This window comes from Hypanus sabinus, chromosome 17 (genome assembly GCF_030144855.1).
Source record: "Hypanus sabinus isolate sHypSab1 chromosome 17, sHypSab1.hap1, whole genome shotgun sequence".
Lineage (NCBI taxonomy): Eukaryota > Metazoa > Chordata > Chondrichthyes > Myliobatiformes > Dasyatidae > Hypanus > Hypanus sabinus.
Window position 1 is genome coordinate 42,421,497 of NC_082722.1, and position 144,179 is coordinate 42,565,675.

The 144,179-nt window shown below is 41.3% G+C and overlaps 2 protein-coding genes across 7 annotated transcripts; one reads left to right on the forward strand and one right to left on the reverse strand.

Moving 5' to 3' along the window:
* Positions 1-6,825: 6,825 nt before the first annotated feature.
* gpt2 (glutamic pyruvate transaminase (alanine aminotransferase) 2) lies at positions 6,826-92,684 on the reverse strand. 5 transcript variants are annotated; one of them, XM_059992932.1, is made up of 13 exons: positions 92,548-92,683; positions 83,697-83,831; positions 83,474-83,596; positions 34,545-34,634; positions 26,410-26,518; positions 25,427-25,560; positions 25,030-25,273; positions 20,883-20,962; positions 20,638-20,774; positions 15,430-15,604; positions 12,626-12,781; positions 9,009-9,121; positions 6,826-7,885 (listed from the first exon to the last, which is right to left on the reverse strand). In XM_059992932.1, the coding sequence occupies exons 2-13, from the start codon at positions 83,697-83,699 to the stop codon at positions 7,795-7,797; spliced, it is 1,455 nt and encodes a 484-aa protein (XP_059848915.1). In that variant the 5' UTR covers positions 83,700-83,831; positions 92,548-92,683; the 3' UTR covers positions 6,826-7,794. The 5 variants fall into 5 exon arrangements, with proteins under 5 accessions (XP_059848915.1, XP_059848916.1, XP_059848917.1 ...); XM_059992933.1 differs by lacking the exon at positions 92,548-92,683 and adding an exon at positions 84,521-85,054; XM_059992934.1 differs by lacking the exons at positions 83,474-83,596; positions 83,697-83,831; positions 92,548-92,683 and adding an exon at positions 73,279-73,427.
* Positions 92,685-92,718: 34 nt separating this feature from the next.
* On the forward strand, positions 92,719-103,890 carry c17h16orf87 (chromosome 17 C16orf87 homolog). Of its 2 annotated transcripts, none has more exons than XM_059992937.1 (4): positions 92,719-92,857; positions 94,675-94,774; positions 101,609-101,791; positions 102,968-103,890. In XM_059992937.1, exons 1-4 carry the CDS (start codon positions 92,831-92,833, stop codon positions 103,084-103,086), a joined length of 429 nt encoding a protein of 142 aa, XP_059848920.1. In that variant the 5' UTR covers positions 92,719-92,830; the 3' UTR covers positions 103,087-103,890. The 2 variants fall into 2 exon arrangements, with proteins under 2 accessions (XP_059848920.1, XP_059848919.1); XM_059992936.1 differs by lacking the exon at positions 92,719-92,857 and adding an exon at positions 93,345-93,477.
* Positions 103,891-144,179: the final 40,289 nt, after the last annotated feature.

The following is a 144,179-nucleotide window of genomic DNA, read 5'->3' on the forward strand; positions in this document are numbered from 1 at the left end:
CACAGTAGAATAGTGCACCACCACTCCAGAGTCTGCCAAATCTTCCTGAAGGTCTTTTGCAATCAAATGGGGGTTTTGATTTGCCTTTCTAGCAATCCTATGAGCAGTTCTCTCAGAAAGTTCTCTTGGTCTTCCAGACTTGACCTCCACCGTTCCTGTTAACTGCCATTTCTTAATTGCATTACAAACTGAGGAAATGGCTATCTGAAAATGCTTTGCTATCTTCTTATAGCCTTCTCCTGCTTTGTGGGCATCATTTATTTTAATTTTCAGAGTGCTCGGCAGCTGCTTAGAGTAGCCCATGGCTGCTGATTGTTGGGACAAGGTATGAGGAGTCTGGGTATTTATAAAACTTTGAAATTTGCATCACCTGGCCTTTCCTAACAATGACTGTGAACAAGCCATAGCCCTAACAAGCTAATTAGGGTCTGTGACCTGGGTAAAAGTTATCTGAGACCTCAAATCTCATGGGGTGCCCAAACTTTTGCATGCCACTGTATAAAGATGTTGCCTGGATAAGAGAGCATGTCTTATGAGAATAGGTTAATTGAACTTGGTCTTTTCTCCTTGGAGAGATTATGGGTGAAAGGTGGCCTGGTAGAGGTGTATGATGAGAAGCATTGATCATGTGTGCTAATTCTGGTCTCTATCATTTAGATTTTACTTTAACCACTACCAGTAACCCTTGGTTCCTACTGACAACTTACTAAAATATTGCTGGTCTTTGTAAATAACTTTTCTCTTCCAACATTTTTGAGAAACTATGCCCTACTGAACATTTATGTTAAGTATTTTACAATAAGGGCTAGGAATGTTGCATGTTAATGTTGTTTTATAAGTACAAATAGTTGCTTAAATAGTTGTGCCATAGGCTGGCCATCCCTGCATATATTGTATTAGTCATTCTCATCTGTCAATGTGTAATGATTATATAAGTAACTGGAGCCCTGAAAATTCCCCATTGATAGGAGGGAGGCTGGATCTGGCTCCTAATCATCTGACAAAAAATCAGAAACTCCAGGAAAATATCTGTATGCTCAATACATTTATACAGTAGTCAAACTTCATGTTTCTTCAATGAAAAGTTAGTCCAGTTACCAGCATGCAAATGCAAGTCTGAAGAATAAGCAATGTTCCCTCAAGTCTTCAGTAGATAAGAGCACTTGGGAGAGGTCAGTGTCAAATGATCATTGCTGAGTTAGTTGATTGTACTATGGAGAATGCAACAGCTACTTTGATTAAAAACATAAACATTCATTAACAAACCCAAGGCAAGAAATTAAGATCATACGACATAGGAGCAGAATTAGGCCATTCAGCCCATCGAATCCACTCTGCCATTTCATGGCTGATCCCAGATCCCATTCAACTCCATACACATGCCCTCTCACCATATCCCTTGATGCCCTGACCAATCAGGAATCCATCAACTTCCACTTTAAATATACCGATGGACTTGGCTTCCACTGCAGTCTGTGGCAGAGCATTCCACAGATTTGTGACTCTCTGGCTAAAAAATTTCTCCTTCTCTCTGTTCTAAAAGATCACTCCTCAATTTTGAGGCTGTGCCCTTCAGTTCTGGATATCCCCTTCAGAGGAATCATCCTCTCCATATCCAAGTCATCTAATCCTTTCAACATTCAGTAGGTTTCAATGAGATCCACCCCCCACATTCTTCCAAATTCCGGTAAATACAGGCACAAAGCTGCAAAACACCCCTCTTATGTAAACCCTTTCATTCCCAGAATCATCCTGTACAGAAAGGACGGGATACCCCTGAACCCAAAGGGGTCCAATATCCTAGCAGGCAGGTTTAATAGAGCTGTTAAGGAGGGTTTAAACTAATTTGGCAAGGGGATGGGAACTGGAGTGATAGGCCAGAGGAAGGGGAAAACTGAAATAAATCAGAGATGGTGTGCAATAGAGATGATAGAAAGGACAGGCAGGAGATGAGGCATAATCACAGCCAATAGGATGAGTTACAGGGCAATAGACGGCATGGTGTAGTTAAAACAGAAAGCAATAAATTCTGGACTGAAAGTGTTGTATTTGGATGTGCACAGCATAAGAAATAAAATGGACAATCTTGAAATTCAGCTACAGATTGGCAAGTATGAAATTGTGGCCATCTCTGAAATTTGGCTAAAGGATGGCTGACATTGGGAGTTGAATGTCCAAGGATATACAAGATAAATTAGCAGGCAGAAGGGGTAGTGTGGCCTTGTGTATAAGAAATAATAAATAATTAGAAAGGGATGACATTTCGGCAGGTGTAGTCTCTGTGGGTTAAGAAATGGCAAGGGTGAAAGGACCCTAATGGCACTCGTATACAGGCCTCCAAACAGCAACCGGGATGAGGATTACAAATTACAGCAGGAGATAGAAAAGGTGTGTCAGAAGGTCAAGGTCATGATAATTGCTGGGATTCTAACATGAAAGTGGATTGGGAAAACCAGCCCAGTACTGGACCTCGAAAGAGAATTTGCACTATGTCTAAGGGATGGCTTTTTAGAACAGCTTGTTGTTGAGCCCATTTGGGGATCAGCAGTGCTGGATTGGGTGTTGTGCAATGATCCAGAGGTGATAAGAGAGCTTAAGGTCAAGGAACCCTTAGGGAACATTGATCACAATATGATAGAGTTCATTCTGAAATTTGAGATTTTAAATTTAAATGTGTCAGTTTTTCAATGGAATAAAGGAAATTATAATGGCATGAGAGGGGAACTGGCAGGAAGGACAGCAGAGCAGCAATGGCTAGAGTTTCTGCAAGAAATGAGAAGAGCAAGACTTGTATTCCAAATAAGAAATTTACGAATGGAAGGAGGACACTATTGTGGCTGACAAATGAAGTCAGAGCCAAAGTAAAAGCAAAAGAGAGGGCATACAAGGAAGCCAAAGTGAGTGGGAAGATAGAGGATTGGGAAACTTTTAAAAACTTGCAGGAGGAAAATAAGAAGGTCATTAAGAAGGAAAAGATGACTTATGAAAGGAAGCTGGTGATTAATATCAAAGAAGATACTAAAAGCCTTTTTAAGTATATAACGGGTAAAAAGAGAGTTGAGGGTAGATATAGGACCAATAGAAAATGATGCTGGAGATATTGTAATGAGAGACGCAGAGATGGCAGAGGAACTGAATGTGTATTTTGCATCAGTCTTCACAGTGGAAGACATCTGCAGTATACTGGACATTCAAGAGTGTCAGAGAAGTGAAGTATGTGTAGTGAAAATTACAACTGAGAAGGTGCTTAGGAAGCTCAATGGTCTGAGGGTGGATAAATCTCCTGGAACGGATGGAATGCACCCTTGGGTTCTGAAAGAAGTAGCTGGGGAGATTGAGTAGGTATTAACAACGATCTTTAAAGAATCAATAGATTCTGACATTGTACCAGATGACTGGAAAATTTCAAGTGTTACTCTACTATTTAAGGAGAAGGGTGGGAGGCAGCAGAAAGGAAACTATAGACCTGTCAGCTTGACATCAGTGGTGGGAAGTTGTTGGAATCGATTGTTAGGGATGAGATTATGGAGTTCCTGGAGGCACATGACAAGATAGGCCAAAGCCAGAATGGTTTCCTGAAAGGAAAATCCTTACTAACCTACTGCAGGAAGTTACAAGCAGGGTAGTCAACGGAGATGCACTAGATGTGGTGTACTTGGATTTTCAGAAGGCCTTTGACAAGGTGCTGCACATGAGGCTGCTTAGCAAGATAAGAGACCCTATAGTTTTCGCCTCCACCAGTCACTAGCAGCCCATTCTGCACACTCAGCACTCTCTGCGTTTAAAAAAAACAAACAAAAACTCACTCCTGACAACTCCTCTGTGTCTATTTCCAAGCACCTTAAAACTGTGCTCTCTCATGCTAGCCATTTTAGCCCTGGGAAAAAGCCTCTTGACTATCCACACGATCAATGCCTCAACAGCTCTAACAAAACTGCTCTTTATGTTGGTTAAGCTACTAGGCTAGCCTGTGCATTTTGACTATTCTTTTGAATGTCATTAGAAGTGGCACAGCATTGTAACAGCAAATCGGCATCAATTAATGCACAAAGAATCAGATTTATTATCATTATCTTATGATGTGAAATTAGTGGTTTCGCAGCTGTGGATACAATAGGGTCTTTTAAGAGACTCCTGGATAGGTACATGGAGATGAGAAAAATAGAGGCCTATGGGTAACCCTAGGTAATTTCTAAGGTAAAGACATGTTTGGCACATCTTTGTGGGCTGAAGGGCCTGTATTGTGCTGTAAGTTTTCTATGTTTCTAGTACAAAGTTACTACAAATTACAAAAAAATGAAATAATGTTCATGGATCATTTAGAAATCTGAGGGGAAAGAGGAAGAATCATTTCTGAACTTTTTGAGTGTGGGTTTTCAATCTCTTCCCTGATGGTAGTAATGGGAGCTGGGTTATTAACTTATGGAAGAATAAGAGAACAGAACTAAAGTTGTAGAGACAACTTTGATTCTCTTGATTTCAAAGAAAGATCTGGCTAATCACAATTTAAATGTTACAAGTTTGAATGATGCTTTGTAAAACTTAAAGAATTAGTTATTTTTCTGCAGGAGCAGACAGAGAAACAACTCCTGATTTTCTTCATTGTGGTTTGGTTATTCAAATCCAGGAACTTCTTCAAATTATATTTTAGAGAAATTTCCTTTTAGTTGCTAGTATGAAACAATTTGTAAATGAGTGGAGCGCAGAGCTTGATAAGGAATATAAAATAAATCTACACAATAGAGTCTTTTTTTTCTTTCAAGGCTGTTAAATAAGGTCATTAATTTTTTTCTTATTTGTGAATAACTTTAAAATAATAACCAAGAGATAACATATGAACACAGCAGAGCAGAGCATGAAATATATTAATTCAATTCACTTACAAAAAAAAAATGCATGGAAGACCTATCACATTTACTTCATATTACCTACTTCAAATATTGTTTGTATAATGCAGTCATTAGAGGCTCAGTTTTAAGTAGTTAATTTCCAGAGTTCTAGTTCGTCAGATTTTTGTCATCAAGTCAAGAGATGGATACACCACAAGTGCCAAAGGTAATACAACCCACCTTGAAGGAAAATGAGTGCTCTAGTACAATGTGCTGTATATTCCAGTTAAAAAAAATTGTAGATTATGCTGTCTATTAATTATTTTTATTGGTATACCTAATGAAACATTAACAGTTCCATTGAAGTCTAGATGATATAATAGTTTTGATAGGCATTTTTATAAGTGAATCTCTACTGGAAAGCAGGGATTCTTTTTAAACATAATTCCTGGATCTAGCTAACAGTTTCCAGTATGTTAAATTGAGTTCTAACCCCATGATATAATTAGAAAAGATTCAAAGTTTACATAACATACAAATTTTCAGTATGAGGGCGACTGCAAAATTGGTAAATCTCACCTGTGTTCTTAAAATCAGTGTATAATTTTGATCAATTATCTTTTGCATTAAGTGTTTTTGTATCAGGAATGAAAACTGTCACAAATTATTTTACTTGCCTTAGAAGATGAAATATGCATATGGTTCACCAACAAGATAGGTATTCTACTGCATGCAAAGATAACAATCAAGTTTGATAGGTTATATTATTGTGTAACTAAATATTGGATAGTAAAGATATCAACATATTCTTCATGATCCTCAGTCATCTAAGAGAAACCCTGATGCATCTTGCAGCTTAGCACTACAAGTAACTCCATTTACTTTATTGTCACCAAACAATTGATACTAGAGTATACAATCATCACAATGATATTTGATTCATCGCTTCGCGCTCCCTGAAATACAAATTGAAGTAAATATAATAAAAATTAAATTATAGATCATAATTAGAAAATAGAAAAGGGAAAGTAAGGTAGTGCAAGTCAGGTCCGGATATTTGGACAGTACGGCCCAGATCTGGGTCAGGATCCGTTCAGCTGGATGATTAGAAGTGACGCATTGCACCCAGTGATAATAATAAAAAAGTAAGACTACTCATGCAAAAAGTATTAACCAAAAACCGATTTGTAGAAAAAAAATCTACAACAGGAATTCAAGTAGCTTAGAGCTAGAAATGAGTTTCACTGAGAATAAATCTAAAACTTAGCAATTATTTTTAGTGATTTTATTATATCGTGCACATCTTTTGGTGAATGTTATCTTCTTTCACATTAATCTGTTTCCAATCAAAAAAAAAGTTCAATGAGTCAAACTAGGAAAGGACTTTTGTTCTCATTCCATAACTGTTCAATACACGTTTGATACTTGTTTGACCCTGAGGCGCCAGGCATCTGCATCAGCGGTGCGTCGCAGGTCCTTGCCAGTCAGTTTACAATTGACGCTCATGCACTACAGAGTTGTGCTTTGTTCGTTCTTTGTGAACATTTGCATTTTGTACTTTTTCGAAAATTAAGCCTATCATTCAGTTACCCATCACAGTGCAAAAGAAAAGCAGAAAGTGATAGTAAGTGTGAATTCAATGAACAGTGGGGAAAATGAGTTATTTATAGCGGGTCTGTCAGGAAAACCGTTGTGCATTTGTTTGTGAAAACACTTCCTCACGTAATGAAGTCATGATCTTAATAGACACTATAAAACACAACATCAGACAGAAATAAAAGGAAAACTGAAGCTAGTGCTTGGGTCTGAGTTACGGAAAGAATATGTGATTAAGAAAAAGGAACAAACCAAAAGAAGACCAAAATATATTTGTTAAATTAAGTAATGTTTATCTTGTTTTTATATTAAATCAATATATCATGTAAAAATGCTAAATATGTCTAGATCAACATATTTTTACAAAAATTGAATGGGTTACCAGAGTTGTATGGCGCATCTGAATTCATGCGTGAAAAAATTGACACATTAAAAGGTAGGTCACCCCTGATATAATGTGTCTGACATTAAATCAAAGACAGAACTTTAGACGTTTAACAATTTGGAAAGTCCACTTTGCTTAAATTGGAAGCACAGCACATATGCAGCTCATTTTGACACCTATATTAACTGAAGCAAATAGAAAATATTTCCATAGTGGACAGAAAGCCATTTGAAAATCACATTTTAAAAAAAAAGAATCTTAGCAGTCATATTTGGGAAACCAATCTTTATTTTATATTTCTGAATCTATCTACATGAAAGGCCATGAAAAGAAATAAGTTCAGTTTCATAATTTACAAAGACTGGCCACTTATAAATACTCATCCCTGTAAATGTTGCATCTTGATTATTCAAAGGGTTTGTGACAGAATCTTCTGCCATATGTTTTCAATTATGATAAAATCCATTTGCTTGGCAGTGTTAAAGTTAACATTCTGTTAGTCAACCCGGAGAGATTTTTATTAGCAAATATTTTGCTGAACATGCAACAGCATTCACAGTAAAAAGTTCACATATGGTGAGGATACAGTACAAATGCAAATCTGTTTGAGTCAACTTAATGTATTGAGATATGAGAATGACAAAATAAGGCACTACCAGTAAATACTTCTGGCAATTTCAGATTAGAGGCTTGAATTTCTGCAACATTTCTAGTACCAGATATGAGGATGCTAGTTTGTTCAATAAAAAAAACTACCAAAAAGTACAAAAGAATTCCAGCATTACTATTTCACTGTAAACAGAAGTATTCTAAAAAATGCAAAAGAGTTATACAAAATAATGGTATTCACAATACCAAACTGGCAAACAGTTGCAGCAATTTCCACTTTTTTTTTAGTAAATGTCAATTTGACATTTTGGTAGGACTGACGGATGGATTAACAATAACAGTGTGGATTTCTCCAGTAAACAATATCAACAGTGTTCATGCATATTTCTGAAGAAATTTACCATGAAAATCCTTTACACTCTGCAACAGCACTTTTAGCTTCTCAATTGGAAGAAGAATAGTCATTCTAGAGGAGGACAAGATGCAAATATCAGTGCACATTTGATAAAAACTGTAACTGCCAAATTTAAAATTCCAACCATTAATATTGCTATATTAATTCCTTTGGTTTTACACTCATGTATATGCTTTTTAATTTATTCCTCTACTTCTTTAAATCAAGAGCTTAATGTGATTGATCAAGTGAGGATTCTGAATCAGTACTAAAATTGTAGGATTGTGGATGATTAATGGGGAAACTTTACTTGCAGTTCAAAGGGAAAATAAAAAAAAAATCAAGATTAAAGAGACAGTAAATAAACAGCCAAGGTTTATGCAGTTAAAGTTCTCTTAAAATAGAAGAGCTGTGCTATATTGGAGGTAATCATAGCACTATTTCTTCACTGAGCAGAATGGAGCAAAATTCTGGCAATTTTTTTTCCCTACAACGTTTCCGGGGGTTAGCAAGCAGATTTATATTCACAAATGCAAGGAAGGCATGGACAGAATAAACTATGCTGACAAGCAACATTGAATTTTTTAAAATTCTATTAATTTTTGTATTATTTTAAATATATACAAGCATGGGTCATTTAGCTCAAATGATCTCTGCAAGTGTTTATGTTCCTCAAACCTCACTCCATCCTACAAGATCTCTTTACCAGTGTATCCTTCAATTTCTTTCTCCCTCCTGATCATCTACAATTTAATTTTTCTTGAGCTACACCCATGTCTTTGCCTGAACTCCTTTTGGAAGTATCTTCCACATACCTCCTATCTCATCTAAACTGATTTCTCCTTGCAACTGGAAATATCTTTTTTTAGAAGTCAATGCTGCTCCAGGTAAACCTTTCACTACATTTGTGCCAACGTCATATTGTGCATATGACAATGAAACTGACTTTGGATTTTGAACTGTTAATCTGACACATTTAGGACTTTAACAGTGCAGCACTAGCATATTTTAAAGATCTTACTTACTTAATACCCTCACACATTTTTTATTTTTGTTTTATAGAGATATTACACAGTAACATTTTAGTGAACAGAGGAAGTATTAGGGGAATACGTGGAGAGGGAATAAAATTCACTTATACATAAAATCTATTTATAAACCACTTTTACTATGCTTGCCAGGACTCGGGAATTACCTGAAATGGTGAGTTCCTTCCTTTTGTCCAAATCCACTGCCAGGTACCACACAGATTCCAGTTTCCTCCAAGAGCTTCATGCAGTAAAACATATCTGGAGCCATCCCACTGGCCTAAACAAGAATAATTTAAGACAGGTAAAACAAACTTATGTAAATCTTAATAAATCTCTTTTTTTGTAAGCCAGTTGAAAAGGTTGTTGCAATTACACTTGTAATAAAGTCAAGATGTTTACAAAGCAACCCATCTAGAAATTCACTGGTAATTTTGCTAAGATTAAGTATCCATGCCCGATTTAAAAAAAAACAAAACTAGGCTGCTAGTCAAAGACTCTTTATTCCTGGTGTGAAATGGTCATGGTTTATTTCCCTTCACAGCTGCTGCCTAACCTTCCAAGTTATTCCAGTGTTTTGCATATGTTGCTCCTGGTTTCCAGCATTTCTAGTTTCTCTTTTTTCCTCTAAAGCTTTTGAAAGTCCATTTCACTTTTGGACAAAATTCCTGAATTCACTTATTCCACAAGACCAATGTATAATATGGGAGTATATCAACACCTATGCTCTTTCAAATATATGCTGTGATATGAATACATCCCATTCTTTTGATTTTAAGAGAAGATGGACCCTCTCTGTTTAATCCCAATTATACAAGAACCAGACCACTACAGGAATCATCTGGTGAACCTTTGCAACACTATCACATTTTAAGTAGGGAAACTAGACCTGTATATAATATTCTAGAGATTATCTCAATAGGCCTCCTAATTGGAGCAATATCTCTCTACTTATGACTCAAATCTTTTTGTAATTAAAGAAATATTGTCTTACTTGTTTTCCAAAATGCTCGCCATACCTGCATTTAACTTTCACAGATTCATATACAAGGACATGCCAGTGCCTCTGAACACCTACATCTACAACATTCAACTTCTCAGCATTTAAAAAACCTCCCTTTCTATGCCCCACACACAAAGTAACCACATTATATATAGAAATGTATGTCATGTCCTAGTTCATGCACAATTCATATCCCTCCTAAAACTTCATACATCCTACTCACAGCTAACATTACTATCTAACTTTGATATCATTCTTTTAATCTCCTTCACTGAAATCACTTAAACAGATTGTGCACAGATCACTGAGACATCTCACTGGCCACACCTCCTCCCCACCCCCCAAATCCAAAAATGATTCATTTACACTTTCTTTGTTTTTTGGTTGCTATCTTAATCAATGCTGGTATATTAACCCCCAATACTGAACTGTGTAATTGTGTATATTTTCTTGTAGGTAACCATATCAAGACTTTTCACAAAGTTCAAATACACCAGCTGATTCATCCTCGGAGTTATCAAGCCCCAAACTCAAAACACTAACAAATTTGTCAAGCATAGTTTTCCTTTCAAAAATCCATAGACTGCCCAGTCTTGATGTAATCTTCTTAGAGACCTGTCACCATTTTGTTAATAATGGATTCTAGCAATTTCCCTACAAGTGTTGCCATGCTAATTGATCTATACCCCTTTTCTTCCTCTCACACTCCTTTCTTAAGTAGTGGTGTTACCTGTGCTACTTTCTGATCGAAGAGAACCATTCTAGAATCTAATGAACTTTGGAAGATGACAGCCACTGCATCCACCACTTATAGATTCCTAAAATGCAGGAACTTAGATCTGGGAATAGAATTGATTTTCAATCTTGTTCACTTCTCCAATTCTGTTTCTTTTTAAACTCATCCTGTTTCTTTCAATTCCTCATTCATTCTAAATGTAGTTTATAATAGTTCTAGGAGGATATTTTTTGGTATTCTCTTCAGAACACAGGAAATAATAGTTTATTTTCTCTGCTACTTGCTTATTTCCCAATGTAATTTCACGTCTGTCTGAAATGCTCATTTTAATTAATCATTTCCTTTTTACTTATCTTTAGAAACTCTTAACCTGTTCCTACATTGATCTCAATTTATCAGAATCAGATTTAGTATTACTAGTATATGTCATGAAATTTCTTAACTTTGTAACAGCAGTATAATGCAATCCATGATAACAGAGGGAAACGTGTATTACAGTGAGTAATGGGAAAAAAAAAGTAGCAACATAGTGTTCATGGGTTCAATGTCCGTTCAGAGGGTAGAAGCTGTTTTTGAATCATTGAGTGTGTGCCTTCAGGATTCTGGACCTCCTTCCTGAAGGTAGCAATGAGAAGAGTGAATGTCCTGGGTGGTGGGGGTCCTTAATGATGGATACCACTTTTTTGAAGCACCGCTCCTTGAAGATGTCCTGGATACTACGGAGGCTAGTACCTTTGATGGAGCTGAATAAATTAAGAACTCTCTGCAGCTTATATTGATTCTGTGCAGTGGCCGCCCCCAACCCCCATACCACACGGTGATGCAGCCAGTTGGAATGTTCTCCACAATACATCTGTAGAAATTTGAGTGTTTTTAATGACATACCAAATCTCCTCAAATTCCTAATGAAGCCTCTGTCTTGTCTTCTTTATAGTTGCATCAATACGTTGGGTTCAGGTTAGGTCCTCGGAGATATTGACAGGAACTTCAAATTGCTCCCTCTCTCCACTTCTGATCCTTCTATGAGGACTGCTGTGTGACTAGCTGGTATATCTCACTCCTATATACCACCTCGCCATCATCTGAAATTCTCCCAACAACGATAGTATCGTCAGCAAATTTATAGATGACATTTGAGCTGCGTCTAGCCACACAGTCATGGGTATAGAGAGACAGAGAGTAGAGCAGTGGGCTAAGCACACATCCTTGAGCTGTGCCAGTGTTGATTGTCAGTGAGGTGAAGATGTTATTTTCAATCTGCACAGAATGTGGTCTTCCAGTTAGGAAGTCAAGGATCCAGTTGCAGAGGGAGGTACATAAGCCCAGGTTCTGGAGCTTTTTGATCAGAACTGTAGGAATGATGCTGTTAATGCTGAGCTGTAGTCAACAAACCGCATCCTAATTTACTGTGGATATTTGTATTGTCCTGGTTATCCAAGGTTGCATTTGCTTATCCCTTGTTCTTAAAAGGAAAATGGATCAAATTTCTGCCAAAACTTATCAAACAATCTTCAGATGAGCATTGTCATTAAACATAATTTCCAATGGGTTAAATGTTTATTGTTTTATTCTTCCATATGAAGCACCACAACAGTAAAAGTGAAGAGAAACTTTGCATGTTAACAAATAGGACAAAGGAATGCCAAGGCTGAAAAGAAAGACATAAATCTACAGGTAATAGCAAAGAAGAAACATCACTCAAGTTACTAAGCTTTTGAAAACAGCAAATCTATAATTGTGGCCACTGATTTCAACCTCTATTTTGTAAATAATTTGACAAGAATATTTGATAAATAGTGTAATGGCATTTAGCATGGATGACTGCAAATTCAACCCTGTTCTAAAGCTCAGTAAAGTCAATGGAATTTCATCTTTGAAAATTATACAGGATTGTGAAAGGAATTTGTAATCTTGTGGGGGCTATTGTAGGTCATGTTTTTACCATATTCCATTTAAAAATGTAAAGCAATAATCTACCCCAAAATTATACAAGTCAGTTAGCCATTCAAGTACAGTAATTACACATTATTGCCAGAATCACAAACCTGGGCTTCTCTGATAGCTTTGGCAGGAATAAAAATTCTTGGAAATGCATACATTGCACCTTGCAAAGGGTTGCAGTGCATTCCAGGAATGGTATTCAAGACTTCTTCCGTTAACTTAGCTTTCTCAGCAAGATTTTGCAATACCATCATTTTCTCCTATGTATTGAACAAATACACATAATTAATAGCTGAAGTAAGTTGTTACATTTTAATTCAATCAACAAAAAATAGCACTGACCTCTGCAAATATTAAATGGGAATAAATACATACCCCCTTAAGGAAAAGCTATACAAATCCAATCTACTTAGATTCTACATCCTATATGAGGTTTATTTTGGCCAATATTTATAGCAGCTATTTTAGTATGGATCCATTAACTTAAGCTAAAGAAATATTATTCATTTTTGTGCACTAAATCTGTGCAGATTGTCTGACAGATACCTTGGAGAGCATACACATCTTCCTTGTAATCGAAGAATTCAAATCCCTGATTAACTCAAGAACCTAGGGTTCTGAAAGAGGAAGCTGAAGGGATTGTGGAGACAGTAGTCTTTCAAAAATCACTAGATTCTGGAGCAATTCCAGAGGACTGGAAAATTGCAAATGCCACTCCACTCTAAGAAGGGAGGGAGACTGAAAAAAGGAAATTATAGACCAGTTTGCCTGACTTCAGTGCTTGGGAAGATGTTGAGTCCATTATTAAAGGATGAAGTTTCAGGGTACTTGGAGACACATGATCAAGTAGGCCAAAATAAGCAAAATTTCCCTTAAGGGGAAATCTTGCCTGACAAGAATTGGAATTCTTTGAGGAAATAACAGGCAGGATAGACAAAGGGGAGTCAAGGGATGCTATTTACTTGGATTTTTGTTGTTCCTTTTCACACTTCGTGATGCATTGGATGGCATTTTTTGCTGTTTCCTTAGCATTTGTCTCTTTTTTTAAAAAACAAGGCCGAGTTGCCAACTCAATTCTCAACATGGATGGATCGTGTGTAAGTGTGCCAGATTCGAACCTGGGACCATTCACCTCGAAGTCCAGTGCTGATGCCACTACACAAATGTTTCTTTTTTAAAGAAGGCTTTTGACAAGGTGCTGCACATGGCTGCCAAACAAGTTAAGAACCCATGGTATTACAGGAAAGATTCTAGCATGGATAGAAGATTGGTTGACTGGCAGGAGGCAAAATATGGGAATAAATAGGACCCTTTTCTAGTAGGCTGTTGGTGACTAGTGGTGTCCTGTAGGGGTTGAAATTGGGACATCTTCTTTTCACATTATATGTCAATGATTTAGATGACGGAATTGAAGGCTTTGTGACCAAGTTTGTAGATGATACAAAGGTACGGGGAGGGGCAGGTACGCTTAGGAAGCAGGGAGTCTGCAGAAGGACTTAGGCTGGAAGAATGGGCAAATAAGTGGTAGGCTGAATATACAGTAGCTAGTGTATGGTCATGCATTTGGTAGAAGGAATAAAGTCATACACTACTTTTTTAGTGGGAAGAAAATTCAAATATCAGAGATGCAAAGGGACTTGGAAGTCCCCATGCAGGATTTCCTAGAGGCCACCTTGCACATCGAATAGGTGGTAAGGAAGACAAATGCAATGTAGGCATTCATTTCCAGACGACTAGAATACAAGAGCAAGGATGTGATGCTGAGGCTTCATAAGGCACTGGTCAGATTGCACTTGAGTAATTTTGGACCCCTTACCTAAGAAATGATGTGCTGGTGTTGGAAGGGTCTATAGGAGGAATGAAGTGTTTGATGGCTCTAGGCCTGTACTTACTTAAGTTTAGAAGAACTAGTGGGATCTCATCGAAACCTATCCAATATTGAAAGGCTTCAACAGAATGATGTGGAATGATGTTTCCTATAGTGGATGAGTCTAGGTCCAGAAGGCATAGCCTCAGAGTAGAGGAGCATTTCTTTTAGAACAGAGATGAGAAGGAATTTCTTTAGCCAGAGGATGGTGAATCTGTGGAATTCATTGTAATGGGTGACAGTGGAAGCCAAGTCACTGAGTATTTCAGGCAGAGGTTGCTAGGTTCATAAATGATAGAGCGTCAAAGGTTATGGTAGAGGTAGGAGGTCAAAGGTAGGAGAACGTGGTTGTGAGGGATAATAAATCAGTCATAATGAAATGGCAGAGCACACTCAAGAGGGGGCAGAGGTTGCCAAGTTCATAATTGGTAGGGTGTCAAAGGTTATGGGGAGAAGGTAGGAGAACGTGGTTGTGAGGGATAATAAATCAGTCATAATGAAATGGTGGAGCACACTCGATGGGCCAAATGGCCCAATTCTGCTCCTGTGTTTTATGGTCTTAAAATCCTAGCTGATGTATTGACTCAGTCACAATGCTACCATACCCTGTATCTTTAGATAGTTTTCTAACAGAACAATCAATTTTATGGAGAGGAAGAAAAACTTGAAATAATTGTTTTTCTGCTTTGCAGTTTAAGATGCTGAAGCACATTGTGACTAGAAATTGTTTAAGATCTATGGATTCTAATAAAGTCTCATTTATCATGGAGCATATCCTTAATACTGCCAATGTCAACAAGATCTACTGAATCATGCATTTTGCTAAGTGATTGAAAAATTACACAGATAAAAGCCTGCATGGTATTATGTTAAAGGATGATAGCTAATAGGAGTCCAAATTTATTGGCAAATTTTCTCATTTTCAACACGTAGTGACTTCTTCAACATTTTGAAATAGAAAAAGTGCATGTTATTTTAAGCAAATGACTAATAATAGAAAGGAATAGAGGCAGTGCAAGGATAGTCATAAAGCAGACAAACCATTTTAAATGTGTTGTAAGATTCCTCTCCAGGCTTTGGAGGATTTACCACAACATCCATGGCTACTTGCCCTGGAACAGGGGGACAGAGACGAACCGAGAGCAGTTTTTCAAAATGAGCCTTAACCTCAGGGTCCATGTTGATAACTTCCATATAGCCACCTCTAAATCCACACCTAAAAAACAGAAAAGTTTGGTAAGAAGCTTACTTTAAGGATAAATAATATAAACACCTAAACAGTACAAAACAAAAATTAACTTTCTTGACACAAATGGTATTAGTCATACCATAAAACATATTTTGATACCAAATCTTCAGGATAAATCAGCAACAAACATTTCAAAACCTTGGAAGGCAAAATATTTTTTAAAATAATACTTGTTAAAAACAGAAGATAAATTCTTCATAAGGGAAAAAAAAAGCTTGGTGATGCAATGTGAAAGTGAGTCAGATATCAGACACCACTAATTCAATCATCAGTTTATGCTGAGTTAGAATGAGTACTAAAGTCACATCATTTTCAGGGTTCTGGAAGGTCAAAACAACTAACTTTTCACTTTTGTGCATTTTATTAGGTTTCACAAGCTAAGTATCATACAAATGTCTGGTAAGATTAGGATAATGTAATGTCTATGTCCCAATAGTTCAGTGACTCCTAGGTATTGTCATGCTTTTATTGAATTATACAAAACATAAACCAATGAGTGAGTACAAGGGATCTACAAAGATGTTACTCTTAGTTTCCCAAAGAATCTTTGCTAATTATTAGGCAAATGAATCAGGACATTTGCCCTAAATATGTATGCTAGACAAGAAAATTATTTTAACGACTAAATTCAAATCAAGGTGGGGAAAGCCCAGTTATTATGAAGCAGAACTGTATAAGTTTGTAAATTGGTTTATTATTGTCATTTATACCAAAGCGCAGTGAAAAACTGGGTTTTCATTTAGTCTATTCAGATCACTGCATTACAACAGTGTAATGAGATAGTTTATGCAAAAACAATAACAAAATGCAGAATAAAGTGTTACAGTTACAGAGAAAGTGTAGTGAAAATAAACAATAAGGTGTAAGTCCGTAACAAAGTAGATTGTGAAGTCAAGACTTCACCCTGTTGTACTAGAGCACCATTCCATCATCTTAGAACAGTGGGAAAGAAGCTGGAGTCTGGTGAGGAAGAGGGAGAACATGGAACAGTACAGCAGAGCACAATACAGGCCCTTTGGCCCATAATAGTGTGCCAACCTTTAAACCTACTCCAAGATCAACCTAATGCTTCCCTCCTTCATAGCCTTCCAATTTACTTTTATCCATGTGCCCACCTAAGAGTCCCTAATATATCTGCTTCTACCACTACCCCTGGCAGGGCATTCCATGTACCTACGACTAATTGTGTAAAAAACAACATTTGACATTCTCCCTATACCAGGGGTCAGCAACCTTTACCACTGAAAGAGCCACTTGGACCCGTTTCCCACAGAAAAGAAAACACTGGGAGCCGCAAAACCCGTTTGACATTTAAAATGAAATAACACTGCATACAACGTTTTTTTTTGCCTTTATGCTATGTATAAACAAACTATAATGTGTTGCATTTATGAAATTGATGAACTCCTGCAGAGAAAACGAAATTACATTTCTGCATGCAACAAAAACATTTTGAACTCCGAAAAAAAGACGTTGGGTTGAAAGTTACTTTTAAGTAAAATATTCAATGTCTATTTGAGTCCTTCTTGTATTTATGAAAAACGCCGAACTTAAATTTTCCGCCAGCAGCAAACCAAAAATAACGTCAGCCAGCTGTCATCCTGAAAAATGAAAGGACTATTTCACTGAACTATGAAAAAATATGAATATAAGTAAAATAATAGGCAATTAAAATATTTATCATACTTGGTTAATGGGATTTCTGCTCCTGGACCTCAGCGCACAGCGTCTGCACATCAGGCCTGTATGATGTCACCTTCATCTTTACACAGGATCGCAAGCTGTCATCTGTGAGGTTTTCAATATCACTCCATTTGTGTTTCTGAGCAAGAACGGCCTTCTGACGGGCAACATCTTCAAGGTCTGCTGTCAAGCGTCTAAACTTGGACACCCATATGTCTTTGTCGGCTATGTCGGCCAGTTCCATCTCAAGATCAGGTTGACTCACACCTGCCAATGCAGTCGTATTCAGTAGGGAAGGATCGATGCTTAAGGGAGTGACCGGGAAGGATAATGTGTTTTTTTCCTCTCTGAACTCACAGAAGCGTTTCCCAAACGATGTTTGCATTGCGATGATTGCAGAATGTAAATACTCCGAAATTATCATGTCGTGACCTTGTTTGAACTCTCTCAAATTGGGGAAGTGAGACAAAGTGCCTTTCTGTAAATCTCTGGCAAGCACTGTCAACTTGCGCTCGAATGCCAAAACATCCTCCAACATGTGCAGGGCTGTACGTCCTTTCCCCTGAAGAGCTGTGTTCAGCGTGTTCAGGTGCGCTGTCATGTCTACCATGAAGTGTAGCTTTTCCAGCCACTCTGGCTGTTCCAGCTCAGGAAAGGTGAGCCCTTTGCTGCTCAGGAAAGTTTTCACTTCTTCCAGACACGCGACAAAGCGTTTCAGCACCTTCCGTCTGGACAGCCAGCGATAAAAACACGTTGTAGCGGTGTCAGTAAACTGCAGTCAAAGATAGCTTTATTCGAACTAAACAGCCTTGCTTTTAAGCCTCCCTCAACCCAGCCCCCATGGACGCAGATGCTGCAAAAGACGCGTACTCACAAACCCCCGTAGGCTATCTCCCTTAGCCGGAATGCTGGCTAATTGTGAGCCGTTTCGGATGTGGCAGGAAATGTACAAGATCACCATAATTACATTTCAAAAGCTAACAAACTAACATAAAATACATTTTAATTAAATACTGACCAATTATTTCCCAAAGCCACAGGGAGCCGCAGCACAGAGGTGAAAGAGCCACAAATGGCTCGGGAGCCGCAGGTTGCCGACCCCCGCCCTATACTTTCCTCCAATCACCTTAAAATGATGCCCTCTCGTATTAGCCATTTCTGCCCTGGGAAAAAGGTACTGGCTGTCAACTCAGTGGCCACTCTATTAGGTGCACTTGCTCATTAATGTAAATATCTAATCAGTCAAATAGTGTGGCAGCAACTCAATGCATAAAAGCAAACAGATATTGTCAAGAGGTTCATCTGTTCAGACCAAACATCAGAATGGAGAAGATTTAAATGACTTTGATCATAGAACAATTGCTAGTGTCAGATAGGGTGGTCTGAGCTTCTCAGGAACTGCTGATTTCCTGGGATTTTCATACAGTTTTCAAGTTTACACAGAATGATGTGGAAAACAAAATACATCCAATGAGTGGTAGCTCTGTGGGTGTAAATGAGAGAGGTCAGAGGAGAACGGACTGACTGATTCAAGCTGATAGGAAGCGACAGAAGCTCAAATAACCACACATCAAAACAGTGGTGTGCAGAAGAGCATCTCTGAATATACAATGTGTTGAACCTGGAAATGGATGGGCTACAGCAGCAGAAAACCACACTGAGTTCCACTGCTGTACCTAATTAAGTGGCCACCAAGTGCATAAAATTGTACCCCTTATTCTTGATTGCCTCGCCACTAAAATTGTTTAAATAACTGGGATTCCCTTTGTTTATATGGAATACTATGCCACTTAAATGAAACGGGAGATTATTGCCAAAGAGTTTCTAATTAGCATCCGTCATGTGCACATGTGTAGCTATTAGAAACTACACTGTGCTTAGAGTGAAGAGTTTTTAAATACAGGTAGTCCCCGAGTTACGAATGTCTGACTTATGGACAACTTGTACTTACGAATTGAGGAAGGAGAATGCCATCCGCCATTTTAAGTTGTTGCTGTTGACACTGTGTTGAGTGTGTAACTTTGTATTTGGCTTAAATTTTTCTTAGCAAGATTCACCCCGACCACCCCCCCCCCCACCCCGTTCTGGTCGGCTGGTAGCGCAGTGAGATCAGTGCTGGGCTGGAGAATGGATGTTCCTGAGTTCGATCCAGTGACAGACCGCTCCCGTGCTGGGTTGATGTTGATCCAGTGACTCCCATACCATCCGTGCCGGGTTGATGTCAAGCTCGCAACTCAACCTTGTAAAACAAAACACTGCCACCTCCAGTTTAAATTCCCATGTGGAATATTGTGGAGGATCAAATACAGTACCCAAACCCAGCACAGACCCCACGTGTCCCATTTAACCTGCCTCAGTGTGGTCGTCCTTAGGACCCAGTGGACCTCGGGAGCCAGTGGAGGTTGGGACCCGCCGCCCGCAGTGTTTCTGTTCCATTGACAGGAAGCGATCGCGATTGAAAATAAAGTGGAAATAATAAAACGTTTGAAAAGAGGTAAAACGCCGTCGGTCATTGGAAAAGCGTTATAGACTACAGTCGGTCAACGATCGGAACAATTTTAAAGGATAAAGTGAGAATAATGGAGCACGTGAAAAGCCCTGCCCCGATGAAAGCTACAATTATTATTAAGCAACATAGTGGTTTAATTATTGGAATACATACATTTCTTAAGAGTTTTACGTGCATAGAATGGTAAAATATATACTAAATACTAAGACAAATGCTTCACTGACGCTAAATAATACCGGATGTACTTGTTCCGACTTACGTACAAATCCGACTTAAAGACGGACTCAGGAATGGAACGCGTACGTAAGCCGGGAACTGCCTGTAGTGCAATTTGCATATGCTCGTGTTAGCGATTTGGGCCAAAAGACCACCGATTCTAGAAGAAGTGATTTTTGATCATTTTGAACCTGAAATTTATTGTTGGAATACAACACTACTCATGAAGCAAGGCAATGAAGGCTGCCCATTATCTGCACTAGGTGGCTGTGCTGGTTTTTTTCATTTACAGTCAATAAAAATTCACTGTAGACTGGATGAATTCCTCCATCAGAAACTATTAGGAAGTAATACAGTTTTCAACTGCTGTAGAAATATTGGTAATGCTCTAATTCATTTTGTATTTAAGTACATAATTTGGGACTCAGTTAAATGGTAGTTTGTAATTTTTAGACCTTTTTTAGCTATTTGTATGAAACTTCAGCTATTCGGGGCAGTACACCAAAAGGTACTGGTCCCCATGTCTCCCATTTAAGCCCAATGCAACTGTACTTTGTTTTGAAAATTCAAAGTCAGTTTATGTTATACTTACTCTCCTGTGTATCCTTTAGATGTGGAATGAAAAGAGGCCAATTCCACTGTATTGAAGTACTCAACACCCATCTCATACAGTACTTTCTTAAATGAGTGAAATGTACATCCTTCTGAATATATATTTTCCTGATAAACCTAGAATACAAAATAAAGCATACAATTTTACTGTTGAACAATACATGGAGAATATGCCAGACTCTCAAAATTATAATGCTACATTTAATTTCTGGAAGTAAACCTCACCTCATCAGCCAGAAGGAAGAGTTTTTCTTCATAAGCGAAACGAATCACATCCTCAATACATTTTTTGCTTTGGACTTGGCCTGTGAGTTTATTTTAAAAAAAGGGTTGTTTAAAAATTCAATTTTCTTTGAACAATTTCAATTCTGAATTTTCTTACACCCTTTTGGTAAATTCACTCATCCATCTCCAGCTAATTTTTAAAACAGTGGTACTATATAAATAGCCAATTGATCATTTAATTGGAGAGATTTTCTGAACTTGTTTACTTCCCTTGAACATTTACAGCAGTTGGTATAGAAGCCTCTAGATGGACTTTTGTGCAATAACATGCATAATTACATAGAGGAACAACAGGGACTGGGTCAGAGGGCTAAATCCAGAAAATCTGTGTTGTGCTTACATTTGACAGCAGGACATCAATCAATTTCCAATTCTGTTTTCCAACCAGATTTGACAGACTGACTGTAAGATAACTGCGGGATGAACTGCTAGTAATGGGGTGGTGGGGGGGAAGAAAATATGAAAGGTTGGTTGGAGGGTGGAGGAGGAGCGAGAACATCTATTAGCTCATCCTAGGAGCCTCTCTTTCAAATTCGCAAAGAATTCCAGAGTGCTTCAGACGTAGACTGGTGCTGTGAAGTACTGATGGTATCCTACATTTACGAAAGTGTAGCCTTTTAGAAGGGATGTCATCTCATAAGCTTGGAGAAGTGCTTATCATTATGGCCTGGAACATGCTCTTTATTAAATCATTATCACTAAACAAATTGCAGCAGTATTACCTTGTCCTTTACCAGGCCTTGCTGTGCACAAATTGTCTGCCACATTTTAGACTTCAGTCAATGTCACAAACATTGTAATAAATACCTACTTTTCATTGGAAGAAGGACAGCTAGGACACGACAGTCAGAAACATGACCCAGATTTTCAATAAGAGTGGCAACAAAGCATCAACCACTAACTTAAGGGGAGACATTAACTCTCAGGGTCTGGAGTTTGCTTGGAATAATAGTATTAAAAGTAGAACTGTAGTCAATTACAAAAAAGCAGATGAACCTATTCTGTGGAAGACACTAGCTGTATACCAGAGGTCTGTGAGTGTCAGGGAGCAGGAGTGATTGCCATTGCTATTACAAAGGAAAAATATGCTAGGTAAACTGAAAGGTGTTAAGGTAGTTAAGTCACTTGAACCAGATGGGCTGCATCCCAGAGTCCTGAAAGAGGTTGCTGAAGAGGTAACAGATGCTTTGGTCATGATTTTACAAGAATTACTTAATTCTGGCATGGTCCCAGAGGACTGGAATATTGCAAATGTCACTCCACTCTTTAAGAAGGGAGGAAGACAAAAGAGAGGAAGTTATAGGCCAGTTAGTCTAACTTCAGTGGTTGAAAAAGTGTTGGGGTCCATTATTAAGGATGAGGTTTCAGGGTACTTGCAGACTAATGATAAAATAAGTCAAAGTCAGCGTAGTTTCTGTAAGGGGAATTCTCGTCTGACAAATCTGTTAAGAGTTCTTTGAGGAAGTAACAAGCAGGGTGGACAAAGGAGAGGCAGTGGATGTCATTTAGATTTTCAGAAGGCATTTGATAAATGGCCCCACATGAGGCTGCTTAACAAAATAAAATACTATGGTGTTAATGGAAAGTTACTAGCAAGGATAGAGGAAAGGCTGACAGCTGGAGGCAGAGTGGGAATAAAAGGGGCCTTTTCTGGTTGGCTGCCAGTGACTAGTGGTGTTCATCAGGGGTCAGTATTGGGTCCCCTACTTTTCACATTGTTTGTCAATAATTTAGATAATGGAAATGAAGACTTTGTGGGTAAGTTTGTGGATGATCTGTAGATGGGTGGCAGTGTAGTTAGTTCTGAGGAAGCAATGAGGTTGCAGCAGGGCTTCCACAAATTGGAAGAACGGACAAAAAAGTGGCACATGGAATATAGTACTGGGAAATGTATGATGATGCATTTTTGGATAAAAGGAGTAATAGTGTAGACTATTATAATTTCATATATGCAGATGACACTGTGTTAATTGCAAGTACAGAGGAAGAACTACAAAACTTAATTGATATAGTTGTTGAAGAAAGTGCAAAAATGGGTCTATCAATTGCCAAAAGACAGAATGTATGGTGATATCCAAAAAGGAGAATCCTACCTGCAGGCTGAGAATAAACGGGGAAGACATAAAACAAGTACAGAACTTTTGCTACTTAGGAAGCTGGGTGACATCAGATGGTAGGTGCGACATGGACATCAAAAGAAGAATGGGATGGCAAAAGACACCTTTACGAGAACGAAGAGTATGCTTACCAATACTAAGCATGACAACCCGCCTCACAGCACTGAAATGTTATGTTTACCTAGTTATGTTATATGGCTCAGAATGTTGGACAATATCTAGTAGCATGAGGAAACGAATTGAAGCACTAGGCAAACTGAATGTGATTTTTGAGGAGGATGCAAAGAATATCATGGACAAAACGATTATCTAATGCGGATGTCATGAACAGAGCAAGCACAAAAAGGGAAATAATGTATGAGATCATGATGTAACTTGTGATGTAACATGATGTGACATGTGATTAGGAAAGAGGAGTTAGAATGTGCGGTAATTATGGGAAAGATTGAAGGGAAGAAAGCAAGAGGAAGGCAAATACAATTGATAATGGCGACAGCTGCCAGAGAACTGGAAATGAATACCAAAGAATTGATCCACTTGACCCGAAACAGGAGTGTGTGGGCCATGGCAGTCAAAGCTCAAACTGGGCATGGCACCTGATGATGATGATGATGATGAGCTAAATGGGGAAAAAATTCAAACATCAGAAGTACTAAGGGACTTAAAGGTCCTTGTGCAAGACTCCCAGAAGGTTAATTCACAGGTTGAGTCTTGGTAAAGAAGACAAATGCTATGTGGCATTTATTTCAATGGGAATAGTCAAACCGCACTTTGAGTATTGTCAACAGTTTTGGGCCTCATCTCTGAAAGGATGTGTTATCATTGGAGAGAGTCCAGAGGAGGTTCACGAGGATGATTCTGGAAATGAAGGGGTTAACATACGAGGAACATTCAGCAGTTTTGGGCCTGTACTCACTGAAATTTAGAAGAATGCGTGGGGATCTCATTGAAGCCTACCGAATGTTGAAAGGACTACATAAGATGGTTATGGAGAGGATGTTTCACCTGGTGGGGGTATCCAGAACTGGAGGGCACAGTCTCAAAACTGAGGGGTGGCCTTTTCAAACAGAAGTAAGGAGGAACTTTTTTTTTTAAGCCAGAGTCATGAATCTGTGGAATGCTGTGCCACAGACGGTGATGGAAGACAAGTCTGTGGGTATATTTAAAGTGGAAGTTGATAGATTCCCGATTGGTGGAGCATCACGGATATGGTGAGAGGGCAGATGTAGGTGCTGAATGGATATCAACTCCATGCTGGCCATTAACCACACATTCCCTCACACCTAATTTAAGTACACACATGGATTGGCTCTCCTTTGATTCCTTTCCTCATTAATCTATTCCAAGATGCAAGTGGTAAAGCAATTAACCTACCAGCATGTCTTTAGGATAGGTGAGGAAGTAGAGCACCCAGAAAAAAATCTACACAATCATGGAAAGATGCAAACTGGACCAGGATCATGAGTGAACCCAAGTGCTTGCAGCTGTGAGACAACAGCACTAATGGCTACATCACTATGCTGCTTGATATAAATCTCATTCACAACAGCATGGTCATTAAACTAGAAGAACAGATGAAATATCTCATCTGTCCCAGAAGCAAACAGCGTTATCATTATATGCAGTCCTTCATTAACTTGGGATGGATCTATAAATGTACACGTGAATGGCTTGAATAAATATTTATTTCAAATGTCATTTAAAAAGGGCAAACTGCTGAGTTGTAGCACCCTAGGTGCAACTCTGAAGTGACCTCCTAGAATAGGTGCTCCGGTTTTGAAACTGAACTTGAACCCACAGACTTCTCTCATGAAGTACAAGAGCTACAACTGACCTAACGCCATGAATAAAATATGATCTACTTAAAAACAAGTAGGCTCTTTTAATGTCACTCTTCATTATTAGTGAAGCATCTAAGTGTATTCAAACATAAGCATGCATTTTATTTTTGAAATAGTTAAGTAAAGTACCAGTAGGGTTTCCGGGGTTAATAATGCAAAGAACTTTAGGTAAGCAATACTCTTTGGCCTCGTTCAAGCTTCGCTTCAATTCACTTTTATCCAGAGCCCAATTATTTTCTTCATCCAGGTAATAGTTGACTTGGACAGCACCTAGCTCTGAGATGGCTGCAGAGTACAGGGGATACTGTGGAATTGGAATCATTACCCCAGTTCGCATTCTGCCTTCTCCAGACAAAAGGAGTTTCAAAACAGACTGGGGGAGAAAAAGACATACAATTCAGAAAGTCTAAAACTACACTGATTTATATATAGTGTACTTGAAGAACAGTTCCAAAATTAGTTACAACAATTTAGTGTTGCTTTTAGTGAATAAAGAAGTTGGTCATTAAACTACTGATATACATACCATTATTCCATCACTTGCTCCAGTGGTAATATAAATATTATTAGGATCTACAGGAACTCCTCCATCTCTTGACTTTACATATTTTGCAACATCTTGTCTTATACAATTCAGACCCTGGCTTGCACTGTAAGAACCTGAAATTATTTTTTACAAAAAAAGTTCCATGTGATCAATGTTGGTGTTTAATATTACATCATAAATTTAATTAGATAAAATTTAAGGAAGCTCAGACCCCAAGACTATTCCTTCTCTACCAGTGCTCACAGATCAAGTACAAATAACATCTAAGATACTTATAACTTACAGAAGCAGCTTGTTTTAGAACAAAATGTACCATCTTAGTTGATTGTTTTTCCTCTGCATTTTCAAAGGTCAACCAAAGGGTGATATGCGAGTACAAGTGCTTACTTAGCTTTGATCTGTTTGTCAATTGGCCAGAATTCAAAAAATATCTGTTTAATTGTCCATTCATTAGTGGGTTGGCTGTAGACTCCAACTTGCTGCTCACTCATTTGTGAGAGATTGTCAAAGTCTGGGTAAATGATAGCTGAGTGATGATTATCTGCAGAAATCATTTATCCTGTTTTAGCATTTTATCTGTTAGTTTTCATTCTAATTGATAACCATATCTATGGTAAACTATTCATCCACACAATCCAAGGTGCGCCAGTATCTGCCTAGTTTACAATTCGAGGAAGTTTAGTACTCATAAAAAATAATTCAGGAAAATGCTTCCTGCTTTATCAAACTCACGTAGCACACACTGAAAGCTGGGCACAGCCATTATCAGAATTGTTCCTTGTCCCATCAATAGATCTTTGGAATAAATTGGACTCCGAATTGGATCTTTAATAGCATACAAATTTCCACTACAGATTTGCCATAGATCTTCATACTCATTATTCACTGATGACCTCAGGGTTCCTGAACATCACTTGCCTAAATGTGAATACAGTAGCACAAATAGGGATAAGCAGATATACCTAGACTATGTCCTCCACAATCCTGTAAGATACGTTGGGCTCTCTCTTTTGCATCAGCAGGAAAGTCAGGACTATCAATCAGTTCAGGACAAGTACAAAGAGCAACAACCTGAATCAGGAAAGAAGCATAAGTAAACATTCAAATAGATTTTGTTAGTATTTTTCCTACTTCCAAAAATGTTAATAACCAACCAGCTACAAATCTAATCACTGGTTTCAAAACAACCACTCATTTCAGTCATTTCTTAAGAATACTTATCAGGAACTACAAAATAATTTACTGAAGACAAAACTGATTTAGAATTTCGGAAATGAATGTGGCATTCATTCAAAGGCCTCAAAGTGTTATTTTTTTGTTGAACAAAATGATGCTTTTGATATTCCTTCAACTTTACGTAAGCAGGAGATCAAAGACATTTTTTTTTTGACATGCCTAAACTTGGTCTTCTATTCCCATTTGTCTCTTTGATTATTGTAGTCATTAATTTATCTTTTAGCTGAGTTTGGTGGCACTGTTTTAACCAAATTTATATCCTTTAAAACAAATCAACTATTTTTCAAATTTTATATTTATAACATGCACAAGATTTTGAAGTAGCTCTAAATTAATTCTGGCGGCCCAATCAACTGCAGGAGCAGCACAGAGAGGAGTAAATAAAAGTACAGAAGGGACAAGCAGGGTTGGGAGTGGGCCAGTGGTGAGAGTGGGAGTATCAAACTTTGGCTTATAGAAAGCATTGGCTCTGAGTAGGTTGGGCAAGTTTCTGTTCAGTTTCCCTTTTAAAAAAAAACTGTGTCAGAGGTACTTAGCGCTGGTTAAATGGCCATCATGTGGATGTTGGAGTCCTGGGAGACCTAGAGTCTCCCAGGGAACTACATCTGTGTGAAGTGCATCCAGCTGCAGCTCCTTGAAGACTGTGTAAGGGATCTGGAGCAGCTGCTAGATGACCCTCGGGAGAGTGAGGAGATCACCAATTGGAGTTACAGGGAAGTAGTCACCCCTAAGTTGCAGGAGGTGGAGAAGGAATGTCAAGGTGAATCGGCAGATAGCGCAAAGCACCCCTGTGGCCATTCCCCTCAATATTAAGTACACCATTTTGGATACTTTTGTGAGGGGATGACCTCCCAGGGGAATGCCATGGAGATCAGGTTACTGGCACAGACCATGGGTCTGTGGTGCAGAAGGGAAAGAGAGAGTAGAGTGGAGCGGTAGTGATATAGGACTCAACAGTCAGAGAAACTGACAGGAGATTCTGTGGATGTGAGCGGGACACCTGGATGGTATGTTGCCTCCCAAGTGCCAGTGTAAGGACATCTTGGATCGCGTCCACAGCATTTTAGTGGGGGAGGGAGAGCAGCCAGATATCTTGGTACATATTGATACCAATGACATAGGAAGGAAAAGCAAACAGGTCCTAAAGAGAGAATTTAGAGAACTAGGTAGAAAGCTGAGAAGCAGGACCTCCAGGGTAGTAATTTCTGGATTACCTGTGTCACGCACCAGTGAGGGTAGAAACAGGATGATTTGGCAGATAAATGTGTGGCTGAGAAGCTGGTGGAGGGGACAGGGCTTCAAGTTCTTGGATCATTAGGGTTTCTTCTGGGGGAATTTGACCTGTCCAAAAGGGAAGAGTCCCACCTGAACCTGAGGAGGACCAATATTCTCGCAGGCAGGTTTGTTAAAAGTTGTTGGGAGGGGGGTGGAAACCGGAGTGAAGGGACTCAGGATATGAGGGATGATTTAAAAAAAAGCAAAGACAATGTGCAGTCATACTGTCAAGAAGGGCAGTGTATCCAGAGATACCGGCCACGTGACAGATGCACTGCCACCTGGCTGGTCGGAGGACACACCACATGCCAATCAACATTTGGTCCCTCCGAACTAATCAATGCACACCTAAATTATTGGTCACCTTAATTGGATTATCGCGCCCAGCCCCATGCTTTAAAAGGTGAGACTTGCCCTTGGCTTGCCCTCTCTTACAGACCATCACATTGGAGGTAAGTGCATTGATTTATGCTTGGGAAGGTCTATTGTTTGTCCTGGTAAGGGAGCCGCAGCTATCCAAGGTCAAGGGGGATAGCTGTTGTAGTGCTTTTCCCCTGTTCTTTGTTTGTGTAACTGTACCCTGTCCCCACACCGCTTCCTGTGTATTGTAGTTGCTTGTGTTGACCCGACTTCCCCTTGTAAATAAATTCCTTATTATTAAAACTATGTGTGTCCAGGCCTCTACTGTTAAGACTCAAAGAACCAGTTATTTTCCATCACAACAGGCAGGGAGATGTAAGGACAAAATTGTAGGAATGCAGAATCAAAAAGGGTAGAAAATACAGCACTCAAAATGTTATATCTCAATGCACAGAGTACAAGAAATAAGGTGGATGATCGCATTGCACTTTTACAGATTGTTGGGTATGATGTTGTGGGCCATCACTGAATTGTGGCTGAAGAATGGTTGTAGTTGGGAGCTGAATATCCAAGGCTATACACTGTATTGGAAGAATAGGAAGGTAGGCAGAGGGAGTGACATGGCGTGGCTCTGCTGGTAAAGAATGGCATCATATCATGAGAAAGATGAGACATAGGATTGGAAGATGTGGAATCCTTATGGGTTGAGTTAAATAACTACAAGGGTATAAGGACTGCAATGACAGTTACATACAGGCATCCAAACAGTAGCTGGATGTAGACTACAGATTAGGTAATAGAAAAGGCACATAGTCATAGGAGATTTTAACAAACAGGTACAGAAGACTGGGAAAATCAGGTTGTTAATGGATCTCAACAGATCTCAACAGCTGTACTGGATTGGGTTTTATGTGATTAGGGAGATTAAAGTAAAGAAACTCTTAGGAGGCCGTGATCACAGTATGATTGAGTTCTACTTGAAACTTGATAAAGAGAAAGTAAAGTCTGATGTAGCAGTATTTCAGTGGTGGAAATGAAATTACAGTGGTATAAGAGAGGCGTTGGCCAAAATAAACTGGAAGGAGATGCTGGCAAGGATGACAGCAGAGCAGCAATGGCTTGAGTTTCTGGGAAAAATGAGGAAGGTGCAGGATAGATGTATTCCAAGAACAAAGAAATACTCAAAATAGTACAACTGTGGCTCACAAGAGAAGTCAAAGCCAATGTAAAAGCAAAAGATAGGGTATACAACAAAGCAAAAATCAGTGGAAAGCTAGAGGATTGGGAAGTTTTTAAAAATCTACAGAAAGCAACTAAAATAATCATTAGGAGGGAAAAGATGAAATATGAAAGCAAGCTAGCAGACAATATCAAGGTGGACAGAGTAAGCTTTGAGATGAGAGTGGATATAGGACCGCTTGAAAATGAGGCCAGAGAAATAATAACAACGGGGACAAGGAGATGGTAGATGAACTAAATGAATATTTTCCATTAGTCTTCATTGAGGAAGACACTAGCAGTATGCCAGGTGCTGAAGGGTGTGAGGGAAGAGAAGTGACTGCAGTTACTATTACAAGGGAGGTAGTGATAAAAAGGCTGAAAGACTTGAAGGTACACAAGTCACCTGGACCAGATGAACTGCACCATAGGGTTCTGAGAGATGTAGCGGTAGAGATAATGAAGGCATTAGTAATGATCTTTCAAGAATCATTGGACTCTGGCATAGTTCAGGATGATTGGAAAATTGCAAATGTCGGTCCACTCTTTAAGAAGGGAGGTAACAGAAAGGAAATTATAGACCAGTTCGCTTGACCTTAGTAATTGGGAAGATGTTGGATTTAATTCTCACGGATGGGGTTATGGAGTACTTGGTGACACAGGGCAAGATAGGACACAGCATAGCTTCCTTAAGCAAAAATCTTTCCTGACAAACCTGATGGAATTTTTTTATGAGATTGCAAGTAGGATAGATAAAGAGGATGCTTTGTTGCCAAGTTTGCAGATGATATGAAGATTGGTGGAGGGGCAGGTAGTGTTGAGGGAACAGGTAGGTTGCAGAAGGACTTAAATTAGGAGAATGGGGAATAAAGTGGCAAATGAAACACAATGTTGGAAAATACATTGTCATGCACTTTGGTAGTGGAAATAAATGTGCTGCCTATTTTTTAAAATGGGAAGAAAATCCAAAAATTTGAGTTACAAAGGGATTGGGTATTCTTGTCCAGAACATCAAAAAGGTTAACTTGCCGGTAAAGCCAGTGGTGAGGAATGCAAATGCAATGTTAGCATTCATTTCAAGAGGTCTAGAATACAAGAGCAGAGATATGATGCTGAGGCTTTATAAAGCACTAGTGAATGCTGACCTGAGTACTGTGAACAGTTTTGGGCTCCTCATCTAAGAAGAGATGTGCTGGCACTGGAGAGGGTTCAAAGGAGGTTCACAAAGATGATTGCGGGAATGAATGGGTTATCATATGAGGAATGCTTGATGGCTCACGGCCTGTACTCACTGGAATTTAGAATAGATGGGGGGTGGGGGGGTAAGATCTCAATGAAACCTTTCAAATGTTAAAAGGTCTAGACAGAGTAGAAGTGGAAAGGATGTTTCCCATGGTGGGGGAGTCTACCTGAGGCTGTGCCCTCTTGTCCTAGAGAGGCATCCATTTAAGACAGAGATGCAAAGAAATTTCTTTAGTCAGAAGGTGGTGAATTTGTTACCACAAGCAGCTGTGGAGGCCAGGTTGTTGGGTGTATTTAAGACCGAGATTGATAGGTTATTGGTTCACCACAGCATCAAAGATTATGGGGAGAAGGTGGAGAGTGGGGGAAAAAAATGTTCCAGTCATGACGGAATGGCCAACTGGCCTAATTCTGCTATGTCTTACGGTCTTAACTTTGGTTAGTTCTCTCTGTTTAATGATGCAGGAACTTTAACATTGCTTTGAAGTGCGAAAGAAGAATGGGAAGAACTGCAACAATAAGTAGAAAACATCAATTTACCACTTTTTAGGCAAGAGAATGCCAGTTAATAGCATTGCAAAGAAGAGCTGGGCAATTTGAAACACTGGAAATACTAGATGTCACAGCACCTATGGAAAAGAAAAACCAAAGCTGATTTTTCTCATGCTATCTGTGACTCTCAGTAACAAAGGGAACTACCAACTTTCAGCTGCTCGTAGCTAAGTTCAAAGGTTCATTTTACTGTCAAAGTATGCATTATGATACAACTTTGATATTTGTCTACTCCAGATAGTCATTAAATACAGAAAGACCATGGGTGTGGATTACGGACATCAACTCCCCTCCCCCAATCAGCACGAAAAAGAAACAAAACTTGCAGACCCCAAAATTCCCCCCTCACCCACAGCAAAAAAGGCACAATATCAATGACTGTCTACACATAACTATCCCTGGCCCCCTCACTTGCAGAAGTGACAGTAGCACCAACCGCCCCCACTACCTCTTACACACTAAAAAAATTAACAAATCACCCACCCGCTAATCATCCACAAGAAAACACAGAAAAGCTAAAGGAAACTAACAAAAACTACAGTCCGATAATCACATGAATCTCTGGATATGGGAAAATCCCATTTTGCCCCATACGTGGAGAGCAGCCATGCAAACTCAGTTCCCGATACTGACTGCCGGCCTGGATACCAATGCCACCGACCTAAGTTCAAATGCTGCTGACCATCTCGGGCCGAGCTATCGCTGACCTCTCTGCATTCACCTTGATGCTTCAATCTTTGCTGAGATGGAGTCATTCATGATGGATCGCTCCCTACGTGACTCCCTTGTCCATTCATCTCCCCCATCCCTCCCCACCAACCTCCCTTCGGGCACTCATCCCTGTAAACGGAAGGAGTGCTACACCTGCCCCCACACTTTTTCCCTCACCACCATCCCAGGCCCCAGACAGTCCTTTCAGGTGAGGCACCAGTTCACCTGCGAGTCATCTGGGGTGATATACTGTATCCGGTGCTCCCAATGGGGCCATTTATACATTGGGGATACCCGCCGCAGACTGGGAGACCGTTTCACCGAACACCGGTGCTCAATCCGCCAGCAGTGGCAGGTTCTCCCTGTGGCCACACACTTCAATTCCACAGACCACTCCCACTCCGACATGTCTGTCCATGGCCTCCTCTACCGTCAAGATGAGGCCACACGCAGGTCGATGGAGCAATGCCTTATCTCCTGCCTAGGTAGCCTCCTACCTGCCGGCATGAACATCCAACTCACAGACCTCCGTTGATACCCCTGCCCTCCCTTACCCCCATCCCTACCTTCTTATTTTAGTCTGGTTCTCTTTCTCTCTCTTTCCCCCCTCACTATAGTCTCCCCCCAGCCCTACCTTTCTTTCTCTTTTATTTCCCATAATTCTCCACCTCCCCCCTAGCCCATTTCCCTCCAGCCTATCACTTCCCAGCTCTCTACTTCATCCCTCCCCCCACTTCTTATCCCCTCTCCACCATCCCGTGTTACTTCACTCCTGATGAAGGGTTTCCGCCCGAAACGTTGTCACTACCTCCTCCCATAGATGCTGTCTGGCCTGCTGAGTTCTGCCAGCATTTTGTGTTTTTATTTTCTTCAGTTTATAAGTTGTGTTGACACCTTAGCCTATTCTAAGATCAATCTAACCCTTTCCTCCCTCATAGCCCTAATTTTTCTATCATCTATATGCCCATCTAAGAGTTTCTTAAATGTCTGTAACACATCTGCCTCAACTGCCATCCCTTCTCACAACCCTATCACCTTGCACTACAAATTGGAGGAATCTACAGATGTTCACCCCAAGATCCCTCTGTTCTTCCACACTGCTAGGAATCCTGCCATTAGCCCTGTATTTTGCCTTTAAGTTCAACCTTCCAAAGTGAATCATTTCATAACTGTGTCACAAGAAATGGAATTTTGGCCTGAAGGCTATGGAAAATTAGTGTAATTTATTTTATTACTAAGTTGTATTTTTATTATTTTTAAAAAAAAATATTTGCACGGATTAAATCTGGCCCTTCAACTATTTACAATCTTTGTTTATGACTTAGATCCAGAGTTTACAACATGTTCCTCTGGAACCTCTTGTTTGCTTTAAGGAGTTGTAGTGCTTTATGGAGTTGTGTGACTCCTGTCCTTGACTGATCAAATGCCTTTCGTCTCCCAGCTCCATGGTGCAAAAGGTATGCCATCACTATAACATTATGACTCACAGATTCAGCTTCCATATCGACTCACCAATTACCTTACCACCAATTTTGGCCATGGGATTGCTGACAGCTCGCAAAATTCCTCAGAACAGCCCAATTTCTTTAAAGGAGTACCTTGTAGATGCTTATACAGCATGTATGTACCAAGACGAGTGGCAAGGCAGCTCGAAACAGGACAATAGGATTTAGCTGTTTCTCGCACTCCACTGTCCACCTGGATTGCAGTTGAACCCAGGGTCATGAGTGCACACACAGTTTGTACTACACTGGAAGTTCAATACAGGCAGAGCCAGGTCTGCCAGTGTTGAACAGTGTGCACTGGACTATCCCTGCATCACACTGTGGACTGGCATAATTTAATTCTAAGTTACAATAATTGTAGACAGGACAATGTACAGACTGCTATTTTACGGTGGTGGTGCAGCCATGGTTCAAGAGAATGTGAAGAGCCTTCAAGATTTAATACAAACAGATATTATTTGCATTTTCCTGATGGCTCCTGAGTTCTACATGTAGAGAAGGTGATGGGGGTAGAGGGAGGGCAAGGGCTATAAAATACATTATTCATTGGTTCACAGAGGGAGGGGCTAATTGGCTGTAAATTGAACCGCCGGGAAGTAAGGAGTGGAAAAGTTATGCACGTCTCTAAAATTAAAAATAAATCTTATAAATGACTGTCAAAATTGGTTTGGAATCCAAATCTGACCTTCCTGAAAAACATTTTGCACCATGAATCAATGAAATACTAAATATCAGTCCCTTCATTCAACTATTGAAAGTGGAGTTACACATATTGCATTGCTGAATACAATACTACAAAATTGTTACCATAAATAAAACAATAATAGAGGAATGCAGTTAATTAAATGACAATAGCACACCAAGAGACTACAGATCTGGAATCTGAAGCAAAAGAAGACAATCATTTGTAAAACCCACTTGGTATTAACTTTCTCTTTGAAGACTAGATTAAAATTCCCTTTAGAAAGCACTGCAGAATATGTCATGCCCACACCTACCTGTCTCAGAAATGTGATTGGCTGCTGCCCCATAGCATGAGCATCACCTATATTAGCTTTGATTATTTCTGTGAAAGGCTTCTGAGCTCCCTGGGTAAAAGGAAAATAGAAGAATGTAATTATAGTCATGTGTAGCTATTTACTGTTATACATTCCTGAAGAGAAACCGATTATGTTAGTAATTTAACTATCATCCAAGGGAAATAAATTGAACAGATGGTTCAACCAAAAGTTTGCCAAGAAAATATGCTACTAGAATGAGTAAAAGAGATTGCAGCTATATCGCATCCTTAAGTACCCCAGTAAAACCCACTACAGATGTATCTCTTTATGAGGTAAATACTTTTTTCCAAAAAATATAATTCTGTGCAGTCAATCCAAGTTGCTTAAGACCATACCCTCAAATCTCAAATACACGTTTGTATCTCATAATATCTGCAACAAAGGGCAAGAGAAAGAAAATTATTAAGCCAATTCTGTAGCGGTGTGCTACACGCAGCGCTAAAATTACGACACGGAGTCGGTAACTGCAGTCGAAGGAAAAAACTTTATTCGAAATCCTCAGCCTCACTTTTAAGCCTCCCTCAACCGGCCCCCCATGGCGCAGAGGCTCCAAAGCTCTGTGCTCGCAAACCCCCGTAGGCTATCTAACTGTGAGCCGGTTTGGATGTGCCAGGAAATGGGTCGCCACAATTCACTAAAACCAAACAACTTGAATGAAAAAATGAAATGAATAGTTTACGGGAAAGGAGAGTAAACTCTCCTTTCCCAATGTTAACATTTAGAGACAAACATAATCTTTTAAGCATTTTCCTTTGCACACATGCACAGAATAAGCAAAATACACATGCTCTTTCATCCTCCAGAACCCACTGTGCATGAAAGAGGTACTGCACACCAATTCCAGTTTTAACTGTACTCCTCTGGACCACAGCATCTACAAAGCATCACTGTGTGCCAAGTCACGTTAACATTCAAGCTTAATTATTATTCAACCATACATGAATACAGCCAAATGAAACTGCATTCCTCTGGGGCAAAGGTGCAAAACATTACCAATAATCATACACAGCACTACACACACAAGGTACCAGTAAACATAGTCACACAAAAATATATATAGTCCAAGTCTCTGAGTATCATGTCCTGTAAATTAACAGCCCATGGGTGTTGGCGACAAGAACAAGCCTTCAGCAGTCTGCAAATGAATGCACACAATCCAGTTTGTTTTCCACCTAGCAAACACTGGAGCACAGCACTGACAGGAGTTAGCCCCCAATCCAGCATTCATCAGGTATCCTGGTAACCTCAACTCCTACATTAACCTTCTGTTACCATTAGACTAATATACTAGTACTCTCCAGTAGGTAGGAAATGCCATTACGAACACTACCCACCCTCCAAACTGCCTTTTCCAAAAGTTTTCTGCTGGAAAGCACTATAGGGCTATTAAAAGAAGAAAAATGCCATCTTAGGTCTATTCCCCCAGATAGTTAACCTAACCAACCATCCTAGTAAGCACCCCTCAACTCCTCTCTATCTATTACTCCTGTCAATGCACTGCCCATAGTTTAATCCACTTGTGATAATGTAGTGGCTCAAAGTAGATGTTTGCATGCAACAGTGGCCACACCCCAGTACACTGCATTGACAAGCAAACTAAACTAGGTGAGGGTAGCCAGTGGACCTCATACTCCAGTGAGATGCTTGTCCTAATTTGTGAAGTCAGCTCCATTGCATTGGGTGGATGAGATCAACAGTGCAACCCAATGGCCAGAAATACAGTTCTGCAATGCTTTGTGGAGAGCGAAGAGCATAACAAGGCACAGATATAGTCATGGTCACTCACTACAATCAAAGAAGGCCTCAGTTGTGATGACGGGACATGGACTTCTGAGGTCAAGAGAGTGAAACTGCCCCACTGCAATGGATTTTCCACTTTAAAAACTCCCACACGTTCCATTGTCATTGTTGGATACGACGGACAACTACAACCACCACATGCTCGTATTTATGTATTTAAACACCTTTTATTCCATATCCAGATTTTAAGCTCTTCCTTTATTTTTAATATAAATCTTTTTAATTGTTGAATGTTGTCTTTTGCAATTTTTTATTATTTTTGCATGTTGCACCTTCACCAACACACCACAGCAAATTCTTAATACAAGCAAATGTAAAACTCAGTGGTCATTTTATTAGGTACATCTGCTTATTAAATCAGCCAATCATGTGGCAGCTGGTCAAGAGGTTCAGTTGCTATTTGGACCAGACATTAGGTTTGGGAAGAAATGTGATCTAAGCAATTTTGACAGTGGAATGATTGTTGGTGCCAGATGGGGTTGTTTGAGTATCTCAGAAACTGCTGATCTCCTGGGATTTTCAAGCACCACAGGCTCTAGAGTTTACGGAGATTGGTGTAGAAAACTAAAAAAAAAATCCAGTGATTAGCAGTTCCTAGGGTGAAAATGCCTTGTTAATAATAAAGTACTGATGAGAATGGCCAGACAGGTTCAAGCTGACAAGAAGGCCACAAATAACCTGTTACAAAAGAGATGTGCAGAAGAGCATCTCTGAATGCGCAACACATCAAATCTTGAAGTGGACTGGCAACAGCAGCAAAAGACCACGCAGGATTCCACTCCTGTACCTAATGAAGTGTATATTGTAAATAAAGTTGATCCTTGATCCTTAAGGCAAGAGGGGAAAGTTCAAAGGAGATGTGCAAGGCAAGCCTTTTTTTTTAATTTTGTTTTTTGCACAGTGATTGGTGCTTGGATTAGTCTACCAAGTAGTGGTGGAAGCAGATAGGATGTTGGCATTTAAGAGGCAGAAGAGATAGTTTAATTTGGCTAGTTTCTAAAGCAGCCAATAATTAAAATTTGATATTTTTAAGCATATCCCTTTTATGTAAACAATTATTGCTGTGAAGCTCCTCTTTGAATGTCACTGCTGCTATAAAGGTAATTCTATTCCATTTGGAAGTTCAAAATTAATAATATTCTAATTGTGACATCTTTGTGGCAAGGTGCAGGAAATTATGTTTATACCCAATATAAACTAAGTTTTACTAAGGTGTATTTCTCAACCAAATGTGCACATTGGGGAAAAAAAATCACCCTGGGAACCAAGAGGGAGAAGATATCCTGTATGCATCAAGTTGTGGGTCATTCAGGATAGAACAAAATCAATCTCCCCATGCCACAACAGTAAACAGAGCTGAAAACTGTCATTACAAATGAAGTCAGAAAATGAGAAGGATGACATCAATTTAAAAGCAAAAATAATAACAAGTATTTGAGAGATGTGTTGAAGACAGAAAACTGAAACTTGAAATCTGTAACAGATCAATGGTCAATTGTTTATCAATTTTTATTAAAATGCATTATATTTTTAACAATCATATTACCCCAGTAAAACTAACTTGGTTCAGCTATTATGGGACTATAGTAAGTATAAAAAATGTATTCTAGGCTTTGAACCACTAATGAGGCAAACATTTAACATTGTTCATAAATATTATTAGGAGTTAGCTGAAATATAAATATCAAATGGAAAATAGTCTTGTAGTGTTCTCGCACAGGTGTAAAAGAACTCTAAACTAAACACCAAGCATAAACCAGTCATTGAGGTGGTCCCAGTAAGATTAACCGTTTACTGTTCACTCTTCCACATTAATGTATGGTGAAAACTGTTGATAAAACAATACAAAATATATACAGTATTTGTTTCCTTGACATCACATTTACATAATAAATACTTGCAAAAGTAAAACTACAACAACTATATTAAAGTGCAACATACAGTCAGAATCTACCTACGCCATCGACTAGCTTTAAATACATCAACACAAACTATCTGCAACTCTTTAAATAACAAAAAACATAAACTTATCAACCGTCATTACTTTTAACAGAATCAGCATTAACATTTTTAATTCAACATATCGATTATCTTCTGAACTTGCAGCATTGCTTCTCTGATGTTTCTAGTGCGTAGAAAGAAAACTTTTCTCGCGCTGATCCTGCACACACATAAGCCCCCTCCTTTCCATTTCTCCAAACCGGTATTTTCCCACAAGACGCGGCAAACCCGGGTGTGACGTCATCGCATGCCGCGTTATATCACAGACAACGAATTTACTTTAAACAATTTTAACTAGAAAATGATTATAAATGAATTACTAAAGCAAAAATATAATAAACTAAACAAATGTCTTAAAGGCAACGTAAGTCTCTTCAAAAACGATTTGGATGAGAATTTACATGCTTATTATATTCGTGGTTCATATTTAAATAGGTGGCATCATAGGAAGTGAAAAAAGTTATCAAAAAGTACAGGATTATCTTGATCAGCTATGTAAGTGGACTGAGGATTGACAAAAGGCATTCAATCCAATTAAGCATGAGCTGTTGCATTTGGGCAGTCAGATCAGGGCAGGACTTGTTTTGTGAATGTTAGGGCCTTGGGGAGTATTATGGAACAGAGGGACCTCGGAGTACAGGTACTGCAAGTGACATCAGAGGGAAGGTGGTGAAGGTGTTTAACATGCTGGCCTTCATTAGTCAGGGCATCAAATACAAGAGTTGGGATGTTATTTTGCAGTTGTATAAGAGATTGGTGAGGCCACTCATGCAGTATTGTGTATTGCTTTTGTCACCCTAGTATAGGGAGCACATCATTCAACTCAAAAAAGGCAGCAAATAAGGTATATGAGAATGTTACCAGGATTCAACATTCCTACTTGATGGGAGTGGTTGGACTGCTTAACACTTTATTACCTGGAGCGTAGAGGCGGCTGAGATATGACCTTATAAAGATGTACAAAATCATAAGAGGGGATAGAAAATGTGAATGCACATGGTGTTATTTCTCCCCAGGAAAAGGAAACCTAAAACTAAAAGACAGACTTAAGGTAAGAGGGGAAAGATTTAAGAAGGATCTCAGAGACAGCTTTTTCATGCCGAATGAGGAGCACATGTGGAATAAGCTGTCAGAGAAAGTAGTTGAGATAGGTAGAATCATGACATTTAAGAGACATTTGCAGAAATATATGGATCAGAGTTTAGTGAATACAAGCCAAACTCAGGCAAATGGAACTACAGGCAGTCCCTGAGTTACGAATGTCCGACTTATGAACAACTCGTCCTTATGAACGGAGGGAGGAAAACGCCGTCCACCATTTTAAGTCGGATGACGCTGTCCGCCATTGAGTCATTGCCGTTAACACTGTGCTAAGTGTGTAACTTTGTATTTGGCTTAAATATTTCTTAGCAAGATTCACCCTGACCCCCCCCCCCCCTTTTGCAGTCAGCACCGCCCCCACTTGTCCCATTTAACCTGTCTCAGTGTGGGTGGACTTAGGAACCTGGAGAGCAGAGGACCCGTGGCTGCTGCTGAATCAGCAGTTTTCTGTTCTGTTGACAGAAAATGATCACGGTTGAAAACTAAGTGGAAGTAATAAAGCGATCTGAAAGAGGTGAAACGCCAGTCATTGGAAGAGCGTTAGGTTACATTTGGTCAAGGATCGGAACAATTTTAAAGGATACAGGTAAAGGATAAAGTGAGAATAATGGAACATGTGAAAGGCCCTGCCCCAATGAAAACTACAATTATTACTAAGCAATGCAGTGGTTTAGTTATTAAAATACATGTTTCGTAAGTGTTTTATATGAATAGAAAGGTAAAATATATACTACATACTAAGATAAGCGTTTGACTAACTGATGCTAAATAATATCGGATGTACCTGTTCCAACTTGCGTACAAATCCGACTTAAAGACGGACTCAGGAACGGAACTTGTTCATAACCCGGGGACTGCCTGTACTTGGGTAGGCAGACACCTTGGTCAATATGGATGAGTTGGACCTAAGGGACTGTTTCCATGTCACATTACTCTACAAGGAATTTATTTTCGTCATTTGACACACCTTTGTTTGTCACATACAAAAAACACACTTTAAAAGATTAGCAACTTCATAAGATTTAAACTGTGGCGAAGAATTAAAAAACAAAAACCGCAGTGAATAACTTTGCACAAGATAACATTTATTGAAATACTATGTGAATTCTAAAATGTAACTGGATCCTCAGTGGTTAATTTTATTAAATCTTCTAGAAAAATGAGATATTTGTTTTCAGTCACAAATAAGAGAAAATCTGCAGATGCTGGAAATCCAAGCAACACACACAAAATGCTGGAGGAACTCAGCAGGCCAGGCCGCATCTATGGAAAAAAGTATAGTTGATATTTTGGGCCAAAACCCTTTGGCAGGACTGAAGAAAAAGATGAGGAGTCAGAGTTAGAAGGTAGAGGGAGAGGAAGGAGAAACACAAGGTGAAAGGTGAAACCGGGAAGGTGGGGAGGGCAGGGCTGGAGATGGAGGAATCTGATCATAAGAATTAGGAGCCAGAGTAGGCCATCTGGCCCATCGAGCCTGCTCCGCCATTCAATAAGATCATGGTTGATCTGGCCATGGACTCTTCTCCACCTACCTGGCTTTTCCACCTTAATTCCCTTACTATGCAAACATCTATCCAACCTTATCCGAAATAAATTTACTGAGGTAGCCTCCACTGCTTCATTGGGCAGAGAATTCCACAGATTCACCACTCTCTGGGGAAAAGCAGTTCCTCCTCATTTCAATCCTAAATCTACTTCCCTGAATCTTGAGGCTATGTCCCCTAGTTCTAATCTCAGTTACCAGTGGAAACAACTTTCCTGCCTCTATCTTATCTATCCCTTTCAGAATTTTATATGTTTCTATAAGATCTCCTCTCACTCTTCTGAATTCCAATGAGTACAGTCCCAGGCAACTTAATCTCCTCTCATAGTCTAACCCCCTCAACTCTGGAATCAACCTGGTAAACCACCTCTGCATTGCCTCCAAAGTCAGTATATCCCTCCTCAAGCAAGGAGACCAGAACTATACACAGTACTCTGGATGAGGCCTCACCAGTACACTATACAGTTGCAGCATAACCTCCCTGCTGTTAAATTCAATCCCTCAAGCAATGAAGCCCAACATTCCATTTGCTTTCTTGATAGCCTAATGCATCTACAAACCAACCTTTTGTGATTCATGTACAAGCACTCCCAAGTCCCTCTGCACAGCAGCATGCTGCAATTTTTTTAGCTATTTAAATAATAATTTGCTCTTTCATTTTTCCTTCCAAAGTGGATGACCTAGCATTTACCATCATTGTACTCCATCTGCCAGACCCTTGCCCACTCACTTAACCCATCTATTTCTCTCTGCAGACTCTCCCTATCATCTGCACAATTTGCTTTTCCCCTCAGTTTAGTATCATCAACAAACTTAGATTCGGCCCCCTCTTCCAGCATGTTAATGTATATCGTGAACAGTTGTGGGCCCAGCACCGACCCCTGGGGCACACTGCTCACTGATTGCCAACCAGAGGAACACCCATGTATCCCAACTCTCTGCTTTCCATTGGTTAACCAATTCACTATACATGCTAATACATCCCCAACTCTGTGCATCCTTATTTTGTGGATAAGTCTTTTATGTGGCACCTTATCAAACACCTTCTGGAAATCCAAGTAAATAACATCCCCCTGTTCCTCACAATCCACTGCGCTTGTTATATCCTCAAAGGACTCCAGTAAGTTTATCAAACAGTACCTGCCTTTGCAGAATCCATGTTGTGTCTGCCTGATGGATCCATTTCTTTCCAGATGCCTTACTATATCTTCTTTAATGATAGCTGCAAGCATTTTCCCAACTACAGATGTTAAACTAACTGGCCTTTTACCTACAACTATTTTGAACAGTGGCGTGACATTTGCCATCTTCCAATAAGCCAGGACCTGTTCAGAGTCCAGAGAATTTTGGTAAATTATCACCAAAGCCTCTATTATAACTTCTGCCATTTCTTTCAGTACCCTGGGATGCAATATATCAGAACCAGGGGACCTGTCTATCTTTAGGCCCACATATTTGCTCAGCACTACCTCTTTAGAAACACAGAAAAACTACAGCACAATACAGGTCCTTTGGCCCACAATGCTGTGCCGAACATGTAATTATTTTAGAAATTACCTCGGGTTACCCATAGCCCTGTATTTTTAGTGATAGCTATTATATCAAGGTCCTCACCTCCCACTGCATCCATAACATCTCTCTTTGGCATGTTAAATGTGTCCTCCACCGTGAAGACCAACACAAAATAGTCATTCAAAGTCTCGGCCATTTCCTCATTACCCAATATCAATTCCCCCTTCACGTCTCCAAGGGACCTACATTCACTTTAGCCACCCTTTTTTGCTTTGTATAATTATAAAAACTATATATTTTTATATTTTGTGCTAGTTTATCTTCATAAACTAGCTAATGTTCGCTTAATGGTACTTTGTTGCTTTTTAAAGTTTTCCCAATCTTCCAGTTTCCCACTACTCTTGGCAACTTTATATGCACAAACTTTTAGTTTGATGTCTTCTCTTATTTCCTTAGTTATCCTAGGCTTGTTCTCCCCACACTTATTGTCCTTGGTTTTAACTGGAATATACTTTTGTTGAGCATCGTGAAAAATCTGTTTGAAAGTCTTCCACTGTCTCTCACCATATAGCCTGTGTTCCCAGTCTACTGTATCCAACTCCTCCCTCAGCCCGTTGTAGTCTCCCTTGTTTAGGCATTATATACTGGTTTTAGATCGAACTATTGCACTCTCCATTTATATGAGAAACTCAATCATGCTGTCTTTCCAAGAAGATCTCTAACTACAAGATCACTAATTTTACCTGTCTCATTGAACAGAACCAGATCTAAGATAGCATGTTCCCTTGTAGATTCAATAGCATGTTGTCCAAGAAAGCCATCATTCAAGAAAGCATTCTATGAAGTCCTCCTCAAGACTGCCTTGACCAGCTTGATTCAACCAATCTATGTGGAAATTAAGGTTCCCCCACGATAACTGCTGTTCCATTCCGACATGCCTCAGATATTCCTCTGTTTATTGCCTGTGCCATTGTAATGTCATTATTTGGTGGGTGATAGACAACTGCCCTTACTATCCCTAATCTCTACCCAGATGGACTCAACATTCTGCTCCTTGGATCTTATATCGTCTCTCACTATTGCCCTGATCTCATGTTTAATTAAGAACGCTACCCCCACCTCCCTTACACCTTCCTGCCTATCCTATATTACCTGATATCCTTGGATATTTAAATCCCATTAATCTCCACCCTGTAACCACATCTCTGAAATGGACATTAAATCATACCTCTTTGTACTGATTTGAGCCACAAGTTCACTGTCATTGTTTCGAAAACCAAGGGCATTCAAATAAAGTGCCCTTACACTCATTGAGCTTCTAAAATCTTGTAATCTTAGTGGTTGCCAACCCGTCAATCGCGATTGACTGGTCTATCTTTGAGACTTTCCCAGTAGATCCCGAAAAAAAATAAATACACAAATACTGTTGACAGATTGTTTCTGGGTTGTGGAGTTTTAGTTCCGTTCTTTCTGCCCAGTGTGCATGCGCATAGCTCCCCTGTACTACACAGTGTATTTCAGTGGTCCCCAACCACCGGGCCACGAGGTAACAATATTAGTCAGCTGCACCTTTCCTCTCTCCCTGTCACACTCGCTGTTGAACTTGAACCCACGTGAGGTCATCAGTCCCCTAAACAAAATGATACCCTCGCGCCAGTGTTCGCCTTGCGCGGCCGGCGGCAAGTGCCAATGCTACTGGCCTAGAGCGCAGCTGGCGGGAACCGCCGACGCTACTGGCCCGGAGTGTGGACGGTGGGTAGTGCCGATGCTATTGGCCCGGAGTGCAGCTGGTGAGAACCACCGATGCTACTGGCCCGGAGATCGACTGGTGGGAAGTGCCGATGCTACTGGCCCGAAGCGCAGCCGGCGGGAAGTGCCGATGCTACTGGCCTGGAGCACGGCCGGCGGGAAGTGCCGACGCTACTGGCCTGGAGCGTGGACAGATGGGTGCCGCCTCTGAGCTTGTTTAACACACTGAATATTCATGGGGAACCTGGTGCTAAAATATTTGCAGACGATCTAATTCGGGCTCAAGGTTTCTGAGCAGCTACCTTGCTGCGATCTACTGAAACAAACTTTAGTTGGCCATTAGATCCTAAGAGGGGGGCAGGTGTGGGCCTGTCACTCTCCTTGCTTGCTCGGTTGTTCTCTTTGGACTGCGCCGCCGTGGCCCCGGTATGGGGACCTCTGGCCCTGACCTTGTCCTTTCACCCCACCCACGACCAGCCGCACCTGGCCAGGGCATCTGGCGGGCAGAGGCTGGAGTTCAGGCCGGGAGGCTGCCTAATGAGGCAATAAAGCCCTCAAAACTGCTTCAGTACCCTGAGTCCAAGCACCCTATATTTAAAGACGAACCTGCTGAGTTTTTTTTGAGTGGAAAAAAACGTGAGCAGCGCGGGATAGCAGCTAAGTGCCAAGAGCTGCAAAAACTAAATTGTGGAATAGACTGGACATAAGGAACCTGCTTCGAGTATCACTGTATTCCTGTCGTGTTTAACACCCACCCCCCCACCCGTTGACCGGTCCGCAAGAATATTGTCAATATTAAACTGGCCACCTGGTGCAAAAAACGGTGGGTACCCATGGTGTTTATGCATTATTTCTACTTCCGGGTTGCAGGGTTTTACTTCCAGTCTTTTCTGCCCCAGTGCGCATGTGTGTAACTAATTGCTTTGGGGTTGATCTCGCCTTTCACTGAGACCGAGGTAGGGGATCTTGGCTTAAAAAGGTTGGTAACCACTATTTTACACCTGTGCACTTGATTTTTCTTTACTTCACCCTTACTTTTCTTTTTTATTTTGTTTTTTTTCTTTATCCTTATCCACACTTTTTTACTTTATCCATATTTCTCCAATCTGTTGAACCCAACCCCCTACCATTTAGTTTAAAGCCCTAGTTATGTGATTTGCTAGGATCCAGGTCCCATCATGGTTCAGATGGAGCCCATCCCATTGGCACAGCTCCCTCCTTCCCCAATATTGGTGCCAATTTCCCATGAACTCAAACCTACTTCTCCCACTCCAATTCTTGAGCCATGCATTTAACTCTCTAATCTTCTTGACCCTATGCCAATTTGCACATGGTTCAGGTAGTAATCCAGAGATTCCTACCTTTTTAATTTAGTCCCTAGCTGCTCAAATTTCTTCATTCTATTTACATGGACCATGACAACTAGATCTTTCCCCTCTCACTGCAAATTCCTCTGCAGGTCACATAAGATGTCCCAAACCTGGGCACCAGGCAGGCAACACAGCTTTCGGAATGCTTTATTCTCATGACAGAGAACACTGTCTATTCCCCAACTATACTATCACCAATCACCACTACATTTCTCTTCTTTACCCCTTCTTGAATGGCTCCCTGAATTATGGTGCCACAGTTAAGTTGCTCATCCTTCCTATAGCCCTCACTGTCATCCAAACAGGGAGCAAAAATCTCAGACTTGTCGGCCAGGCTCAAGGGCTGAGGCTCCTCCAGCACTGTCTCTTGGATCCCATTACCTGCCTCCTCATAGTCACACCCTCTTGTCCCTGACCACAGACCGAATTTAAGACAGTTAGTCTAATGGGTGTGACTATATTCTGAAATAGACAATCCAGGTAACTCTCCTCCTCTCTGATGTGCAACAGTGTTTGAAGCTCAGATTCCAGGTCATCAACTTTGAGCCCAAGTTCCTTGAACAGCCAACCCTTGCTACAGATATGGTCACCAGGAACCACAATGGGGTCCACCAGCTCCCACATCATGCAGCTACAGGATGACACCTGATCCTGCATCATCCCTTATTTAATTACAGTTGGCCCTCCTTATCCATGAGGAATTGGTTCCAGGACACCCCGAAGATACCAAAAAACGCGGATGCTCAAGTCCTTTATATAAAATGGCATAGTATTTGCATATAACCTACTTACATCCTCCCATACACTTTAAATCATCTCTAGATTACTTATAATACCTAATACAATGTAAATGCTATGTAAATAGTTGTTATACTGTAATGTTTAGGGAATATTGACATGAAAAAATCTGAACATGTTCTTGCTCTCAACAGAAGCAGCAAACGAACGAGACGCGAGGTGAACAATGACCAAACAACGAGTAAAACTTGTAATACCTGTACAGTAGTTGTTACACTGTCTTGTTTAGGGAATAAGGATGCTTTGGGGGAGCTCAATAAAACTCAAGTCAGGAACTGTGGAGGTTGAGGGCTGAGGATCTTCAAGCATTGAACATTGAGACTTCAGAGTTGCAGGTGCTTTAGTTAGCAACATTGTTATAGGAAGCTGTCTCTTTTTCTTTGCATCATCAAACAAATCTTGCAGTGGTTGTAGGCATGTTGTTATCCCTCGGGTGACACGGAAGCTTCGTTCCATCGAAGGGTCGAACAACAAGTGCTGGAAGAGCACTTCTGGGTTTTCTCGATTTGCAGTTGGTTGAATTTGCGCATGCAGAACTCGCAGATAAGCAGGGCTGACTGTAGCTGTAACTTAGTGACCTTTTATTCAACCGCTACAAAAGCCTTACTCGCTACTTCCCTGTGCCTCCCTGCCCAAGCCTCAAGTACCCAATCCTATACTGATCCCTTCACACAATCGCACTTGTTCTGCTTGCAAGGATAAGTGCCGGGAGAGAGATCAGTAGGGAGTGACAAATGGACAAGGGAGTCACGTTGGGGGCTATTTCCACCAGGAAAAGTGGGATCTCCCAGTGGCGATCTGATAGGAGAGGGCATAAGGTCATGGAAGTAAGGAAAGGGGGAGGAGAACTAGAGGGAGGTGATGAGCAGGTAAGGAGATAAGGTGAGAGAGGGTAAAGGGAATGAGGAATGGTGAAAAGGGGTGGGGCAATTGGAGGCTACCCAGACAGAACATAAGGTGTTGCTCCTCCAACCCGAATGAGCCTCATCGTGACAGCTGACGAGGCCATGGACTGCTAAGTTGGAATGGGAATGGGAACTGGAATTAAGATGGGTGGCCGCTGGGAGATCCCCGCATTTTCTGGCAGAAAAAGCTCCCTATGCGACTCCATTATCCATTCGTCCTTCCCCACTGATCACTCTCCTGGCGCTTACACTTGCAAGTGTAAATCTCCTCCCTCACTACCATTTAGGGCCACTAACAGTCCTTCTAGGTGAGGTGACACTTCACCTGACAGTCTGTTGGGGTCACCTGTTGTAACCGGTGCTCCCAGTGTGCCCTCTTGTATATCAGCGAGACCCAATGTAGATTGGGAAACCGCTTCACCGAGTACCTATGCTCCATCCATCAGAAAAAGCAGGATCTCCCAGTGCCACCCATTTTGATTCCACTTCCCGTTACTGACATGCCAGTCCATGGCTGCTACTGTCACAATGAGGCCACACTCAGGTTGGAGGAACAACACCTTGTATTCTGTCTCAGTAGCCTCCAACCTGATGGCATGACCATCGAATTCTCTAACTTCTGGTAATGCCCCCCCAACCTCACCATTCTCCATTCCCTTTCCCTCTCTCACCTTCCCTGCACATCTGCCCATATCCTCCCTTTGGTTCTCCTCCCACTTTTCTTACTTCCATGGTCTTCTGTCCTCTCCTATCAAATTACCTCTTCTCCAGCCCTGTATCTTCTTCACCAATCAACTTCCCAGATCTTTACTTCACCCTCCCCCCTCCTGGTTTCACCTTATGTTTCTTCCTTCCTTCTCCCCACCTTCTAACTCCGCCTCCTCATCATTTTTTTCCCGTCCTGATGAAGGGTTTTGGCCTGAAACATCAACTATACTTTTTTTCCATAGATGCTGCCTGGTCTGCTGAGTTTGTCCAGCATTTTGTGTGATATTTGTGTTAAAATTTTGTTTCACTGTGCCTATTATTGTTAAAGCACTCTCCAAAACCTTTAACAGAGATTATAACAGACTAGGCAGCAGAGAGTTTAGAAAAGGAGGCTGAACTTACAAGCATTTACACAAAAAAAGGAACAAGGAAGAAGATAATTAACTTAAAAAACTCCACATATTAAAACTAGAAAAGTTACAAGTTTTGCCAAAAAAATTGAGAGTTTTGTCAAAAAAAACCTTAAGCCAAGGGAACTATACAAGAACCTACGGATTGAGCAATGCAGCATGTGTAATTTGCAAGAGGTTAGGTTAAGGTTATAGGTAGGGAGATTGTGTTATGTGACAAAGAAGCAGATTGCGTGACAGGCAACTATATATCGCTCAAGCAAGGCATAGATTGATAATCTCTTAACAAACTGCTTAAAAGATTGAAATTATGCAATACCTAGGAAATTACTGTAGTTAGGAGGAACGGTGAGGAGAAACATATCACTTGGTTGAATTCAAAAATGAACTAAAAAAGGCATATTTAACTGTGCTAAAAAATGCAGATGTTCAGCAGGAAAAAAACAAGAGCATTATCATTTATTCTAGTGTGCTTCACAGGAAGAAACTAGATGAAAGTTTCTGAAATTATTTAAGTATTAGGTACTTAAGTATAGAATTTATACTAGTTTAGTAAATTATTTCATAAAGTTACTTAAAGAATATATATAGGAAAGGAAGGTTGAATAAGCAGAAGTATTTAAATGGATGAAGAGCCAAGGAATATCATTAAGGCAGGCCCAATAGTAAGATAACTAATAAATCATTAATATTAAAAATTGCAGCATTCTAGTTTGAAGGCATGAGAATGGGGAAATATTAGAAAAGACTAAGCAATTGAGAGTGATAGCCTAGAATACTTTTGGAGTGTAGGAATATTTGGCCATGATGATGAGACACACTATGTAGATGGTTTGAAGAGTTTCAGACTACCAGTACCACTTATGACAGCACAAAACACATTTGAATTTACAAAAATGAGAGAAAGTGGGAGAGTTAGTTTGGACCAGAGCACCAAACAGTTAAGACACACAATTCTCACATTATGGTCAATAACAAATGCAAATTAAAAAACTTGGGTAATGAACATTTTGTAATCACAGTGGTTGATGCGCAACAGCAGTTCTTTGAAAGGGTGTAACCCAAATGAATACAAGAGCTGAGACATTAGTGGATCTATGATATTCCTTTCCCATGCTACTCTGAATTGTTTCCTCAACCATTAGTGTCTTGAACAAGTGGGAATAACCTTACTTACCCCCAGCTCTGAACTGTTCCCACAAATCTATGGGCTCACTTTCAAGGGCTTCTCATCTCATGTTCTCGATATTTATCGCTTTTTTTTCTTTTGTATTTGCATATTCATTGTCTTTTGCACGTTAGGCGCAGTCTTTCACTGATCCTATTAGGTTTCTTGGATTTACTGAGCATGCCTGCAAGAAAATGAATCTCCCCGTTGTATATGGTAATTGTATGTACTTTGATAATAAATTCACTTTGAACTGGAGAATGGGAGGGAGCTGAAGAGAAGGTTTAAGCTGCAGAGTAACAGAAACTACTTATTCCTACAGTTGTTTATGCCTTGGCATAAGGAAGAAGGAGAAAGAAGGGGGAAAAAATAAAGAGATTAATGGTACTTTTCCTTCTGAATCAGATGGATGCAAGTATCTCGTGGCTTCTAACTCAATCGAATTAAGCCTGACAATGATTTCAAAGTGCTTTAAAATTCCTGCTTACATAAAGGAATTCTGCAGGTATAAATGGAACAATAGTATGTGCCCAGAGTGGAAGGAGAGACAAGGTAAGACATGGAGTAGGGTAAGGGGGGTAAATAGAGAAGGACCATTGAAAAATTGACAGAGCAAGGGTGAAAGGCAATTATGCATCAACTTAAAGTGGTGAGATTACATATTTGAAAAACTGAGGATGACGGCAGCAATAGATAATAACTGCATTACTAACAACAAAGTTTGATGACAGTTAGTGTGTGTGGGGGAGGTGGTGAAGGAATAAATATAGGCGTATGGTTCTACCATTTTGTTTCAGATTCATACCATCTGCATTAATTTTGATTTTCATTTAGATTTAATGTGATAAAATGTCAGAAATGCATATTAAAATGAAATTACAAAGCCTCTTTAAAGTGCTCACTAAAGTCAGATAGTCTAATACAATAAGTGTCCACTGATTGGAAATTGAATGAAAACACTACTCATTAATCTTGGCTTTATTCAAATTATTAAAAGCACACCAACAATACCCGAAGCTACACAAATCTTTCTGAACCACACATTGAAAACATGATATACATAATAAGATTACCTCATTACCTTTCAAGAATTTGTTTTTGAAATTAGAGAAGCCCTGTTTACCTTGAGACCAAATTACAGAAAGGAGATTAAAAGGGAGAAAAATATCAAACCTGGAAGTGTATTTTAAAATCAGAGGTAATGGTTCTTAATCCTGATGGTGTTAATCACTGAAGAACAATTGAATTGTAATCCTGAGCATTATGGAATGAAAAGCTTATTCTCACAAGATGGGCAGATGAGTCAGTTTTTGGCAACATGAATGGTTCAAGGCTGCTTCTGGTTGAAGAAAATTTCTGTTAACAAGTTAAAACATTATATAATCAGGTGACTTGCTCCTCTGCGTGACACAGAAACATAAAAGCAAAAAACCTTGCAGATACTTCAAGTGTGAAATTAAGACAGAAAATGCCGCAGACACTCAAGCAACATTATAGTTCTGTAAAAAGGTCATTGACCGAAGATGTTATTTCAGTTTCTCCTTCCACAGAAGCCATGATGATACAAAGATTACATCCTCATCCTCAGTAAACTGTTTTCCAAGCCATACATTTTACTTAAGAGGGAATTAAAATTAAAACAGTAATTTCTTGTGCCTGCTCTCATAAATCAGGTAAAAAAAAATTACAATCTATGTTATGAGTTTCAAAGTTGAAGCCTTTATTTCATCCAATGTGTCAAGCTTCTAGGCTTTAACCTCCAAATCCAGTGCATCGCCCTTCTGTTATGCATAGTAGCTTTGATAATGCTATTTTATTTATATCTTTCTCCTCTAATATTTCAGCAGGTAATTAGTTGAAAATGTTAAATTACTATCTTGTAATTCCTTACTTTAGACCATCGAAGGTTGATATCATTGAGCCATTAAAAAAGATTCAGGGATTTAGAGGACAGATATGGAGAACCATTTGTCTTTGACGACAGGAACTGAAACTAGATTAAACAATCTAAAAGATAAAGCTACTGCATGTCATTTGGGGATGAAAACAGGAAACATTGATCACAAGATATTAGTCAAATTCTGGTATGCTCTCGCTTCTTAAATACTGTGGATGTGGATTTGACTGAAATTTTAAAGATTGGAATCTTTGTTTTACAGATGAGAATTCTGGGGCACATCTGCTTTTCAGCTGAGAATTTTGGAGATGGGAACCAGGATGATCGAGCTGAGGGTGAGCCAGCAGGTTTACAAGTAGATGATGGGTGTAAAAGGATGGGAAGGACAAGCCAATGATTGGGTACAAATGCAGACAGAGCAAAGAGTTAAATTGTACCAGAAAGGCAAAATTCAAAAGGGCGAAGAATGCAGGACAGAAGGGTGATGTATTTCAATGCACATAGCATTCGGAATAAGCTGGATGAACTTGTGGTGAAATTAAACGTTCTTCAGTATGACATTGTGGGCTGAAAGAAGGTCATAGATGGGAGTTTAACATCAAAGGATATAATTTGTATCGAAAGGCATAAGCGGTGGTGTAGTTCTGTTGGTAAGAGATAGAATTACATCTTCAGAAAGAGGTAACATAGGTCAATGTCAAATCTTTGTGGATGGTGTTAAGAAACTGCAAGGGTAAAAGAACCATTATGGGAATCATATATAGGACTCCAAATAGTAGCCAAAAGGCTGAGATTGCAAAGGGAGCTGGAAAAGGCATGTAATAAGGGTAATGTCACAATTGTAATGGAGAACTTCAATATGCAAGAAGATTGGGAAAATCAGGTTGATGTTGGATCGCAAGAGAGGGAATTTTTTGAATGCCTATGAGATGGCTTTTTACAGCACCTTGTGCTTGAGGCTACTTGGGGAAAGCCCATCTTTAGGCTTTGTGTAATAATCCAAATCTCATTAGGAAGCTTAACGTAAAGGAACCCTTAGGAGGCAGCGATCATAAAATGATTGAATGCATACTGCAATTTGAGAGGGAGAAGCACAAATCACAGGTATCAGTATCACAATGGAATAAGGGGAATTACAGAGGCATGAGACAGGAGCTTGCCCAGGTGGATTGGAGGAATACTGGTGGGGATGATGGCAGATCAGATTTGGCTGAAGTTTCTGGGAATAGTTCACAAGGCACAGGACAGATATGCCTCACAGAGGAAGTAGTTCTCAAATGGCAGGGCTAGACAACTGTGGCTGACAAGGGAAGTTAAGGACTACATAAAAGCCAAGGTAAGGGCATACAAGGAGCAAAAGTGAGTGGGAAGTTGGTGAATGGGAAGCTTCTAAAATCCAACAAAAGACAACTAAAATAATCTACAAGGGAAAAGATGAAATATGAAGACAGACTAGCCAATAATATAAAGCAGTATACCAAAAGATTTTTCCAGTTATATAACTGGGAGGTGAGAGTTGATATCAAACCACTGGAAAATGATGCTGGTGAAGTACTAATGGGGGACAAAGAAACAGCAGATGATCTTAATGGGTACTTTGCAGCAGTCTTCACTTTGGCACACTAGCAGTATGCCAGAGGCCTGTGAGTGCCAGACAGCAGGAATGTGTGCCATTCAAAGGTCTTAAGGTGGATAAGTCACATGGCCCAGATGGACTACATCCCACAGTCCTGAGAGAGGTTGTTGAAGAGATAATTGATGCATTGGTCATGATCTCTCAAGAATTACTTGATTCTGGTATGGTCCCAGAGGACTGAAAGATTGCAAATGTCACTCAACTCTTTAAGAGGGAGGAAGGCAAAAGAACGGAAATTATAGGCCAGTTAGCCTGAACTCAGTGGTTGGGAAAGTGTTGGAGTCTATTATAAATGATGAGGTTTCAGGGTACTTGGAGACAAATGATAAAATAAGTCAACGTCAGGATGATTTCGGTAAAGGGTAAACTTGCCTGACATATCTGTCAGAATTCCTTGATGAAGTAACAGGCAGGGTGGACAAAGGAGAGGCAGTGGATGTCAATTACTTGGATTTTCAGAAGGCGTTTGATAAGGTGCCATACGAGGCTGCTTAACAAGATAGAATCCTATAGTTTTACAGGAAAGTTACTGGCATGGATTGCAGAATGGCTGACAGGCAGGGGGCAGCGAGTGGGAATAAATAGGGCCTTTTCTGGTTGGCTGCCAATGACTAGTTGACAGTATTGGGACTGCTGCTTTTCACATTGTCAGTGATTTAGATAATGGAACTAATGGCTTTGTGGCATAGTTTGCATATGATATGAAGATAGATGGAGGGGTACGTAGTGCTGAGGAAGCAATGAGATTGTAGCAGGACTTACACAAATTGGAAGAATGGGCAAAAAAGTGGCTGATGAAACACAGTATTGGGAAATGTATGATAATGCATTTTAATAAAATGAATAATAGTCCAGACTATTATCTAAATGGAGAGAAGGTTCAAACATCAGAGGTACAGAGGGACTTTGGAGTCGTTGTGTAAGACTCCCAGAAGGTCAATTTACAGGTTGAGTCTATGATAAAGGTGGTAAATGCAATGTTGGTATTTAATTCAAGGGGAATAGAATATAAAAGCAAGGAGATTAAGCTGAGCTGTTACAAGACACTAGCTAGCCACACCTGAAGTACTGTCAATAGTTTTGGGCCCCATATCTCGGAAAGGATATGTTGTCATTGGAGAGAGTCCAGAGGAAGATCACCAGGATGATTCTGGGAATGAAGGAGTGATTGGTAGCTTTGCGCCCGGACTTACTGGAATTTTGAAGAATGTGGGGGAGTGGGGTGATCTCATTAAACCTACCGAATGGTGAAAGGACTAGATAGGAAACGTCCTCTCCACATCCACCTTATGGTGGGGGTATTCAGAACTAGAAGGCATAGCCTCAGAAATTGAGGGGCAACCCTTTGGAACAAAGGTAAGGAGGAATTTTTTTTAGCCAGAGATTAGTAAATCTGTGGAATGCTCTGTCACAGACTGCAGTAGAGGCAAAGTCCATGCGTATATTTAAGGCAGAAGTTGGTTGTTTCCTGATCGGTTAGGGGAATCAAAGGATATAGTTAAAAGGCAGGTGCATGGGGTTGAGTGGGATCTGGGATCAGCCATGATGGCATGGCGGAACAGACTTAACAGGCTGTATGTACTAATTTGGCTCCTATGTCTCGTGGTCTCATAATCAAAGAGTTTGGATTGAGGTGCAGATCACTCATGACTATATTAGAACAGGGTTCAAGGGCATAATGCTCTTCAAGGTTCAAGCATATCTATGTTGGATATGCTTGAATAGAAACTTGACAAAATCAGAATCAGAACCAAGCTTAGCACAAGTATAGGTCGTGAAATTTGTTAACTTAGCCGCAGCAGTACAATGCAATGCATGATAATATAGAAAAACTACAAACAGTACCTATAAAAAATATTCGCCCACCCTTTGAAATTTTCACTTTTTATTGTTTTACAACATTAAATCACAGTGGATTTAAATTGGTCTTTTTGATCAACAGAAAAAGACATTTTCGTGTAAGAGTGAAACAGATCTCTACAAAATGATCCAATTTAATTACAAATATAAAACACTGTAGTAGCCTCAACAAAAATCAACACGAGTGTGATTACTTCTAACACACATTTTATTATCCCAGCAAACAAATGGCAACGTCATATTTTATACCGTGCCTCCCCCACCCCCAGAATTCACCGTAGCAGACAAAGTCTAATGAGCAAAACACGGGCAGGTGCCGGAGAGGAAGAACAGTCAATGTTAGAAGGTCTGGAAGTGGGAGGCCAGCCCCTCTGCTGGGGTTGTGCTAGTAACACTGGAGAGTACAGGTCCAAATGGGAAGGCTTGAGACGATCCACAGAAACACTGTCCGGAATAACTCCAAAGTCTAGTGTAAAAAACTTATCCTCTACTTCCAATGCATGGAGCGGGCCATCACAAGATGGCTGCAGGGGATCCTGATGTCCGTCACGGGGCTCAAACACATCATTTGTCTCTCGCAGACCCGGCAACAGGCCATGCTGCGTCTTGGGTAGTGGAGCAAAAAGTTTTGGTCATGCTCATAAAAGCCAACCACTGCTGTGAAGCGGACTACAGAACCGTGGATATTGTGAGAACACTCATAGCAGCCTCAGGGGTTGTCTGAAATTGAGCTCCGCAGAAGAGAACTGAAGGTCCGCTTTAGGGGCCATCCTCAGGCCCAACATGACCCACAGCAGTCTGTCCACCCAACAACCATCACTGAGGAATGCACGGAGAGCAGCTTTCATTGAATGGTGGAACCACTCTCTCAGACCATTGGTCCGAGGGTGATAAGCCGTGGTCTAGTGCAATCTGATCCCCAGATCACGGGCAGTTGGACACCAAAGCTAGGATGTAAACTGCATTCCTTGGTCTAAAGGGATATCTGACCGACACTGAACTGAGTGATCCATGAGCCAACAAATGTATGCGCCACCTCCGTAGCTGAAATGGACGACAGCAGCACTGCCCTTGGCCAACGTGTGGTCCTCCATAAGCTGGGAGCAACCAAATCCACATTCACGTGGTTGAAATGATGCTCAGAGGCCGCGAAAGGAGCCAAAGGAGCCTTGGCGTGTCGATGCACCTTCTCCCGTTAACTCGCCAAACAAACACTAGCCCAATCCCTGACGTCCCAAACTATTGTCACCAGTTTCTGTGATGCCATCTAGCCCGGGTGAGAAAGCTCGTGGACCGCAACGTAACACACCGCCGCCAGCTCGCTGGCACAACCAGCCTGGGTCACCCCGTTGACACATCACACAGAAGTGAAACATTGCTGTCACCAAAAGCAACGTTCACCAATTTCAACCCTGTGTCTGCCGAACACAGTGCCTGCATGCTCGGGTCCAAAACCTGGTCTGCCGCCATCTGAACATAGTTCATGCCCGAAAGGATCGGGAAAGGCAGTTAGCCACAAGGTTATTCTTTCCCGTGACATGCTGGATGTCCGTGGTGAACTCTGAAATAAAAGAAAGATAGCACTGCTGTTGAGCAGACCAAGATTCAGAGACCTTAGCCATAGCAAATGGTAATGGCTTCTGATCCCCAAAAGCCCTCTAGGAGAAAGTGAAAATGTCATACTACCAAGTACAGGCTGAGAAGCTCATGGACAAACATGCTGTACTTGTGTTCACTGGTGTGAAACTGTTGGCTAAAATAGGTGAGAGGCTGCCAAAAGCCATTGACCAAGTGCTCATGCACCGTACAATCCGATGTGTCCGTGGTGAGAGTGATCAGTGAGTCTGGGATGGGGGTGTTGTGCCAGCAGAGATGCATTTGACAATGTCCGCTGCTTTGTCCTTTGAGGGCCTCGTAGAGGGGAGGCATGAGCTGAGCTGCTTTGGGGACAAAATAGTGATAAAATTTCACCACACCCAAAAATTCCTGCAGGGTCTTAACATTGACGGGCCGAGGGAAGCACTTAACGGCCTCAACTTTAGCTGGCAGGGGACCTGCCCCTGCTGCATTTACGCGGTGTCCGAGGAAATCGACCACAGTCAGTCCAAGCTGGTACTTTGCTGGGTTGACTATAAGGCTGTGCTAACTAAGGCATTTGAAAGGGATATTGTGTAAAAGATGTTAGTCCCTAGAAGAGCTGGCTACCAAAATGTCATCGAGGTAAACAGGCAGGAATGGCAAATCCCCAAGAACACTGTCCATGAGGTGCTGAAAGGTCTGGGCTGCATTCTTCAGCCCGAAAGGCATTTGAAGGAACTCAAACAAAACAAATGGTGTAATAACAACTGAATGTCACTTTAGGTGGATAGGGACCTGGTGATAACCGTAAGCAAAGTCTACCTTCGAGAAAGTAATTTCCCCTGCCAGGCGGGCAGAGAGATCCTGGGGGTGTGGGATTGGGTGATCGGCCAGTGCTTGTGGCATCACTGAGTTGGTGGTAATCACCACATGGTTACCCACCCCTGGTTTTCACACGATTTGGAGAGGGGAAGCCTATGGACTGCTTGACAATGCCCAGGCACTCCATGGCAGTAAACTCAGTCTTGGTGACAGATAGCTTCGCCAGATTGAAGCACCTGGCATAGACGTGAATGGGCGGGCTCGTGGCAAGGATGTGGTGCTCCACCCTGTGTTTAGCGGTGGAGGAGGAGAAAGTGGGCTCGATCAGGTTCAGGAACTCAGTGAGGAGGCGAAGGAAGTCGTTGGAGGCAGAAAGGGCACTGGCAACTTCGAAGTGCTGGTGGTGCTGAGTGTGCTGGAGAGGGAGTAGAAAGTTTCTGTGTTGACAAGGCGCCGGTTCTGGACATCAATGTGAAGACTGCTGGCGCAGAGGAAGTTGACCCCCAACAGGGGTGTAGACACTGCCCCCAGCACAACTTCTGCCCGCTAAAGCACAATGCCATCTCACGCTTACCAAAAGTCTGGTTGGTCCACATTCCCCAGTTCATATGTCCAATTTAGGCGTGTACAGGACACTCACCTGAGCACCTGTATCACAGAGGAACAGGGCCCAGAAACAGAGTCTGGAACAAACAACAAACTGCCTGACCTACCAATGCCCATAGCAGCTAATGGCACCAGCTGTTCCATTTTCTGACTCCTTGGCCAAATAATAAACTATGTCAGAATACACTCCGTCAGCCTCTCTCGCTAGAGCCCAGAGGTCTTTGAGGGGAGAGCCAGCCAGAGCCAACCGCATCTCGCCAGGTAGTTATCGTAAGAAAAGCTCTGTGAAAATGAAAGGTGGCTGATGTCTGCCAAGGAGGGACAACATGTGGTCCATCAACTCCAACGGCTTGGAATCGCCTAAGCCGGGCAGTGAGAGGAGCCAATGGGCGCGTTCAAAGTTTGAAGGTCTCTAGAAGGAGTAGTTTAAGAGTCTCTTACCTGCTGACTTACAGCAGGTGTCGCAGGGTGCTCATCACCCTGGTTGCCGAATAGCTGTCTAAGGCTGGGACGATGTAGTAATATTTTGTCATCTTGCGAGATTTCCTGCACTGTGAACTGGGACTCTGCTTGAGTGAACCAAACAGCTGCATGTTCCTGCCGGAATTCAGGGAGCTTCAGAACAATGGTGTTTGCAGTCACAATTATAAAACAAACAATATCACTCCAGATTCAAATAGCAGAACGTCGGGATCACCAATGTAGGCGTTTCAACAAAAATCGATAAGAGTATAATTACTTCTAATGTACACTTTATTATCCCAGCAAACAAATGGCGATGTTATTTATATATATATATATAAAACCCCGCCTCAAAATGCAATAATGTACAACGTAACATACACGGCAAACTTAACCCTCAACAGTCTGGGTGAATTCTGACAAAAGAAATTAAGGAGTCACTACAACACACAATAATCGATAAGTATTCACCTATCCCCTTTAATATGACACACCAAATCATAGGTGCAGCTGATTGGTTTTATAAGGCACATTGTTAATTAAATGAAAATCTACTTTTGGAGACCCGTGTGCAGTCAAGGTGTTTCAATTGATTGGAGCAAAAGTACATCTGTATCTGGAAGGTCCAACTTCTGGTGAGTCAGTATCCTATCAAAAACTACACCATGAAGATAAAAGAACACTCCTAGCAATTCCATGAAAAGGTTATTGAAATGCTAAAGTCAGGAGATGTATACAAGAAAATTTCCAAGTCACTGAATATCCCTTGGAGTAGATAAGTTAATCATCAAGGAATGGCAAGAATATGGCATAGCTGTAAATCTGACTGAAGAAGGCTATACTCAAAAACTGAGTGACTGCACAAGAAGGGGACTAGTGAAGGAGGCCACCATGAGACCTATGACAACTCTGGAGGAGTTACAAGCCTCAGTGCCCAAGATGGAGAGACTGCACATACAACAGCCGTTGCCCGGGTACTTCATCAGTCGCAGTTTTGACACCCAGCAACTTGAAATTGCTCACTCTCTCCACTTCAGATCCCTCTGAGGATTTGTTAGTGTTCCCTCATCTTACTCTTTCTGAAGTCTACAATCAGTTCTTTTGTCCTACTGATGTTGAGTGCAAGGATATTGCTGTGACACCACTCAACTAGCTGGTATATCTCATTCCTGTATGCCCTTGGCTCCAACTGAGGTTCTGCCAACAATGTGACTGAAACAGCCACAGTAATAAATACCTCAACAGCAGGACCCTCCAAGCTCTTCTCGCTATTCAACACCACCTCCTCCAAATTATCTACTAAAATAACAGTGAATCTTTCCAGCAAATGACTGCCGTGGTTAATCCTCAACCTATACTCAGTGAATTGAGTTCTTGTTCAACCAATTTTTCCCTCCACAATATATATAAGAAACAGAAGCAGGGTTTGTCAATTCAGTCCCTTCAACCTGCTTTGTCGTTCAACAAAATCATGAATAATTTTCTACCTCAGCAATGTTTTCTTGTACTGATATGTAAAAATCTATCAAGCCCTACTTTGAACATACTGAGCCTCTCAATATTTCAAAGATTCTTCAACCCACAGGTAAGATCATGGCTGATTCAACCTAGGCTTCACATTTCCACTATCCCACCTCCTCCCCCACTGCTTTGCTCTTTTGCAGTTTAAATATATTCAATGACTTCATCTCCATAGCTCCCAGGGGTTGAGAACCTCTCATACAGTCCATAATTTTACCCAACACACTTTTACTGCTTACTTGGTTTACATAATTTCCAAGATAACTTTCTTGAAGACAGAGTCTTCCATGATTGGGTGTGGCACAGTAGAATAGTGGTTAGTACAACACCTTACAGTACCAGTGATCTGGGTTCAATTCCTGCCACTGCCAGCAAAGAATTTGTGCATTCTCTACTATAATCTGACACTTGACAATTATTCTACAAAACAAAATGTCCAAATTAATTCTCTTTTGGAAGATAATGTGATTATTCTTTCAATATTAAACTAATTTAAAAATACATAAAAATAAAAAATGGACAAACAATACTGTTAAGATTCAAAATTGTTTAATGTCATTTCAGGTACATTACTATAGAGGAGAACAAAATAAACGTTACTCCAGATCCAATGCAGCACAAAAAAAAAACCGATAAAGAACACAATAATAATAAAAACCACAATGAATATAAATGCATAAGATAGAACAGGAGTGCCTGTACATAAGGTGGCTGAAAGGAAATGATAAAGTAGTGGTGGTGAGAGGGTGGGGGCGAATGGAGGGGTGGGTTCATGTGTAGAGGAGAAAGTAGCTGTTTTTGAGTCTGGTGGTTCTGGCATGGATGTTACATAGCCTACTCCCTGATAAGAATGGGACAAACAGTCCATGAGCAGGCTGGTGGGATCCTTTGTGATGTTACTGACCCTTTTTTAGCACCTTTCTATACATATGTCCTTGATGGCAGGTAAACTAATGCCAGTGATGTGTTGGGCAGTTTTGACTACCTGTTGTAGAGCCTTCCTGTCCAAAACTCAAGATTAATTAAAAAAAAATCAGCCAAACAAAAATTCAAATCTCTTTAATTACAAGTTAAGATAAGATACATTTGTAATCTCATCATGATCTCAAATGCTTCTCTGGGCAGAGAATTCCAAATTTGTGACTCTTTGGGAAAAGCAGTTCCTCTTCATCTCCATCCTTAATCTACTTTTCCAAAATTTGAGGTTATATCCCCTTTAGTCTCACCTACCAGTGAAAACAACTTTCCTGCCTCTACCTTATAAAAATTATGAAAGGGATGAATATGTTTCTATAAGATCCCCTGTCATTCTTCTATATTCCAGTGATGGTCTGCACAAGGACCCCCAAGTTCCTCTGCATCTCAGATGCCTGGATTTTCTCTCGTTTAGAAAATAGTCAACACATTTATTTCTAGTACCAAAGTACATGACCATGCATTTTCCAAAATTGTATTTCATTTGCCACTTTCTTACCCATTCTCCTAACCTAAGTCCTGCATCCTATCTGTTTCCTCAACACTGCCTGCCCCTCCACCAATCTTCGCATCATCTACAAACTTGGCAACAAAGCCATCTATTCCATCATCTAAATCATTTATATACAGCATAAAAAGAAGTGGTCCCAACACCAGTCCCTGCGGAACACCACTAGTCACTGGCAGCCAACCAGAAAAGGCTCCTTTTATTCCCACTTGCTGCTTTCTACCAATCAGACAATGCTCTAACCATGTTAGTAACTTTCCTGTAATATTATTGGCTCTTAACTTGGTAAGCAGCCTCATGTGTGGCACCTTGTCAAAGGCCTTCTGAAAGTCCAAAGCCACTGATGGGAGACCTGTGTATAACTGCCATCAACGTCCTTTTACCCTTGCAGTTTCTTTAACTCAGTCTACAAGGATTCAACATCTTTCAATCCTACGTCACATTTTTCTACTGATCTGAAGCGATTCTTTACCAGTAGAGCCACACCTCCCCCTCTGCCTACCTTCCTGTCCCTCCAATATAACGTGTACCTTGGACATTCAGCTTCCAACTACAACCATCCTTCAGCCACGATTCAGTGATGGTCACAACATACCAGGCCATCTGTAATATTGCAACAAGATCATTCACCTTATTTCTACTAGGCACATTTAGATACAACACCTTGAGTACTGTATTTGCTGTCCTTTCTGACTCTGCATCCCTAATGATTTGAATACTTAACCTATTGACTGCAACTAAGTCCCATCACCTGCCTGCCCTTCCTGACAGTCTGACTGCACGCTATCTTTACTTTTTTACCATCTGTCCTTTCCTGAGTCCCTTCACTCCGGTTCCCACGCCCCTGGCAAGTTTGCTTAAACCCTCCCCAACAGCTCTAACAAACCTGCCCGTGAGAATATTGGTCCCCATTGGGTTCAGGTGCAACCTGTCACTTTTGAACAGGTCATGCCTACCCCAGAAGAGATCCCAATTATCCAAAATCCTGAAACCCTGCCCCTGTAGCAACTTCTCAGCCACACATTTATCTACAAAATCATCCTGTTTCTACCCTCACTGGTGCGTGGCACAGGTAGCAATCCAGAAATTACTACCCGGGAGGTCCTGCTTCTCAGCTTTCTACATGGCTGTCTAAATTTTCTTTTCAGGACCTCATTGCTTTCCCTTCCCGTTGTCACCAGTATGTATGAAGACATGTGTCTGCTCCCCCTCCCTCTCCAAAATGTTGTGAACGCGATCTGAGACATCCCTGATCCTGGCACCTGGGAGGCAACATTCCATCCGGGTGTCCTGTTCATGTCCACAGAATCTCCTGTCTCATCTCCTTACTATCGAGTCCCTATCACCACCGCTCCCTTCTTTCTCTTTCCGTTCTGCACCACGGACCCGTGCTCAGTGCCTGTAACCTGGTTGCTGTGGCATTTTCCCGGGAAGTCATCCCACACAAGAGTATCCAAAGCAGTATACTTACTTTGAGGGGAATGGCCACAGGGGTGCTCTGCTCTAACTACCTATTTCTAATTCTCCTGACGGTCACCCAGCTATACGCCTCCCACAACTTTGGTGTGACTACTTCCCTGTAACTTTGATCAATTGTAACCTCACTCTCCCGTACAAGTCGAAGGTCATCCAGTTGCTGCTCCAGATCCCAACACGGTCTTCAAGGAGCTGCAGCCGGATGCACTTCACGCAGATACAGTTCCCCGGGAGACTCTGGGTCTCCCAGTTCTCCAACATCCAGAACGAAGAGAGCACAGCCATTTAAATGGTACAGTAAGAGAGGGGGTAAAACAAAAAGGAAATAACAGCCGCTTTACACAGAACCGACGCCTCTTCCTAGCCGAAGCCTACTGAGCTAGCCCCAATATTAGTCAGGTGTTGTCAAGATCACAGATCATTTTCTCCATTCGTAACCCTCACAAAAAATCATATTGTCAAAGAGCTGCCCTCAGTTATCTTTCTGCTGGAAGGGGGACTGATTGGCACTTGTCTTAATCAAACAAAGAATGGATGGTTTCCAAAGGAATGCGGCCACGTTATGTGAAGATCAATTGTAAAGTCTACAAGGAAAGGATAGGGACTGATGAAACGCCTCTTTGAAGGTGTTGGTATGGAGAACAAGCTCCCCGAGCCGTTTCTTTATTTTCAAACACAACTTCATCACAATTGTACCAGTGCCAGTCGCTGTCACCACCCCACACTCACCTGTTGCAGCTCCTTCTCGATCTCTCCTGCTTTAATGACAATGGGTCCCCGGACTGCGTACTCGGTTGCGCGGACCTGCGGGTTCAGGCTGCCCATGTTGAGGACCCTCTCACTGTTCCTGACGGTGGCGGCTCGGCTGTCCCGCAAGGCCGAGGCCGTGCCCACCGTTGTCAGCCTGGCAGGGAAGCCGCTACCACCCAGCTCCAGCCGCCAGCTCAGCAGCACCTCGGCGCCCACATGCCGCGCACAGCCGCCGGCTGCTGCCCGCCTCCCCACCGTACTCAACCGGTACATGGCTGTTCAAACGCCGGGAAGCCACTTGGCCACCATGACACAGCTGCCCCTCACATCGGCGCATCCAACATACAGAACCGTTGGTTTCAGTCCAACCGCCAAAGCCTTGCGCAAGCTACTCTGGGTATAGTAGTCCAACCTCTCGGGCTAGCACAGCGTACCTATCGCGAAAAGACTACTACTCCCAGACACCATCTGGTGCACAGACATGCGCAGAAGCTATTCAGTAAAAAAACAAGATTCTCGGGATGTGCCAATCACAGGAAGGTTATTTATAGCTGTGTGGATAAAAAAAATGGGAACAATGATTCTGATCTGAAAACTGAGGTCTATAATTTGGTTTCCTGTCGTTTGAAAAGAAAAATGAGTGACCTCCCTCAAATTTGCGCTGTGTCATAGGCGTGTAGTAGCCACCACGAGAGGTGAAAGTGGCTGAGAATTAAGGAGGCCAGAGATCTGGATGTTTCACAAACTGTAGAGAAGATAAAACCACGTGCAAAGAGTAGCATACATGAAATTGATAGAACTTAAATAAATCGCTTCCCTAATTGGGTCCTTATGGGTGATGAGAAAAAATCAATGCTCTTTCCTTTGGTTGATGGATTTTATTCTATATCCGTCCTAGCTTATCTCAGAAGGAACACTTTCTCTGTGAGGCTTAAAAGGAAGACAAAGGTGGATTTAGAACTGAAAATGACGTATGAAGATCTATTGCAAGTTAGGATTGATAAAATGGATTAGAGAAACCCTACTGTAGTTCTGAGAGGGAGGGGACAATGGTAGCACTTGGCCCATTAATCTTAGCTGAGGATAAATGATATTAAATGTATCAAGTCTGAAGGTGTCATAAGATCAGAAACAATAGAGGGTAAGAAACTGGGTGGATAGAACCACATTCTTATCGAAGATTGGTTTGGAGAATGGTAGTTCTACAAACATCCTCTGCACAATACCATCCAGAGACAGAGAAGCAGCTTCAGCGGCAGGTTGCTGTCAATGCAATGCTCCTCAGACAGGATGAAGAGATCATTACTCCCCAATGCCATTCGGCTCTACAATTCAACCACCAGGGGCAAGACATGTTAAAGTGCCGGGGTTAGGACTGAACTTAAGTTACCACTCAATGCACTTTAGTAAACTATTTAAGAACTTTTTAAAAGCTATTTATTAATGCTTTTTGGGAGGGTGATTTTAGATGCATATCATATTTATACTGAGTTAAATACTGTATGTAATTAGTTTTGCTGCAATAAGTGTATGGGACACAGGAAAAATGTTGAATTTCCCCTTGGGGATGAATAAAGTATCTATCTATCTAAAGGAATTTCTAATTTTTGATAATGTACTTAAATCCCAGAGGGGAAAAATAACTAAGTTCAATAGCAAGTTCAGAAGGCTAATATTAAACATTACAGCTTCAGGTAAGTTGACACTGTATCAGTCATCCATCTGTGACATTGCTCTGTTTATTTGTTGTTCTTCTCACCCCTGGAAGTGGACAATATGTTCACACTAAATTACTCGGTAGTCTTACTGCTCTGCATTTCACAAGTTCCATATTTCTTTAGTCCATGTACTTGCTCCTATCAACTAATTGAGTATATAACCCTGTTTATAGCTTATCTATATAGTTACACAGCTTTTGTCTTATCAGAAATATACTCCCTCCTCCAACTTCCCCACAGCTTAACAAGTTTCTTTAGAATTCTGATAAAAAGACTTAACACTGGGGGAGAAAAACATTTCTCTTCCCACACATGCAGCCTGGCCTACAGAGTATTTCTAGAATTTTCTGTTTTATTTTAGACTTCCTGCATTTTGCAGGTTTTTAACTTTTAAAATATTTTCCATATTGATTTGACCTGACGCGGACTGGGAGACGGTTTCGCTGAATATCTACACTCTGTCCGCTAGAGAAAGCAGGATCTCCCAAAGGCCACACATTTTAATTCCACGTCCCATTCCCAATCTGATATGTCTATCCACGGCCCCCTCTACTGTCAAGATGAAGCCACACTCAGGTTGGAGGAACACCACCTTATATTCTGCCTGGGTAGCCTCCAAGCTGATGGCATGAACATTAATTTCTCTAACTTCCGTTAATGCCCCTCCTCCCCTTCTTACCCCACTCCTTATTTATTTCTTTATTTATTACCCCCCCACCCCCTTTTTCTTTTCTCTCTCTGCCCCTCTCACAATCACTCCTTGCCTGCTCTCCACCTCCCTCTGGTGCACCCTTCCCCCTTTCTTTCTCCCTTGCCACCCATCCCATGATCCTCTTCCTTCTCCAGCTGTATATCCCTTTTGCCAATTAACTTTCCAGCTCTTAGCTTCATCTCTCTCCTGTCTTCTCCTATCATTTAGGATCTTCCCCCCCACCCCCCACTTTCAAATCTCTTACCATCTCTTCTTTCAGTTAGTCCTGACGAAAGGTCTCGGCCCGAAACGTCGGCTGTACTTCTTCCTATAGACGCTACCTGGCCTGCTGCGTTCCACCAGCATTTTGTGTGTGTTGCTTGATTTTTTTTAAATGATCTCTTCTGAACCCATTAATGATAAAACAGTTGTATTTCATTACGAGTTTGAGAAGATTTGGAATGTCACCAAAAACTAGCAAAGTCTAACAGATGGTTTCAAATCCTGACAAATCTTTTGTAATTCTTTGAGGAACTGGCAGGATAGACAAAGGAGAGTCAGTGGATGTTGTTAGTTGGATTTTCAAAAGGCCGTTGACAAGGTGCTGCACATGAGGCTCCTAAACAAGAGCCCAAGGTGTTACAGAAGAATACAGAAAGCATGGACAGAAGATTTGCTGATTGGCAGGAGGCAAAGAGTGGAATAAACGGGGCTTTTTCTTTGGCTGCCAGTGACTAGTTGTGTTCTGCAGGGATTATTTCTTTTCACTTTATATGTCAATGATCTGGATGGCTTTCTCACTGTTTGTGGACAGTACAACAATAGATGAAGGGGCAAGTAGTGTTGAGGAAGCAGGGAGTCTGCAGAAGGACTTAGGTTGGAAGAATGGGCAAAGAAGTGGCAGATGCAATACAGTGTAGGGAAATATATGGTCATACGCTGTGATAGAAGGAATAAAGGCATAGACTATTTCTAAATGGAAAGCAAATTCAGAAATCAGAGGTGCAAAGGGACCTAGCAGCCCTAATGCAGAATTCCTAAAAGGTAACTTGCAGGTTGATAAGGAAGGCAAATGCCGCGATAAGGCATTTGATAAGGTACCCCATGCAAGGCTTATTGAGGAAGTAAGGAGGTATGGGATCCAAGGGGACATTGCTTTGTGGATCCAGAACTGGTTTGCCCACAGAAGGCAAAGAGTGGTTGTAGGCGGATCATATTCTGCGTGGAGGTCGGTGACCAGCGATGTGCCTCAGGGATCTGTTTTGGGACCCCTTCTCTTCGTGATTTTCATAAATGAACTGGATGAGGAAGTGCAGGGATGGGTTAGTAAATTTCCTGTTGACACAAAGGTTGGGGGTGTTGTGGATCGTGTGGAGGCTGTCAGAGGTTACAGTGGGTCATTGATAGGTTGCAAATCTGGGCTGAGAAGTGGCAGATGGAGTTCAACCCAGATAAATGTGAGGTGGTTCATTTTGGTAGGTCAAAAATGACCGCAGAATATAGGATTAATGGTAAGACTCTTGGCAATGTGGAGGATCAGAGGGATCTTGGGGTCTGAGTCCATAGGACACTCAAAGCTACTGTGCAGGTTGACTCTGTGGTTAAGAAAGCATACAGTGCATTGGCCTTCATTAATTGTGGGATTGAGTTTAGGAGCCAAGAGCTAATGTTGCAGCTATATAGGACCCAGGTCACACCCCACTTGGAGTACTGTGTTCAGTTCTGGTCGCCTCACTACAGGAAGGATGTGGAAACCATAGAAAGGCTGCAGAGGAGATTTACAAGGATGTTGTCTGGATTGGGGAGCACACCTTATTAAAATAGGTTGAGTAAACTTGGCCTTTTCTCCTTGGAGCGATGGAGGATGAGAGGTGACCTGATAGAGGTGTATAAGATGATGAGAGGCATTGATCATGTGGTTAATCAGAGGTTTTTTTTTCCCAGGCCTGAAATGGCTAGCATGAGAGGGCACAGTGCTTGGAAGTAGGTACAGAGGAGATGTTGGGGTAAGTTTTTTATGCAGAAAGTGTTGAGTGCATAGAATGGGCTGCCAGCGATGGTGGTGGAGGCGAATATGATGGGGTCTTTTAGGAGACTCCTGAATAGGTACACGGAGTTTAGAAAAATAGAGGGCTATGGGTAACCCTAGGTAATTTCTAAGTTAAGGACATATTCGGCACAGCTTTGTGGGCCGAAAGGCCTGTATTGTGCTGTAGGTTTTCTATGTTTCAGTTGTTACGCCTGCAGCCCCCACCTTTGTGAGAATCGCAAGATCACTATTGGGTTGGGTCAGGAGACCCAGGAAATGAGAGAGAGAGACGTGTGGAATGTCTCGTTCCCCCGGCGATATAAAGCTATGGGACATGGCTATTGTCTCTGGAAGGCGAATTTGTGGATTGAAATACTGTGCTACATGGAAGCCCTCAGGCAAAGTGGGCTGGTTGAGGGAGGGATTGCATCACCCCCAACCTGATTGACATCTGCGACCCTGTGAGCCAGTATAAAAGAGGATCTGTGGGAACAGCCCCTCAGACGCACCAGAAGAAACGGTAGCGATCCCGTAATAGCGGAAGCCAGTAGGGAGGCCACGTGCGTTCGGTTCCATTCGCCACGGAACCAGTGGCTCTTCTCACGGGAGACTGGCTTTTAGCTAACAACGGGGAAACCAACTCCCACGACTCAAAGGATTGGCATCATAAAGGACCTGGGTAAGTTTAACCCGTCTCTCTCTTAAACCCAAAACGCTGCAGCTTGAACGAACTAACAGTGACTTTTATATTTCCATCGGACAATACATTATCCCCTAGACAACGACAGAGCTATTTCTTATTGATTATTATTATACCCGCGCTTTTAGATTTAGTATTGACGACGTATATTATCTGTATGTTTGCATTAATCTTACTTTTGTGCCCCTTTTTCAATAAATACTTTTAAAAATAGTACCATCAGACTTCAACAGACCTCTCTGTCTTTGCTGGTAAGTGACCCAGTTACGGGGTTATGTAACACAGTGTTGGCATTCATTTCCAGAAAACTAGAATATAAAAGCAAGGATGTGATGCTGAGACATTATAAGGCATTGGTCAGACCGTATGGAGTATTGTGAGCACTTTTTGGCCCCTTATCTAATAAAGGATGAGCTGACATTGAATGGGGTTCTGAAGAGGTTCATGAGAATGATTCCAGGAATGAAAAGTTAGAGTATGAGGAATGTTTGATGTCTCTGGACTTGTGCTTGCTGCAATTTATAAGAATGAGGGGGAAATCTCATTAAAACCTATTGAATATTGAAAGGCCTAGATAGAGTGGATGTAGAGAGTATGTTTCCAATAGTGGAGGAGTTTAGGGCCAGAAGGCACAGCTTTATAATACGAGGACATTCCTTTAGAACAGAGATGATGAGGAATATCTTTTACCAGAGGGTGGGAATCTATGGATGGCTTTCGAGGCCAAGTTATTGAGTACAGGCAGTCCCCGGGTTACGTACGAGTTCCGTTTACTGAGTCCGTCTTTAAGTCGGATTTGTATGTAAGTCAGAACAAGCACATCCGGTATTATTTAGCGTCAGTTAGTCAAACGTTTGTCTTAGTATATAGTATATATTTTACCTTTCTATGCATATAAAACACCTAAGAAATGTATGTATTCCAATAATTAAACCACTGCGTTGCTTAGTAATAATTGTAGCTTTCATTGGGGCAGGGCCTTTCACATGCTCCATTATTCTCACTTTATCCGTTATCCATTAACGTTCCGATCGTTGACCGACTGTAGCCTAATGCTTTTCCAATGACCGATGGTGTTTCACCTCTTTCCAAACGCTTTATTATTTCCACTTTATTTTCAATTGTTATCGCTTCCCATCAATGGAACAGAAACACTGCAAGTGGTGGGTCCTGAGCTGCGCCGGCTCCCGAGGTCCGCTGGGTCCTAAGGACCACCGCACTGAATTCCCCGGGTTCGAAACTCCACTGCACTGAGACAAGCTAAATGGGACAAGTGGGGGCTGTGCTGGGTTTGGGTATTTGATCCTCCACAATATTCTGTGTGGGAACTTAAACTAGAGGCGGCAGTGTTTTTTTTTACGAGGTCTAGTTGAGAGCTCGACATCAACCCGGCATGGATGCGGTCTGTCACTATATTGAACTCGGGAACCTCGAGCCCGGCACCGATCTCACTGTGCCACCAGCCGACCGGAAAAGGGGGTGGGGTCAGGGTGAATCTTACTAAAAAAAATTTAAGCCAAATACAAAGTTAAACACTCAACACAGTGTCAATAGCAATGCCTTAAAATGGTGAACGGCATTCTCCTCCCTTGGTTCGTAAGTACAAGTTGTCCGTAAGTCGGATGTTCGTAACTCGGGGACTACCTGTATATTTAAAGCTGTGATTGATAGGTTCCTGATTAGTAAGGATGTCAAACATTATGAGAGAAGGCAGGAGAGTTGGGAGGGATAATAAATCAGCCAAGATTGAATTGAGGAGCAGACTCAATGGGCTGAATGACCTTTGTATTATGGTCTTATGTCACAGTCACAAAGAGGATGCTATAGGGATTTTGCTCAGATGGCACCAAGGTCGAGGTATTGCAATTATATGAGAAGACTGAAGCAGCTGAGAGCAGACGAAGTTAAGAAATGGTCATATTAAGGTGTTACCAACTTATTTATCACAACACAGGATGTTTCTTGTTATATATGTCTTGAAAAGTATGTAACTACAAGATAACTCAAACCAAAGTGATAAATGTGCAACATGAGCATTACACAGTTGAATGAGGGGCCATGGTTTGGAAAGTTCTTTTATGGCACTACAACAGGGAAAACATTTTTTGAATGAAATTTTATACATATTGCGTAAGTGTGTTACAGAATATATCAATTTATTAGTAACAATTATTTACCGTAATAGATCATTTAAAGCTCAGCAAAAAAGCCCATCATATCCATGCCAGCTCTCAGCAGAGCAGTCTCATCAGTCTCATTCTTTGTTTTCATTTCACTGTAACCTTGCAACTTATATTTTCTCAAATACCCCATTAACTCCCCCCTTTGACTCTTTGGTTACATATGTACACCAGCTGCAACTGACTACCAATTAACTACCAGCATGTTTGGGATGTGGGAGGAAAACACATGGAGTGAACTGCAATTCTACACAAACAACACCTGGGGTCAGGACTGAACCCAGGCCCCTGGAGCTGGAAAACAGCCGTTATAACTGCTGTAGAACTATGACATAACTTTCTTAGAGAAACATTTCCCCATGGCAAATGGATTGGGGCTCAAGGTAAGTTTTTGTTATCTCGAACGTGCTCCGCTGTAATTCCAATGGCATATTTCAAAAAGCTGGTCAAGTCTTGAAGGTTAAATATTTGCAAAATGTATTGGATAGTTTTACAAAGATACTGCACAGGTACGATCAATAGAATAAGATACTGAATTCTGCATCATTTTATAAGTGTATATAGAAGCAATCTGATGATACATTAAAAATCAAGAACAATTTAGTAAACTGATCAGTACCTTTAGAGCTGCAGTTACACATCAAACACAGATTTGCTCTTTCCAGTTCTGATGAAAAGTGGAAGGGGTGAGTGGCTTCCTGATGTTGGATGCCAACATCTCTATCCTGGACCCAGCATTTAGACGGAACCATGAAGATGGCAGAGCAGTATCTCTACATTCTTATAAGTTTAGGTTGATTTGGCATGTCTTCAAAGACACTGACAAACTTCGACAGATGTACAGTGGAAAGCATTCTGACTGGTGGTGACTTTGTCTGGTACAGGAACTCCAATGCACAGGAACACAAGAGACCATTGAGAGTGGTGAGTCAGCCAGTTCCATCATGGGAACAGCTCTTCCCACCATTGAGGATATTTACAAGAGCCAATACTCAGGAAGGTGACAGCAATCATCAAGAAACCCCACCATCCCGGCCGTGCCCTCTTCTAGATGCTGTTATCAGGCAGGAGATACAGAAACCCAAATACTCACACCTCAGGGTTCACAACAGTTATTTCTTCCACTGCCATCAGGTACTTAAACAATTTGGAAAATTCCATCACTATCTCAACTATATGTTTATTTTTCTCTCAACTTGCACGAATGTCATTGTGTTTAATTTGTTACACAAATTGCATGCGAGTTGATTTAAGTCTACTGTATAAATGACATGTTATTAGAAATGTCATTTCTAGATTTTCTTTTTAAAAGATTAATATTAATAATTTTGAGCAGGTTTTCTAAAACGCTTCATGTATTTTAATGTCTGTTATACTTCTATTCATAGTAAAACAATGAATTCACATAAATAAGCAGCATGGTGAGGGAAAGATCACTGAAGTGCTGCACTGATCTGCCCTCATTATAACTGCTGAACAGACAATTATTGCAGCGACTCCCTGTTTACATATTGGAAGAACTGGTCCATTCAAGAGATGTTGGTGGAAGACTGAGTTCCTGTCTTGTTAGTGCCCTCCTTTGCTCACTATTAGCATAGCAGTATAAAGAGTAAACATATAATATTGATGAATTTTAGTTTTTAAATGGGTACTATTGCCACAGATACGTTCAAAAAAGGGAAATCATTGGGCCCCTTTATTACTACATTATCCAGCTCCCTCTTCAAAGAATCTTAAATTTCAATTGCCATTTTCAATTAAGAATATCCCAGGTATTAATCACACTTTTGTTAATAACTTGTTAACATCCATCTTAAATCAATTTTTGATGATAACCTGTTTCTCTTTGTTTATCTTACATTAGGGCTAAAGTTTCACTATATTCTTTTATCCTGTTCCAGAACCTCAACATTTAATCCACATTAATCCATACTAAATGCAGCTTTGTCAAATATGTTGTCTTTGTTTAATAATACACCTGAAAGACATGTTCAGTAGAAATAAAAATGCTTTTTTTTGAAGATTGGGGGAATTTTCCTGACATACTGAAGTTCATCCATCAAACAACAAGAGAAATTACCTGTGTTGTGTATTTAATATTTCAGTAATCTTGTATATGTATTGCTTGATAAAGCATTTTTGTTTGTTTTAATAATTCATTTTGGGTTATATTTAAAAATATGTTAATTGCACATACCATACATGTGCACCTTGCTGAAAGGTAAGATGAAGCCAGACTCATCCTCCCGGACTCTTGTGTCTTCCTTGAATTAATTTAATGTTTTGAAGTTACAAAACATAGCAACTTGTTTTTTAATCTTGGTACTATTCATGGCTTCAACCGTATAAAAATTGTTCACTGAAATTGCCTACAAATAAAACAATAACTTCATTAAAATACAATTAAAATACTTTGTTACACTATGTGGAGAAATGCAAAAAAATAGAAAGATATATATATTCTTCTTAATGTTGTCATTACTGAGAGATTCATTCTTGGTTGGTTCTCTCTCAAGTTATTCCAAAGCACTCACCCTTTGCCATGTTTTATGATTTCTAAGTGCTTTTGAAAGAAATGATTTGAAATAAATACTAAATTTTGCATTTTAGAAATAAAATATTATTGTATTCAACAGAAAAGAGGTCTAAGATAGTAGGTTGAAATTAAATTCAGAAAATATATAGTTTGTTTCTACATCAATTGTTTGGAGTTTTTTTTACAGTGAATTGGCATTAAATAAAGAATGCTGAATGCCACAAACAGTAAGCTTTCCTTTAGAAAGGGAATGCTATACAGAGACCTTGACAGTAAAAGAAGGGGATTTAAAGAATTGCAACAATCTGCCTTAGGCTGGTGAACAGGATGTGGAGGAGTTAATTTGATTAAATCAAGCAAGTTGACCCACTTATACAGAACAGATTATCAAAAGCTTTATTTTCATTTTATTGTGTAGGAATTGAGCTAATTGAATCTGATCACAACTATTTCAACCAGGCGTTCATACTTTTCTGGAATAAAATTGAAGCCTTATTTCATGCAGGCTTGATCTGGTCTTAGAAAGAAAAGATTGAACTGCATGTGTGATGTGCCTACCATCGCAAAGTCCAACTACTGTATAAATATTACCCAGTGGAACTCAACTCCTATAAAGACCTGCACTTCTACAATTCTCGCCACAATTCAAGAATGTACCAAAGTGCTAAGTACTCTTGAAATCTAGTTATATTTGTTATGTAAGAATAACATAAGTGACACAGCCAGTTTATAAGAGTAATTGATCATTCCAAACACAGCTCAAAATGCCTGATGCCTTACATCTCAGTTGTATGTTCCCTGGTTATTATTTCATTATTTATTCATACAGCAGTGTGTTTCTGGATATGGACTTTTGAATTACTTTACCAGTTCACTGGAATTCTGCAATTCTTTTCTTGTTGAGTATAAAATTTCTTAATTATTATAAAGAAATAAAAGCATACATTTGTTTTGACATGTGAAAAGTACTTGCATGCAAAACTATATCCCAAAGACTTGAATTCTTTGAATACTGTTTTCTTTTTGTCATACCATCTTTCTCACACTTGCTCTGAAGTCTGACTATTCATGTTGGGGGTGGGGGAAGCGACACAGAATATAAGTCTCTAGGTCAGTGTTTCTCAACAACCTGGTGGACTCATACTGGCATGCAACAGCACCTAGTTTAGATAAAAAATGTATACTTTTTCCAAGAAAATGATTAGCTACTTAAAAATCCCATTTCCAGAAAAGTTGGGATATTTTCCAAAATGTAATAAAAATAAAAATCTGTGATATGTTAATTCACGTGAACCTTTATTTAACTGACAAAAGTCCAAAGAAAAGATTTTCAATAGTTTTACTGACCAACTTAATTGTATTTTGTAAATATACACAAATTTAGAATTTGATGGCTGCAACACACTCAACAAAAGTTGGGACAGAGGTATGTTTACCATTGTGTTACATCACCTTTCCTTTTAACAACTCTTTTTAATCATTTTGGAACTGAGGATACTAATTGTAGTAGATTTGCAATTGAAAATTTTGTCCATTCTTGCTTGATATAAGACTTCAGCTACTCAACAGTCCGTGGTCTCCGTTGTCTGATTCTCCACTTCATGATGCGCCATACATTTTCAATAGGAGGTAGATCTGGACTGGCAGCAGGCCAGTCAAGCACACGCACTCTGTGTCTACAAAGTCACGCTGTTGTAGTCCGTGCAGAATATGGTCTGGCATTGTCCTGCTGAAATAAGAAGACGTCGCCTTGATGGCAACATATGTCTCTCTAAAATCCTAATATACGCCTCAAAGTCAATGGTACCTTCCATACATGCGTCTCACCCATGCCGTGGGCACTGATGCACCCCCAAACCATCACAGATGCTGGCTTTTGCACCTTTCGCTGATAACAATCAGGATGGTCGTTTTCATCTTTGGCACGGAGAACTCGATGCCCGTCTTTTCCGAAAACTAGCTGAAATGTGGACTCATCTGACCACAGCACACGGTTCCACAGTCTTTTGGTCCATCTGAAATGAGCTCAGGCCCAGAGAACTCGCCGGCGTTTCTGCATAGAGTTGATGTATGGCTTCCTCCTTGCGTAATACAGTTTTAAGTTGCATTTCTGGATGCAATGACGGACTGTGTTAAGTGACAATGGTTTTCCAAAGTACTCCCGAGCCCAGGTGGCTATAATTGTCACAGTAGCATGACGGTTTGTTAGGAAGTGCCGCTTGAGGGCTCGAAGATCACGCGCGTTCAACAATGGTTTCTGACCTTGCCCTTTACGCACTGAGATGTCTCTGAATCCTCTGAATCTTTTCACAATATTATGTACTGTAGATGTTGAAAGACCTAAATTCGCTGCAATCTTGCATTGGGAAATGTTCCTTTTGAACTGACTAACAATTCTCACAAATTTTGGCACAAAGGGGTGAGCCACGATCCATCCTTGCTTGCAAGGACTGAGCCTTTGATGGACGCTACTTTTATACCCAGTCATGATACCTCACCTGCTACCAATTAGCCTGCTTAATGTGGAGTCTTCCAAACCAGTGTTACTTGAATATTCTATGCACTTTTCAATCTTATTTTAACTCTGTCCCAACTTTTGTTGAGTGTGTTGCAGCCATCAAATTCTAAATTTGTGTGTATTTACAAAATACAATTAAGATAGTCAGTAAAACTATTGAAAATCTTTTCTTTGTACTTTTGTCAGTTAAATAAAGGTTCACGTGAATTAGCATATCATAGATTTTTGTTTTTATTGCATTTTGGAAAATATCCCAACTTTTCTGGAAGTGGTGTTTGTAGATTTTTGAATGGAGCTAAAATTTCCAGTATCCTCAACTTCTCATTCCAAGTCTGCAATCCGGTGCTTTGTGGCTTCAGGTCTTCCATGAATAATTGGACAGAAACACCAAGGTGCGAACGTGCACCAGGAGTGGGGCTGGAGCCAGGGGTCATAAAGAGTGAGGCTAGAGTCGGGAGTTGGGAACTGGACCTGCTATGTGGCTGGAGTTACAGTCAGTATAGTATTGTGGGACAGTTTTAAGCCCAGGGTCAGTAGCTGGAGACCAAAGGATAGTTGAGAGGGTGAGTGAGTGGGATAAGAAACAAGAAGGGAACAAGCAAGGGCTCCTGTGTAGAGTCTGAATCGTGTGTGAAAGAGTACCTGCATGCATGAAGCAGAACTTTGTCTCCAGTGATTTTTCACCCTCCTTGCCACTGAATCAAGGTGCATGCAGTACCTAATGTCAAAATGAACTATGAGGGGTGATTGATATGTTCATGGCCTAAGAGTAGAAGGAGTCAATATTAGAAAACCTAGCACATTTATTTTTCAACATAGTCCCCTCCTACGTTTACACACACAGTCCAATGGTTGTAGAGCATATGGATCTTGGACCTCCAGAAAGTGTCCAGCGATGGGTGATCGATAAGTTTGTGGCCTAAGGTAGAAGGAGATGAGTTATACAGCTCTCGTTACATGCACATGCAGGTCAACTCTTTAAGTGATTATGCAGAGAAGTTTGAAGTTAATAATTCAATTTCTACCTTAGGCCACAAACTTATCAGTCACCCCTCGTATGCAGAGACAACTTCCAACAACTGTGAACAGGGAGTATCAGCGAGTTAAACAAGGATTTGCATTTTCTCCTGCAATACTTCAAAGCAGGCATTGTTAGGTTACATTTTTGGAACAAGTAAAGGTTTGGAGAAATCTAACAGGTGTGTGATGAACAATGCAATAAAGAGAAGCTGGAAAAGTCAAGAAAGGGTTTGGCTTTCAACAAAAATATGAAGTAACAATCATAAAGTATGAATTTATTCCAAGCGGAGAGGAAGAATTCCCCTAAACCTGAATATATTATGTACAGTGTGATCCTCAGTAACAGTTGTGAAAATTTCCAAAATGATTCATCATGAATAAACTTTCCTCTGGCTTCTAGCCAGGTACAGGAAGCCCAAGAAGAGTTTATAGGTCGGGAAAGCACTAGATCCTGATTCATCATCTTCAGACTACATACCTGAGCTTAAAATAATTCAGTGAATGCTTTCCACTAGAAGGGGGATAAAACAAAACGTACTATATTCTACAATGTCAAAAGTATTTTATTTCCTGGTTCACTGCATACCAAATGCAAATCACCATTTTGTGAGGACTTCCATTGTCATTCACTTTTGATTAATCCAGATGACAAGAAAATTAGTAGCATTCCTTTATGAAATGATAAAGTCTCATGTGGAATTACTGACATTGCAGAAGACATTGAATCTCACCTGGTTGAGAGGAAAATCTCAACCTGGTTTGTGATACAGTTGGATGATTTGGGTGACATCTTTAATACTTAGGTTCTTATTGTTTACATGTACCAAGCTAAGGAGCCTTCCATAAAGATTTACTTGACTTTTAAGAATTGCCACAAAATATAACCGGTGCAGATTAGATCTGTGCAAATACATGATAGGGCATAACATTGATACTTTCACTGCCTAAATAGGCAGCCACTTAGGTGTAGCAAAATAAGCGTGATAGAAGTTGCAGCAAATACTCAAGTTAACACGTCGTTTGATCCATTGGTGTTGGCAGCCAGGAAATTGTTAACAGAGCTTAACAATGTCCTCATTATTAATAACTAAAATAGTAAATTTTCTAAAGTTAAATGCCTGCAACTCTCACATCTTTATCACTGTGTGAAGAAATGGGGGCAGTCCACCATGATCTCCTTTTGTATACTTAAGTGTACTGGTGGTACTGTGTAAATAAACATAGTATATGGACTGCAATGCAAACTTTAAGCAAATCTCCTTTGATAGAATATTTTCAGGATTCACAATGGCTGGTCAAGTTTGCATATCAGACAGATATATTTGATCTCTTCATTCTACTAAGTATGTCTTCCAGTGATGTATAATCAGCATATTTGAACTGGCAAACAAAAATCACAGCATTTAACAAAATGCTTCGTCTAGAAAGAAAGAATTCCAAGAAATAAAGATTGTCTAGACTTGTTCCCATCTTTTGAATAGATGGCTATTAATAACAACAAAGTCATCAATCTCACTCTAGTCTAAAGGAAAAATGACATCATTTTATTTGAAATTAACTCTTCAAAAGTTCCAAGTATTTCTTGCCTCTTTCTAATCCATGGAATAAAAAGCATTGGATTCATGTCCTATTCTTAACTGGTAGATCCTGGAACCAAGTCAAGTGATAAGATCCTGATGTCACAATTTCAAAACCTGACTTCTTGTTTTCTGGATTAAAGACAAATATATTTAAAAGTTAATGCATTTGCAGTCAAAAATTATCATTCTAATCTACTTCTCCAGATTTTCACCAATGAATACAACTAAAACTACTGGAAGATGAAACACTGAAAAGATTCTTTGAGTATTGCACTCTTAACGTTCCTATATCCAGATTGAAAAGCTAGTATCACATACCAAGCTCTGAAATTTCAATAGGGAATGGTGACTGAATCATTTTTTAAACTAGGCTATTTGTAATGTGGAAATATTGAGAAATTTGGAGAGAAGTTGATCTTTAGTCATGTTTTATGAAAATGATATACACTACTCACATCTAAAGTTTACTTTCCGAATGGAATGTGTGCCAAAATTAAAGTGCACTCCCCAATTCAACTGCAGTGATAAGACTTAAATTTTAAAAACGCATGAGCATGTTCACTCCAAAATGTTAAATTTCAAAATGAAAAATTGTTACGTCTAATAAATAGATTGAATTTCAGATTACTCAATGTAAATTCACCCCAGTGAATGTATTTCATTTAACTTCAACATATGGGCAAAAGTGGCTGGGATATTAAGAGAGCCCCATATCAGCTTAGGAACATAGCCAGCCAGTTCCTGGCATCAACAGGATTGGGAAATACCACTGAAGATTATTTTCCACATGCGAGCCTACACAGTGAATGTTGACAGGGCAATAAAATTGTACATTGCATCATACCTTAATCCAATATTATTCTCACTCAGTAAACAAACCATGTAGTCCTTTCAGCACATAACATTCTATAAACCATCTGCTAACATTTTGAGCATTTCCTTTTCAAACATCAATATTAGCCATAGAGTACAGCATAGGCACATGCTCTTTGGACAACTGTCCATGTTAGCATGATGCCGACTAAGCTTGCCCTATTTGCTCATGTTTGCCCCATATCTCTCTAAAGTCCTTCTATCCATATGCTGTACTTATCAAAATGTCTTTTGAAGGCTATTATTGTACTCGTCTTAATCACTTTATCTGACAGCTCCTTCCACATATGCACCAACTTCTGCATGAGGATGTTGCCCCTCAGATTCCTTATAAATCTTTCCCCTCTCACCTTAAACCTGTGCCCTCTGGTTTTTAGCTCTCTTCACTGGGAATAGACTATGTGTGTTCACACTATCTGTGCTGCTCACTAGGTTTTACACCTCTGTAAGGTCACCCCTCAATCTGCTATATTCCAAGGAATAAAGAGGAATAAAATCCTAGCCTGCCAACTGTTCCCTATAAGTCAATCCTTGATGTGTGGCATTATCCTTTTAAATCTTCTCTGCACTTCTTCCAGTTTAATCATGTTTTTCCTATAACAGGCCAACCAAAACTGTACATTCAAAATTGTGTATTTCAAGTGTGGTCTCACCAATGTCTTTTGCATCTGCAATATAATATTCTAATTCCTACGCACAATGCTCTACTTGATGAAGGCTGGTGTACCAAACAACTTCTTCACCATCCTGTTTACCTGTGATGCTGCTTCCAGCAACTACTCTATGTACTCGTACTCCTCAGCACCTCTGTTCAACAACATTACCTATATAACTCCTACCTTGGTCTGAGTTCACAAAATGCAGCACTGTACTGATCCAATTTGAAAGCTATCTACCAATCAAAGATGGCGCCACCGAATGCATGTGACAGCTCACTAGCAGTTCAAAAGGCAGAGAATTTGACTAAAAATATAACTAAAACACCTTTTCTGAAGTAAAGTAGTAATTTATCACCGCAAACAATGAAGAGGCAGGCAAAGCGAAATTGAGGGATGAACCATGTTGGTATGATGCAGAATCGATACAGATGCAGTGAGCCATTTGGACAGGAAATGTTGAGGCACAGGAGTTTTGAGGCCTGTACAACTGGCCTGGTGTAAGGTTGGATCACTCTGGGCACCAAGCCAATATGGAGAAATCAAGAGTGGCTTCAGGCTGAGCGCGAAAATCTGAGCAAGTCACTGGGTGGCATGTTCTAGGCCCGGAGCCTTTCGCTGCAGAGGTGCCCAGGTCCTAGTGTGAGGTACCATACACTGTTTGGATAATTTAAAACGATATACGGGAAAGACATGGCATCAAGATCAGAGACGAGAGCTGATTTTGTTTGCTCTCCCACAATGTTCACTCCATCTCTCTCTCAATGGCACTGAGGCTATAAAGACTGCCCCGGCTGCTGTGCTCCATACCCACTAATATGATGGTCTGAAACTCAGGCTTGGGCCTGCTCCGGGGTTTGGATCTAAGGACTCATTTTGGTCTGAAATGTGGTTGTTCACTTCTATTGTTCGCACAATTTGTGTTCTTCCCCCTTTCTCTGCGCTTTGGGTGTTGGTCTTTAATTTTTTTATAATTGGGCTCTTTCAGGTTACTTGCTTTGTGGCTGCCTGTAAGCAGACAAATCTCAAGATTGTATAATTTATGCACTCTTCGATAATAAATGTGCTTTAAATCTTGAATCTTCAGCCCACTTACCTAGCTTATCAAGACACCCCTATAACTTTTGAGAACCTTTATGAAGCCTATTTTAGTGCTAGCTAGAAAATTAATAACCATGTTTTGTATATTTACATCCTAATTGTTTATAGGTATAAATAAATAACATCAAAATCCCAGCACCAACCCTGTGGCACACTGTTAATCACGGGCCTCCACTCTGAGAAACAACCTTCGACAATCTCTCTCTGCTTCCTACTATTATTCCAGTTATGAATCCAATTAGGTATTTCTCTCTGGATGCTACACAATCTAATCTTCCAGGCCAGCCTGCCACCTGAGACCTTATTAATGGCCTTGTTAAAGTCCTTATTAACAATATCCACTAGTCTATCATCACCACCTATCCCCTTGATTACTTCTTCAAAAAACCCATAAGAGAGTCGTTAATCATGATTTAAGTTAGTGAAATGTCCTAAACGACCTTAACAAAAAAAAGTTATTAGAGTAAATGACCAAAGACTTGGTCAAGAAAGAAGGTAATGAGGAAATAGTCAAAGTAGACAGATGGAAACTTATAAACATCTCATGGAAACATAAAGATCTGACACGCAGGACACAGGGAGGAAGTGTCCTTTGGTCAATGCTCTAAAACAAGGTTGACAGTCTCAGAATATAGGGTAAAGTATTAAGGACTGAGATGAGGAGTAATTTCTTCATTCAAAAAGTGGTAAAAATAAAATTTTGTACCTCAGAAAGCTGTAGAGGTTATGTTGCTGAATATATTTAAAAAGGAAATCAATTTTCTAGACATAAAATATATCAAGAGGTGAGGAAAGGGACGTAATATTAAGGTAGAAGATCACCATTCTCACATTTTTCTGTTGACATGCAAGAATAGATAGGGACTAAGTTTAGGTTCTTGGGGGAATGACAGAGATCGTGGTGTGGTGTGAGAAGAGAAACCCTTATATAGTTCTGCAACTGTGACTGGAAGATTAAGTGTAGAACTAGGCTAGTTCAATCCCATCCCGATGGAATGTTGAAAGAGGACATCAACCCTATCAATGTCTGCACAAGTGTCACGAAGAACAAGGAGAAATGGATTATCTTTGTCTTCGTGGGCATGCACAATTATTACTGATATTCCTTATTGGCATTCATAGCGCTAAAAATCAAAGATGCTTTGGTATTGCTTAAGGTTAGAAATCAAATTTAAGAATTATCCTATTTAGAATATAGATGATCTTTGTACCCTCATAACATTCCAGTTATACTAGACTCATCCGGATCTCTATTTTATGCAAATGAAAGGATGTCCAGGTAATGCAAATGAAGCACTGATTAAAGAACATTACTGGCCAAATCTGAAGATACTTGATGTATTGATGAGGATTATTATTTCCAAACATGCCCAGCCACTACACCAAATAATTAAATACTAGCTATCAGTCTAACTATATGCTAAGGCTTTGCATGCCGCCTCACTTTTTCCAAAAATCAAACCAAAAGAACTGTCAGAGCTCATTATATAACCATATAACAATCACAGCACGGAAACAGGCCGTCTTGGCACTCCTAGTCCGTGCTGAACCCTTAATCTCACCTAGTCCCACCTACCCGCACTCAGCCCATAACCCTCCACTCCTTTCCTGTCCATATACCTATCCAATTTTACCTTAAATGACACAACTGAACTGGCCTCTACTACTTCTACAGGAAGCTCATTCCACACAGCTATCACTCTCTGAGTAAAGAAATACCCCCTCATGTTTCCCTTAAACTTCTGCCCCCTAACTCTCAAATCATGTCCTCTAGTTTGAATCTCCAAATTATCTATGGAAAGGAATAAAGAATTGAACTTTCTGGCCAAATAAGTTCCTCCTGCATTTTGTATGTGTTACTCTAGACTTACAGCATCGGCAGAATATCTTGTGTTTCTGTTTAATTGGGTAGGTATTTTTTTCTCCCAAATAACCAAGGAAGCTTCAGTGCATAGTAGTGAGTTACTCACAAGAATTCTTTTAAAGTTAGTGGATTCCCCACTATATCTTTGGAAAGCACAAAGTATCAGGAATTAGACTGCACAAAACATTTGTAAGAACCTCAGCTTTAACTCAATCTATTTAGTAATCAAGTCTGGTAATCTTACCCTAATCAAGAAAATGAGGCCATCAACCTGTGGATAGAGACCTTGTCCTTTGAACATAGGAATGCACCAATTAAATAACACAACAAACGATCTGCTGGAGGAGCTCAGTAGGTCAAATGGTATCTGTGGGAAGAAAGAAATTGTTGATGTTTTGGGTTGAAACCCCTCATCAGCACTGAGTGTGGAGAGGTGAGTATAAAGAGGAAGGGGGAAGTGGTCTCACCATTTCCCTTCTCCTTTTTATGAGGCTCCTTTTGCTGTGTTCCTCCAGCAGATTGCTTGTTGCTCCAGATTCCCAGCATCTGCAGTCCCCTGTGCCTTCGAGTCGACAACATAGCCTTGTTTGGCAACACAAAGTCTGAGATGTTGAAACAGAATGTAGCATTTATGGCACAGTCTTAATCAAGCACAAATTAACATGTTAAAACAAGAATTTAAGTGCTTAGTCTGAACAAAGGGAATGCTGCAGCTCTGTCTAATAAGCACTGCAATATTTTCTTTTAGTGGCTCATATCCTGTGCAATCTTGTCCAAGAAGAGGAACAGCCAATGGAGAATTATTGAAAGACAGTCTTTAAAGCAGACCTTCCTACCTGGAGATGGTCAATGGAGAGGGTTAAATGTTGATTTAAAACTCCAGAATTTTCAGAGTACATTGCAGTATCTGCCACTACAACTTTCATTAATATCTGACAGTATGTATTCAATGTGCTTTTAACAATGCTCTGTTCAGCACCTTCCATCTCCTATCCGTTTCTTTTAAGTGATATTAAAATTAGCAAAAATGAAATTGATTGGTGCAGTAGTTCCCAAACTTTTTTGGGTTAATATCCCTTTGGCTCCCAGACTACATCCCTTGATTTACATTGCATAGTGAAAGAAAATAGGAATTACAAGTTACAATGACAAGTAATTGCAAAAATTATTCAAATCTATTTAAAGCTACAAATACAATTATTTCTTTAATTAAAGTAAAAACAATTTTCTTCAACAAGTTTAGGGTGTACATTAGAAGTTCAATTAGTCACAACTTCATTGCTTTTCTCACCTTTCAGTGAGATGGATGGGCTTGGTGCAGTGATATCCGCTTCTCAACATCAGGCTGTATCTCACTCAGAGGGAGCCTCAGATCAGTAATTTACAGTCTGCTCATTGCTTTGAAAGAAGTTGGGTGACTGCAATGAAACTGTGCTCCACTAAATATGATATTGGAAAGACAATAAAGAATACCTTGTCCTTTTTCCACAGTGCAGGATAGCATTCAGAGATTTCTTTCTGTAACCAAAAGTCTTGATATAATTCTTTGAACTTCAGCTTCAGCTCAAAGTCATTTTGTAGCTCAATCCGTTCTTCCTCAATTCTTCCTGTTAATTCCTCATTCCAAGTGTTCAGAAATGGATTTAATACCCAATCTGGAATTTGGATCTTGAGAAGATCCTGAAATCTCTCTAATGTCTTTATGCAGCTCACCCAGTTGGGCAAATTTTACTTTTAAGATCATCATCTAGTATTCTTTCAACTCAGAGAGGTCCGGAAATTGGAAAAGGTCGCAATGGCCAATGTTGCACTTAAATACGGTTAACTTGGACAGAAATGTGGAGATGAATGATTTGATTTTGATAAGATTCACATAATTTCTTTGCATTTGAAGACTGATTTCATTAACCTTTGCGAATAATTCTGTCAGATTAGCTATATTATGCCTAATATTCTGGAGTTGATCACTGAATGAAGCAAAGAATTTCATCACAGTTTCAAAAAACACATAAGCATTCAAACTGTTCACCATTCTCAGTTACAAAGCTCCCAAAATAGTTGGCAATTAAGAGCACTGGACGATTTTATTAACTGCTGTGATAACAGTATTTAATGATTTCCACAGCCAGTCACTTGGTTTTCTAAAACAATATGTTGTCTGTGAATTACACAATGAATGGTAAATATGTTTGGTACAGCTTTTTTCAAGGAATTAATAACCCCACAGTGGCATCCTGTCATTGATGGTGCCCCATCTGTTACACAAGCACGCCTGTTCATGAACAGAATAACCTTCTCTTTGAAAAATTGCTTACCAACCCAGAATATTAACACCCCTTCTGTATCTGTTTCTAGTCCCCTTGCAAATAACAACTCTTGAACCATACTTCCATCGTTTATGAAGCAAACATAACCAAGATGGAAAGATTTGTTATCTGGCAAAGCTGACTCAATCAACTGCAGATCAAATTTTGTTGTCCTAACTATGTTGCACAATGTGTCTTCCACAGTCTCAGACATTTCATTTATTTGCCTTTGAACCGAGCTGATGCTGAGCAGAATCATTTTAATTATTTGTTCTGGTGACTTATGCAAAACTGCACTCATAGCCTCTTACTGCTGGCTGAATCAGTTCTTCTCCAATTGTATGTGGCTTTCCAGATTTAGAAATGAGCAAAGAGTATGAAACACACTAACAGCCCCTCATTCCAGGGCACATAGTTGTTCAACATTTTCTGCAATCCCTCGTCCCTCTCTGGTGAGTGCTTTAATAGCAAAAAAAACCTTTAGTATTTGCTACCGCCCTTCCCTATGTTCACTCTCTTATCGGGTTACTCCTTCCTATTCCCGCACTGGTCCATGACCTCACCAACCTCCCTGATTACAGTAACACCAGCCAATCCTGCTTCTGCTGCCACATGTAATTTTGGCCAACAGATTCGTTGCTCTCTGTGATGTTGAATTTGAATTGAATTGAATTATCTTTATTACTTACATCCTTCATATACATGAGGAGTAAAAACCTTTACATTATGTCTCTGTCTAAATGTGCAATGTGCAATTTATAGTAATTTGTAATGACAGTCAATATAACACAGAAATACAACTGTATCAGCGTGAATTAATTGGTCTGATGGCCTGGTGAAGAAGCTGTCCTGGAGCCTGTTGGTCCTGACTTTTATGCTGTGTACTGTTTCCCGGATGGTAGCAGCTGGAACAGTTTGTGGTTGGGGTGATTGGGGTCCTTTTTACACACCTGTCCTGAATAGTGGGAAGTTCACATCTACAGATGTGTTGGGCTGTCCACACCACTTTCTGCAGAGATCTGTGATTGAGGGAAGTACAGTTCCCATACCAGGCAGTGATGCAGCCAGTCAGGATGCTCTCAATTGTGCCCCTATAGAAAGTTCTTAGGATTTGGGGGCCTATACCAAAATTCTTCAACCTCCTGGAAGTGCAAGAGATGCTGCTGAACCATTTTCACCGCACAGCTTGTATGTACAGATCACGTCAGATCCTCGGTGATGTTTATGCTGAGGAACTTAAAGCTGTTCACCCTCTCAACTCCAGATCCATTGATGTCAATAGGGGTTAGCCAGTCTCCATTCCTCCTGTAGTCCACAACCAGCTCCTTTGTTTTAGCAACATTGAGGGAGAGGTTGTTTTCTTGACACCACTGCGTCAGGGTGATGATTTCTCTGTAGGCTGCCTCATTAATATTTGAGATTAAGCTAACCAGTGTAGTGTCATCAGCAAATTGAATTCACAGATTGGAGCTGTGGGTGGCGACACAGTCATGGGTATACAGAGAGTAAAGGAGGGGGCTTAGTACACATACCCAAGGGGCACCTGTGTTGAGGGTCAGAGGTGAGGGAGTCCACTCTTAACCACCTGGCAGCGATCTGACAGGAAGTCCAGGATCCTGCTACACAAAGCAGGGTGAAGGCCAAGGTCTTTGAGCTTCTTGTCAAGCCTGGAGGAAATTATGCTGTTGAATGCTAAACTGTAATCCAAGAACAGCATTCTCACATAAGCATCCTTCTTCTCCAGGTGTGTAAAGATAATGGCTATTGCGTCACCTGTCGATCAGTTGTGTCGGTAGGCGAATTGTAGGGATCCAGTGTGGGTGGTAGCATGCTGCAGATGTAGTCCTTGACCAGCCTCTCAAAGCACTTGCTTGTTATTGAGGCGAGTGCGACAGGATGCCAGTCATTCAGACATGTTACCTTGGTCTTTTTAGGTGGATGATTTAAAAAAAAATCATCCAGGATACTTTTATTTTTTTAGGTGAGACACATAATATACAGCTAGGAAGGTTGTGGCTGATCCGTACACATCAGTTTGGCCACATCTGGAGTAAAGCATGCCTTACTTGACAACTCGTTACTGGTAGGGTGTGATACCACAGGAGAGATTTTGACCATAACTGCAGTAGGGCATGCCTTCCTTGTCAACTCATTACCGGTAGGGTGTGATACCAAATGCTGAAGTTTAGTTCTAAGAAAAGATTGACCGAGCATGAGATGTTTACTTTGGTGCTTCTTTGCACAAATGGAGATTTAATTGTGAGGCACAAAAATGAAGGGAGACTTATGCACAGTGAACAAAAAGGACTTCATCAGCCACACCATTTCAAAAGGAAACATTTAAAGTAATTGATAGAAGGACATGAGGGATGATAGAGGCAGAAATCCTCAGTGAGTTTATCAAGCACCTTGGTGAATATTTGGTCTGTTGTTACTTACAAATAATAGAAGTTTTAAAGCCAGATTATCATAATTACTTTTTCTGTACAGCACAGAGTTGAAGAACGTAATGGTTTCCTTCTGTGCTCTAACTTTATAGGGTTGTGTGATTTTATGCACAGTTTTCATCCATTAAAACTAATAACTGGCAAATCATGTGAACCATGAATTAGGCTTGATGACATCAGTGCCTGAATTCCAGATACATATCCTTGTTAGAAAAAAACTCTACAAAAATAACAAAATCTACCCCACATTCTATTTAAAAGCATAACTGAAATCTTTTCTCCAGAGAATCCTACTGTCAGAGAATTATTAATTTGGTTTCTCTAGGCTTTTGCCAAATATGCAACCAATGCTTACTGTGTTCTGCAACTGAAGTTAAATTAATAATATGTTTCATACTGAGTTACTTCTAGGAAATATTTCAAAGTACTTCAGAAACAATAAATTATTAACCTTGGAGTGCTGTTGTTATGGAAACAAAATCTATTAGTGGTAGCAACATTATTTTGCAAAAACATGAGACCAGTGTGAGATGTCATTCGTAATGTGTTTGTTTAAAAATTTAAAAGGAATAAATTTCATTGGATAAAATAATTTTTAAAAAATTAACATTAAATTGTAAACCTACAATTTTATTGTTGCTTACTTAAACTGGACATAAACTTGCTAGTCCTGAAATTGTGTACTTAAAAAAATCATTTTTACTGCTTGATAAACTCGCACTGCTTTAGATGAATAAGATAATTAAAATTTCATAAAATAAAGGTCTGTCTGGATTTTGTAAAATTATTTAGAACCGCAATAATATGTGGTTATAAAAACCTGACTTCGTTTCAGTTGATAAATGTGCTGTACTATTCTATGTTCTATAACATAAAATTTTTGCCTTCTGTTAATTTACCTAGACAGGTTGAGAAGGGTATTTGGGTAAGGTCCATTTTATTGAGTCTAGTATTATCAAAGGTGAGAGGTAATGAATGATATTTCTATCATTACTACCATGGTGACACTGGACACTAGTAACATTAACATGCTGCTGTTACAAGACAGCAACTATACTTCATTAGGAGTTTGAAGAGATTTTGTATGTCAACAAGTACACTCAAAAATCTCAATAGATGTACCGTGGAGAGCATTCTGACAGGCTACATCCCTGTGTGGTATGGGGGAAGTGGGGACTGCTACTGCACAGGACAAAAAGAAGCTGCAGAATGTTGTAAATTTAGTCAGCTCCATCTTAGGTACTAGCCTACACAGTACCCAGGACATCTTCAAGGAGCAGTGTCTCAGAAAGGCAGCGTTCATTATTAAGCACAACACCTTATATACCGCTTGGGTAGCCTTCAACCTGATGGCATGAACATTGACTTCTCTAACATCCATTAATGCCCCTCCTCCCCTTCTTACTCCATCCCTGATTTATTTATTCCCCCTTTTTTTTCCTCTCTCTCTGCCCATCACTCTTTGCCTGTTCTCCATCTCCCTCTGGTGCTCCCCTCCCCCTTTCTTTCTCCCCAGGCCTCCCGTCCCATGATCCTTTCCCTTCTCCAGCTCTGTATCCCTTTTGCCAATCACCTTTCCAGCTCTTGGCTTCGCCCCACCCCCTCTGGTCTTCTCCTATCATTTCGGATTTCCCCCTCCCCCTCCTACTTTCAAATCTCTTACTATCTTTTATTTCAGTTAGTCCTGACGAAGGGTCTCGGCCCGAAACGTCGACATTGCTTCTTCCTATAGATGCTGCCTGGCCTGTTGCATTCCACCTGCATTTTGTGTGTGTTGCGTTCATTATTAAGGACCTCCAGCACCCAGGGTATGCCCTTTTCTCACTGTTACCATCAGGTAGGAGATACAGAATTTTGAAGGTACACACTCAGTGAGTCAGGAACAGCTTCTTCCCCTCTGCCATCTGACTCCTAAATGGACATTGAACCTGTGAACACTATCTCACTTTGTTAATATATATTATTTCTGATGTTTTTTTGCACGATTTTTAGTCTATTCAGTATACATATACTGTAATTGATTTATGATTATTATTGTTTTCTTCTATATTATGTATTGCATCGAACTGTTGCTGCTAAGTTATCAAATTTCACAACACATGCCAGTGATACTAAACCTGATGCTAATCTATTCCACTTTCAACATGCTTAGAAAGAAATCTGTAATCATTACTGAGGTATCTGAAATAACTCGCAAAGATTGATACTGGCAAGAAAGCAAATATATGTAATTATCTCTGCCCGAAGAATGAGAATCCCAGATTGTTTCACAAAAATGCATACATTTAAAATAATAAAACTCCTAAAAGCCTATCTATAATGTTGTCAAGGTGTTTAACAAACTCAGCTAAAGATATGACCTTGGCAGTTAATTTCAACATTATGGCCACTCACCAGTATCAATTCCAACATATGGTTCTTAAAACTTGTTCAAAGATTCTTTTTAACAGATGAGCTACATGCAAGTCATGAAACCAGGTGATAATAATGAATATAAATATTCATTTTGCAATGTATATATTTAAAATTCCCAATAATTTTAAATGTGGAAATTCACCAACTTGATTAATGTCAGGGATATAGTGTTTATTTTTCTTGTTCTCATCAGATGAACAACACCAAATCATCATTCATTTGCTCAGTTTCTTTTAACAACGACAAAGCAACTTTCCTCCTTCAGTTTTTTCCAATGCACTGTGCAGTCAAGTACTTTTTATTTCGATAATTACTGCTATAATGTAGCAAGCATTAATTTCCACGCAACCACTTCCCACAAATAACAACATGACATTGAACAATTTTCAGTCATTGATGATTAAAGTTCCACACGATTCCAACGATCACTTGCCAAATCTATTTTATCGATAAAGCATATGCTGAGTGAAATTGAGATCTCATTTTGCCATCATATCTAAAGTCAATGCAAAGTCCAACCAATCCTACTGAGTTTTTCGAGGGGGTTACCAGGAATGTTGATCAAGGAAAAGTGGCGGATGCTGTCTACATGGACTTTAGTAAGGCCTTTGACAAAGTCCAACATGGGAGGCCGGTCCAGAAGATTCTGTTGCTTGAGATTCAGGATGAAGTGATAAATTGGATTCGACAATGGCTTAGCAGGAGAAGCCAGAGAGGTGGTGGTCTGTGACTTGGGGTGTGCCACAGGGATCGATGCTGGGTCCATTGTTGTTTGTCTCCCATATTAAAGATTTGAATGGTAATGTGGTAGATTGGACCAGCAAATCTGTAGATGACAGCAAGATTGGGGAGTAATGGACAGTGAGGAAGGCTTGCAGTGGAATCTGGGACTCACTGGAAAGAATGGGTTGAAAAATTTAATGCAGACTTGCACATGAATGGTAGAGTGCTGAGGAGTGTGAGAGAAAAAATGGATCTGGCAGTACAGATATACAATTCCTTGGAAGTGGCTTCACAAGTAGATAGGGCTATAAAGAGAGCATTTGGCACATTAGCTTTTAAAAAGTAGAGTACAAGAATTGGGATGTAATGTTGTAATTGTATAAGACTTTGATGAGGCTGTATTTGGAATATTGTGTGCAATTCTGGTCCACTATCTACAGGAACAATATAAGTAAGATTTAACCAAATTCTCTGTACTTTTTCAATAAGATTGAATGTTCACAGAGAAAATTTACAAGGATATTGCTGGGACTCGAGGACCTAAGTTAACTGGAAAGGTTGAATAGGTTAGCACTTTATTCCCTAGGGTTTTGGAGTGAGAGGGGGGATTTGATGGAGGTACACAAAATTATGAGGGGTATACATAAAGTAAATGCAAGCAAGCTTTATACCTTAGAGGTTGGATGATAGATTCAGGATGAAAGATGAAATATTTAAGGGGTACCTAAGGGGGAACTTCTCTCAAAGGGCGGTGAAGAGTATGGAATGAGCTGCCAGTGGAGGTGGTAGATGTAGGTTTGATTGCAACAATTATGAGAAGTTTGGATAGGTACATGGATAGGAAAGTTATGGAGAACTACGGTGCAGGTGCGGGTTGACAGGACTAGATAGGCTGAATGGCCTGTTTCTATACTGTAGTGTTCTAATTCCCTATAATGCCTTCAACAATATACAGTATTCCTGTAATATACATGGGAGTGTTGCTAAATTTCTGGTAGAATTTGAATCCATAATCTGTGAGGAAATGTTCAACAGTCTGATCTGGATGACATATTGCATCTCTGGGAGTATCTTACAAAGAACTTTCTCATTACGCACATCTGGGAATTGGGAAATTTTGATACCTGCCTGATTAATACTACCTCATAATAAATTTCTCCAGCTCTGCATCCTCGTACATCTCTCCGAGTACTGCATATTATTTCTTGAGATTGAATTAAATTGCCATTTTCTGCCAATCAAACTAGTCTATTCACCGTTTCTACTGTTCCCACCCCCACCTTATTTTGAATCACAAGACCCATTTCCGGAATATTTGAAAACTTCCTCATCAAATGTTTACGTGGGTGCAAACATTAATATACTCCGCAATGGGTATTCGACGTGGTATTGAGTCCTTCAGAGTCCCATTAAAGAACTTCACTCACTTTTTAAAAAAACTGTTGATCCAGCCTTCGAACGAATGCTGGATGCTCCTCACCCTTAGATGCCATGGGCTTCACTTTGCTGCTTAGTCTGTCGTCTGGGAGCTTATCACGTGCTTGGATGTCTCCCCCACTTCCCCAGCAGGAGCCAGACTGGCTCGGACATGAAAAGATCAAACCTCCATATCATAGGAACCGCAAGATCTTCGGAAGGACTTTTGAGTTCAGCGTCAAGCGCCATCGCTTCAGTTTGTGATGCAGAATCTGGGTCACGACTAATCTTCGGATGAGGAGGAAAATACAAGGATTTGAGGTACGAGAAGTAGGGTTTATTGGTTAGTTCCACCAAAAGCAGAAATGGACTCAATGAGTACCTTCTGTGGCATATCATTTCCATGGGCTTTAAATCTGCATCCTTAACGCCTAATTCTCTCCACTGATTTTTCCAGCAAATGCAGTATGGTTTTTATACTTATCGCTCATGCATCAGGTCTAGTCTCTGGAGCAACTTGAGTAGAAAAGCAGCGCCTTCAACAGGAAAGGAAGAATCACAGAAGAAATTTGTTCCCAAAGAAAACAACGGGGTTACAAGATACTTCCTGGAGTCTGCGCAGAATGCGCGCGCACGCGGAGGAGTCGCGTTACGAGCCCGAGCCCGTGCCTGCGGACGGCGTTACGTCTTCGTGTCACTGAGCACGGGGTTACGTGCTCTTGCCCGCTGTGTGGGGCGCGCGCAGGTCGCTGCAGGGCTCGTGGGCGATGGCAGCCGGATACATTGTTACTCTGAAGTTGTAATGAAGTTCCATTCGAACTTTTTATCACCGACGGTCCTTGTGGATCAGAAACTGCAACAAAACTGGGAAAATGGCTGCTAATAAGGCGAAGAAAGTTACAAAAATGGCTACGAAAGCCTGTCCAGATTGTGACCAACAGGTGGGAAATATCAGACTATAAATATTTGTGCATTTCATATTCATTTCAGGTTTATCAGCAAGGATCGAGTCTTTCTTTGTGCGCTTTTGACAGGGTATATTATTGAGGTTACATTTTTGAAACATTGTTCAGAAACTTTGCCCTGATATTTTTGGTTATTGCATGACCTCGCAGTTGACAAAAATGTTTTTTTTATTTTTGAAATTTCATCTAGGATGATTATTGCATGCTTTTAAGCGTGGGGAATATTGCATGATATCAGATTCCACTCCCTTAACTGCGATCTAGTTACGAATTCTATTTGGGTTTGTAAGACATTAAAAAGATAGTATTTAGACTGTTAATGACTAGAATACAACCCTTACTGAAATGTCTTTCATCTGAAAGTGATTAAACTGTTCTGGCGTCAGCCGAATACCGCACATTTGTAAAATTACATATTACTTCCTCGTTGATTTAGCAGCCGTATTTTAAGTCTCCTATTCGACAAAGAAGTAAATAACTTTTAGTGAGGAAATTAAGCACTTTAAGATATTTTTGAATTTAGAATTTAAGCTTTGTCATGTGCCGTATGCAATGCGGGCAGTTCTAACAAATATGAATGCTGGTGAAGTGATACCGAGTTACCAAAAGCTTCATCACAATCAATACATTCATGGGCTTACGCCTGTACTTTCAAAATACACATTTGTCCTTTTTTTAAGCGTTGAGTTCATGCTGCAAATCACGCAGCCATTTATATTGAAATTCAATTGCCCGTGAATTTCTGCTTTAACTCGGTGCTATTAAAGCAGTTCGATTATGTCGACATTGTACAGTAGTTTAATGTAGGACGGACGCCAATTCTTAAAAAATATTTGCATAAGCTATGTCAGTTCATCGTTGAAACGGAAAATACAAAATACTGCAATCTTGGCAAACTGCCTTGCCTGATGTATAATATTTCAAACAATGGAAATTCTGATTCTTTTAATTATTTTATTCGGCACTATGCAATCCTATAAGTGCCACTTGGATATTAAAAATGAGCCACAATTTATAATGATTTCGGCTGGCCTGCGTGTTTACAATTTAAATGTATATTTTATAGAGTAAAGACTTTACGTATGTGAACTTAATCATATCCTTTGATTAAAATGTTTACCGAGACGTAGGACAGAAAAAACGTCATCCAATTTCAAATGTTTAATTTTTCAGATTCCTGTTGCCTGTAAATCATGCCCTTGTGGATTCATTTTTATAAGTAGAAGACTGCTGAATGCTAAACAGACTGAAAAGTCACCGCCACCTAATTTAGGTAAATAATGATAAAATCTGTCAAGCTGGAGCAAAATAACTATAGTGGGGAGAAATGAAATGAGTAAGCAATACAAATTTATCTTCCATTTTTAGAATACAAATTGGTATCTGTATTGCTGGCAATTTTACTTTTGTGTATAGATCGAAAATCTTTAGCAGTGGTTTTGTGGGGATACAGATTGTCTTTTTTTCCCCTCCTTTAATGACTCTTGAGCTGAATGAACTAATTATTGTATAATTATTAGTTGATGATTTTGCATATTAGACCACATCTGAATTTTTAGTTGTGAATTAAAATGAGTACTTAATGTGAAAGTCATTTTGAATTTCTTTTGTATTGACAAAGTAATATTGTAAATTGATCTCCTGCCGTGTTTCTCACACTGTATTGTTTTGTAATGGTATAACTTAGCATATAATGAAGAATATATTATCAATTAAACATCAAGGTCTAATAAAGCACAAGAATTTTTTTCTCATTGTCCAATTGTTGTCTGATCTATATGCTCCCTCAGCAATACCAATCACATGTAGACGGGTACAGGCCATGTGTACTATTAAGAATGCCCACGTTATGGATACCTGTATGAGCTCCCATAATGTTATTAAATTAATAGTATGATGTACATACGTATGGTCTAGTTTCCTCACTCCACTTAAATTGTTTTGATGGCATTCATTATTACATTAGAAATACGGATACCATATTGAGTGAATTTTTTTTATGTGTATTTTCCAACATGGATAAAATCAACTTATGGACATTAGCAGAAGTGGAGCACATTTCTTTCCTTGGGAAGGCTTGTACATAGTTCTGTTTCTCAATGTTCTCTTTTGCATTTTATTCCTTCCATTGTCAGACAATGGCTAAAATTTAGTTATGAATTAGGGAAAGCTTGCTTTAATTAAACATGGGAAAGATCAAGACTGATGTCTTTAGCTCCCATCACAATCATTGGTCTCCTTTTATTCATAGGCTCAGGTTGAACTGGACCTTCTGAAACCCCAAAAAAGTTACTTGACCACAAGCTGAGTTTTCAGTCAGATATTCTCATTGTTAAGACATCTACTTTTGCTTGTCTTACCACCTTTGCTGTCAAATTGTCAACTATCTATTTCACTTCATAACTGCTGTTTGATTCGGAGTTTCTCTAGCACAAAGTGCTGCTCTAGGACACAGTATCTGCATTCTCTTGTGTCTCCAAGCTTCTAGCATATGGCTATTTCAATCTACCCATTAAACTTTCACATACTGACTCCCTTTGCAAATCCAGTTCCATTTTGTCTTGCCATTGGAATCCATGCCTTTGTCCAGTGAAGATCCACGTGCTGAACATCTTAGATTTTGCTATCCTCATTTTCCTCAAGAATTTCCTTTCCAGCTTCTCTGTTCAACCAAGATTTTAGTCACCAAATGTATTATCTGTTTTGGCTTGGTATCAGTTTCCATCTGATTATCCTGCCTGGCATCACTTTTGAATATTATCTGCATTAAAGGTTTTATGTAAATGACTTGTCAGGGAAGAATTACTCAGTTTCAGTTTGTGTGGTATTTATCAGGCATTTGTCTCCCTTTAAATAATTTTTGTAGTTATTTAGTGAGACAGTGTGGCATAGGCCCTTCTTGTGCTTTGAGCTGTGCAGCCCCAGCAACTCCGGACAAACCCGATTGGCTCTGACCTAATCACGGGACAATTTACAATGACCAGTCAACCTACCCGGTATGTCTTTGGATGGTTTGGGGGGGGGGGTGCGGTGCACCCAAGGAAAACCCACCTATTCCATGGGGAGGACATGCCTACTCCTTAAAGACAGCACCAGAATTGAACTCTGAAACACCTCGAGCTGTAATTGTATTGCACTAACCTCTAGATTACCGTGGATTCCAGTTAATTGGAGCACATCGGGACCGGTACATCTTGGCCCAATTGAGGGGCTGTCCCAATTAGACAAAGTTTAATGGAAATAGTTAAAAAGATATATAAAAAACACTACCATTTAGCTGAGTAACAAATTATGTATTTAAATAAAACCTAGTACAAATTAGAACACTACCAAAACTACTACAGTACGATAAAACTGTGTAATTAGTTCCTTATAGTTATTGGCAGAGGAATTCATTCTGTGCACACTGATATGTTCTTTTGATTGACTGTAACTTGACAAAATCAGTGCAGGCACCTGGTGGAGTTGGTGGACTGCCTTCATACAATCCTTTCAATGATTACATCTTCCAAATCTTCATTTTCATTGTAATATTCAAGATAATTTGTGATACTTTCAAATTCTTTGTAATTCCTAACTTGTTGAAGTAGTGAAATAGTTTCATTTTCACTCTTGGTTGTTTCTGGAATCTCCAAGCCCAAATGCCTGAAACCACAGTGAGCAAAACAGTTCTGAATCATCTTACAGCTTATGTCTCGCTAACTATCGCTGCGTTTTGAGCACAAGTACTGATGCTATTTTAAAAACTGTTCTCTATCAGTGTGGTGTAGTGTCTAATGGCTACACAAGTGCACACATCTGATGTTAGTTAGAAACTGTTGAATAACAGTCTCCTATCCCAATTAAGTAGCATAGTGACCCAAGTGAACAGCAGGAAGCGTGACTATTTTCTTGAATAATTTTTGAGTTGTCTCAAATAAGCAGATGGTACAATAAATCGATTGCCCAATTAACTGGAATCCACTGAAATTGTGAAGTAAGTTTGATTATGTACTGTGAGGATACACTCATTTTTAATGGATCTTTTCCAGTATTACTCATGGTGAAAAGAATGGTGACTTGTATGAAACTTGTTATGTGCATATTATTCTACTGCCAAGGTGGAAGTGTTTCAAATAGTTGCCCTTTTATAAAATACTTGTTTTTTTTTAGAAGTCAGTTTGTTGCATAATCATCAAACTTTGCATGTGATTTCTGATAGGTTTTAGTTCCAGATTAGATGCATTAATCAGCTTTTCCCCTTTTCTGGAAAAAAGTAGCTTTATCTTTATAATGAAGTGTAACATCATGCATGTGTTTATTCACATTCATGAATTTGCGCCTGCATATTCTTCTGTTTCAGTAGCATACTGTTTTTCATTTCCTCGGTATCTTCTTTAATCACGAATGGAAATTGAGGCAGATGGTGTACAAGGTTGACCAACAACACTTTGAAAGTAAATATTCTAATTTTCCTCCTGGCGGCAATGGAGAAGCATTTCCAACTGTAGACCTGGTTTATGGCTGGTACAATATAACACCAAGTAAAAAGTAAACAGGTAGCAGTGGAAAGCTGCTGCACCACGTATTACTTAGTGCAGCAAGAATTTTTATAGTAAATGATTATTAAAGACTAATAAAATAAAACTGGAAGGTGTTTGTCTTGGTAGAAGGCTGTTTGGTGTATTGACACATCTTCCACGCAGCAGTAAATCTAATCCTATGTTTCTCTCATTCAACCATGTGTGTGATTTGTTTTCATAAACTGAGTCTTGCTTTCCACAGTTTCACAAACCTCGGTGCAAAATACATTTTCCTAGTTGCTTTAAATCTCTTACTTAATCGCTTGGAGAAAAAAGTATAATTATCCATTTCCTATTTGACACTGAGCACTTCCTACCAAATAATCCCTTTCGATTCTCTGTTCCAACTGAAGCATTTCTAATTTTTAATACTTTCTCGGTATTTCCTCTCGTCATCTGTATCTTGCTGCACTGGCAGTGTTTCATCTCTTGCCTTCGCATTCTTCCTCAAACTACGTATGTCCACCATGTTGGCATTTGAATTAACAACTTCTGGGTTGCTAAGTCAAACCATGAAGGATATATCAAAGTTCAAAGTAAATTTATTATCAATGTACATATATGCCAACACATACAATCTTACAATCCATTTTATTGTGAGCATTGTCAATAAATCCATTATAGAATAATAACCAAATTAGAATCAGTGAACGACTGCACCTATTCCTATTACAAAATAATGAAAAAAAGCTGATCTAACTTGCTATATGAGTCTTTTTCTCTTTTCATCCGTTTTTTGTTACTGTAAATAGGCCATGTAGGGAGACTGCAAATGAATGCAGAGGGATCTAGCATTTCTAGTGTTTGACTCACAAAAGAAAACAAGCATTTGCATTAAGTGGTTAGGAAGGCAACTGTCATGATGGCCTTGATTGCAAGCAGGTTGGAATTTAAAAGTCGGGAAGTTTTGTGAAAACTGTGCAGGGTGCTTCTAAATTACACCTCGAGTGCGGGCCAGATTTTGGGTCAAGTATTTAAGAAAAGATTTGCTAACCTTATTCCTGGCACATGAGTCGCTTAAAAAAAAGCTGGATTTGTATTCTTCAGAGTTCTGACAGCTGAGGGATCATATTACTGAAACGATTGCACTGGGACAGTAAAAGAAGTCAGACATTAAATGAGGAGATGTAGTTGCAATATAAGGGACAGATATACAACTCCAATGCTCAAAAATCTCTTCTTCACTGCTGCAGTAAAGTCACAACATATGCTGGCGATACTAAAACTGATTCTGATCTGAACCTTTGATGTTCAGAGATTTGTGGAAGCTAGACCTTTGGATGTGTTTAAAGAGAAGTAGTAGATTTGAGGGGTATGAAAAACCAGGACAATTGATGCTTGGGGCAGATCAGCCTAGATCATATTCAATGGTGAGGTAGACCTGAGAGGCCAGGACACTCAGTTCTACTGTTTTCATTTCACCATCGTGCTTGAATAAGCTGGCTAAGATTTTCTTTTACACTATGTGTGGACACTTGCATTTTATGGTGATGGACTGAAAGAATTTCTAATTCCTCATGAGTCTGTAAAATGTTGAAACATGATAAGCAAATCTTCTATTCTACTGCTGAAGTTGCTATAACTCATAGTTGATCTGATCAGAAAATAAATGAGGATTGTTACAAAATTTGATGATTTCCAAACTTCATAATTAGAATCAACATTATGTGAATTGATGTGATTTGATTTGTCAGTCTTGGATTGGAGGGCTTGCCCTGTATGGAGCGGTTGGATAGTTTGGATATGTTTTTCCTGGAGAGAGGAGGTTGAGGGATGATGTGACACTGGAACATAAAATTATACAAAGTATGGATATGGAAGGTAACCAGAACATGGTAGCGGTGTCTAAAACTGTAGGTTTGGGGTGAGAGGGAGGACATTTTGAAGGGATCTGAGAAGTAAATCTTTTGCTTGCATAAAGAGTTGATATCTGGTATGAGCTCTCAAGAGGAGGTGGCAAAGACCTCTGGACAGGCTCTTGTATAAGCAAGGCATACTGGCAAGTGGGATTGATAGAGATAGGCATGATGGTCCACATAGATTAGATGGGCCGAAGGGCCTGGTGCGATGCTGTCCAATTCTGTAAACCTGTGATGTCTTTGTTTCAGTAGCACAACAATTAGTGATTTGTTCCATATTGAAATTCAGCAGGTTCATTGATATAGAATTTGGATGGTAGTACAGTATTATCAAATAAGATGCCAATGTTTACCAGCTAATTTGTAGTTTCCACCAGGCAATGAAAATTATTCACTGTTCCATTTGTTGCATGCACAGGCTATTCATTCTACACGATATTGAATATTTGGATTATTCAGGATGACAAGAAACCATAACTTCAAACTGAACTTGATTAGTCATGGTCAGTGAGCCAAAACAATATTTTGTAATTTCCTCTGGTCTAAGTTGTTGACTGCTGACAGTCTGGCTCTCAAGTCTTTACTGGTTTTCTATTTTCACTATCCTCTCTAACATCCTTTCACATGACAGTGCAAATGTGCTTATTCCTCGTGGAAATATTTTATTAAAAGTTGACGTGCATTAAGATCCTCGTGTTCTTGTGTGTCTTTTGCCTCTTTGGAGATTTTTTGTGAGCCTGCAAGATGTAGCACATGATTCATAACTTAGTTCTCTTGAAGTGAAATGAGGTTAGAGGACATTGTATATTTGGACAAGTTTTGTAATTATTATTAATTGTATTTGAATGATAGTGTTTCCTTTCAGTTTTTGCATGCACATGTGTAATGGAAGGTTGCATGTAATTAGAAGCTCCTAGCAGTGTTAGTGTTCAGCACTTCCATACGAAAATCTGATCTTGATGAACGTGCCCAAGGAACTCAGCAATTCAGGCAGCATCTATGGAAGGGAATAACCTTCATTTATTAACCTTTATCACATCATTTATGTGAATAAACTGTTTTTCCACCCCTATGGAGGGGAATAGACTGTTTATTCTCTTCCAAAGATTCTGCATGACCTGCTGAGCTCCTCCATAATTTTGTGTGTGTTACTGAAGATTTCTAGCATCTGCAGAATCTCTTCTAACTTGGCGGGTTTGTAAAGGTTGTGCCACCAAGAATTTGTCTGTGATTATATTTAGCAAAGGTAGCAGGAATTGAGCATTGAAGTTTTCAATTATATAGACAAAAGTTTTAAAATCATTTTAATGAAAAACCTCCACTGAAAGTAGTCATTCAACAAGAGATGGTACTTATTGTTTTAAATTTGACAAAGGTAAAGATTCCAAAAAAAACACAACAGAGTTTAAATAATCATTCCTCCTGTCTTCACAAATTTTCTGCTTTGTTATTACAAGATGATAGTGAGTGAACTTCCTATTCCAAATCAACACCAGTTTAGTTGCATTTCCAAAGTATGGGCATGGGTTCCAGATTGACATTTAACAGGACACTTTGGTTTTGGAAAAGACTTTGGGCTATTATTGATGATGGACTGCTTCCTTTTGTGTACCACTTCAGTGGAATGTGATCATAGACTTGATCTATATGCTTGATAAGAATAACAAACTCTTATTTTGTGGATAGACAACAAGTCAGCAGCTAAGAGAAGGAGAACAGAGAGAGCACGTCGAGAGAAAGCCAATTCTCCTCTAACCAAAGATTTGGAAAACAGGAAGCGCTCTAGATCAGAGAGTCATTCGGAGCAGATTCGACGGCGGCGAGGGCGTCCAAAAACTGGCCCAAGCAAAAAGCACGATGACGATAAAGGTAAAACACTGGAGTGAATTGAAGTTTCACGCTTTTTAAAAATTCATTGCTGATTGCGGTTAGCGAGGGAAATGGGTTCAGCTGGGCTCTTCCTACCCTCATGCAGAAAACCAGCTCTAACAGAGGAACTGTAATAGTCTTTGAACTGTCATTCAGTATATTTTTACCATTAGTGCATCTGCCTTTTGTGAATAGCACTTTTTTTTTGCTTTTGTTTAACCATTCTCCTTTCTTGAAGTGGCTCGTTTCATCTGCAACATGTACACAGGAACTGAGTGCTAGTGATGAGAAGGCAAAAGGTACTGGAACAAATGTTCTGCCTTCACATATCCACAAACTTGTATTTTGCTGCAAAATAAAACTAGACTAGAGTGATAATCTTGGTTGATAATTATTTTTGTTTCCATCTTGAGACATATCTTTTATTAATCAGCTAATTATCAGCTACTTAGAGATTACATTTTCCTTATTCTTGAATGTTGATTCAATCAGTGAAGTGGTTAACAAGTGGGCAACAGAAAGGTTACATTTTATAAAAATAACCATTGCCCTGCTGGCCTATGTGTAACACAGCGCTCTTGTGTTTTCAGATTTAAAATGTTGAATTTCTTTAGGAGTTTGGGATTTCAGCCCGTCAGTAAAAAGGACAAGAATGCGTATAGAATAGAAAGGATCTAGTTCTCATATTGCCATGTGTTAGCCATTCTTCTAAAGATTTCAGAGTATATTCAATAGCTTTGTAGCTAAAATGTAAGGAAAACCTCATTAAACAAAACCAGAATTCCACTGGTATGAATAGTTTAGTAAACACTAGGATTGTGCAATGTTGCACACAAAGTATTGTTTTTCTTTGAACAATGCCACGAAAATGTACAATTCTAACCACATGCAAATCATGTTTTTTTTAAAGCATCCACGTATTAAAACCAGGGAAATTTTTTCAAATGGGTACTTATTTTGCAATTTCCCACAATTTTTGAATTCTTCATCGACAACCTTTGGTCCCACGGTGGTTATGAAAGGAAATGCAATGAGCACTGGATGTCTGGTTCTTCATGTGATTCTGAATAATTTCTTTGGGAGACTGTGGGGTTAAATGATAAAGTTGATACGTAAGCTTTTGACCTTGGGGAGACGGCACTGGTTCATTATTGCTCTCTCCTTTTTCCTTTACAGAAAGGCAAGAAAAGGAAGTTGATGTGTATGCCACTCTTTCAGATGAAAGAGCTTTTGTATTTTCAGTGGCGTTGGCAGAAATAAACAGAAAAATAATCAATCAGAAATTAATTCTTTGACAAAGCACGCAAAAGTGAGATATAACCGCAACTCAGGACTCACTCTTGCTCAGTTTATTTCACCAATATGGACCTTGCATTTTCTAGCAATATTGGAGAAGCCCGGACAGTGCTGTCAAGTTAACTCCTGTTAGCTTGCTTAATTGTCAGATGACTGCATCTAACAGCAGAACTTTCAGAGGCCGTGGACGTGGACATGCAGTAGTTTGAACTTGTACACCAAAGAAGAAGGCAATTCTTTAAATTCCAGTTTCACTTTGTACAAAAATAATGCTACATTGAATTTAGAAGAGTAACGTGGTTTGATGCATTGACCAAGAAACGGGTGAACTATAGGAAATATTATCTTCCTCAATCAGATTCAGCAGGTGTTAGGTTAAACCAAGAAAGGAAACATAAGTTGTTCCTGTAGTATATTTGGAAGATTCCAGAACTGATTAATTCTTGTTTCAGATGCACGTTTCTATCTGTATTTTATCTTATTTATGACATTGAGTGCATGGATGCTTGGATGTATTCTCTGTTCTAATTGGTGTAATTAGTCTAAACACTGCAAAGAATCATAAAATACTATAATAAAGTCTTAACTTTCATACATCTTCTGATCCTTTTCAATTTTAAATGTTAACTTTCTGAATTTTAACTTTTGTGGTTTGACACTAGCATAAATTAATCCCAGGAATGTATTGCGTACAATTTTTGGAGTTATTTTGATATTTTTCTCTGTAATAAATGCATTTATATATAATAATGTGTGGTATAAATAGACTTTTGACTTGCTGAATTAAGAACTTGATTGTCAAATTACTACTTGATGTTTAATTTTTGCATATCCTTTTATTTCACATCATAGATATGAGGATATTGCTAGTGGGGGAAGTAGACATGTAGTGGGATTCTGAGAGCATAAAACAGGGCCCAACCAAATGGTTTTCAAGAGATGATACAATTATAACAGGGCTCCCTGTGCTGGAGTCCACCGACCTCTCGGTTAATGGTAGGCGTCCTTTGCATGGAAAAGGTTGGGAATTCCTTAATTATAGGATCATTATAAAACAGAAAGAGGTTATTCAAATCGTACATCTGCAGAGAAGTCCATCAGTTTCATTACCCTGCTCTTGATGACTTGCAAATTATCCTCTTCAAATCAATATTAAAAGCCCTGATTGACCTGCTTTCATCTCCCACTGTAGACACAAGTGTATTGTCACAATAAGTTTGTCTTCACAAAAAACCTTATTGCTCAAATTTGTCCTGTAACCTTTCTTCCTTCTGCCCACCCCATGCCCTGACTTGTCTTTTGTCTGTCGCTTCATATCTGCATTCCCCGAAATATCTGATGGGAGCAGCTTCTCTTTATTTGAACCTGTCGCGATTTTGTACAACATCCAATCTGTTGGAAGAACTCAGCAGGTGGAGCAGCATTGTCAGGAGGAAAGAAATAATTGACATTTTCTGCTGAACCCTCTTGCATCAGAACTGAGAGTGGAGACGTGAAGGTGGCCAGCATCGAGGGGAGATGGGGAGTGACAAGAAAGGACTCAGAGGTGTTTGGTGGACTGAGGAGAGGTGTAAGATGACGGGAAGATATTGGCAGATAGGGCAGGTGAGTGCAAGTGGAGGTGGAAGACTGTGGCAGGTGAATGGTAGGTGGAGGCAGATGAATAAAGTGGAAGAAGAAAGCAACAGATGGAGCAAGGTGGGAGGAGGAACTGTGAAGATGGAGACAGCTGCTCGTGGGAGACTTCCAGAAGTTTGGGGTACGGAACTGTGAAGTTGGTAGACAGAGGAGTGGGAGGGGGACAAAGATAGGAGGACTGTTGGATCAAAAGGAGATACATGGGTGGGGGTGGTAGAGAGGAAAAATGATGGGTTGTTAACTAAAATTGGGAAATACAATAGTCATATTGAGTTGTAGGTTAGCCAGGCAGTATTTAAGATGATGCTCCTCCACCCTGCGTTGAGCTTCATCCCGGCAGGAGAAGCATGGAGCAGTGTGGGATTTGGAAGGGGAATTGAAATGGTTGGCAGCTGGAAGCATGGCATGTCCACCGTGGACTGAACGTTGGTGTTCTGTAAAATGGTCACAGAGTTTGTGCTTGATCTTGTACACCTAGAAAATTTAATTCCAGGGAGAACACTTCTAACTTTCTGGGTGTAAATGCCTTATCCTAGCAACTAAAATTTTCTCCAATCCATCTGGACTTTGGCCTGATTTCTAAAGCTAGCAGAGCCTTATTGTTGCCTAAGGTTCAATATTTATTAACTTGTTTTTGTCCGACTGTTTATAAAGCCCTGGATCCCACACACATTAGTAACTGCACACCCAACATGTTATAAATATGCATTGTATAATTAGAATTTAGAATTTTATTTCTTACTTCCATCCCACAATATCAAGGAGTAAAAATCTTCATGTTGCATCTCCATCGCTGTGTACAAGCAATAAGGAAGGGAAATGTGGGAGGATATTGCCCAAACACAAAGCACATGTATACAGTCTGATACAATGTACAGTCAGCTATGCAATCAGGTAAATGTGTATTAATAAATTGGATGGCCTGGTGAGGGAAGCTGTCCCGGAGACTGTTGGTCCTGGCCTTAATGCGGTACTCTTTGCCAGACAGAAGCAGTTTGTGGTAGGGGTGGCTGGAGTCCCTGATGATCCTCCAGGTCCTTTTATGTACCTGCTGCTATAAATGTCCTGAATGGAGGGAAGTTCACATCCACAGAATTCCTGGGCTGTCTGCACCACACTCTGCAGCGCCCTGCAACGGAGGGTAGTACAGTTCCCGTACCAGGTGATGACACAGCCAGTCAGGATACTTAGGTTGTGTAGGTATTGCTTTTATCTGGCCTTTGTTTTATATTCTTGCATAGTTGAAAGTGTATTGATTTTTTTTCTGCATTAACTCTAAAATTAGCTTATTGTGACGGAGTTAGAGTGGGGAACCGAGCTCAAGTTATTTTGTCAAGGAGAAGCAGAGGCTATGTTGAGGTTTCCATCAAGTTTCTCTTTCTTTAATTAGTGCCTTGCTAGTGTAGTGAGAATGCATCCCAGGCCAGTGATGAGCTCCATACATAAGGTGTGGGAGATCAGGGCGACCTTTGATTGCTATATCTGGGAGAGGTGCTTCTGCGTGCAGCTCCCTGCAGACCGTGTTAGGCCACTGAGCTTGGATGACCTTCGGCTCCTCTGAGAGGGTGAGGAGGTGATGGGTGCTACCTGGAGGGTGTCACTTGCAAGTTGCAGGAGCCAGGTAACAGGGAGATTGTTAGGAAAAGGAAATGGGAATAATCAGTGCAGAGAACCCCTGTGGTCGTTAACCTCAATAGCAAGGATACCACTTTCGATACTGTTGGGGAGTAAGACCTATCAGGTTCTTGGTGCAGGGACCAGGTCTATGGTGCTGAGTCTGGTTCTGTGGCTCAGACGAGAAGGAGGGAAAAGAGGAGAGCGGAGATGATAGGGAATATAACAGGAGAATGGACAGGAGATTCTGTGGATGTGAGAGAGACTCCTGGCCAGGTGCCAGTGTCAGGGATGTCACAGATCAGGACAACAGCATTCTTAAGGAAGAAGGTGAGCAGCCAGAATTTGTGGTACACACTGGTACCAATGACTTGGGTAGGAAAAGAGTGAAGGTCCTGAAGAGAGAATATGGAGAGCTAGGTGGGAAGTTGAAAAGTGAGACTTTAAGGGTGGTAATCTCTGGCTGTGCCAGTAAGTGTAAGGGCAAAATGATTTGCAGTTGACTGTATGGCTGAAGTATTGGTGCAGGGGACAGGGATGGGAAGGAATTAATCTAGTTTGCTAGGCAGATGGAAACCAGAGTGATAGGGCAGATTATGGGGCAATTTATGCAATGCATAAAGAGACTGTGAGGAAGGGTAGATAGTGGATAGAACATAACAGTAGTCACGTTGGATGGGTTGAAATGTGTTTGATTTGCTGGAAGGATTATCACAGAAAGGGTAATGAATGTAGAGCATAGGTCACTATGGAACTGTGACATTGCGGGCATTACAGAGACTTGACTAACAAAAGGCTGGAATGGCTACTGAATGTTCTGGGGTTTAGATATTTCAAAAAGGACAAGGGACAGAGGTAAATTGATGGAGTAACATTGCTAATCTGGGTTAGTTCTCGGCTGTAGAAAGGGAGAGCGTTATGGAGGGAGCGTCTACTAAGTCCGAGTGGGTGGATGTCAGAAATGGGAAGGGAGCACTCACATTATTGGAGTATTCTGTAGTGTTCCCCTCTCCACCCCACCCCCCTCCCCCCCAAAATAGCAACTGAGATGCTTGGAGCAGATTTCGAAAAAGTGCAAAAATAACAAGGCTGTTGTCATTGGTTATATCAACATCCCTAGATTGATTGGCTCTCCCTAGTGCAAAAGGTTTTAGATAGAATTTGTTACATGTGTCCAGGAAGGATTCCAGACCCAGTACGTAGACAGGCTGTCCAGAGGAGAGGTCCTATTGGATCTGGTGTTCAGTAATCAACCTGGTCAGGTGACAAATCTCTCAATGGGTGGGCATTTCTCAGACAGTGACTATAACTCCTCGACCTTTATCATAGCCTTGGACAGGGATAACAGGGATAAAAGCAGAGAGCATGGGAAAGTATTTAGTTGGGAGTGAATTTGATTTATTAGGCAGGAACTTGGGAGTGTAAGTTGGGAAACGATGTACTTGGGAGTGCACAACAGAAATGTGGTTTCTGGATAGGTTTGTCTCGTTGAAGCAGGGAAAGAGCTTAAGGAACCATGGTTGATAAGCAATGTGCAACATCTACACACACACACACACACACACACACACACACACACACACACACACACACACACACACACACACACACACACACACACACACACACACACACACACACACACACACACACACACACACACACACACTCACTCACTCTCACACTCACTCTCACACTCACTCTCACACTCACTCTCTCACTCACTCACTCACTCACTCACTCACTCACTCACTCACTCACTCACTCACTCACTCACTCACTCACTCACTCACTCACTCACTCACTCACTCACTCACTCACTCACTCACTCCAGGCCACATCTATGGAAATGAATAAACAGTCAGTGTCTTGGGCTGAGACCCTTCATCAGAATTGGAAAGGAAGGGGGAAGAAGCCAGAATAAGAAGGTGGGCAAAAGGGGAAGGAGTACAAGCTAGAAGGTGATAGATGAAGCCAGGGGGAGGAGGATGAAGTAAGAAGCTGGGAGGTGAGAGGTGAAAAGTTAAAGGGCTGGAGAAGAAATAATATAAGAGCGGAGCGTGGACCATGTGAGAAAGGGAAAGAGAAGGGACACCAGGGGAAGTGATAGGCAAGTGAGAAGAAGTAAGGGGCCAAATGAAGAATTGAAGAGAGGAGGGGTGAAAAAATTACTGGAAGATGGAGAAATCGATGTTCATGCCTTTAAGTTGGAGGCTACCATGATGGAATGTGAGGTGTTGCTCCTCCAATGTGAGATCTGCCTCATCAAAGGAGGCCATGGGCAGATGTGAGACAGGAATATGGATGGGAATTAAAATGTTTGGCCACCGGGTAATTCTGATTTTTGCAGATGGAGTGGAGGTATCTGACAAAGCAGTCTCCCAATTTATGTCAGGTCTCACCAATGTAGACGACTCCAACAGATTCATAGTAGAAGTATTGTTTCACCTGGAATGATTGGTTGTACCCTGGATGAAGGTGAAGGAGGAGGTGAATGGGCAGATGTAGCACTTCTGCTGCTTGTGGAGATGTGTGCCAGGAGGGATGAATAGACAGGGGAAAATAAAAGCGAGAGATCCTTGCAGAAAGCAGAGAGTTGGAGGAGGTAAAGATGTAGGGTCCCACTGAAGATGGCCGATGTTGTGGAGAATGATATGTGGCATGTGGAGGCTCATGGTGAGGACAGTCAAGATATCCATGGGAATTGGTAGATTACAAATTAGAACATCTAGTCAAGACAAAGAAAGAAGCATACTTAAGACTCAAGTATTAGATATGGCTCTATTTAATTACAAAGTAGCCTAGAAGGAACTTGAGAAGGCCTTGGCACATAGGATTTAAAGAAAACCACAAGGCCTTCTACATGTAAATAAAAGACAGGAGGATGACTAAAGTGAGAGTAGGACCAATCAGTGATTGAAAAAGAAACATCTGCCTCGAGTCAGAGGAGGTAAAGGAGAGGAAACATGACGAATGTGAGGACAGCATAAAACATACTAAGAAAGAGGATGTGCTGAAAATTATGAAAAAAATTAGAATAGCTGTCTTTGGGACCAGATGGGAGATGCCTTAGAAAATTAAAGAAGAGGTTGTTTCATATTTGGTGGTGATCTTTGTATTTGTATTAGCCCCAGGAGTAGTACCAGAAGATCGGAAGGTGGCAAATGTTATTCTTTTGTTCAAAAAGGTAATAGGCATACCCTTGGGAATTAAAGATCCAGTTGGGCAAACTATTGGAGAGGATTCTTAGAGACAGGATTTATCGACTTTTGGAGAAGCAAAGTCTGATTAGGGATATTCAGCAAGGCTTTGTGAGGGGCAAGTCATGCTTCACAAGCCTGATTGAATTGTTTGAGGAAGTGACTGAACAAATTGATGCAGGAAAAGCTCTTGATGGGGTGTACATGGATTTTAGTGAGGCACTTGACAATGTTTCCCCTGGTAGGGTCATTCAGAAATTCAGGAGCTGTGGAATCCAGGGAAACTTGACTGTGAGAATTGAAATTGCCTTGCTCATTGAAGCCAGAAGAGGGTAGCAGAGGGTGATGGTATTCTGCCTGGAGGTCAGTGACCAGTGATGTTCTGCAGGGATCCAATCTGTTCTGTGCTCTTTGTGATTTTTAAAAATGACTTGGATGAGGGAGTGGAAGGGTGGGTTAATAAGTTTGCAGATGACACAAAGATTGGTGACGTTGTGGATTGTGTTGAAGGTTATCATAGGTTACGCCAGGGCATTGATAGGATGCAGAACTGGGCTGAGAAGGGGCAGATGGAAAGTATGAAGAGATACGCTTTAGAAGGTTGTACTTGAAGGAAGAGTACCAGAGCTAATGGCAGAATTCTTAACAGTGTGGAGAGACAGAGTGATCTTGGAGTTCATATACATCGATCCCTCACAGTTGACATGCATGTTGTAGGATAGTTAAGAAGGCATTTACTGTGTTGGTTTCTTTAGTTGGGAGATTAAATTCAAGAGCCACAATGTAATGTTGTAGCTCAATAAAACTCTCCTTAGACCACCCTTGGAATATCAGATTTAACGTTCGCAGCAAATGTCATGAAATTTGTTGTTTTGCGGCAGCAGTACATTCCAATACACAGTTACAAAAACTATAAATTACAATAAGTAGGCGTACATAATAAATTAAATTAGTCATGCAAAAATAGCGGGGGAAGTACTGAGCTAGTGTTCATGGGTTTTTTGTCCATTCAGAAATCTGATAGTGGAGGGGAAGAAGCTGTTCCTGAAATGTTGAGTGAGTGTTTTCAGGCTCCTGTATCACCACCTTGATGGTAGCAATGAGACGAGGGTATGTCCTGGGGTTCCTTAATGAAGGATGCTGCCTTTGTGAGGCATCACCTTTTGGAGGTGTCCTGGATGCTGGGGAGGCCACTGCCCATGATGTAGCTGACTGAGTTTACAACTTTCTGGAACTTTTCCCAATTCTGTGCAGTGCACCGCGCCCCCCCCCCCCCATTACCAGTTGGTGGTGTAGCCAGTTAGAATGCTTTCCACAGTATGTCTGTAGAAATTTAAGAGAATCTTTGGTGACATGCCAATTCTCCTCAAAGTCCTAATGAAATTCAGCCGCCTTCATGCCTTGTTTGTAATTCCATCAATATGTTCAGCTCAGGGTCAATCCTCAGACACGCTGACACCTCGGAACTTGAAACTGCTCACTCTATCCATGTGATTACGCGATGAGGATTTCACCTTCCTAAAGTCTGCAATCAATTCCTTGGTCTTACTGATGTTGAGTGCAAGGTTGATGCTGCATCCCTGCTCAACCAGCTGATCTATCTCATTCCTGTACACCATCAGCAGCTGAAATTCTGCCAGCAACGGTTGTGTCGTTGGTGAATGTGTAGATGGCGTTTTAGCTGTGCCTAGCTACACGGTCATCGGTATAGAGAGAGTAGAGCAGTGGACTAAGTACACATCTTTGATTATCAGTGAGATGGAGATCTTATTTCCATTCTGCACAGACTGTGGTCTCCCGGTGAGGAAGTCAAGGATCCAATTGTAGAGGGAGGTACAGAGACCCAGGTTTTGGAGTTTGTTGATTAGAACTGCGGGTAAGATTGTGTTTAACACTGAGCTGTAGTCAATAAGTTTTACTGTTGCCCAGCTGATCCCAGGCTGAGTGCAGAGCCAGTGAGAATGCTTACACTGTAGACCTATTGTGGCGATAGGCAAATTGCAGGGTGTACAGGTTCTTGCTTAAGCAGTCGTTGATTGTAGCCATGGCCAACTTCTCAAAGCACCTCATCACTATAGATACGAGTGCCACTGGCCGGTAGTCATTGAGGCAGCTCTCCCTGCCCTTCTTGGGCACTGATATGATGGTTGCCCTTTTGGAGCAAGCTCTGGCTGCAGCAATGAGAGTTTGTCCTTGAATAGTCCCATTAATTGGTTGGAACAGCTTCTCAGAGTCCTACCAGGTGCACCATTAGAGCCTGATGCCTTTCATGGGTTCACCCTCTTAAAAAATTTTCTGACATAGGCCTCTGAGACAGAGATCACCGGATGCTCTAGGGATTCACATAGATGTGATTTTATTCTCGTGCATATAAGATGTTGAGCTCATCTGGGAGTGAAGCATCACAATCATTGTGATGATCATAATCTAATCATATTAAGTTTTGCTTTGTAGGAAGTAAGGGCCTGCAACCTCTGCCAAAGCTAATGTCCATCTGGTTCCATCTCTAACCTCAATCAGAATTGTTTTTTTTGCTCTTTTGATAGCCTTCTGTAGATCATGCCCAGACTTGATATATAGTTCTGCTTCACTGGTCTTGAATGCCACAGATCTTGCCCTCAGCAGACAATGCAAATCGTGGTTCATTCACGAGTTTTGATTTAGGTATGTCCGGTAAGTTCTCAAGTCCAATCACACTCATCCACACAGGTTTTGATGAAGTTGGTGGCAATGGTGGCAACTGTGGCATATTCATTCAGACTCGAAATTGATTCTCCGAATATTGTCCAGTCCTGTAAGCACTCCTCCACCTCTCTTGTCCATGCCTTCTTGGTCCTCTGGTGCTGCAGAGGGTATCTGTTCAGTTTTGGTTGCCTCATTATAGGAAGAATTTGGGAGCTTCAGAGAAGGTGTGGAGGAGATTTACCAGGTTGCTGCTTGGATTGGAGAGCATCACTAATGAGGATGCAATGAATGAGCCTTTGTCTTTGGTTGAAGGAGGATGAGAGATGACTTGATAGAGTTGTGGAAGATGATAAGAGGCATAGGGATAGAGTGGACATTTTCTCAGTGCAGAAATGGCTAATATGAAGAGGCACAATTTTGTGGTGATTGGAGGAACATACATTATAGGGGGAGTGTCGGTGGTAGTTTTTTCGCACAGAGAATGGTAGGTGCTGTGTGGAGTGGTGGTAGAGGCAGAAACATTAAGGAGACTTTTGAGAGGCTTATAGATAGACACATGGAATAAAGGAAAATGAAGGGCAACTCTAAGGGAAAGGTTAGATTGATCTTTGAGTGTATTGTAGGCTGAAGGGTCTACTCTGTACTTTCTATGTTCTACTTTTCGAAGATAAGTTTTCTGTTTTCTGACTTACAAGTGTAAATTTAAAGATTGGTGAGCGTTTGAATTTATTTTAATATATTTATGAACTGTGCACTTCCTTCCCAGTTCTTCCTTGTCTCTGAGAAGGCAGTGATGTGTTGCTGTCATTGATCTTGGGAGATCGGAATGGAATTGAGCAAACATTCGTATTTCTTACCTTTTAATGATGGAGATGAAGGTCGTTCGTGAAGCAGCTGAAGGCATTTGAGCCTAGGGCATCACTCTGAGGAACTGCTGCATTGATATCCAGGAGCTAAGACATCAAGGCAGTTGTCAAACTATTTCAATCACTCTCTATACTAAGAATGAATTTAACCAGTGGGGACTTTTCCAATTGATTCCTATTAGCAGCCAGAGTTACGTGCTGTTGACCTAGAGGCACAAGTTTGAAAAACACTGTGATAGATATAGAATTAAATACGTTTGGAGTTTAATATTTAGTCCTGGTTACAATAACTACAAAACTTAGATTTCTTTCAATTGGAAAACATCAGGCTCATTAATATCCTGTTGAGAAAGAAATGTGTTCATGATCAGTGTGACTGAATGTGATTCAAGGCCCATCAATGTGGTTTGCGTTTAATCACGCCTGACCTTAACAGGACTTTAGGAATGGACAATAAATGTGGCAATTACCAGTGACATTTACACTCCATGATCAAATACAAATAAACTAAAAGTTAGTTTGTACTTATTGTATAGGAGACATTCTCTAGACAGTTTACCACATTGTTGTGTAGATTATCCATCTGATTCACTTATATAATCTTTATGGTCTTGTCCATGTGAGACTCCAGCCACACAGCAATGTAATTAACTCTTAATATTTACCCTGTGTATATAACATCAAGCTCTAATGTTGTTGCAGTGATATTGGAACAGTTGGTTTAATGAAGAGCTGTTTCTACAGTACAAGCTTCAGCTCCATAACTTGACAATGAGATGATTTAATCTCTTTCTCTGTATCCATATTAAGTTGCGAAACAGGCTGAAGAGAATGATGGCTTACTCCTGTTTCAGTTGAGTTGCTTTAAGTTCAGTGATCTCAGCAATTTCATAACTTAATAAGGGAAAGAATTGGCTGCAGACTGGCCTCTGATGGTGTGAACTTTGGGAAGTGGCAACAAAGGATCATTTTTTTCAGCATTTCTGACTGAAGGTGAATGCAGCTAATTCATCTAAATCTTCGCATTCCTGTGCCAACCTCCAGAATTGGTGAGGAGGGAATTCTGTTGCAGCTTTTCTTAACTGATGTGGTGGGGATTAGGGACAGCAAACTGCAAGTCTAGGGTCTGAATTGTTGGCTTTGGAAATCTTTTCCTTGCCACTTTGGCTGCTTAGAGCACATGTTTAAACCATTCTTTGTATGTATTTTTTATGAACTTTCTTCTGATGTTTGTGCCCAGTTTACTAATCTGCAGGCTGGAGCTGCTTACAGTTACAGTATATATCATGTATGCCAATTTGCAAAAAGTAAACAGCTGTTAGATCCTTTAAATCAGACAACTGGAAAAGAAAACTTGTTCCTCTGGTCTAGGGGCTTGTGACGGAGAAAAATTTAGAAGTAACTGAACAAGTTACATTGCGTTATTGGGTTGGATCTTGTCTGTCTTTGGTCAGAATTTTTGTGGAGAACTACCGACATCCTTGTCTATGCATTGAAGACTGGAGATGTCATAGGCATCAAATGCCAGAACATCAGCCACTCCAATGGGCTCACCAATAAGCCTGGTAACAGAGCATCTTAACTTAGCATTGGGGCAGGGTGCATTCTGCATCTTGCCCCTTTAGTCTTGTGCCAGCAGATAAATGAATCAGAGCTCACAGATTTGAATAATCACTGGTCTAGAGTTAAGTGGTAAATCCACATATGTATTCCATTTTATTATGATTTTAAATGATCTCTTAAAACACTGTAGGCTGCTTTTAACATTTTTGTTATTTTAAAAAGAAGGTTAGAATAATTTAAAAACAGTTCAAATGCCAATGACATAGATGATTTGTCAAAAGACCATGAGGGCATTCTGATGGCAGAACTTATAGAATATGCCACTGAGGCTATTTTGTGGGTCAGGCATGTGGTATAGAGAGTGCACTCAGTATTTATTATTGGTTGGTGCTGGTGGGCATTAAAAGCAACAAATTAAGCCAATGGGCATTGTGATAACATGTTGGGAGTGTTCACAATTACTTAGATCTGAAGAGAACACCCAAAAATCATGAGCAGAACATGGAATTAGTTGCAAATAAAAGCAGAAAATGCTGGAAATGCTCAGCAAATCAGGCAGCAGTTATGGAGAAACAATGCAGCTGCAGATTGACTTGCATTTTTGGAGTATTTTCTGTTTTATTTCAGATTGCTGACAGTCGTATTTTTATTTATCTAAAGATAACTTGGACTGTGAATTCAGTAGGCCAAGCTGTAATCATGATTTTAGCATTATGATTTAGCAGAAGAAAGAAGTTTTGGTCGAGCATTTACTTAATCCAGAAAATGAGCTCTGGTAACTTAGTTTCCTGTGGAAGGAGCAATTTCCTTTGATTTTTTTTTCAAAGATGGTTTTCGTGGTTTTTCCAGCATTTTGCGGTGGCTGTAAGCAGTTTACAAACACCATCTCTCTGAGGGTATAGTTATGCTTAACCCCATAGTTTCTTAAGCTTGTTAATTTATAACAAAATTCCTACTTTATTAAGAAAGCTATGTTGTTGAAGATTGTTTTGAAATGTATTTGAACAATTTTATGACAACAATACGTTAATTTTGGCACAATGTATTGCAATGAATACAAATTAATCAGAGAATACAAATTAAGCTCATTTACTGTTGCCTGCTATTATATAATAGTTTACTTTGTGTTCTCAATATAGCTGATTTCAGGTAAATGCCTGCATTATACAAAAAAGAGGCAACACATTGTAACAAGTTGCACAAGAACAGAATTATCCAAATGGCAGTCTAATTGTATTACACTTCAAAACCTTTTAAATAGGATTTAAACTGTTTTAAAATCCATCAAAAATAATAGCATTAATGGTTTAATAAGATCTGTATAACAAATCTATTTGGGAAACCTTTAATACATTGTTCAAACATGATTCTAGGAATCTTAGCAATTTCCTGGTTTAACGTCGATTCAGCTGAAATCATTCTTAACAATTTCAAGTCAGTTCTGGGGCCCAGTGCTATCAGAATTTCTGAATTTATTTGTTTATTTTATTTTGAGGTACAATGTGGGATAGGCCAACACTGCACTGCCCAACGACCCCTGACAACCTCGATCCTGACCTAATCATGGTACAATTTACAATGACCAATTAACCTACCCAGGACGTCTTTGGTCAGTGGGATCCGGAGAAAACCTACATATTCCATGGGAAGAATGTACAGACTCCTCACAGAGGATGCTGGGGTTGAACTCTGGACTCCGCCATCCCAAGCTGCAATAACATTGCGCTAACCACTGTGCTACTGTGCTGTTTACAAGTTAACAATGGTGCATGCAAAGACAGCATTTTATGTCCTTAATAGTCCACTGAACTGATGGCAGTTCTGAATCACAAGTGTGAATAGGTCTGGGAACACATACAGGTCAACCCAAGTGTGAATATGATATTTCCTTTCCCAAGGGAGATTAGTGCAATGGATGGGTTTTTAATGGCAATCTAGTCGTTTCATGTTCACTTAAATCACAGCTCACTTACAAAATAAACTGTTAGCAACTATAAACCACATTCCTAGTTTGTGATCTTTGGTATTGTATCCCTATACATGAGCTAAATTCCTTTTAATTTTGTTTTCTTTTGTACTTACCTATTGTCACAAACTAAAGGACTTCTCCCAACACACAAATTACCTTGAGATATCTGGAAGACTATATCCAACTACTGCATCATTTGCAAGATCAAATATTTTTATAATTTGAGAAGAGAATGTTGGATAAAATAATTATTTTAAAACAGGTAACATTACCTCTATTGGATAAACAACTCTACAATTGGTTAGAACAGAAAGTAATTTAGTTACGATTTGTGCCATTACCAGTTTCACATTGCAACGTTATGACTTGGTTAATGATTACGCTTCATTTACCAAGTGGAAATCATCTCAAACTAGAAGGAGTTTTACGAAGAATGAAAACAAAAAACAATCATGAGTATTGTGTGAGCTTGGTTTGTATCTCTAGGGAAAGGGAGTTTTGCATTAAAATTGCAGGGCTCGTTATGGGGGCCGAATTCTTGAAAACAGATTAACAACGTCTCCTCCAGCAATTTATACTGTTGCTGGTGCTGCTATAAACTTTTAGCCCTAGCCAACAAAGAACTTCAGTGTCCATATGTGGCTGGTCTCCTCTATCTAAATATAAATATATTGGCTTGCAGCGGAGAAGAAAATTAAATTTGCACCATTTTTTCCGGGGGTGGGGTAAGTAAACATTTGAAAGACAAATGTAAAGTTCTGGAATTCTGTTAATAATTTGAACTGCTTGATTTTGCTACCAAAAAAACCTTGTTTCTGTGAAGTTGTGGAAATATTGCCCAACGATAGACAAAGAAACTGATTTTAATTTTCTGTCCTGCAAATATTTGAAGCTGTTTGATCTTGCTTTTTTTGAACAAGCCACAAAATGATTAACCCTTGCTAATTGCATGTAATTAACATATAGTGAACTCCCTATAATACATTTTTAAAAGTATTAGCTCATTGAAGATATACAATCTATTAAAGCAAGGTAATTAATGCCAATAGATCATCAAACACACATTAATCTTCACAGATTGTAATAAATAAGAATTTGTCTTCATTCTGAAGCTTTGTTTGCTAGTTATTTCCTCCACGGGGTGAATGTTCTGCCCTGTTCCCATTTCCTCCTCTGGGCTTCATTCACTTGGCCACCTCAATGGAACCCCTTCCTTGGTGCCAAATTCGTTTTATTTGTGTCCAAAGCGGCTGCACAGGTTGTGGTGTGGCCTACCTACCAAGCTCTTTAGAGCTCCATCCAGCCACAATGAACAGTCTATGATCAGTGTTCTTAAAAGCCAGCAATCTCTAGACTTGTGCCCATCAGATAAGATCTTCATTTAAAAATTTTGTGTGCTAATCTAACATCGTTTTTAATTCTTTACTTATTTTTACCTTTGTGATTTTTCAGGCTTCACTTGTAGAGCATTTCATCCCCTTATCTTTTTTAATTTTTTATGTGATAAGGCATTGTGGTAAACTATGTATACCTGTCTGGACACGCTCCTCTGCTGACTGCTCCTGTGGCTCCTCCCACAGAACCCTGTATAAAGGTGACTGGATGCACTGCTCCCCCCTCAGTCTCCGAGATGCTGTGCTCCATTTTGCTGCTAATAAAAGCCTATTGTTCACCTCCCGTCTCCGAGAGTTATTGATGATGCATCAATTTTATTAGCAGCAATTTTAAAACAAGGAGAGTATTTTACAACCAGACAGATTGGATACTGACCCTCAGTCTCCAGAAGCCAGCATCGCTTTTGAACTCTGGCTTGCATGCTTCCAATCGTACCTGGATGAGATTCGAGTGACTGAGCCTGCTACCATGCACAGAGTTCGACCAAGGGGCACTGGATGCCCTCAAAACACAATACCTGCGGCCGGTGAACACCGTTTACGCAAGACATCGCTTGGCGACACGGCGGCAGCAGGCCGGAGAGTCGAGCGCTGAGTTTGTCCGGGCCCTACAGACGCTCATGCGGGCCTCCGACTGCAGGGGACTGACAGCGGAACAGCATGCGGAGCTTCTAGTAAGATTCGCCTTCGTTACGGGGATCAGGTCAGTGTACGTGCGTCAGTGGCTGCTGGAACACGCCGATCTTACCTTACATTCGGCAATTGAGCTGGCCGACACGCTGGAGGCCGCTCTGCACGATGCTGCGCTGTCCAGGGCCGTGACCTCCCGCCGGCCTCATGGACGCTGTAGACCTTGCAACCGGCCAGCGAATCGACCTCGGCTGCTGCCAGTCATGAGTCCATGAAGTCCCCGCAACCCACCGGTGAATCGACCTCGGCTGCTGCCAGTCATGAGTCCATGAAGTCCCCGCAACCCACCGGTGAATCGACCTCGGCTGCTGCCAGTCATGAGTCCATGAAGTCCCCGCAACCCACCGGTGAATCAACCTCGGCTGCTGCCAGGCGCGAGTCCGTGAAGTCACCGCAACCCGCCGGCAAGTCAACTACGGCTGCTGCCAGTCGGAAGTCCGCGCAGTGTTACTTCTGTGGACTCGAAAAGCACCCCTGAAAACGCTGCACGGCCCAAGAAGCTACCTGCTCTATCTGCAGAAAGAAGGGCCACTTCGCCAAGGCCTGTAAGTCCAAACGATGAGTGGGATAGAGCAGGGCCACGTGCGAGGCATGGGGGCGGCCATCTTGGTCACTGCCATCTTGTCTGCCCACCGTGTGGGAGGCATGGGGGCAGCTATCTTTGTCAGCGCCACCTCGCCCCGCCTGTGACCCACGGGTGCTTACTAGGCACCAAGACGGCGATTCAACTCTGGCCTCCATGACCCTTGACCAAAGTGCCCCACACCAGCTCGCAAGGTCAATGATGGACATTCTGGTGGAGGGGCACAGGACTAGCTGCCTGTTTGACACGGGCAGCACTGAGAGTTTTATTCACCCGGACACAGTGCAACGCTGTGGACTCGTGACACAGCCGGTAAGCCAGAGGGTCACCATGGCTTCTGGGTTGCAAACAACAGACATCCGGGGGAGTTGTGTAGCGACATTGGTGGTGCAGGGCACAGAATATCGGGACTTTGCGTTACTGGTCATGCCTCAACTGTGTGCCCCTGTGCTATTGGGGCTCGACTTCCAGAGCCACCTGAAAAGTGGGACAATGGAGTATGACGGGCCTCTCCCACCAATCACTGTCAGAAATCCTCAGTTCTGTAGGACTTCGTCATATATCCCGCTACTGACCACACACACACACCGACCCGCACATCCCACCCAGCACCATGCCAACAGCCGCGCTACTGACACCACTTGCAGCCTCTCCACCCTCAAGATCCCTCCCCCACCGCTGTTCGCCAACCTGACCCCCGACTGTAAACCTGTGGCAACTAAAAGCAGGAGGTACAGCACGGGGGACCGGGCCTTCATTCAGTCAGAGGTGCAGCAGGGAGGGGATCATTGAGCCAAGCACAAGTCCTTGGAGGGCCCAGGTGGTTGTTGTTCAGACCGGGCAGAAAAATAGGATGGTCGTGGACTATAGCCAGACCATCAATAGGTTCACGCAGCTTGACGTGTACCCCCTACCCCGCATCGTGGATATGGTCAATCAGATAGCTCAGTACAAGGTGTACTCGACCATAGACCTGAAATCCGCTTACCATCAGCTCCCCATCTGCCCAGAGGACTGCCCCTACACCGCCTTCGAGGCAGGCGGCAGGCTCTATCACTTCCTGCGTGTCCCCTTCGGTGTCACAAATGGTGTCTCTGTCTTCCAGAGGGAAATGGACCGGATGGTGGACCAGTGCCAAGTGAAGGCCACGTTCCCATATCTGGATAACATCACCATCTGCGGTCACAACTGTCAGGATTACAATGCCAACCTCCAACGATTTTTCCATGCGGCCAAAACTCTTAACATCACCTATAACAGGGACAAGTGTGTGTTCAGAACCACGCGAGAACAGGATCATTGGCCCTGACCCCAACCATATGCGCCCCCTGTTAGAACTCCCTCTTCCCACCACCCTCAAGAGCCCTCAGACGGTGCCTGGGCTTCTTTTCCTGTTACGCCCAATGGGTCCCCCATTACACAGACAAGGCCCGCCCCCTGGTCAAGTCCACCTCATTTCCCCTCTCTCCTGAGGCCCACGCGGCCTTCAGCTGCATTAAAGGGGACATTGCCAAAGCAATGATGCATGCGGTGAACGAGACCATTCCCTTCCAAGTAGAGAGTGATCCCTCCGATTTTGCGCTGGCTGCTACCCTCAATCAGGCAGGCAGGCCAGTAGCATTCTTTTCTCATACCCTTCAAGGCTCTGAAATTCGGCACTCCGCGGTGAAGAAAGAAGCCCAGGCCATAGTGGAAGCTATTAGGCACTGGAGGCACTATCTCACCAGCAAAAGGTTCACCTTGCTGACCGACCAGCGCTCAGTTGTGTTCATGTTCAGCAACCAACAGCGGGGCAAAATCAAAAATGATAAAATTTTGCGGTGGAGAATGGAACTCTCCACCTACAACTATGACATCCTGTACTGGCCTGGCAGACTCAATGAGTCCCCTGATGCCCTATCCCGGGAAGAGCGCAGCTCGACCGGCTATACACCCTCCATGCAGATCTTTGCCACCCGGGAGTCACCCGATTTTACCATTTTGTGAAAGCCCGGAGCCTGCCTTACTCCCTTGAGGAAATCAGGACGATGACCAGGGACTGTCAAGTCTGTGCTGAGTGCAAACTGCACTTCTACCGTCCTGAAAAAGCACAACTTATCAAGGCCACCCGCCCCTTTGAGCGACTGAGTGTTGACTTTAAGGGCCCCCTTCCCTCCACCGACCGCAATGTCTGCTTTCTCAACATTATCGATGAGCACTCGCGGTTCCCCTTTGCCATCCCCTGCCCCGATACCACTACCACGTCCGTCATAAAAGCACTGCGCCAGCTCTTCACTCTGTTCGGATATCCCTGCTATATCCACAGTGATAGAGGGTCCTCCTTTATGAGTGACGAACTGCGCCAGTACCTGCTGGCTAGGGGCATTGCTACTAGTAGGACCACGAGCTATAATCCCCGGGGAAATGGACAGGTGGAGAGGGAGAATGCCACAGTGTGGAAGGCCACACTCTTAGCCCTTAGGTCAAAGGGTTGCCAGTCTCTCGATGGCAGGAGGTCCTCCCCGAGGCACTCCACTCCATCCGCTCCCTGTTAAGCACGTCCACCAATGCCACCCCTCATGAGCGACTCTTTTCTTTTCCCAGGAAGTCTGCCACTGGGAGCACCCTACCAGCTTGGCTGACATCCCCAGGGCCAGTGCTGCTCCGGAAACATGCAAGGAACAATAAATACTCCCCGCTGGTCGAGAGGGTTCACCTTCTACATGCGAACCCCCCAGTATGCCTATGTGGTCTTACCTGATGGGCGGGAGGACACAGTCTCCGTCCACGACCTGGTGTCCACAGGAGCACCAGACCCCTACCCCGAACACTCCATGGTGACTATGAACCCCGTACCCACCGATGCACATACCCACGAGACACCGTGCACGCCAAGCCCTACACAGTCTCTTTATGACACTCCCATACCAGGTGCCTCGCACATGCATATACCAGGCATCACGCACACGCAGGATGCCTAACTGATGCCTAACGGGCTGGCACCTCAGGTCAGGCACAACCACCGTCACCAGTGCAATCACCACCGGCACCTGTGCAAACACAGCTGGTGCTATGCAGATTGCAGTGACATACTCGACCGCCTGATAGACTTAACCTGTAAATATACTTGTAAGAAACTTTGCCCTGTGGGGACTCTCTTTTAAAACAAAGGGGGGGTGGTGAATGTGGTAAACTATGTATACCTGTCTGGACACGCCCCTCTGCTGACTGCTCCCACAGACCCCTGTATAAAGGCGATCGGAGGCACTGCTCCTCCCTCAGTCTCCGAGATGCCGTGCTCCGTTTTGCTGTTAATAAAAGCCTATCGTTCACCTCCCGTCTCCGAGAGTTATTGATGGTGCATCAGGCATGCAGCAATTTTACTTTCTTGTACACTGATTGTTGTTACCCTGTGTTCAACATTACTAAACCTAATTCTCAGACAGGTTTGCATTATTCTCTGCAGGTTTAAGCTTGCAGCCTGCACTCCACTTCAGATTGAAATTGGGCTAAGTTTGTACAATCTATTAAAAAGACAGATTAATTTATGAAAGGGCAGGAATTACATAAGATTTTCAATTCTCCCCTCAATCACTGAATTAATCATTGACAAATGATTTGATATCTTGTGAAAGAAGATTGGATTCTCTTGCTAATGGGTAGGAACCAGAAACACTGTAGTCTGGTATTGAAACTAGTTGTTCTCCCTGGTTAATAACCTACCTATTATTATTAAAATATATAAATATCAGTTGTAGAGAAGTATATTAAAATCTGGAGAAACATCACTAAAGGAAAAAGAACTTGAAGAAACATTGTGGTTTTATCAGTAATTGCACAGGTTTGATTAATTCCAGACTATTAAAGGCTGGCTGGTGGTGTAGTGGCATCTGCACTGGACTTTGATGCAAGTGGTCTCAGGTTCAAATCCGGTTGGTTCCTTGCACACTTTTCATCTGTGCTGGGTTGAGTGTTGAGCTGGCAATTCAGCCTTGTAAAAATTGCTAAAGAACGGTAAGGTTGTCAATCAATGCACCACAAGGCCCGGAGAGGAGCAGCCAATCATTAAAATAAGCAAAGATGTGAATCCTCGCTACAATGTAATGCTCCTATGTGAGTGGTCAGCTTCTGATGGAAAAAAAAATGGACAACATATAAAATAACCTTTTTCAGTCCTCCAAAGTAACCTAAACGACAAAATGATTAAAAGCTGAAATATCTCGCGGATGTAAATTGTAAATTTCTCTTGCTCTTGGTTTAGATAGTCTTCAACGAGTGGTCATGTGTAATCACGAGGAGGAGCAGGTTTCATGTTCTTGTGTCATGGACCTGCCTTCATCCCAAGAGAGATGTCGCCTTTGCTGAACCCGATTCCTTATCTCCTCCGGCACATGATACATCCTGAAAGGTATATTTGTTGCATGGGATCCACCTGGATTCATAAAGAACAATTATTTGTTTGGAAAGAAATATTAGGAGAAATTGAATGATTCTTTCAAACCTCTCAATGACTCATATACGAAGTACATTTTATGGCCTTGTTTGTATTGGTATTTTCAGCAGTTTATGATTAATGGTTAGAATTCCACAAAGACAGTTCAATTCTTTGGGAGTACTGATTGCTGAACAAACATGTTTCTGATAAAATTACCTGTTCTCCTTGAATAAAAGCCTTTCATTGCCAAGCCTGGAATAGCAGTGCTCATTCTTTGGCTCTGTTGGGTGTGTTTTGGCGGGAAAGGAGCATGTGTCACGTGCTCACGTTCGCGGGATGATATGCTGCGTTGGTGAAGCTGGAATTTCCGTGGTGGTACAGGTCAGGCAAACGAGTAGGCCAGCTCAACGCCCCAGCTAATGCCCACCCAACCCTAAATGCCTGTGTTAATTTGAAATGCTTATACATCAATAATGGATTAGTTGGTTAACCACTAAATAATTTCCTCAGGCCAAGACCATGAGTCTATAGGTGTCGGGTTTCCTGAGCCATTTCATGCCTTAAAAAGACTGACATGACAGGTGCTGAAAGATATTGAATCATCCATGCAGACTATAGCTTCCTCTTTAAGACCATAAGACATAGGAGCAGAATTAGGCCATTCGGTCCATCAAGTCTGCTCTGCCATTCCATCATGGTTGATCCCGGATCCCATAAACGTGCCTTCTCACCATATCCTTTGATGCCCTGACCGATCAGGAAACTATCAACTTCTGCCATAAATATATGCATGGACTTGGCCTCCACCATAGTCTGTGGTAGAGCATTCCACAGATTTTCTATTCTCTGGCTAAAATATTTCTTCCTACCTCTGTCTAAAGGCTCGCTTCTCAATTTTGAGGCTGTCCTCTAGTTCTGGATACCCCAACCATAGGAAACATCTTCTCCACATTTATCCTGTCTAGTCCTTTCAACATTCAGTAGGTTTCAATGAGATCCCCACCCCTCGCCCCAGCATTCTTCTAAATTCTAGTGAGTACAAGCCCAAAGCTGCGGAATGCTCCTCATGTGTAAACCCCTTCATTTCTGGAATCATCCTTGTGAACCTCCTGTGGACTCTCTCCAATGACAACTCACCCTTTCAGCATTCAGCAGGTTTCAATGAGATCCCCCCACATTCTTCTTTGCACCAAAGCTTGACTGGTTGAATAATTAAATGTAAACAGAGTAGGACGATGTATTGAAAGAGAGAGTCTGTGGGAAGGGGAATAAGGGTTCTTGTTGCTACAAGAATCACCCCTTGTACTAATGATCAGAGAGGCACAGAGAGATCTGTGTTTACTGGCAAGTACCCTTATTGTCTCAACTAACAAGTATGTGAATTCATACACTGAATATCTTGTGTGCACTCCAACAAAGTTTTCCTGACTTTCCAAGAACAGTCAAAGAACAGAAAAGGTATTACCAGTTAAAAAGGAGTTTCTGCTGCTGGTACTCCCGACTTAAATCTCCACATGTCTCTGGGGTGCCTCACACCTACGATAGTTGTTCTCATACAGAGTTACCACTGCCAGCACACTTGGAGCATTTTCTTTTATATTCATTCCTTACCAATTCACATATTGCATTCCAGTGTCATTGGCTGTAGGTCATGTGTCTGACTTTTAACATCTTTTTATTGGGTCAGCATCCATTAATTGCCCTTTTCTCAGCAAGTGACAATTGGTAATTTATGGCTTTTTTCTCAATCAGGCACCAGCTTGAATCACTGACCAGCATTCACAAACCTGCATGTTATATCCAAACAAAAAACACCTCACAAATACCTTCTGATTTGGAAATGATCCCTAGTCCAGCAGATTATCTGGAGCATCATTATGTCTACTTTCGAAACACTGATCAAGCAAAGCGACTGACTCTCAAAATGGAGAGTCCAGTCTTCTTCATAAAATGGCAGCTTCTGTCTCCTCCTGCACAGCAAGAACAAAGGCCATTGGTCAGTCTGCTTCCACTGTCCTTGATGCATTTGATTCACTGATCTTCTCTCTGGCCAACATTGTATTTGTCTATAATATTAGAGTGTGGCGACCCATTTCCTAGCGTATCCGAACCGACTCACAATTAGATAGCCTACGGGGGTTTGCGAGCACAGAGCTTTGGAGCCTCTGCGCCATGGGGGGCCGGTTGACAGGGGCTTAAAAGTGAGGCTGAAGTTTTCGAATAAAGTTTTTTCCTTCGACTGCAGTTACCGACTCCGTGTCGTAATTTTAGCGCTGCGTGTAGCACACCGCTACAATTGGTGACCCCGACGGTCCAAACGATTTTTGGACCAGAAATGACCGACGCCGTCTCTGTTCATGCGGTTTCGTTGAAACTGCCAGGTTTCTGGACACAGCACCCGGACCTATGGTTCCAGCAAGCCGAAGCCCAATTCCACGTTCGCCAGATCACCTCAGAAGACACCCGCTACTACTACGTGGTGAGCTCCCTCGACCAGGACACAGCGGCCCAGGTCGCGGAGTTCAAACAGTCTCCCCCAGCGGACGGCAAGTACACGGAATTCAAAGCCCTGCTCCTCAGGACTTTCGGACTCTCTCGGCGCGAGCGGGCTGCCCGTTTACTGCACCTGGATGGCTTGGGCGACAGACCTCCATCGGCTTTAATGAATGAGATGTTGTCTCTCGCCGACGAACACACACCCTGCCTCATGTTTGAGCAGGCATTCCTGGAGCAGCTGCCCGAGGACATACGCCTGCTGCTGTCTGACGCGGATTTCAGTGACCCCCGGACGGTGGCAGCCCGGGCGGACTTGCTGTGGAACGCCAAAAAGGTGAGCGGGGCGTCCATCGCACAGATCTCCCAGCCATGCTCCCGGCAGCAAACCAGTCCAGGCCCGGCCGCAGAGCCCACCAACCCCCGGCCCAATGAACACTGGTGCTTCTACCACCAGCGGTGGGGCGCAGAAGCCCGCCGTTGTCGTCCGCCCTGCAGGTTCCCGGGAAACGCCAGGGCCAGCCGCCGCTGATGGCTACGGCGGCTGGCCATCGGGATAGCCTCCTGTATGTGTGGGATAGAAGGTCGGGACGCCGGTTTTTGGTCGATACTGGGGCTGAGATCAGCGTTTTACCTCCGACGAGTTACGACACCCGCAGCAGGGCACCGGGTCCCCCCCTGCGGGCCGTGAATGGCAGCACCGTAAGGACCTATGGCACCCGTCAGGTGCAGCTACAGTTCGGCTCCAGCCAGTTCACGTGGGACTTCACACTGGCCGTTGTAGCCCAACCGCTTCTGGGTGCGGATTTTTTGCGGGCTCACAGCCTACTGGTCGACCTGCCCAGGAAGAGACTGGTACACGCCGAGACCTTTCAGACGTTCTCCCTGGGTGCAGCCCAGTTGCCAGCCCCTCACCTCGGCTCCATCGCGCTGTCCGACAACGACTTCACCAGGGTCCTGGCGGAGTTCCCATCGGTTCTGGCACCGCAGTTCACAGCGGCCATGCCCAGGCACGGCGTACAGCACCACATCCCGACCCAGGGACCACCCCTCCATGCCCGTGCTCGGCGGCTTCCCCCGGACAAGCTCCGACTGGCGAAGGAGGAGTTCCAGAGGATGGAGGAATTGGGGATCATCCGGCGGTCCGACAGCCCATGGGCCTCCCCCCTGCACATGGTGCCCAAAGCGACGGGGGGCTGGAGACTGTGCGGCGACTACCGCAGGCTGAACGAGGCTACCACACCGGACCGCTACCCTGTGCCGCACATTCAGGACTTTGCAGCAAACCTGCACAGCGCACGGATCTTCTCCAAGGTAGATCTCGTCCGGGGATACCATCAAATCCCGATGCATCCTGACGACGTCCCCAAAACGGCTCTCATCACCCCGTTTGGCCTTTTCGAGTTCCTCCGCATGCCGTTCGGCCTGAAGAATGCCGCACAGACGTTCCAGCGGTTAATGGACGCGGTGGGACGGGACCTGGACTTCGCGTTCATCTATTTGGATGACATCCTCATAGCCAGCGGCAGTCGTCAGGAGCATCTGTCCCACCTCCGTCAACTCTGCGCCCGACTGAGTGAGTACGGTCTTACAATCAACCCCGCCAAATGCCAGTTCGGACTCGATACCATTGACTTCCTGGGCCACAGGATTACTAAAGACGGGACAACCCCTCTGCCCGCTAAGGTAGATGCGGTCCGCCACTTCCCCCGACCCACCACGATCAAAGGCCTTCAGGAATTCGTAGGTATGGTCAATTTCTACCGCCGCTTCCTCCCTTCAGCTGCCCGGATCATGCGCCCCCTGTTCGCCCTGATGTCGGGTCCGAGCAAGGACATTACCTGGGACGAGGAGTCCGCCGCCGCTTTCGTTCAAATGAAGGAAGCTTTGGCGGACGCCGCAATGCTAGTACATCCCAGAATGGACACCCCTACCGCCCTCACAGTGGACGCATCAAACACGGCAGCCGGTGGGGTGCTGGAGCAGCTCATCGCAGGTCGCTGGCAACCCCTGGCGTTTTTCAGCAAACACCTGCGACCACCCGAGCTTAAGTACAGTGCTTTCGACCGGGAACTGTTGGCGCTCTACCTGGCAATCCGGCATTTCAGGTACTTCCTAGAAGGTCGGCCCTTCACCGCGTTCACAGACCACAAACCGCTTACCTTTGCGTTTACGAAAGCATCCGACCCCTGGTCGTCCCGCCAGCAACGCCACCTGTCCTACATCTCTGAATACACGACGGATGTCTGGCACGTCTCGGGTAAGGACAATGTCGTGGCGGATGCACTCTCTCGCCCTACCATTCATGCCCTTTCCCAAGGGGTAGACTTTGAGGCACTGGCAGAGGCGCAGCAGGCGGATGAGGAGATTCCGAGTTACAGAACCGCAGTCTCCGGTCTGCAGCTCCAGGACCTCCCCGTGGGCCCAGGTGAGAGGACCCTACTCTGTGACGTCGCCACCGGCCAGCCCCGTCCAGTCGTCCCGACAGCCTGGCGGCGCCGTGTTTTCGACTCCATTCATAATTTGGCGCATCCCTCCATCCGGACGACTGTCCGGATGGTTTCCAGCAGGTTCGTTTGGCACGGACTCCGCAAACAGGTCAGTGAATGGGCCAGAACGTGCATGCACTGCCAGACGGCCAAGGTGCAGCGGCACACCAAAGCCCCACCGCAGCAGTTCCATCCCGCCCACCGGCGTTTCGACCACATTCATGTGGATATCGTGGGCCCCCTGCCAGTGTCGCGCGGAGCGCGTTACCTCCTGACTATCGTGGACCGGTTTACAAGATGGCCAGAGGCGGTCCCGCTCACCAACACCACCTCCGAATCTTGCGCCCGAGCCCTGATCGCCACCTGGATATCTCGCTTTGGTGTCCCGGCCCACATTACCTCCGACAGAGGCGCCCAGTTCACCTCCAGCCTGTGGTCAGCTATGGCCAGCCTTTTGGGGACTCAGCTGCACCACACAACTGCCTACCACCCACAGTCGAACGGGCTAGTGGAGCGTTTCCACCGTCACCTGAAGTCGGCCCTCATGGCCCGCCTGCGAGGAGCCAACTGGGCGGACGAGCTTCCCTGGGTCCTACTCGGCATCTGCACAGCGCCCAAGGACGACCTGCACGCCTCGTCGGCCGAGTTGGTATACGGCGCGCCCCTGGTCGTCCCCGGGGAGTTCCTACCAGCCCCAAGGAGGCAAGAGGAAGAACCCGCAGCAGTCCAGGGCAGACTACGCGAGAAGCTCAGTAACCTGGCCCCCATACCCACTTCACAGCATGGGCAGCACCCGACCTGCGTACCCAAAGACCTACAGAACTGTAAGTTTGTGTTTGTACGAAGGGGCGGGCATCGGCCACCGCTGCAGCGGCCATACGAGGGGCCGTTTATGGTGCTCCGGAACAACGGGTCCACGTTCGTGCTGGACGTTGGGGGGAAAGAGGAGGTTTTCACGGTGGACCGCCTCAAACCAGCCCATGTGGACCTGGCGCAACCGGCTGAATTTCTGGCGCCTCGGCGCAGAGGCCGACCTCCCAAGCAGGTTCTGGCCCAGACTGTGGACATTGGGGGGTGTATCGCCGGTTCTGGGGGGGGGGGGGGTTATGTGGCGACCCATTTCCTAGCGTATCCGAACTGACTCACAATTAGATAGCCTACGGGGGTTTGCGAGCACAGAGCTTTGGAGCCTCTGCGCCATGGGGGGCCGGTTGACAGAGGCTTAAAAGTGAGGCTGAAGTTTTCGAATAAAGTTTTTTCCTTCGACTGCAGTTACCGACTCCGTGTCGTAATTTTAGCGCTGCGTGTAGCACACCGCTACAAGAGTGTATTTCTTCTACCTAAACGACAACAAGGGGCAACGTGTAAGAAAGGATATCTTAACTGAAATCTTGCAAACTAGCAGAGGAAGGAGTGTACTGGTGGCCACCAGAAGTGAATTTTATGGCCTAGAACTGACAACTCCATGCCAGTGACCTGCTTTGAAATCTCGGTAGAAATCAGTTTCCTGTGGACCCAGAGCCCGATGTGACAAACTGAACAGCACTGGCTCCCAATCCCAGGTTGGGACGTTGAGCAGAAGGTTGTACCAGAAATCACGCCCGCGAGAATGGTTTGAGGCAAGGCAAGTGCACAATAAGCTCAAGGCAACTGAACATTTGCTCAGTTGTGGAACGCTCCTTTGCGGGCCGAGCTGGAGATATTTGTAATACTTCGGTCCCTGACCATTGTTGAACACGAGGAGCCATGGTGCTTTCTAAACAGAGAAGTAACTTCTCAATATCTCCTGCAGAGACAGGCAGATAGGGGATAGTACACAGCTTTGCATGGGTTGTAAGTCTGCATGATTTGGCCCTAACCCACCTGGATAAAAAAGACACATACGTTCGGATGCTGTTCAGAGACTTTAGTTCAGTATTCAACACAATCATCCCTCAGAAACTGATTGGAAAGCTGAGCCTATTGGGCCTGCACACCTCCCTCTGCAACTGGATCCTAGACTTCCTGACTGGGAGACCTCAGTCAGTCCGTATCGGGAGCAGCATCTCCAACACCATCACAGTGATCTCAAGGGCTCCCCAGGGCTGTGTGCTCAGGCCACTGCTGTTCACTCTGCTGACCCACGATTGTGCTGCAACACACAACTCGAACCATATCATCAAGTTTGCAGATGACACGACCGTGGTGGGCCTCATCAGCAAGAACGACGAGTCAGCTTACAGAGAGGAGGTGCAGTGGCTAATGGATTGGTGCAGAGCCAACAACCCGTCTCTGAATGTGAACAAAACAAAAGAGATGGTTGTTGACTTCAGGAGGGCACGGAGCAACCACTCCCCGCTGAACATCGACGGCTCCTCGGTAGAGACTGTAAAGAGCACCAAATTTCTTGGTGTTCACCTGACAGAGAATCTCATCTCATCCCTTAACACCATAGCAAAGAAAGCCCAGCAGCGTCTCTACTTCTTGCAAAGGCTGAGGGAAGTCCATCTCCCACCCCCCATCCTCGTCACATTCTACAGGGATTGTATTGAGAGCATCCTGAGCAGCTGCATCACTGCCTGGTTCGGAAATTGCACCATCTCGGATCGCAAGACCCTGCAGCAGATAGTGAGGTCAGCTGAGAAGTTCATCTTGGTCCCTCTTCCCGCTATCACGGACATTTACACTACACGCTGCATCCACAAAGGAAACGGCATTATGAAGGACCCCATGCACCCCTCATACAATCTCTTCTCCCTCCTGCCATCTGGAAAAAGGCTCAGAAGCATTTGGGCTCTCACGACCAGACTATATAACAGTTTCTTCCCTCAAGCTATCAGACTCCTCAATACCCAAAGCCTGGACTGACACCTAGCCCTACTGTCCTGTTTATTATTTATTGTAATGCCTGCACTGTTTTTGTGCACTTCGTGCAGTCCAGTGCAGGTCTGTAGTCTAGTGTAGATTTCTCTGTGTTTTTTTTATCATGTAGTTCAGTCTAGTTTTTTTACTGTGTCATGTAAACCATGGTCCTGAAAAACATTGTCTCATTTTTACTATGCACTGTACCAGCGGTTATGGTCGAAATGACAATAAAAGTTGACTTGACTTGATGAAGATGGGGGGAACCACTTGTCAGATCTTCCTACATTGAGACTGCTGGGGATCCTGTTCCCTGAACATTCAGGCTCGGACTCATGATTGCAACTAGCATGCCTCAGCGCATCATGTGCTCTTCTCACCCACGGAAGACAAAACAGACCATTGGTGTGTTGAAACGGTGCATAAGCTGCCTGGACCATCTCGTTGAGCCCATACACCAACCTACAGAAAGGCCGATCAGCAAACTCCCCACATTAGCACAGTCCACGGGCACGATTGCAGCTACCTAGAAACTCCTTATGTCGGATTTCCTGTCTACTCTTTCCTTAGGTACTGACCATAATTCAAAAATAAAAGCTGGCATGAAAGGAACACTCTGTATCTTTTCCAGTCCTGGTCATCCTGGGCAGTGCCATCCTAGTGACTGGGAATGGATAACGAAAGCCTGATAGTGTTGAGCAGAGGAGATGGCAAATGCTCTTTAGTAGCTTGGAGCCCTAGATCTGGCTCTGAACTGATCCATTTGTCTCTAGGTGGCATTGTTAGGGCAGTGGAAATCAGTGGAGATCTTTCGGGAGGGCTGGTTTGCTGGAAGTAATTTTCACTTTTTGAGATTGTATATTTAATAAGTTGTAAATATATAGAATGCTGTCACCCTCTCTACCCACCCACCCAAATAATGGACAACATGAGGCTTCCTCATTGCTTCTTAGAGATCTCCATGTTTCACTGATTTTCTGTCAGGGTTTGAGGTTTTACATTGGGTCATCTCTCCTGCTAGGATCAGCCCAGACCTGCCACAGATAAGCAGAGGCTATAGTGTTACTTTCCACTCAGCTGCCGGGCTTGCCATAGAGTTAAATAAGGAATTTCTTTACCCAGAGAGTGGTGAATATGTGGAATTCATTGCTACAGGTAGCAGTGGAGGCTAAGTCATTGGGTATATTTAAAGTAGAGGTTGATAGGTTCTTGATTAGTCAGGGCATCAAAGTTTATGGGTAGCAGCCAGTAGGATGGGGCTGAGGGGAAATTAAGTCAACTGTGATAGAATGGCAGAGCAGACTCGATGGGCTGAACAGCCTCCTTGTTGTCTTATGGTGCTGACCTCCCTGGATCTTTCATTTTATCATGCTGAGAATTCTACCAAGTGATTGGATGCCAGGTGGATTTGCTAGCCTGGTAACTGAGGACATAACAACAGTGGCTGACTGTACTTAATGGGTAGATGGATCAATAACAGAAGATAAGTACTGTAAATGCATTTAGGTTAGTTTTGCAGTGAAATTTTATGGTTTTAACTCAACTGTCATTAAACAACTTTATTTTAAAAATTAGCAGGTCTTGTGTGTTTATAAATGTACAAATATTCATGTTAAAGGGCAGTTTTGATAGCTAGTGAGTTTTTAGATGGGAATGTTCTGACTATCAGAGCTGTTCTGCCAATGTAGCAGGCCTCTTGCCTCTATGCTGCCCTGAGTTTAGGTTTAACTGACCACAATCCTCCACCAGAGGGCAGCACCTGAAACCATAGGGGAAGAAACTGCATTTTCCTGTATGCAGGTACCGTATCTCGGAGCAGTGGAAGATAATGGGTCAATGTATCTTTGCTGTGCACCAAACTTAGAGAAATAGCAGATGAATGCAGGGCAATGGAAGCATAAACAGAGTTTGGAAACCTGAGATTATAAACAAAACCTGTTGCAAATACTTGGCAGGTCAGGTAGTGCCCGTGGAGCAAGAGTTAAAGAACCAGAGTTTTGTGAATGGGAGCCACATTTGCATTTATTTTGCCCTAACTTTATTCAATTGGAAACTAAGAATGGAGGCGCAATGGACAGTGAGGATGGCTATCAAAGCTTGCAGTAGGATCTGGACCAGCTGGAAAAATTCGCTGAAAAATGGCAGATGGAATTCAATGCAGACGAGTGTAAGGTGTTGAATTTTAAGAAGACAAACCAGAGTAGGACTTAAACAGTGAAAGGTAGAGCACTGGGGAGTTTGGTAGAACAAAAAAGATCTGGGAATACAGATCCATAATTCTTTGAACGTGGTGTCACAGATAGATAGGGTCATAAAGAGAGAATACGTCGCATTGGCCATCATAAATTAGAGTACAGAGTACAGGAGTTGGAATGTTATGTTGAAGCTGTATACGATGTTGGAGTATTGTGTGCAGTTCTGGTCACTGACCTACCAGAAAGATATCAATAAGATTGAAAGAATACAGAGAAAGTTTACTCGGATGTTGCCAGGACTTGAAGATCTAAGTTATAGGGAAAAGTTCAGTAAGTTAGGAGTTTATTCCTTGGATCACAAGAGAATGACAGAAGATTTGATAGAGGTATACAAAATTATAACGATATTGATAGGGTTAATGCAAACAGACTTTTTCCACGGAGGCTGGGTGAGAGCAGAACTAGAGGTCATAGGTTAAGGGTAAAAGGTGAAATATTTAAGGGGTACCTGATGGGAAGCTTCTTCACTCAGAGTGCTGGTGTGAGTGTGAAACGAGCTGCCATTGGAAGTGGTGGGTAAAAGTACTTCAAAATTAATTTTTAAAATATTTTATTATAGCCAACACTGTTAAAATGCAGCTCACTTCCACACCATTCTTCCGCAGTGATCAAACCCACATTGAGATGATTCAGCAATGTTGTAACAGTGACTACACTTCAGAAGTCTTTCATTGCTGCAAGTGCCTTGCGATGGCCTGAGGCCAATGAAGGAACTGTGCAAGACATAATTTATTTTAGTAATATGTTCCTGTTTTCTCATAAAATCCTACCTGAATTTTCTCAGTATTAGTTCACTGGATTTGGAATATTGCTTTTGACTGGTGTCCATAAATTAATTGAAATTACACAGCATTTTTCAGCAGTATTCAATCTTAAATGTTTTGCCTTAGAGAAGGAATTGCAAGAGAGCGAGGCCTTGTAAAGGGGGAGACAAAAAAGGAGCATAAATCTATTTGCCTTGCCTTGATGTTGGATCCTTGTGCCTTTGACTTAAAAATAATCAAAGGTAATCATTTCTAACAAGGGTATATCAAATGTATTATGAAATATGAACATCCTTTTCCTAGTAAAGATGATTGCAAGCTACAGTTATTTTTTATATGCAGAGGAAACTAGTCAAGAGGCATTTAAGCCATTTATGGATGATTACAAAGTACAAGGGTGAACAGCACCCTAGTAATGAATAATTGCAGTGATAGTAAATGATTGTAATTGTAAGTGTTAATGTAAATTATAAATGAATAATTATAATACACCTTATATTCCATCTGTGTAGACTCCAATCTGATGGCATGAATATCAATTTCTCGAGCTTCCACTTATTGCACTCTCACTTCACCATTCCCATTTCTTCTTTCACCTCATCTCCTTACCTGCACATCACCTCCCTCTGGTGCTCCTCCCCTTCCCTTTCTTCCATTGTTTTCTACCCTTTCCTATCAGATTCCCACTCCTCCGACCCTTTATCTTTTTCACCTTTCAGATTCCCAGCTCTTTACTTCACCACTTTCCCCCCTCCCGGTTTCACCTAAACCTACCACCTTGAACTTCTTCCTCCCCTACCCCCACCTTCTTGTCTTTTTTTCCAGTCCTGATTCAGGCTCTCAGCCTGAAATGTCATCTGTTTATTCTTTTCCATAGATGCTGCCTGGCCTACCCAGTTCCTCAAGCATTTTGAGTGTGTTGCTTGAATGAATAGTTCTTGATGTTTAAAAAAAACTTTACTTTTTATGGTTAGTTATTTACACACGTCCTTTGACCTCGATGGTACGTCACTGTGCCATTGATTTGTAACCCAATCTAATAGACAAGGCGGAAGTGAGACGATGAGCACTAGCACATTAATTTACTTAACAACCCCTTTCTAACACAACACAAAGTAGCTTCCCAGCCAATGAGCTGAGCTTGCAGTTATATTGATAAATCAGAGGAGGGTTACAGTGGGCAAAAAGAGACCAGAGTTGTAATAAATTTTAGATATTAAAGGAATAAAATTGAATGGGTTAATACTAGAAAACAGAGGTTAGAGAAAAAAAGCAATGGTTTTACTGAATATAGGACTAAATGGCCCAATACATTTTCTATTCCTTACACAGGCAACCTTCAGATTATGGTTGTCCAAATAATGGAAATTTTTCTTCACAAAATTCACAAATCATTATCAGAAAATCTGAGATACGTAGTAAAATTCACTCAGAAAAAAACTTGCCTACTTTCTATTTTGTTGGCAGCTCACATTTCTTTGTACATGACCAATGAGGATGCGGCTCTGCATTATGGGAGATGGTTTTCTGGGAATGCAGCCCTCTGCCACCCATACTCTCGGTTGTTCTGGGAAGACAGTTCTAAGCATGTGTAGTTCAACCAGTCCCACTCTCTCAACCGCTTTCTGTAGCACCACAGTTTTGTTTTCCCATTTAAGCATTTATCCAGGTCTTTCCAACTTTCCCTGGTCATGAATGACAGACACTAACCACTTTCCCTCTTTTAAAAAAAACTTGTAATTTTCACTTCTTTAGCCAATCTCTGTTCAGTGAGGGGAGCAGTCTCTCTCTGCCTACCCTGTTTAGATCTTGCGTGACTTTAAATGACTCTATCAGCTTCCTTCTTAGCTTCCTCCATTCCAAGAAGAAAAATCCAAGCCATCCATATAATTGATGTCCTCATGCCTGGAATCACTCTGGTAAAACTACATGCACTTTAAGCCCTTCACATCTTTGCCAAATAGCAAAGCCGTAAGCTAACTGTGTCACACTGTTGGGTCTGAACCAATGTTTTATGAAGGTTCATTGTTTCCACTATTTATAAAGTCCAGAATTCCACATGTTTTTATTTAACAACTTTCTCAATCTGTCATGCCACTTTCAATTATGTGTGGACACGTACCTCCAGTCACTTTGTTCTTGTATCCTTTTATAATTGTCTTCCAATTATTCTTCCTACTGAAATGTAACACTTTGTTTTTTTCTGCTCGGTTTTACTCGCCACATGTCCATCTATTTCACAAATCTCTCCATAATATTATTGAAGTCTATTATTAACTTCCTGACCTTGCTTCCAATGTTTGTCATCTGCAATTTGGAAATTTGCCCTGGTAACCCAAATTCATGTCCTTAAAATATACATTAATCTAAACACTAATTTTAATATTGATCCCCAGGGGGTGGGGGGAAGCTGCCCAATACTTTCTTCTATTTCAAAACAAGGCTCTACAGTATGATTCTTTCTATTGATGCGGTTTGTGTCTTTTATTCCATTGGTTCCTACATCTCACAGTAACAGGTTCAGGGACAGTTATTACCCTTCACCCATCAGGCTCCTGAACCAGTGTGGATAACTTCACTCACCTCAACACTGAACTGATTCCACAACCTATGGACTCGCTTTTAAGGACTCTGTGACTCATGTTCTCAGTATTATTTATTTTTTTATTTCCACATTTTGTCTTCATTTGCACGCTGGTTGCTTATCAGTCTTCGTATGTATTTTTCATTGATTCTATTGTACTTCTTTGTTGTACTATGAATGCCTGCAAAAATTGAATCTCAGGCTAGTATATGGTGACTTTCATAATAAATTTACTTTGAAATTTAGGTCTGAATATTGCTAATGTGTCTATTATAGGTTTCTTTATCAACTAGACAAGCCAAGTAAACTATGCACCCACAAAGTATACAATTGGCATTAAAAGATTCTTAGGAACCTGTAAACGGGGATGAAGTTGAATAGCTGGGCTGCATAATTGGGAAGGGAAGTAAGGCAGGCTGAAGCTTAGTTTTGTTAAGCATGGTTGAATTAACATTTACAATTTGCATAATTATTGAGCTCTTGCTGCTGGTTCTTGTGACAGGTCTATAAACAAAGGCTTACAGGCTAATAAAAAATGAATTTGCTTTAATAAATCTTTGCTGGATCTTCCAAACCAATCCAGACCGGCTCAAGTGACTGCTAATTATGTACTTGATCTCCATTTCTAGAGGTTTCTCTTTCACCAGTGTTAAACGAGGTGGGTTGCAGCTATTGAGCAACCCTTTTTTATGGTGTGAAGATATAACACTGGCAGTGTACCAGTCCTCTGACACGAACCAATGTCTAGATTACAAACAATACCACTGGCCACATTTGTGGTGGTGACTGGGGGAAATTCTGATCAGGAGTTAGGTTTGACACCAATTGTAGGATTAGCAGGGGTGAGAGGTGTGTGTTGATTGGTGTGAAAGCACAGGTAAACAGTTGTTCTGTGGAATTTGGATGCTTGGTGCATTTGGAGAAGGTGGGATTGGACAATATGGGCAACTGGGGCTGAGCTGATTGCCAATAAAAGGCTTTGGTCAAAAGGAGGTTTGGAAATTAAAGTTATGAAGAGCTAGTGGTGGGACATAGCCTCAAGATTTGGGGGAGAAGATTTAGGACGTAGATGAGGAGGAACTGCTTTTCCCAGAAAGTGGTGAATCTGTGGCATTCCCTGCCCATTGAAGCAGTGGAGGCTACCTCAGTAAATATATTTAAGACAAAGTTAGATAGATTTTTGTATAATAGAGGAATTAAAGGTTATGGGGAAAAGGCAGGTAGGTGGAGATGAGTCCATGGCCAGATCAGCCATGATCTTATTGAATGGCAGAGCAGACTTGACAAGCCAGATGGCTGACTCCTGCTCCTATTTCTTATGTTCCTTTGAGTGAGGAAATGAGCTGATCAGTGGAATGGGGGAAGCATTACCTACAATGGAGTGTTTGGCTTCCTGGCATTGAGAACTGGTGCTATGCAATAAAAATAAGGTTTTCTTCCAAGTGTCCAACGGCGATCACCCTTTGGAGTAATACTAATCATTTCCCTGGCAATTGCACAGGGGGTGATGTCATTTGACGCAAGCCCGATGCTGAGCTTGCTTCAGATGCGCAGGTGCCGGGGATTACCCAGCTGAATTCCCAGAAGGGTGTGAAAAGACTAGGAAATAGTCAGTACCATTTCATCCAAAATGCTTTTTAAGATCAGGTTGTTCCAAAATAAAGAGAGCTGTATGAGTGAATTTTTAGTCCTAAATGTTCTGTTACAGCAGAACTGAATAGAGTCATGTAGTACTACAGCACAAAAATAGGCCCTTCGGCCCATCTGTCTTGTGCTGAACCATTGATCTTCCTAGTCCCATCGACCAGCACCCGGACCATAGCCCTGCATATCCCTCCCATCCATGTACCTTTCCAAATTTCTCTTAAATATTGGTGGGCCCCACATCCACCACTTGTGCTGGCAGAATACAATTTCAAGCTGCTTGGAATGAATTCAACTTGTCCAACTGTAGGCCAGCAGGTGGTGCCTTTTGTAATACCAAATCCTTGGCACTGGTGAAAAAGAAGAATGAATATATTGCCCGTTTAAAGAAAGATATGAAGGAAAAAGGCTTTTAAATATACGACTTATTAACTTTGACTATTTTGTTCCAGATAGCTAACCATTTCATGATATTTTCTCGATTTAAATTTATTCTCTCAATTATATTAATTGAAATCTGCTCCAATTCCAAGAATTCGTACAGCAGGACTAAATAGAATTGTGGAAAAACATGAAAATGGATTTAAATGCAGCTATTTATAATATTTTTCCATATTAAGCGATGTTTGGGAATAGTCTAAATAGATGCAGGTTTAGGAATATTTGTAAGGGTCATTGTTGTTATGCACGTGTTGGTTTTACAAGCTACATAGTTTAGAATTTAATTGGAGCTTTGGTACTGATGTGGCAGCATCTTCAAGTTTATCCCTTTGGGATGAACCCTTTGCACTCATGTTTTTGAAAAGTTTATCGCTTGATGGTGTTTGTACTAGAATACAGTTTACTGGGACTATAATGCACTACGTCAAGAGAAAATAGTGAAAAATGACAGAAGATTTGCCTTGGCAATCCTTTTAAACATGCCTGTCTTAGCTCTTTAACACTGGAACAATCTGGTGACTAACTGATTATTTCAAGTCATTAAAATCTCCCCGGTTCTGTGAAGGAATAAGGTTCAAGTGTGTCTCTGGCAGTGAACGATGCTGTTAATATGCTGCAGGACAATCTTCACGAGCAGTTTCATGTTCTCCGTAATGCCACCTGGCCCTGAGCATGGCAGTCAGCTGCATCATCAGGAAAACATTGCTAAGTTACTTATCACGTGACAGCTTGTCTTCATTGTGATTTAAGACAGCAATGTTGCTCAGATCTTATGCTGGACGTGTGCCAGATTGCTTTAACTGACACTGTGTAGTAACGATGTTCTGTATTTAAGGTCAAATTTTAAGGACATCTTCCATTCCATCTATTTTAAGCTGTATTGGAAAATAAAGCAAAAGGCCAATTGTGACGTACTGCCTTTGGATGAAACAAGAAGACTGCAGCATGTAAAAATATAAAGTGTCACTAAAAGACCATTTATAAATAAACTGCATTAACATCTATGAACCTAAGCAGAAGGCCTGCTGCTTCATTAGAAGATGTCAATTCACACTGAAGGGATTGCTGATATAATGGAACAAGATGACAGGCAGATTAGAGATAAATATAAATCACTGGCATTGTGTGATTGCATTATATAACAGGGATCTTGTTTAGATAATGCATGTTTTACAATCCAAAGCCTGAAGCAGATATACTTCTTAAGGCTGTTGTTTATAAAATATGCACTGACATCTTTACAATAGACCTTTTGGAATTTATGGGGCTGGTTTTGCGATTTTGATCCTTGACTGTTGAAATGCAATATCAGGACATTTATAAGTTATTGAAGGCAATGGGACTGAATGTTCAGAGATGGACACGCAGTAAAGCTGATATACCCACCTTCATTCAGTATTGGTGCCCAAAACTGATTTATTCCTCTTCTTTCTGTCTGAACAAAGGTTTTGGAAATAGCAGTTATAGGCACACAAGCCAGTGAAAATGTTCATGGGTCCAACGTTTTAAATTCTATTTTTTTAAGTTAAATTGAAGATGAATTTATGAAACACTTACAAAGTGCCACGGGATTTTGCTCATTATACATACATATAATGTTAGAGATACAGCAAAAAAATACATTAGCTGGAATTGTCTTGACCAGAATCCCCTCCCATAGATGCTACATATGGCCATTCCAGCCTAAGCATGCCAGGTTTAGATGCAAAGGACATATCGTGTTGCCTGATGCGTTCCAGGGTTCAATGGGGTCGCCTGAGCAACCGTTTGACTTTTACAGTGCAGTGAAACTCTGCTGAAAGCTTTGACAGCCAAAGAAGTCCATTCCTCAGCTTTTCTAACAGTTAAATTTGTAAGGATTTGTTAAATGTCTTTTAGAAGGCCTTTCATTATTGTAGTCTAAGCTTGGATATATTGTCCAAGTTTTGCCACACATAGTTAAGGACTGCCTCCCTTTCTTAGGATCTATGAATGAGGCAATTATAAAATATCAGACATCATGAAAAGAATATTACGACAGAAGCAGCTGAACATAGATAGAACAAGCAGCTTGCAGGTGAAACTCTTAGGCTGAGATGATTGTGTCTCTTATGAGCATAGCCATTCTCCAATTTGCCCGCTAAAGATCTTTCCTCCTGATTTCAGTTGACTTCAGCTTTATGCTGGCTGTTTGACATTTTAGCAAGCTCCATTGATATGACCTGTTTTTGCTAACTGGTTAGGATGCAGTAAACTCCTGAAAGCTTGTTTGATATATTTCTTCAAAGAGTTGTTGAAGGGTTATTAGACCTTTTCAAACAGATCATTATCTAGTATTAATGATTGCTGACAAATTTATAAATCAGCAATAACTACTTGCCTTGAGAACTCCAGATATAAAGGCTTTTATATGGCTCAGCAGTGATTCCAACACCTTTGGCAGTGTATAAGGTAATTGTTTAATTGCACATAAAGATTGATTACGTGTTTTTGGATTTATCGATTTATCATTGTTGCTTCTACTTCATGCTGGTGAAGTCGGTGCGTTGAAAGGGAATGTTCTCCAGCTTTTCCGATTAATGTTCATACTCTTTGGCGCAATGGACTTCGGGCATTACAAACACTACTTAAGCTGTTCACATATATTTCAAATCATGACTTGCTCCTGTACCGTGGATTTTGTGCAACACTATAAGATTTACAAATTATGAAAATATATCATTAAACTTGCTTCAACTTCCAGCTGAAGTAATTATTTATGTCTGAAGACGTGACATTAAATACTGATGCAGAACCTATCCTGGGATTCTTCCAGTGTGCCCACTCTTGACATTCAACAGCATGCTCTTGAGTTTAATTACTTTCCTGTAGCTATAATTATCTGTGTAGACGGAAATCTGGAAGGTCTCAGATGGTGTTCTTCTGGCCATTATTTTCAAACGTATTTCTCCTGTCAAAGGGCCACCTGCTTCATTTCTCCCTGAGTAATGTGCAACATTAATAGACCAGACTGCACAATGTCCTTCATGTCATCTTCCCTGTGCTTAGATTTGGGTGAACAACCCTGGTATATTTATTATTTATATATTAATTGGATGCTTGTCCACTTATAATGGAAGTATTATGTTCGTAAATGCGTTCAGGAAATTTCTGCTTATGAAAGCAAGACAAATCCAATCCAATGAATTACCTCTCAACTGCCAGCAGAGCATTGACAGTACTATCAAGTGACATTTACTTATCAAAACGAGCTCACCAATGCCGAGCTTGAAATTCACTCCACACTTCATTCAGGGAGAGAAATCATCTGTCCGAAGTCTGATCCAGTGGTTGCGGTCCCTTTATTTTCCAGCAAGGCTGCTGCACTGGTGCTGGTGATGTGTAAAATATAATGAAAATGGGGGCTAAACATCTGTCTCCCATATGTTTTGCTGGCATAGAGAACAGGGAGTCAGAAACTCACTATTCGGTCTTCAGAACTGAATTTTAGCAGTAATCTTACTAGGGGCTCTTCTGAAGTAAATACAAGCTTCTATTAATTTTACAAAGCATTTTGTCTTTGTTGGATTCCGAATCATAGAAATGTATTTTTAATTTTTTTTTGCCATCACCATTGGAGTAAATTTACCATTAATTGAAAAGGCCTCACTGAACGTTACTCCTGGGAATTCTTTTCACCTTTTTCACATTAGAGGAGGAGGTTGACTGTAAGGAAAAACCTATTTACACTCGGACAATCTGCACAGACAAGCTGTTACTCAGTTTCTCCTGAGCCACTTTGGTATATTGTTTGCCACCCAATGGCGGAATGGTGAGAAGGCTGGCCAGAAGATTCACCACCTCACGCAACTTCACAAACATATACAGTAATCAAACAGCGACATGGCACACATAAACAGCTCCTTTTAAGAAGAGCAGGCTCTGTTGGTAACCTGACTTTGTGTGTCCTTATTATAGGCAGGGCACCTCTATAACCCACACCTTGAATCTCATCTCATTGATTGGATTACCTGAGTCCAGATAGCTTTTGTAGAAGGCATTGCCCTACAGGGCTGCATACTTTTTTGATCCTTGACGGGGATGATGGCAGAGCAGAGGTGGCTGAAGTTTCTGGGAATAGTTGACAAGGCACAGCATAGATAAGTTCCATAGAATAAGTTCTCAAATGGCAGGGCAAGACGACTGTGGCTGACAAGGGAAGTTAAGGACTGCGTAAAAGCCAATGAAAGGGCATATAAGCTAGCAAAAGTGAGTGGGGAGTTGGATAATTGGGAGGTTTATAAATCCAACAAAAGGAAACTAAAAAAGCTATAAGAAGGGAAAAGATGAAATATAGGCCAAACAAGCCAATAATATAATGCAGGATACCAAAAGTTTTTTTTCACTTATATAAAGAGTAAAAGGGAGGTGAAAGTTGATATTGAACCATTGGAAAATGATGCTGGTGAGGTAGTAATGGGAAACAGAGAAATGCCAGATGTACTTAATGGCTACTTTACATCAGTCTTCACCATAGAAGGCACTAGCAGTGTGCCAGATGTCTGTAAGTATCAGGGAGCAGGAGTGAGTGTCATTGCTATTACAAAGTTAAAAATGTTAGGTAAACTCAAAGGCCTTAAGGTGGATAAGTCATCTGGACTAGATGGACTACATCCCAGAGTCCTAAGAGAGGTTGCTGAAGAGATAACAGATGCATTGGTCAAGAATCATTTGATTCTGGCATGGTCCTGGAGGACTGGAAGATTGCACATGTCACTCCACTCTTTAAGAAGGGAGGAAGGCAAAAGTAAGGAAATTATAAGCCAGTTAGCCTTATTTAGCCTTATTAGAAGGTTCATTTACTGGTTGTATCTGTGGTAAAGATAGCAAATCTGTGGTAAAGAAGGCAAAGAAAAAGCATTTCAGGATGTATATTGTATACATTTCTCTGACATTAAAATGAACCTTTGAAATGCAATGTTGGCATTTATTTCAAGGGAAGTAGAA

What these genes read in the sequence shown, in the direction of transcription:
- gpt2 (XM_059992931.1), bottom strand. Translation starts at nt 64,036, where the DNA reads ATGTACCGGTTGAGTACGGTGGGGAGGCGGGCAGCAGCCGGCGGCTGT. An exon ending in TCGAGAAGGAGCTGCAACAG is followed by an intron (nt 34,635 to 63,742) that starts GTGAGTGTGGGG and finishes CCTTTTACCCAG; the next exon opens with GGAGCTCAGAAGCCTTTCAC. An exon ending in TTGTGGAGGACATAGTCTAG is followed by an intron (nt 25,561 to 26,409) that starts GTATATCTGCTT and finishes AAATAATTTCAG; the next exon opens with GTTCTTACAGTGCAAGCCAG.
- c17h16orf87 (XM_059992936.1), top strand. Translation starts at nt 93,409, where the DNA reads ATGGCTGCTAATAAGGCGAAGAAAGTTACAAAAATGGCTACGAAAGCC. An exon ending in GTCCAGATTGTGACCAACAG is followed by an intron (nt 93,478 to 94,674) that starts GTGGGAAATATC and finishes TTAATTTTTCAG; the next exon opens with ATTCCTGTTGCCTGTAAATC. An exon ending in GTCACCGCCACCTAATTTAG is followed by an intron (nt 94,775 to 101,608) that starts GTAAATAATGAT and finishes TTTTGTGGATAG; the next exon opens with ACAACAAGTCAGCAGCTAAG.